Genomic DNA, 144,179 nt, shown 5'->3' on the forward strand with positions numbered 1-144,179 from the left:
TTTGCTATGTCTCTAAAGATGCCTTTTATTGATTTACCTTATCCTATCCCTGTAGTAGGTATCGACTCCACTCCCCTTGCTAATGGTTATTTTACTCAGCATACTCCTGTTTTTGAACTCCGTGTTGGCTCCATGCATTTGGAGCAGTGCTCTGTACTGGTGATGCAGGGATTATCGTCTGATCTGGTATTAGGTCTTCCCTGGTTGCAGTTGCATAATCCCACGTTTGATTGGAATACTGGGGATCTCACCAAATGGGGTAGTGAATGTCTTATGTCATGTCTTTCTGTTAACTCTATTTCTCCCCGGGAGGAGGTAAACACGCTTCCTGAGTTTGTTCAGGACTTCGCCGATGTGTTTTCTAAGGAGGCCTCCGAGGTGTTGCCCCCCCATAGAGATTACGATTGCGCCATCGATTTGGTGCCTGGTGCCAAGCTTCCTAAGGGTAGGATATTTAATCTTTCATGTCCTGAACGTGAAGCTATGAGGGTGTATATCCAAGAATGCCTGGCCAAGGGTTTCATTCGCCCCTCGACTTCTCCTGTAGGTGCTGGCTTCTTCTTTGTGGGGAAGAAGGATGGTGGTCTTAGGCCGTGCATTGATTATCGTAACCTGAATAAGGTCACCGTAAGGAACCAGTACCCACTTCCTTTAATTCCGGATCTTTTTAATCAGGTTCAGGGAGCCCAATGGTTTTCTAAGTTCGATCTACGGGGGGCATATAACCTTATCCGCATCAAAGAGGGGGATGAGTGGAAAACTGCGTTCAACACACCCGAGGGTCATTTCGAATACCTGGTCATGCCCTTTGGGTTGTGTAATGCCCCTGCTGTCTTCCAGAATTTTATTAATGAAATCCTGAGAGATTACCTGGGTAATTTTCTTGTTGTGTACCTTGATGACATACTGGTGTTTTCCAAGGACTGGTCCTCCCACGTGGAGCATGTCAGGAAGGTGCTCCAGGTCCTTCGGGAGAATAATCTGTTTGCTAAGACTGAAAAATGTGTCTTTGGGGTACAGGAGATACCATTTTTAGGGCAAATCCTCACTCCTCATGAATTCCGCATGGACCCTGCCAAGGTTCAGGCTGTGGCGGAATGGGTCCAACCTGCCTCCCTTAAGGCGTTACAGTGTTTTTTAGGGTTCGCCAACTATTACAGGAGATTTATTGCCAACTTCTCGGTCGTCGCTAAGCCTCTTACGGACCTTACTCGCAAGGGTGCTGATGTCCTCCATTGGCCCCCTGAGGCCGTCCAGGCCTTTGAGACCCTCAAGAAGTGCTTTATCTCGGCCCCCGTGCTGATTCAGCCCAACCAAGAGGAGCCATTTATTGTGGAGGTTGACGCATCCGAGGTGGGAGTGGGGGCCGTCTTGTCCCAGGGTACCAGCTCCCTCACCCATCTCCGCCCCTGTGCTTACTTCTCTAGGAAGTTTTCGCCCACGGAGAGTAACTATGATATTGGCAACCGCGAACTTCTAGCCATTAAATGGGCTTTTGAAGAGTGGCGGCACTTCCTGGAGGGGGCCAGACACCAGGTAACGGTCCTTACGGATCACAAGAATCTGGTTTTCCTAGAATCGGCCCTGAGGCTTAATCCTAGACAAGCTCGGTGGGCACTATTCTTTACCAGATTAAATTTCTTGGTTACCTAGAGGGCTGGGTCCAAGAATATTAAGGCTGATGCCCTGTCACGTAGTTTCATGGCCAATCCTCCTTCCGAGAAGGATCCTGCTTGTATTTTACCCCCTGGTATAATCGTTTCTGCCACGGATTCTGATTTAGCTTCTGATATCGCGGCTGATCAGGGTGCAGCTCCCGGGAACGTCCCTGGGGACAAACTGTTTGTTCCCCTGCAATACCGGCTAAGGGTACTCAGGGAAAACCATGACTCCGCTCTATCTGGTCATCCTGGCATCTTGGGCACCAAACACCTCATTACCAGAAACTATTGGTTGCCTGGGTTGCCTGAAGACGTTAGGGCTTTTTAATTCGCCGCTTGTGAGGTTTGCGCTAGGTCCAAAACCCCTAGGTCCCGACCTGCGGGCCTACTACGTTCCTTGCCCATTCCCCAGAGACCTTGGACCCATATCTCCATGGATTTTATCACCGATTTGCCTCCATATCAGGGAAAGTCGGTGGTGTGGGTGGTAGTAGACCGCTTCAGCAAGATGTGCCACTTTGTGCCCCTTAAGAAGCTACCTAACGCCAAGACGTTAGCTTCTTTGTTTGTGAAACACATCCTGCGTCTCCATGGGGCCCCAGTCAATATCGTTTCTGACAGAGGGGTACAATTTGTTTCCTTATTTTGGAGAGCCTTTTGTAAAAAGTTGGAGATTGATCTGTCCTTCTCCTCCGCCTTCCATCCCGAAACTAATGGCCAAACGGAGAGGACTAACCAGTCCCTGGAACAATATTTAAGGTGTTTCATCTCTGACTGTCAATTCGATTGGGTCTCATTCCTTCCCCTTGCTGAATTTTCCCTGAATAACCGGGTCAGTAACTCGTCAGGGGTCTCCCCGTTTTTCTGTAATTTCGGGTTTAACCCAAGGTTCTCCTCCGTTTCCCCTGGTTGTTCCAATAATCCTGAGGTAGAGGATGTTCATCGGGAACTGTGCACTGTCTGGGCCCAGGTGCAGAAGAACCTAGAGGCGTCCCAGAGCGCACAAAAGATTCAGGCGGATAGTAGACGTTCTGCTAACCCCCGGTTTGTCGTCGGGGATTTGGTCTGGTTGTCGTCCAGGAACTTGCGCCTTAAGGTCCCGTCCAGGAAGTTTGCTCCCCGATTTATTGGGCCTTATAAGATCATTGAAGTCCTCAACCCTGTATCCTTCCGTCTGGAGCTGCCCCCATCCTTTCGCATACATGACGTCTTCCATGCCTCCCTCCTTAAACGCTGCTCCCCGTCCTGGTCCCCGTCGAGGAAACCTCCTGTTCCCGTTCTCACCCCTGAGGGGGTGGAATTCGAGGTGGCCAAGATTATGGACAGTAGGATGGTCCAGGGCTCCCTCCAGTACCTGGTCCATTGGAGAGGGTACGGGCCGGAGGAGGGGACTTGGGTACCTGCCCGTGATGTGCACGCTGGGGTATTGATCAGGAGGTTCCACCTTCTCTTCCCTACTAAACCGGGTCCTCTTAGTAAGGGTCCGGTGGCCCCTCATAAAAGGGGGAGTACTATTAGGGATCTGCCAGGTACTATGTCTAGGTATACTCCTGGGATTAATCAATCCACACCTGAGGCCAGACCTGTTCGACTGACACCATCTCCCACCAACAAGGGTGGCTGTTACGATACTGGCGAACACTGCTGGAATCCTATGGTCAGAAGTAGCGAGCGGAGCACAGTGCAGAACCCGGTGAGACGTCCCCAGGAACAGTGCTTGGAGGGTGAACACGAGTAGTAGTCAATAGCAAGGAAGTAGGAACAGTCTGGCAAAGACAGTTCATAGGAGCAGGAGACTGGAACAAGTCACAATACTCAAGCACTGTTTGGTATTCCATGTGGTCTGAAGTAGGCCCAAACAGGAAACAAGGTGGTTCCACACGATGCAACATTTGCCATCTTGGTTAAGGGCAGGTTTAAGGGCAAAACAGCAGCCTCCAGTGGTAAGGAGTAAAAGTGCAGCACAATTCTTCAAAGTGTAAAACAGCGGCCACTAGTGGTAATTTTGCAGTACAACAACAGAATCCTGACATTACTCCCTCCTTTCGACAGCGGCCTCAGGACGATGTTTGACTTGGTTTATCTGGATATCTTTGGTGAAATTCCCTAACCAGTCGAGGAGAATTGAGATTGCCTACGGGTTCCCACGAATTATCCTCAGGGCCATATCCTTGCCATTTTATTAGATATTGCAACCGATTTCTGAATATCCTGGAGTCTAGGATGTTTTCAACAGTATAATGTTCTTGTCCATCAACTTCGATAGGATCAGGGGGAGGCAGGTGGCGTCCTGGAAATGGATTTGGAACAACAGGTTTCAGTAGGGATACATGGAACACTGGATGTATTCTCATTGGTCTGGGAAGTTTGAGACGAAAAGCCACTGAGTTTACTTGTCCAATAATCTTGAAAGGACCAATAAATTTTTGGCCCAATTTTGCTGAAGGTAAGTGAAGTTTCAGATTCTTGGTGGAAAGCCATACTTCATCTCCCACTTTGAAGGTTGGAGAAGGTCTACGAGATTTATCTGCTGTTTCCTTATATTTCTCCTGGGCAATTGATAATGTAACTTTTAGCATTTCCAGATTCTGTTGAAGTGATTGTATTCTGTCAGTCACTGCAGGAATAAAAGTTTCTCTGGGAAGATTAGGAAGAATACTGGGATGGTAACCCAAATTTGCAAAAAAACGGTGTTTGTTTAGTGGAGGCATTCTGAGAATTATTGTAGGAGAACTCCGCCATTGGAAGCAAATCGACCCAGTCATCCTGTAAATGGCAGATGTAGCATCGGAGATACTGTTCTAACGTTTGATTTGTGCGCTCAGTCTGACCATTAGACTGGGGATGAAAAGCAGAAGACAAACTGACATTTATGTCGAGTGCTGTGCAAAAACTCCGCCAGAATCTTGATGTGAATTGTACTCCGCGATCCGAAACCACTTCATCTGGTATTCCATGAAGACGAAACACATTCTGAATTATAAGATCAGCTGTCTCTTTAGCAGAAGGTAGTCCAGGGCAAGGAATAAAATGGGCTGCTTTAGTGAGCCGATCAACCACTACTAAGATGGAATTCTTCCCTTTGGAGACTGGTAAGTCGACAATAAAGTCCATAGAGATAGATCCCCAAGGACGAGATGGAATTGACAGAGGCTGCAATAATCCCATGGGTGAGGTACGAGGAGTTTTGTACATGGCACAGGTGTTGCAAGAAGAAACATATTTCTTCACATCTTTTTGATAATTGGGCCACCAAAAGAAGCGGGAAAGAAATTCTTGTGTTTTCTGAATCCCCTTGTGACCTGCTAGTTTAGAGTCATGCATTAAAGAGGCTCTGTCACCAGATTTTGCAACCCCTATCTGCTATTGCAGCAGATAGGCGCTGCAATGTAGATTACAGTAACGTTTTTATTTTTAAAAAACGAGCATTTTTGGCCAAGTTATGACCATTTTTGTAGTTATGCAAATGAGGCTTGCAAAAGTCCAAGTGGGTGTGTTTAAAAGTAAAAGTCCAAGTGGGCGTGTATTATGTGCGTACATCGGGGCGTTTTTAATACTTTTACTAGCTGGGCGCTCTGAAGAGAAGTAACATCCTCTTCTCTTCAGAACGCCCAGCTTCTGACAGTGCAGACCTGTGACGTCACTCACAGGTCCTGCATCGTGACGGCCACATCGGCACCAGAGGCTACAGTTGATTCTGCAGCAGCATCAGCGTTTGCAGGTAAGATCGACTTACCTGCAAACGCTGATGCTGCTGCAGAATCAACTGTAGCCTCTGGTGCCGATGTGGCCGTCACGATGCAGGACCTGTGAGTGACGTCACAGGTCTGCACTGTCAGAAGCTGGGCGTTCTGAAGAGAAGAGGATGTTACTTCTATTCAGAGCGCCCAGCTAGTAAAAGTATTAAAAACGCCCCGATGTACGCACATAATACACGCCCACTTGGACTTTTACTTTTAAACACACCCACTTGGACTTTTGCAAGCCTCATTTGCATAACTACAAAAATGGTCATAACTTGGCCAAAAATGCTCGTTTTTTAAAAATAAAAACGTTACTGTAATCTACATTGCAGCGCCTATCTGCTGCAATAGCAGATAGGGGTTGCAAAATCTGGTGACAGATCCTCTTTAATTTTAGCACGTTTAATCTTACAGTTTCTGGAACGTAAATGCAGTGCTTGTTAGTCCATACTTGATTTTTGAAAGTTAGGGACACTTCATCTGGTGGGTGCAAAAGAATTGGGTCGGTCTCATAGGCTTCCTTTATCTCATCAAGCAAGTCCTTGCTATGGATCACCCCCAGGAAATTGGACTCGGAAAGAATAGTTGTTGGTGGTACTGTCGAGGAGGAGTCATTGGAGAACAACCTAGATAAGGCATCGGCCTTACCATTTCGGGAACCAGGCCTGTAAGAGATCACAAAGTTGAAACGATTTAGAAACAGACTCCACCGGGCTTGGCGGGGAGACAAACATTTGGCAGATCTAACAAATTCAAGGTTACGATGATCAGTTAGAACCACTATTTGTTGAGCTGTGCCTTCTAAATGATGTCTCCATTCTTTGAAAGCAGCAATGATGGCTAGGAGCTCCTTGTTCCCCACGTCATAATTATTTTCAGCAGAAGTCAAACTTCGAGAAAAGTAAGCACAAGGGTGCAGCAAATCTTTCTCTCCAGTTCTCTGTGATAGAATAGCCCCTATTGCACCGTCTGAAGCATCCACTTCAACAATAAACGCTTTTTCAGGGTTAGGATGAACCAGTATAGGGGCTGTTGTGAATTTTGTTTTCAGATTTAAAAAAGCATCTTGTGTCTGAGGAGACCACACAAAAGGTATCCCTTTCTTTGTTAATTGGGTAATTGGTGTAATAATGCCCGAAAAATTCTTGATAAAACGTCTGTAGAAATTAGCAAATCCTACAAATCGTTGGACCTCTTTCACATTTTTTGGAGTTGGCCAGTCTCTAATTGCTTGAATCTTGCTAGAATCCATGTGTAACCCTAGGGGAGAAATGATATAACCCAAGAACTGTATTTCCGTTTGATGGAATTCACATTTCTCCAACTTGATATAGAGTTGATATGCTTTCAGACGCTCCAACACCATTCTCACATGATTCTGATGTTCTTCTGCAGAATTAGAAAAGATTAATATGTCATCCAGATAGATGACTACGAACTGATCTAACAAGTCCTTGAAGATATCGTTAATAAAATGCTGAAAGGTTGCAGGAGCATTGCAAAGTCCAAAAGACATGACTAGATATTAGAGAAAAGGTGGTTTGGATCCAGCGTAGCTGCAACTAAAAAGGAACTTGTTCCAAGTTTAATGAAAATTGTATTGAATTAAAAGAGGTCGATCGGAATGATGTCCTCAAGTGCTGGGAGAGAAGTGAGAGGATGGAGGAAGCCTACGCGTTTCAAACGCTAGCTGCGTTCTTAGCCATGACTAAGAACGCAGCTAGCGTTTGAAACGCGTAGGCTTCCTCCATCCGCTCACTTCTCTCCCAGCACTTGAGGACATCATTCCGATCGACCTCTTTTAATTCAATACAATTTTCATTAAACTTGGAACAAGTTCCTTTTTAGTTGCAGCTACGCTGGATCCAAACCACCTTTTCTCTTGTATCTCACACAACGCGTGCCGACGCGAGGATCCGTGCGATGACTACAGTACACCAACTTGTACTTACAAGGTGAGCTGGAGGTTCCCCTCCTCTTCTCTTTTTTCTACATGACTAGATATTCATAATGTCCATAACGTGATCTAAACGCTGTTTTCCATTCATCACCTGGTCTAATGCGAACCAAATTATATGCACCTCGAATTTGGTGAATATTTTAGCTTGACGAACTCTATCCAGCAACTCCGGAATCAATGGCAGAGGGTAACGGTTTTTAATTGTGACTTTGTTTAATTCTCTATAGTCAACGCAAGGTCTCAAAGAGCCGTCTTTCTTTTTAACAAAAAATATAGGTGCACCTGCTGGTGATGAAGATGGACGAATAAAACCTTTAGCTAAATTTTCATCTATGTATTCTTTAAGAGCCTTCAGTTCCGGCTCTGCTAATGGGTAGATGCATCCAAAAGGTATAGCTGCTCCAGGCAACAGTTCAATCGTAAGGTCGATGTGGAGGAAGTTTATTAGCATTCTCTTTGTCACATATATCAGTAAATTCATCATATAGAGGAGGTAATTTAGAAGATACTTCAAGCTCCCCTTCAATCTTTTCGTGAGATTGTTCTGGTAAAGACTCTGAGGAGGGGACCTCCGATGGAAAATACACTTCTTTGGTTTCCCAGTCAATTGTAGGGTTCTGAGCCTGCAGCCATGGTAGTCCAAAAATAATTGGAAAATGTGGGGATGAAATTAATAGGAAAGATAGAACCTCATGGTGATTAGGTCTCATAATTATCTCCAATGGTTCTGTCTCTTGATCAACTGGACCTGAGTTCAGAGGAGATCCGTCTACAGTTTCCATAAGAATGGGTGACAGTCTCTCTTGAAATTTTACACCATGTTTATTAGCAAAATAAATGTCCATAAAGTTCCCATTTGCTCCAGAGTCCACCATGGCAGAGGCGGATATCCATTGAGAATCAATTCTAAACTTGATGGGAATAAAGCAATGAGTGTCTTTGTGTTCTTTTTTAATATTGGGTGCTGTGCAGGAGACTGAATGAATAAGTGCATGCACTGGTGGCACTTGTTCAGAAGAAACAGATTCTACATCAGAGAAGTCATGATCTGCTACTACCGCCACCATCTTGCGTTGACGACATGGACAATTGATAAGGAAGTGATCAGTCTTACCACAATAGAAGCGTTGATTTTCTCGAAACCTTCGTTCTCTTCTGTCGGCACTTTCACGCTTTTGTATACTGTCAATTTGCATAGGTTCAGCTTGGTGTTCTTGGTAATTCTTTGTTTCAGAGTCTCTAGGAGTGGGAGCTGGAGCAGAAGAGTAATAGTTATTATTACGGGACCAGGTAGAACCCCATTTTTCTTGTCGACGCTCTGACAGCCGAGTGTCTATTTGAATACAATGGTGTACAAAATCATCAAACTCTGTGGGAGCTACAGCCCGTGCTAACTCGTCCTTAAGTGCACTAGATAGTCCTTTTTTAAAGAATGTTAATTTTGCAGCATTATTCCACTCAGTATCCATCACCCACTGTCTGAAATCTGTGGCATATTCGGCAACAGAGCGTCTGCCCTGACGTAGAGCCATCAACGCTGCTTCTGCTGTAGTACACCGGTTAGGATCATCAAATACTTGGCTCATGGCTGCTAGGAAGGCGTCCAAGTCATCAAGCCGAGCATCGTTGGTTTCAATAAGAGGGCTTGCCCAGGCTACAGCCTTATGTGTCAGAAGCATAATAATACACAGCACCTTTGAATTATCAGTAGGGAAGTGAGCAGGATGTGCACCAAAATATAACTTGCATTGGTTTATAAATCCACGGTATTTGTCACGATCCCCACCAAACCTGAATGGTGGAAGCGGCAGGGTAGATGAAGAGGCTGGGGTCACAACTCGATTCTGAAGTTCCCGGATCAGCTCTGCTTGCTGAGCCACCATGCCTTGTAAATCCTGTGTAGCTTGTCCATAAATTTGAACATCATGGGTTGTTTGATTTTCAAACGCCAAATATTTAGTCTTTAAAGTTTGCATGTCAGCAAAGATGTTAGTAAGCAAACAGTTCATATTGTTCACACGAACCTCCAAACTTGCTTCTCTGGCGGATTCCATGGAAATGGCTTGAGTATCCTGTTACGATACTGGCGAACACTGCTGGAATCCTATGGTCAGAAGTAGCGAGCGGAGCACAGTGCAGAACCCGGTGAGACGTCCCCAGGAACAGTGCTTGGAGGGTGGAACACGAGTAGTAGTCAATAGCAAGGAAGTAGGAACAGTCTGGCAAAGACAGTTCATAGGAGCAGGAGACTGGAACAAGTCACAATACTCAAGCACTGTTTGGTATTCCATGTGGTCTGAAGTAGGCCCAAACAGGAAACAAGGTGGTTCCACACGATGCAACATTTGCCATCTTGGTTAAGGGCAGGTTTAAGGGCAAAACAGCAGCCTCCAGTGGTAAGGAGTAAAAGTGCAGCACAATTCTTCAAAGTGTAAAACAGCGGCCACTAGTGGTAATTTTGCAGTACAACAACAGAATCCTGACAGTGGCAGGCTCAGGAGTGGGAGAGCCTATCGCGGCCTGGTCAGTCTGAGTTAGCTCCGCCCCCTGTCCTTTATTACCTGCTGTGTTCTCCTCCTCAGTGCTTGTAATTCTTTTGGATTCCTGGCCCCACTGCTGCTTGCTCCAGCCTGCTCCTGCCGTGCTTCTGCCTTGCTGCTGTTCTGCTTAACCCGCTTTGCTTTGCCTCCGGCTTGCTTCCTCCTCCGTGCTCACTTGGGTATACTCCACTTCATCCTGGTCCTGACAACTCATTCACCGCTCCGTTTCCTCGGCGTTCCGTGGCTACTGCCCCTTCCCTTGCGTGTTCCCTGTTTGTTCTCCCGTGCACTTAGACAGCGTAGGGACCGCCGCCCAGTTGTACCCCGTCGCCTAGGGCGGGTCGTTGCAAGTAGGCAGGGACAGGGCGGTGGGTAGATTAGGGCTCACTTTCCCTTCACCTCCTTCCTGCCATTACAGCCGAACGCAGATTGCGTAACGAAAATTGGACCTCGTAAGATGGGGGGGATACGAAGACCAAAACAAAAACCCTCTAACAACAATACCGCCCTCATTCTATCAGGGAATCTATTCAAGTAAGGTTCCATTACTAACCATTTCACCGGGGTCAGGCCCCTGGTTAGCTCCAACAGATCCCCAGCCTTTCCCCTTTTTGAAACACTTTGCGGACCCGCAGGAGGAGCAACTATGCTTGAACTTACAGGCTGGCCCAAACTTGCATTGGCCCTTGTTAAATTGCTAGCAAAACTCAGATTTTCCTCCAGGCCCTGCCGCCCCTGGAACCGGCCCCGCCAGGAAAGGACTGGCCATAACTAACAGGGGCCATGACATGCAACCACAACCCTATATCTTTATTGTCCCACCTGATGTCGGGACGAACCGCCTACCGCTGGCGGGACTGCCCCCCATAAACCCAGTGCACTTCGCCGATAGCATCCATGTAGCAGGAGAGCGTGGAGCAATGCTCCAGCTCCTGCTCCCCTATCACGCTAGCCAGAATGGCAAATGCTTGAAGCCAATTCACAAAAGTTTGGGGGATCAATCGATAACGACGCTTCTCCTCTTTCTCCTTTTTGCTCTCCAATCACTTTCCCTTATCCAGGTAAAATTTTTCCAAGGGCAAAAGAGAGAATATTTCAACATATTCGTCCCTCCATAACTTTTCCCTGACCTCCTGTTTCAAATGTGCACCTAATGGGCCCCCAAAACCAACATACACTTCCCCTTTCGCCTTATCATCCAACCGCACCCTATCCACTTCTCTATCTTTCTCCATCTGTACCGAAGTGAGCCAAGAGTTCCCGAACGCAACAAAGCAACACACGACCGCACCCCCCACCACAGGAGGAGCACCACTACCCCCAGACTCCCCCACTGACTTACCCTGTGAGCCACACCCGGGGACCGAAATATAGCAGGTAAAGAAAATGTAGGTGATATAGACTCACCGGCTGCGTAGCTGCTGTGTCCCCACCAGCTGGTGCGAAGGAGTCCTCCTGTCGTTCAGCCACTTGAATGATCTCCCAGTTGTCAGCTTCATCCGGACCAGCTGGACCCGGACAGGCGCCACAGGAATGACAGCCACGACCTTCCCCCGGAACTCCACGGGCCACAACAGTCGAAGTAGGCCTCTCCGCCCGATGATTGGGGGCCTCATCCACCATTCGGCCTGCAGGCAGCCACCCACCATCACTCCACCGTGTCACTGCCGACCGCGGCACATGCCTCCGACCGGGCACATCATCAGGTTGGCTGGCGGGCCGCCCGACTGGATCATTGCCAGCACGGCCTGCCATAGATCCTCATCCCAGATAACAGGAAACAGGGGCGGTCCCATATGCAGGGGAGCCTGCCCCCCCACCTCCGCAAAGTCCTGCCGGCTTGTTGAATTCCTCACAGACCAGGCCGTCCAGCCACTGGCAATGGAGCGGGGGGCCCGGCCTGGAGGATCCCTAGAGGGGCACCGTACCCGGCACCTGACTCACGGCAGCGCCACAGGGCTCAGGCGTTCAGGAGGCCACGTCCGACGGACACGCTGCCAAGTGCTGCTGGAGCTGAGGGCCCTGGCAACTCACCACTTCCGACGGTCCCCGCTGCACCAGGGTCCAACTCCAGACGGCTGGATAGCCCCAGCCCGTCAGCCAGCCACGTCATCCCCCTTTTAGCCACCGCTGCACGGAGCTGCAACAACAAGGCCTCCATGGGTGAGTGACAAAACAGACAGCGTAAGACAAGTAAAAATGCTGCATGCTCCTGTAATGGCGCCAACTGCCATTAACCACCCCTTATATAACCTATAATCCCCCACCCCCAGCTCCTATCCCACTCCTTAGGATTCTTTAACCCCTTCCCTACCTACACCCCTGGTCACTCTGGCCTACCCCTATGGCCTTTGCCTGTGTCCGGCCTGTACTTAACAAATACAGGGGTGTATTCACCATGACCATGAGGTAATACCCACCTAGACCAGATTTCTAATGTTAACATTTTATGTTGAAGTTGTCACCACTGAATTTCTTTCACTTACTAACAAGTCTCTAAAGGACTTGCTGTTATTGCGTCAGTCAGATAAAGACATTTACAGACTCCCTCCATATAAGTTCTGCAAGCACAAAGACAGTTTATAGAGAACCTGTTTCCTCTCCTGACATGTCTACTTTAGTAAATAGTTGTATTCTCCATGAAATAACAATTCTGGAACATTTTTTCTTAGAACTCTGTATTGTGCTGTTCCTTTGTTATTCCTTCTGGAAATATAAGAAATTCCGCTGCGGAAGAAAGGCGTTCATACGTACCCCCTCCCACCTCTGACGTCCGCACCAGCCTCCCTGCATGACGTTGCAGGCCATGTGACGCTTCAGCCCGTGATTGGCTGCAGTGGTCACATGGGATGAAACGTCATGCCAGGAGGCCGGACTACAGCAAAAAGGAGAGCGTTCTGGGTAAGTAGGAATTTTTTTTCTTCCGGCGTTGAGATTTTTGCGGCGTAAATGCTGCGAATACGCCGCAAATGTCGCAATGTTTGGCTTTCTGTTGCGGGTTTTTCATCCTCATTGAATTCAATGGGGAAAACCTCCAATGGAAAATCAACAAAAACGCAGCATAAATTGACATGCTGCGGAATTAAATTTCAAACCGCAGGTCAAGTTATTAACGTTTACGCTGCGTTTTTTTGTGTGCAGTGTGGGCATAAGACTTACTAAATCTCACCCACTTTGCTGCTACTGTAAATGCTGTGGAATTTGCGCACACAATTCCTTAGGCGAAATTCACACGAACATGTGTGTTTTGCGCGTGCAAAAAACGCAGCGTTTTTTGCGCGTTGCAGTTCCGTGTGTCATAAGTGTTTGGTGTGTGGCTGCGTGATTTTCACGCATATGCCATCCTTATGACACTCGGTTTTGATGTTTAGAAAAAGAAATGAAGGAGGAGGTTTTATTTTTCCCTTCATTTCTTGTTCTACTGTTGCGCGAATCACGCGCACCACACGGAAGTGCGTCCGTGTGCTGCATGTGATTTTTCACGCACCCATTGACTTCAATGGGTGCGTGATGCGCAAAACACGCTCAAGTATAGGACATGTTGTAAGTTTTACACAGTTACACAGCGGACAGACGCTGCGTGAAAATCACGGACTGTCTGAACGGCCCCATTGAGTTACTGCGAACGGGGCCCGTTAAATCCACTATCGTGTACGCCGCTGTGTGGGAACGGCGCATGCGCCGCTCCCACACAGTTCAATTTGAAATGCGCGCCGTCCGGCGCCATTTTCCTGTGGACCGGAAGTCACGGCCGGACAGTAAGATTACTACTTCCGGTCGCGGCTTCCGGACTTGTGCACATGGAGCAGCGGCAGCAGACGGAGCGGATGGACCGGAGGGAGCGGCGGCGACTGGAGCAGGTAAGTTATTTCTATGTATGTTCGTGTTTCAGTGTGTGTTTACTACTGTATGTAAACCTACTACACTGTGTGTTAGCTCAAAAAATGGCGACACACAGTGTAGGAGGTTAGACCGTTCAAACCCCTCGTTTCTCCCGGCACTAGCCAGGATAAAGGAGGGGGGGATTCTGAGAGCTCACTAGAGCGAGGGATTTTTACCCAATTTTGCAGCATAAAGCAATGTGGTTGCTTTACCACATGCAATGCTGCAATTTTGGGAATGGCTCAATCTAGTGACCAGTGCTGGGAAATATTATAAATTGAATCCAATTTATAATATTTCCTGACTCGTGAAAAAAAAAAAAATTTAGAACAATGTTTAATCACCTACACACTAATTGTTTAACTAAAAAAAAAAAAACATGTTTTGCTGGCAACACATTCCCTTTAAGGTAAATAGTGGTGGCCGGATCCCTAGACAACGAGCTACAAACAAAGAGGGACTGACAGCGACAAGTAGAAAGAATATCAAGAAAATGACATCACTGGGATAAAGGAAGGTAATTCCAAAAATTTATATCTTTGGAAGGGTGAGCTTAATAGCTAGATTTATGTATATGGGAATAACCCTTTAAAAAATGCATGCAATTCGACCTTTTTAGAGATCAAAGTATTAAATCCTTCTTGGAATTAAGGTCGGAATTTGCCATTTCCCACTCTGATTTTTTCAAGTACTTGCAGGTTCGACATCTCCTCCCTTCAAGATCTCCCGCACAGGTCCACATTCCCTCCAGGCTATATAACCTGATCTTTGATTCCTCCACGGAATACTCCAAATTAACGAGGTCTCTCTATGATGTGATCTTGGGGGATGTGGTGACTGTTAAGAGTCCACAAATGTTACAGTGGGAGGGGGATTTGGGATCTACTTACCTCATCGATGAATGGTCCAAAGCCATTAAATGGACGCTTAGGTCTACCATGAACTCAAATCTTCTGGAAGTTTATCACAAGCTCCTTTTAAGATGGTATTATACTCCCGATAAACTATCCAGGATATTTACGGCCTCTAGTCCTTTATGCTGGAGGGGGTGTGGGGAGGTGGGGTCCTGACACCACATTTTCTGGGGTTGCCCTGTCATTGCTCCATTATGGGTTTCAGTCTTCAATCTCTGTTCTAGATTATTGGGTGTTCTGTTGGTTCCAAACGCAGCTCTGGCCCTTGTGTCCTTACATATGGGAACAGTTTTGCCGGTGCATAGAGCCCTGGTCTGCCATATTTGTCTCTCAGTTAAACTATTGGTGGCTAAAAATTGGAAGTCTGCCACGGTCCCTTCCTTGCGGGAGGTTATTGAGGGTGTGTCGTCCCATTGTGTATATGAGAGATTATTTGCACTCAGACAGAACAGATTGGGCAGGTTTAGTACCCAGTGGCAAAGGTGGACTGATATGTTCCCATGTTGAGTCACACGCCTGGAATTACGATCTTCACCATTAATACTATGGTTAATGCTACTGTCATTTTCTTTGTACCATGCTATTGGAGATACAGATGTTTCATTGAAGTTTATCCTTGTTTCCCCATCCCTTCCCTTCCTTTCTCTCCTTCCCCCTTCCAATGATTGTATTTACATTCTGACTACCTCTGATGTCCTTGATTGTGATATCTTGTATTTATGTGAAGGTACATTTTCTGTGCTTTTGTACATTGTTGGATTTATTTGTTTAAAAACAAAAATAAAAACGAATGTTCAAAAAAAAAATAAAAAATGCATGCAATTCTGCATAACATCTGCAACATTTCTCCTGTTTCACGCAATGGATACTTCTATTTCCTAAGCTTACTTTATACCTGCATTAACATTGCCATAACCACAGTTCTCTGAAATAAACATTGTGAATGTCATAATAACGTGACGAGTCTTTCTGACTGGTCTTTTGTATGCTGTTGACCACATCCCGACCTGTTTATTCCAGTTTCCAGATTATGTTACAGGAAAAGCAAGGTTATCTATTACACTAGGTGTTATAACTAGCTAATAATAGGGAACTCTTGCAGTTAGTGTTGACAGCTATATATCCTTCTGTCCATTTCTAATGTTTTTTTTTTAGATATTAACATGTTAGTAATATTATAGTTGTGCCCTTAACGTATTACAATTCAAGATTTATATAAAGGAATAACAAAGCTTGTTATAAGAGACATAATGCTTTTTGCAACAAGTTTTCTTTTTCTTAAAAGTTTATGTGATCATAAAGAAAATTTCATCCTTCAATGTTAATCTTCGGGTATTTGTACAGGGGGCGTATTTCAGTGTGGAAAATCCGCAGCGTATTACAGCAGCAACAAAGTGGATGAGATTTCAACACATCTCCTCCACACGCTGCGGGAAAAACACGCAGAAAAGAAGTGCAGAAATTGACTAGCGGTACAGATTCTCAATTTACAGCATGCCAATTTCTCTTGTGGAAACGCTGCGGACAGCTAATTTTTGTTACAATAGCCCCCAATGATAAACTGATGGCAGAGGTTCTACCCCTATGATTAGCTATTGTCTTCGGGGCAAGTGAATTAAGAATTACACAATGCGCATTATTGTTTATATGCTATTAACCCATTCCCGACATTTGTCGTAAGTATACATCATGGAAAGCCAGTGCTTCCCACAAAATGTCATATACTTACGACAAATGCATGGCACCGGCTCAGAAGCTGAGTCGGAGCCATCTTCCCCGGATGTTAGCTGACATCCTGCTGTAATGACGGGGACCGAAGTTAGCTTCGATCCCTGCCATTAACCCCTTAAATAGAGCCGTCGAAAGCGATCGCTGCATTTAAGGAGTTTGCAGCTCATCGACAGCCCAGCAATGAAAACGCCGGGGTGTTGGTGGCTGGAATGGGAACTGGAGGCCTAATACTGGCTCCCGGTGTGCCTAGCACGGAGGCGGGGCCTGAAAGGCTTCTGTAGCCGCTGGCAAGATGGCGCCAGCTCAGGAGATGAGCCGGCGTCATCAGCGGTGGATGTCAGCTGTATGTTACAGCTGACATCCACCTGTAACGGCAGGAACCGGTACTAGCTCCGATCACTGCCATTAACCCCTTAGATGCAGCGATTGGATGCAATTGCTGAATCTTTGTGGTTGTTAGCAGATCGGCAGCTGTGCCCTGCAATCGCACGTCTGCCGACTGCTATTATGGTTACATAGAAAAAACCTAAACCACTCTAGGAATTGATTTTCAAAATTATTTTATTTTATTCCAAACAGTATTTTTTGGAAAAGCGATGACGTTTTTCACAATCGCTGTGTGTAATTTTAAAGTAGAGCTATGTAAAGACGTCTACCAAACGCTCCAAGCGGATCAGTTGGCTATTATAGTAACAGGAGACCTAACAATGGCCTCCTGTCTGCCATTATGGCAGCCGATTAGGCCCCGCCCAGAGGCGGAACCTAATCGGCTTGCTGTCAGTGAAGGTACCTAGGTAGTGCAATGTATTAGAAAAAAAATCTGACAGCTGGACCTTCAAGTCCCCTAGTGGGACTAAAGAAAAGTGTAAAAAAAAGTTACAAAAATGTGAAAAAAAGTTGTAAAAAATATAATAAATGTTTCAAGTAATAAAATAAAATACAATCGTCCTTTTTCCCTTATCAAGTCCTTTATTATTAAAAAAATAAAATAAACTATACATATTTGGTATCGCCGTGACCGTAACGGCCTAAACGATAAAAATATTATGTTATTTATTCCACGCGGTGAACGGTGTAAAAAAACAAAACTTAAAAAACAATGCCAGAATTTCTGTTTTTTGGTCACTTTGCCCTAAAAAATGTAAGTAAAAAGTGATCAAAAAGTCGCATTTATCCAAAAATGGTACCTATAAAAACTATAGCTCATCTTGCAATAAACAAGCCCTCATACAGCTCAGTCGACGAAAAAATTAAAAACTTACGGTTCTCACAACATGGCGACAGAAAAAATATATTCTTTTTATAAATCTAATTTTATTGTGCAAAAAGTTGTAAAACATAAAAAAGTCCTGTAAATTAGGTATCGCCGGACTAGTACTGACCCGCAGAATAATGTTAACATGTAGTTTATAACGCATGGTGAACGCTGTATAAAAAAACCTAAAAGAAACTATGCCAGAATTGCTGTTTTTTGGTCACGTTGCCTCTAAAAAAATAGGATAAAAAGGGATCAAAAAGTCGCATGTACCCCAAAATGGTACCAATAATAACTACAGCTCGTCCTGCAAAAAAACTGCCCTCATACCACTATGTCTATGAGAAAATAAAATTAGTTAAGGCTCCAATAAATCAGGAAATAAATATATGCGGTTGTGCAGATCACAGGGGAACATTTCATCTGTTTCAAGAGGCGATTTATCGGGGCCCTAAAATTAGGGAACCAGGAAGGGGAGGGCCCAAACATCTGCTGGAAGCGAGGGTGCCCGTATTATATCAGGACAACACTTCCCAGCAAAAATTCCCCAAACTGCAAAGGTGCGGAGTGTGGACCAAAAGGGAGATAAGGAAGGACATTTATCAGTGTGACACCGGCCTGTGCAGAAAGGATTCTTCAGAGCGTAACACACATCTATTATTTTATTGTTTACCCCATTATTATACCACCTGACTATGCCCCTGATGTACTCAGCCCAGCTTACATATGCCCCCACATTATAAACTTAAATACCAGTAAAACTCCAAACAAAACTACTACCAAGCAAAATCTACGCTTCAAAAGCCAAATGGCGCTCCCTCCCTTCTGATCTCTACAGCGCGCCAAACAGCAGTTTACTTCCACATATATGGCATCGCCATACCCGGGAAAATGCTTTTAACAATTTTTGGGGAGTGTGTCTCCAGTGGCACAAGCTGGGCATGATATATTTGCCACTAAATTGGCATATCTGGGGAAAAATTTAAATGTTTACTTTGCACCATCCGCAGCGCATTCATTTATGGAAAAGGCCTGTGGGTGAAAATGCTCACTACACCCTTTAATAAATGGCTTGAGGGTTGTAGTTTCAAAAATGGGGTCACTTCTCATAGGTCTCATTTATTATTTCACATCAGAGCCTCAGCAGTTGTGAACCAATACTTTATATGTTGCCAAATTAGGCCTCAATTACGCATGGTACTCTTTCACTCCTGAGCCCTGGCCAGGCAAAAGATTAGTGCCCCATACAGGGTGATTCTATAACCGGGAAACACAGCATAATAATTAGAGAGCTGTCTTGTTATGGTGGCACTAGCTGGGCCCCACAAATTGGCATATCTGTGGAAAAATCCCATTTTCACTCTGTAATATTGGCGTACTTTTTTTTTGAAAAAATGAAAAATTTTGCGCTAAAGCTACGTCTTATTGGAAAAAAATTACATTTTTTATTTTCACTGCCCTATTCAAAGAAAATCTGTGAAAGACCTGTGGGGTCAAAATGCTGACTACACCCCTAGATTAATTCCTCAAGGCAAGGGGTGTAGTATCCGAAACAGAGTACCTCAATTTCGCATGATAATCTTTCACTCCTGAGCCCTGTCCATTGGCCAGGCAAAAGAGTAGTGGACCATACAGGGTGATTCTAAAACCAGGAAACACAGCATAATAATTAGAGAGCTGTCTTGTTATGGTGGCACAAGCTGGGCCCCACATATTGGCATATCTATGGAAAAAAAATCCCATTTTCACTCTGCAATATCGAGTGCACACTCATTTCTGCAAAACACCTGCAGGGTTAACATTATTTATTTTAGTTACTTATATAGCGCCAACATATTACGCAGCGCTGTACAGAGGTCCTCTTTTACTGTCCCCATTGGGGCTCACAATCTAAATTCCCTATTGGTATGTTTTCGCGGTGTGGGAGGAAACCGGAGTACCCGGAGGAAACCCACGCAAACACAGGGAGAACATACAAACTCCATGCGCACTACACCCCCTAGGTGAATACCTTGAGGGGTGTAGTTTCCAAAATGGGGTCACTTTTGAGTAGTTTCCACAGTACTGGTACCTTAGAAGCTTTACAAAAGCGACGTGGTATCAAGAAACCAATCCAGCAAAATCTGTGATCCAAAAGCCAAATGGCGCTCCTTCTCTTCTGATCCTTGCCGTGTGCCCAAACAGCAGTTTATGACCACATATGGGGTATTTCCGTACTACAGAGAAGTTGCTTTACAAATGTTGGGGTTCTTTTTTTTCCTTTATTTGTTGAGAAAATAAAAAATTTTGAGCTAAAGCTACGTCTTATTGAAGAAGAAGGATTGTTTTTATTTTCACTGCCCAATTCTAATAAATTCTATGAAACCCCTGTGGGGTCAAAATGCTCACTACACCCCTAGTTGAATTCCTCAAGGGGTGTAGTTTCCTAAATGGAGTCTGTAATGGCAGGAAGGAGGTGAAGGGAAAGTGAGCCCTAATCTACCCACCGCCCTGTCCCTGCCTACTTGCAACGACCCGCCCTAGGCGACGGGGTACAACTGGGCGGCGGTCCCTACGCTGTCTAAGTGCACGGGAGAACAAACAGGGAACACGCAAGGGAAGGGGCAGTAGCCACGGAACGCCGCGAGGAAACGGAGCGGTGAATGAGTAGTCAGGACCAGGAAGAAGTGGAGTATACCAAAGTGAGCAGGAGAAGGAAGCAAGCCAGGGGCAAAGCAAAGCAGGTTAAGCGGAACTGCAGCAAGGCAGAAGCACGGCAGAAGCAGGCTGGAGCAAGTAGCAGTGAGGCCAGGAATCCAGAAGAATTACAAGCACTGAGGAAGAGAACACGGCAGGTAATAAAGGACAGGGGGCGGAGCTAACTCCGACTGACCAGGCCGCGATAGGCTCTCCCACTCCTGAGCCTGCCACCCTGGTTGGTGGGAGATGGTGTCAGTCGAACAGGTCTGGCCTCAGGTGTGGATTGATTAATCCCAGGAGTATACCTAGACGTAGTACCTGGCAGATCCCTAACAGAGTCACATTTTGGGCGTTTTCACTGTTTTAGTCCCTCAGGGACTTTGAAAATGCGACATGGCCTCTGCAAACCATTCCTGATGAATTTGAGCTCCAAAAGCCAAATGGCGCTCTTTCCCTTCTGAGCCCTGCCGTGTGTCCAAACAGCCGTTTATTACCACATATGGGGTATTGTTTTACTCGGGAGATATTACTTTACAAATGTTGGGGTGCTATTTCTCCTTTAGTCCTTGTGGAAATTAGAAAAATTAGCTAAACCTACATTTTCTTTGAAAGAATGTAGATTTCCATTTTCACGGCCTACTTCCAATAATTTTTGCAATAAACCTGTAGAATCAAAATGCTCACTATACCCCTAGATAACTTCCCTAAGGGGTGAAATTTCCCAAATGGGGTCAGTTTTGGGGGATTTCCACTGTTTGGCACCGCAAGACCTCTTCAAACCCGACATGGTGCCTAAAATATATTCTAATAAAAAGGAGGCCCAAAATCCACTAGGTGCTCCTTTGCTTCTGAGGCCTCTGTTTCAGTCCATTAGCACACTAGAGCCACATGTGGGATATTTCCTAAAACTGCAGAACCTGGGCAATAAATATTGAGTTGTGTTTCTCTGGTAAATCATTGTGTTACAAGAAAAATGGATTAAAAATGAATTTCTGCAAAAAAAAAATTACATTTGTAAATTTCACCTCTACTTTGCTTTAATTCCTGTGAAACGTCTAATGGGTTAAGAAACGTTCTAAATGCTGTTTTGAATACTTTGAGGGGTGAAGTTTTTAAAATGGGTGACTTTTTGGGGGTTTATAATGTATTCGGCCCTAAAAGCCACTTGACAAGTGAACTGGCCCTTGCAAAAATAGCCTTTTGAAATTTTCTTGAAAATGTGAAAAATTGCTGCTAAAGTTCTAAGCCTTGTAACGTCCTAGAAAAATAAAAGGATGTTCAAAAAACTATGCCAACCTAAAGTAGACATATGGGGGATGTTAATTAGCGACTATTCTGTGTGGTATAACTGCAGATACATTAAAATTTTGAAAAATGCAAATGTTTGCCATTTTTTGCTAAATTTTGGTGTTTTTCACAATCAAATACTGAATGTATCGAGCAAATTTTGCCAGTAACATAAAGTCCAATGTGTCATGAGAAAACATTCTCAGAATTGCTTGGATAGGTTAAAGCATTCCGAATTTATTACCACATAAATGGAAGCATGTCAGATTTGAAAAATGAGGCTCTATCAGGAAGGTGAAAAGTGGCCAAAGAGGGAAGGGGTTAAATGGCAATAATAAAATATTTAAAATAAAATAAAAAGCCAGTGGGCAGTTCTTGTAATGTGCAGTCACTCTAAATCAGAGTGAATGACCCTTTTTGTAACTCTAAATGCCTTGAAAAGTTTTTTTCTAACTCAGCCCTTTCAAGTCATAGCTGAATAGTGTAGTAGGATACAGTAAAAGGTACAGTAGGTTATTTTTTTTTTCTTAGTTTAATCCTCTTTGGTTCCTATTCAATTCATTTGTGCTAGAATGGCAAGAATGAAAAGAATGACATTCAGACTGAACACCATAATTATCAAGCCTCCCTTCCCACAACTCTTTCTGGCGCATTGCTTGTAAGTTGCATGCTGTGAGACTTATTTACAAAAGAAAGCCACCACTTTTCTGCATGGCAAAATTGCAATTAGCTACAGCAGATACAACTTTGTACAGCATGCACTCTCTACACTAAAACTGGGGTAATCACCTTATGCCTTTTTATTTTCAAGCTATAGTACCCATTTAAGGGTATGTTCACATGCAAAATCAAAAACGGCTGAAAATTACGGAGCTGTTTTCAAGGGAAAACAGCCTCTGATTTTCAGCTGCTTTTGTAGCCGAAAAAGTTTTTGGAGCTGATTTTCTATTGATACAATGAAAAATGGCTCAAGAAGTGACATGCTCCTTCTTTTTACGGGGCGTTTTTTGGCACCGTTTCTTAAAACAGCGGCATAAAAAAACGCCCCGTCTGAACTAAATGCTGTTTTTCTTATTCATTTCAATGGGCAGATGTTTGTAGGCGTCTAGCTAGCGCTTTTCAAGGCGTATTTCGAGGTGTTTACGTCCCGACATATGCCTGAAAACGCTGCGTGTGAACATACACTTAGGCTTTGCCATTTAGACAAAAAGTGTCTCCAGAGCTTAAAGAGGCACTGTCACCACATTATAAGTGCCCTATCTCTTACATAATGAGATAGGCACTGTAATGTAGGCGACAGCAGTGTTTTTTATTTAGAAAAACTATCTATTTTCACCAAGTTATGAGCAATTTTAGCTTTATGCTAATTAATTTCTTAATGGACAACTGGGCGTGTTTTTATTTTTGACCAAGTGGGCCTTGTGGAGAGAAGTGTATGACGCCGACCAATCAGCGTCATACACTTCTCTCTATTCATGTAATGAGTAATGAGCGTAAGATTGATCCTGCATTGTTCACTATGTGCTGTCACATACTCACACATTAACGTTACTGAAGTGTCTTGACAGTGAATAGACATCACCTCCAGCCAGGACGGGATGTCTATTCACAATCCCGACACTTCTGTGACGTTTGTGTGGTACTTACAGCACAGCAAGCGTAATCTCGCCGTAAACAGTGATTTACAGCGTGATCTCGCGAGATTACGCTTGCTGTGCTTTAGTGTCGGGATTGTGAATAGACATCCCGTCCTGGCTGGAAGGAATGTCTATTCACTGTCAAGACACTTCAGTAACGTTAATGAGTGAGTATGTGACAGCACATAGTGAACAACGCAGGATCACGAAATGAATGGAGTGAAGTGTATGACGCTGATTGGTCAGCGTCATACACTTCTCTCCACAACGCCCACTTTGTCAAAAGTAAAAACACGCCTAGTTGTCCATTAAGAAAGTAATTATCATAAAGCTAAAATCGCTCCTAATGTGGTAAAAATAGATCGTTTTTCTAAGTAAAAAACACTGCTGTCACCTACATTACAGCGCCGATCTCATTATGTAGGAGATAGGGCACTTATAATGTGGTGACAGAGCCCCTTTAACCACTTTGCGCACCTGCATGTCCAGGTGAGCAGTATCTTCGCGCAGCGGCGGTTAATTGTGCAGGGTGTCTGCCCTGCTCTCTCCGTGGCCAATCAGCAGCCTGTCGCCGCAGAATTCGGCAATTAACCCCTTAATGCAATTTGGGTAATAATGGGTTTAGAGCAGATCGGCAGCCCCCACATGCAATTTTTTTGGGGGGGGGGGGGGGTGTGTCGATGGTTGTCATGGCAAACGGAGGCCAGACTATGACCTCCGGGCTGCCATGTACTGAAGCCTATGAGGACCAGCCGGAGGCTGGTCCTCATAAGCTTCCTGTCAGAGTGACTGTCACGTCACAACGATAGTTAGAATACATTTCACTACATAGGAAGTGTAATGTATTCCAGCAGAGATCAGAGCTGCAAGTCTTCAAGTCCCCTAGTGGGACAAAAAAAAAGTAAAAAGAAAGAGAATAAAAATGTTTTACAAAAGTGTAAAAATAAAAGTTATAAGTTACATAAAAAGAACTGCTTCTTTTCGAATAATAAGTCCTTTATTATAGGAAAAAAGTGAAAACGTTAAAAAAAAGTACACATATTTGGTATCACGGCGTTCAGAACGACCCAAACTATAAAACTATAATATTAATTTTCCCGCAAGTTGAACACCACAAAAAAAAACAAAGTAAAAAACAATGTTAGAATCACAATTTTTTTGGTCACCACCCCTCGAAAAATATAGAGTAAAAAGTGATCAAAAAGTCACATGTACCCCAAAATAGTACCAATAAAAACGACAACCCGTCCCGCAATAAACAAGCCCTTACACAACTGTTTTGACTAAAAAATAAAAAAGTTATGGCTCTCAGAATATGGTGAAACAAAAAATGTATTATTTTTATAAAAAAGTGTTTTTTGTTTTTTTTTGTGCAAACGCTGCAAAACATAAAAAAAACTATATACATATGGTATCGTCGTAACCATATCGACCCGCAGAATAAAGTAAAATTTAAATTTATAGCCCAGGGTGAACTCCGTAACAAAAAAAAGAATAAGAAGCATTGTCAGAATTTATGGTTTTTGGTCACCTTGCTTGACAAAAAATGTAATAAAAAGTGATCAAAAAATCGCATGTACACTAAAATGGTTTCAATGAAAACTACAGCTTGTCCCGCAACAAATACGCCCTCACACAGATCCGTTGGAGAAAAAAATAGAAAAGTTCTGGCTCTCAGAATATGGCGATGCAAAATGTGCAGAGTGTTGCAAAAGCGGATAAGATCGGGCACCATTTATTAGTGCGACATCGGCCACATATCTATGAATTATTATTTATTTACCCCACTGTTATACCCTCTTATTGTACTCTGATGTACTCCGCACAGCTTACATATACCCCCACATTATAAACTTAAATGCCAGCAAAACCCCAAACAGAACTACTACCAAGCAAAATCTGCACTCCAAAAGCCAAACGACACTCCCTCTCTTCTGAGCCCTACAGCATGCCCAAACAGCAGTTTACGTCCACAGACATGGCATCACCGTACCTAGGAGACCCCGGTTAATATTTTATGAAGTATTTGTCTTCAGTGGCAGAAACTGGGAACAACATATTGTGCACTAAAATGGCATATCAGTGAAAAGTTTAATTTTCACTCTGCATCATCCGTTGCGCTTTAACCCCTTCGCGCACCACGACTTTGTAGCATGTCGTGGTGTGGGGGGTAATGTATGGCGCGGGCTCACGCGCTTAGCCTGCGCCATACGCTGCGGCTGTCAACTCTGTATTACAGCTGACACGGACAGGAACAGCGATCGCACTGTTACAGGAGCCTATAAAAATGACAATATACTGCAACACATTAGTATTGCAGTGTATTGTACCAGCGATCTAATGATCGCTAGTTCAAGTCCCCTAGTAGGACTAATAAAATGTGTAAAAAAAAAAGAAGTAAATAAAGCTATTTGTAAAGGAACTGCCAGGCACAACTTCTGTGTATACGCCCATAGGTAATCAGTCTGCACCTGAGTCTATGTCTCTGAGACTGACTCCAGCTTCCACCACTCAGGATGGCAGGCTTAGGAGTGGGAGAGCCTATCGCAGCCTGGCCAGACGGAGCTAGCTCCCGCCCTCTGTCTATTTATACCTGCCTTTCCTGTTCCTCCTTTGCTTGTGATTCTTCTCGTGTGGTTTCCTGGCCCAGCTACAGCTTCTGACTATTTGCTCCTGCTCCATACTGACCCTGGCTTTCTGACTACTCTCCTGCTCTGCGTTTGGTACCTCGTGCACTCCTGGTTTGACTCGGCTCGTTCACCACTCTTGTTGCTCATGGTGTTGCCGTGGGCAACTGCCCCATTTCCCTTTGCTTTGTGTTCCCTTGTCTGTTTGTCTCTTGCACTTACTGAGCGTAGGGACCGCTGCCCAGTTGTACCCCGTCGCCTAGGGCGGGTCGTTGCAAGTAGGCAGGGACAGTGTGGCGGGTAGATTAGGGCTCACTTGTCCGTTTCCCTACCCCCGTCATTACATAATCACAAGCCCATATACCTAGTCTACCCTGGTCCCTGACACTACTATGGACCCCCTTGAGACCCTGGCCCAGCAAATGCAGGGTCTCTCCCTACAGGTCCAGGCCCTGGCTCAGAGGGTCAACCAGCCTGACGCTACCATGGTAGTGCCCCTCACCTCACCTCTTGAACCCCACCTCAAGTTGCCTGACCGGTTCTCAGGGGACCGGAGGACTTTTCTCTCCTTTCGAGAGAGTTGTAGGCTCTACTTTCGTTTAAAGCCTCACTCCTCAGGTTCTGAGAGCCAGCGGGTGGGTATTATTATGTCCCCGGCTCCAGGAAGGGCCCCAAGAGTGGGCCTTCTCCTTGGCTCCTGACGCCCCTAAACTTTCCTCCGTTGATCGTTTCTTTTCTGCTCTCGGACTCATTTATGACGAGACTGACAGGACTGCCTTTGCTGAGAGTCAGATGGTGACCTTACGTCAGGGTAAGAGACCTGTTGAGGAGTATTGTTCTGACTTTAGGAAGTGGTGCGTAGCTTCTCGGTGGAATGACCCTGCCTTAAGGTGCCAGTTTAGGTTGGATCTGTCGAACGCCCTGAAAGACCTGCTAGTTAGCTATCCCTCTTCTGACTCCCTTGACCAGGTTATGGCTTTAGCGATACGACTTGACCGACGTCTCAGGGAACGACAACTTGAACGTTTTTGTGTTTTCCCCTCTGACTCCCCCATGATGCCTCCCGAGGTCCCGTTGCTTCGCTCTCCCACAGAAGACTCGGAGGTACCTATGCAACTCGGGGCCTCCGTGTCCCCCCGACAACGTAGAGAGTTCCACAGGAAGAATGGTCTCTGCTTCTATTGTGGGGATGACAAGCATCAAGCGAACACCTGCCCTAGGCGTAAGAATAAGCAGCCGGAAAACTTCCGTGCCTAAGTGATCATCGGGGAGGTCACTTGGGCGCACAGGTATTTCCCATAAATATGAAACGTAATAAAATCTTGCTTCCCTTTCAGGTCTCTTTTGGGGGTAGGTCTGCTACCGGCAGTGCCTTCGTGGATTCAGGGTCTTCTACTAATATCATGTCTGTGGAATTTGCCATGTCTCTAGCTATGCCTTTAATTGATTTGCCTAAACCTGTCCCGGTAGTGGGTATCAACTCCACTCCTCTTGCTAATGGTTATTTTACACAGCATACACCTGTTTTTGAACTCCTTGTTGGCTCCATGCATTTGGAGCAGTGCTCTGTACTGTTGATGCAGGGATTATCGTCCGATTTGGTTTTAGGCCTTGCCTGGTTGCAGTTGCATAATCCCACGTTTGACTGGAATACTGGGGAGCTTACCAAATGGGGTAATCAATGCTTGACGTCATGTTTTTCTGTTAATTCTATTTCTCCCCCTGAGGAGGTGAACACGCTACCTGAGTTTGTTCAGGACTTCGCTGATGTTTTCTCTAAGGAGGCCTCCGAAGTGTTACCTCCTCATAGAGAATACGATTGCGCTATCAAATTGGTACCAGGAGCTAAGCTCCCTAAGGGTAGGATATTTAATCTTTCTTGTCCCGAACGTGAAGCCATGAGAGAGTATATCCAGGGATGCCTGGCCAAGGGTTACATTCGCCCCTCTACTTCTCCGGTAGGTGCTGGCTTCTTCTTCGTAGGGAAGAAGGATGGTGGTCTTAGGCCATGCATTGACTACCGTAACTTGAATAAGGTCACTGTAAGGAACCAGTATCCCCTTCCTTTGATTCCTGATCTCTTTAATCAGGTTCAGGGGGCCCAATGGTTCTCTAAGTTTGATCTACGGGGGGCGTATAACCTTATCCGCATCAAAGAGGGGGATGAGTGGAAGACTGCGTTTAACACGCCCGAAGGTCATTTCGAATACCTCGTCATGCCCTTTGGGTTGTGTAATGCTCCTGCGGTCTTCCAGAATTTCATAAATGAGATTTTAAGAGATTACCTGGGGGTATTTCTTGTAGTTTACCTTGATGACGCGTACAAAAAACTCAGGCTGATAGAAGACGTTCTGCTAACCCCTTGTTTATGGTCGGGGATCTGGTGTGGTTATCGTCTAGGAACTTGCGCCTTAAGGTCCCGTCCAAGAAGATTGCTCCCCGGTTTATTGGGCCGTATAAGGTAATTGAAGTCCTCAATCCTGTCTCCTTGCGACTGGAGTTGCCCCCATCTTTTCGAATACACGACGTGTTTCATGCCTCCCTCCTTAAACGCTGCTCCCCGTCCTTGGCTCCCTCGAGGAAACCTCCTGTTCCCATTCTCACCCCTGAGGGGGTGGAATTCGAGGTGGCCAAGATTGTGGACAGCAAGATGGTCCAAGGCTCCCTCCAGTACCTGGTCCATTGTAGAGGATACGGGCCTGAGGAGAGGACTTGGGTACCCGCCTGGGATGTTCACGCTGGGGTATTGGTCAGGAGGTTCCACCTTCGTTTCCCCAATAAACCAGGTCCACTTAGAAAGGGTCCGGTGGCCCCTCATAAAAGAGGGGGGTACTGTAAAGGATCTGCCAGGCACAACTTCGGTGTATACGCCCATAGGTAATCAGTCTGCACCTGAGTCTATGTCTCTGAGACTGACTCCAGCTTCCACCACTCAGGATGGCAGGCTTAGGAGTGGGAGAGCCTATCGCAGCCTGGCCAGATGGAGCTAGCTCCCGCCCTCTGTCTATTTATACCTGCCTTTCCTGTTCCTCCTTTGCTTGTGATTCTTCTCTTGTGGTTTCCTGGCCCAGCTACAGCTTCCTACTATTTGATCCTGCTCCATACTGACCCTGGCTTTCTGACTACTCTGCTGCTCTGCGTTTGGTACCTCGTGCACTCCTGGTTTGACTCGGCTCGTTCACGACTCTTGTTGCTCACGGTGTTGCCGTGGGCAACTTCCCCATTTCCCTTTGCTTTGTGTTCCCTTGTCTGTTTGTCTCTTGCACTTATTGAGCGTAGGGACCGCCGCCCAGTTGTACCCCGTCACCTAGGGCAGGTCGTTGCAAGTAGGCAGGGACAGTGTGGCGGGTAGATTAGGGCTCACTTGTCCGTTTCCCTACCCCCGTCATTACACTATTATTAGTGAAAAAAATTAAATAAATATTTTAAAAAATTCAAAAAAAATTACATTTGTAAATTTCACGTCCACATTGTTTTAATTCCTGTGAAACACCTAAAAGATTAAAACAGTTTCTGAATGCTATTTCAAATACTTTGAGGGGTGCAGTTTTCAAAATGGGGTGATTTATGGGGACTTTCTAATATATAAGGCCATCAAAGCCACTTCAGAAATGAACTGGTCCCTGAAGAAATTGCCTTTTGAAAATTTCTTAGAAAAATAAAAGGACACTCAAAAAAAGATGCAAACATAAAGTAGACATATGGGATATGTGAAATAGTGACTATTTTGTGTGGTATTGCTATCTGTTTTACAAGCAGATACATTTAAATTTAGAAAAATTCTAATATTTGCAAATTTTCTCCAAAGTTTTGTGTTTTTTTTTTACAAATAAATATTGAATTTATCGACAAAATTTTTTACCTAATATAAAGTACAAATTGTCACGAGAAAACACTCAGAATCACTTGGATAGGTAAAAGCATTCCAAAATTATTACCACATAAATTGACATGTTAGATTTGAAAAAAACGGCTTCATCCTCAAGGCCAAAACAGGCTCAGTCCTGAAGGGGTTAAAAGGCGAAACAAGTCAGGCAGACATATATTCCTGTGAGTGCCCTATGTAAAATATTTTTTGGGGTATTGAAAATATATGAAACAAGACGTGCAGAGTTTATCTCAATCTCTCCTTGTCCAGAGCAGGTGCTTTGTGCTGGGACATGCTATTGACAGTGGCAGGTTTTAAAGAGGCTCTATCACGACATTATAAGTGGCTTATATTGTACATGATGTGATCGGCGCTGTAATGTAGATTACAGCAGTGTTTTTTTTTTAGAAAAACAATCATTTTTGACGGAGTTATGACCTATATTAGCTTTATGCTAATGAGTTTTTTAATGAACAACTGGGCGAGTTTTACTTTTGGCCAAGTGGGCATTGTGGAAAGAAGTGTATGACGCTGACCAATCAGTGACCAATCAGCATCATACACTTCTCTCCACAACGCTTCTCTCCATTTATACAGCACATAGCGATATAGCTATATTGTTATGTGCAGCCACATAAACAAACTATAACGTTACTGCAGTGTCCTGACAATGAATATACATTACCTCCAGCCAGGACGTGATGTGTGTTCAGAATCCTGTCACTTCTGTAGCGTCTCTGTGATATTTACAGCAAGGCAAGCGTAATCTAATGAGATTACGATGTAACCTGTCATTTCAAACGAGATTACGTTTGCCTTGCTGTAAATATCACAGAGACGCTACAGAAGTGACATGATTCTTAATACACATCACGTCCTGGCTGGAGGTAATGTATATTCATTGTCAGAACACTGCAGTAACGTTATAGTGTGTTTATGTGGCTGCACATAGCGATATAGCTATATCGCTATGTGCAGTGTAAATGAATGGAGAGAAGTGTATGACGCTGATTGGTCACTGATTGGTCAGCGTCATACACTCCTCTGTACAACGCCCACTTGGCCAAAAAGTAAAACACGCCCAGTTGTTCATTCAGAAACTCATTATCATAAAGCTAATTTAGGTCATAACTCCGTCAAAAATGATCGTTTTTCTAAATAAAAAACACTGCTGTAATCTACATTACAGCACCGATCACATCATGTACAATATAGGCCACTTATAATGTGGTGACAGAGCCTCTTTAATAGGTGCCTGTCAAAATCACAATATACTGCAATGCATTAGTATTGCAGTATATAGTGCGAGCGATCCAACGATTGCTGGTTCATGTCCCTCAAGTGGAGTAATAAAAAAACTAAAATACAGTTAAATACATTTTTAGTGTAGAAAAAAAGAATTAAAATTAACATAACTGGTATTGCTGCGTCTGTCAAAGTGTGAACTATTACAATATAACGTTATTTAACTTGCATGCTGAACGCTGTAACAAAGAATTAAAAAAAAAATCCAGAATTGCTATTTTTTAGTCACCTTAGCTCCCAAAAAAATGGAATAAAAAGTGATCAAAAAGTCACATGTACCCCAAAATGATACCAATAAAAATTGCAGCTTGCTCCGCAAAAAGTTGGCCCTCATACCGCTCAAATATTAAAAAGTTATTGCTCTGAGAAAGTGGTGACTTTTTTTAACAAATAGTTTTTCCTTGTAACAGTGGTAAAACATATAAAAATATATAAATTTGGAGTCGCTGTAATGGTATCAACCTGTAGAATAAATTTTACATGTCATTTTTACCAGACGGTGAACGCCGTAAAAACAAAACCCAAAAAACGATGCCGGAATCGCTGTTTTTTTTGTCCATTTCACCCCACAAAGATTTTATTTTAGTTTCCCAGTACGTTATATAGGACATTAAATGGTGCCATAAAAAACTACAACTCGTCCTGCAAAAACAAGCCCTAATACGGCTATGTCAACAGAAATATAAAAAAGTTTGGCTTTTGGAAGGCGGGGAGGAAAAAACAAAAATGAAAAAACAAAAATTGGCTGCTGAGGTAAAGGGTTCATGGCCAATGAAAAAACTGTTTTATTTAATTATTTGGGGGTACTTTTTAATTTTTATTAAACTTAATTTTACTTTTTTTTTAATCTTACTAGGGGACTTGAAGCAGTGGAGTAGTGAGGTTGCATGACAGGACAGGAAGGTAGTGTGAGAGACGGGGGCATGGAGAGCAGTCTGTTAATAGAGGGGGCAGTGGGTAGCAGTCTGTGTGAAAAGGGCGTATGGGGAGAAGTCTGTGTGAGAAGGGTTGCCGTCTGTTCATTCTAGTCCCCACCTTTCTGCTATAGGGACAACGCTCGAGCCTGGAGGGGTGAATAACCTACTGGACACCAAGCATGTAACATCAACCCTTTTTCTACCCTAGACCATCAGGGATACTGACATTAACCCCTTCTCTGTCCTAGAGCCAGGGGCGGATTAAAATGAGGGCAATCTGGGCACGTTCCCAGGGCCCGTGGATGAAAGGGGGCCCAGTTCACCCCGGTTCTCCAGAGTGGTTGTTAAAATTACAGCCGGTTTAGAGAACCAGGGTGAAGCGAGACCTCTCACCCAATTTTATCCGCGTCCTTAGGGCATGGATACAATTGATTACTATTGTGCTGGCGAGACGGGAACTATCAGGGTTCGCTGTCATCGTCTCTCTCCTAACTGGCAGGGCCCTAGCATGGGCGAACCCCATATGGGAACGACAAGGACCAGAGACCCGCGATTTCCAGGGGTTCCTACGGACCTTTTGTATGGTATTTGAGGAACCTGGACGAGTCTCGTCGGCTGCCGCCTCCTTGCTGAACTTTCTACAGGTAGACACTTCCATGAGCGAGTACACCATTCACTTCCTCACCCTAGTGGGAGAGTTGTTATGGAACAACGAGGCCTTGGTGGCAACATTTTGGCATGGACTGTCCCCTGTAATTAAGGACGAGCTTGCCGCCCGAGATCTGCCATCTACCCTGGACGATCTCATTCTTCTGGCCGCCCAGATTGACATAAGGCTCCGAAAACGGTTCCGAGAGGCTCGTCGGGAGAGAGGACTCCCTAGTCCGGCTCTCACATTTCAGCAACCCCTGCTGTCCTCATCTGCTGTTCCACCTAAGGAGTCTTTGAAGACCGACCATCTTAAACTCTCTATCCAGGAGAGACAACGCAGACGCACCTCGGGACTCTGTCTGTATTGTGGCCTCGGAGGCCATCTTGTGCGTCTGTGCCCCCAAAAGCCCCAGAACTTAGGGTTGGTTGGAGAAATAACTCTGGGTGAGGAGGGATTTTCTTCCAAGTTATCCATCCCCGTGACCATAGTGTCCGGCGAGAGAACGCACTGGGTCTCTGCCTATCTGGATTCTGGATCCGCAGCTGACTTCATTCGGAGAGACCTGATGGATCTTCTCCAGTTGCCCACAACCCCTCTAGAGAGGCCTTTGATTGTTGCATCAGTGAATGGATTGCCTCTGCCAGACCTGATTGTAGCTGTGACCAAACCACTGAAGCTCCAAGTGGGAGCCCTTTATTCCGAGCTCGACACATTTTTTGTCCTGTCAACACGGTGCTGTTGAGTCTGCACTGGCTCCAACTACATGCCCCAGTTCTGGACTGGAATTCTGGAGAGGTTCTCCAGTCGGGTTCCGAGTGCCTCAACTGTTGACCGGGTCAGATCCATTCGGCCCAGTCTGTCCAGTCTCGGTCATTGGCAGGATTGCCTTCTCACTACTCTCAGTTTGCGGATGTCTTTAGCAAGAGTGAGGCAGAGACACTGCCTCCACACTGGGCGTATGACTGCCCTATTGAACTGGTTCCTGACGCCTCCCTTCCCCGTGGAAGGGTGTACCCTCACTCCTTGCTAGAGACTCAGTCTATGTCCGCCTATATTAAGGAGAATTTGAAGAGGGGATTCATATGGAAATCCTCCTCCCCGGGGCCGGGTTCTTCTTCATCAAGAAGAAGGATGGATCTCTTCGACCTTAATTGACTATCAGGGTCTCAGCCAGATCATTGCCATTAATTTCAGAACTGTTTGATCGGATGCGAGGGGCCAACATTTTCTCTAAACTAGACCTGTGTGGGGCTTACAACCTAACCCGAATTCGACGGGATGACGAATGGAAGACAGCATTTAACACTTGAGACGGGCACAATGAATACCTGGTAATGCCCTTCGCTCTGTGTAACGCTCCTGCGGTCTTCCAAGAGTTCGTCAATGATGTCTTCCGAGATCTCCTCTATGTCTTTCTTGTGGTCTATCTCGATGACATTTTGATTTTTTCCCCAGATCCAGTGACTCATCAGAGACATATCCGTCAAAATTTGCTGCGATTAAGGGAGAATTGTCTGTATGCCAAGCTGGAGAATTGCGTGCTCAAGAGAAAGTCTCTACCCTTCCTGGGCTACATTATCTCAGATCAGGGTCTCAAGATGGATCCTGAGAAGGTAAAGGCTGTCCTGGTATGGCCACGCCCGTAAGGCTTAAGGGCCATACAGCGTTTCTTGGCATTCGCCAAATTTTATCGACAGTTCATCCCAAACTTCTCACTGACCACTCCCATCTCCACCGTCACCAAGAAAGGCATGAACGCGAAGGAGTGGACTCCAGAAGCAGGGGCCAAATTAAATAGCTTGAAGAGCGCCTTAACGTCAGCCTCAAACCTCCATCATCCTGATGTGTCTCTGCAGTTTTCGTTGGGGGTGGACGCCTCCTCTGTTGGTGCTGGCGCACTTCTGCTTCATAGAGGTCCCAAAGGCAAGACAATGGTATGTGGCTATTACTCCAAGCTTTTCTCTTCTGCAGAGCGCAATTACTCGATTGGAGATCGGGAGTTGCTGGCCATTAAACTGGCTCTGGAGGGGTGGAAACGCCTACTAGAGGGCGCAGTTCATCCCATCCTGATTTTCACTGACCACAAGAACATCACGTATATCTCCAGACGACCCAACGGCTGAGCCGCCGTCAAGCCAGTTGGTCACTGTTCTTTGCCGGTTCCAGTTTGAGCCCCACTATCGCCCTGCCGACAAGAATGTGAGGGCCGATGCCTTGTTCAGGTCGTTCGAGACAGAGGACACCATGGAGCCTCCAAAATATCATTGACCCATCCTGCATCATCTCTGACAACCCTCTGCAAGTTAGAGACATCCCTCTGGGGAGGGCTTTTGTGCGTCTGGCAGACAGGAGAAGAATTTTCTGCTGAAGACATATCTCTAAACTGGCAGGTCATGCGGGTGTCTGTAAAACCCGAGACCTGATTGCCCGTCAGTTCTGGTGGCCCACGCTGCCCAAAGACATTATGGACTTCGTCTCTTCCTGCACGGTGTGCACAGCAAACAAAGTTGCCCACTCCAAACCGGCTGGCCTGCTCCAGCCGCTGCCTGTGCCCAATGCTCCCTGGCAGCATATTGCAATGGACTTCGTTACGGATCTGCCCCCCCCCTTTGCTGGATGCATTACGGTCTGGGTGGTGGTGGACCGATTCTCAAAGATGGCTCATTTTGTTCCGCTGACCGGCCTACCTTTTGCTTCTCGACTGGCCAACCTCTGCATCCAACACATCTTTTGCCTGCACGGCCTACCTCTGCATATCGTGTCTGATCGGGGGGTTCAGTTCACCTCAAAGTTCTGGAGGGCCCTCTGTAAACTCGTCGATATAAAGTTGGACTTTTCCTCAGCCTACCACCCCCAGTCCAATGGCCAAGTTGAGAGGATAAATCAGATCATGGAGAACTACTTATGACACTTCATCTCCAGGCAGCATGATGACTGGGTGCAGCTCTTCCTTGGGCCGAGTTCTCCTATAACAACCACACAAGTGAGTCCACGGTCTCAACACAGTTCTTCATAGTTTACGGCCAACATCCACGTATTCTTGTCCCTGTGTCTGCTGCATCCCAGGTGCCTGCAGCTGACTCTGCATTCCAGAACTTTTTACAGATCTGGCAGCAAAGCCGGTCCTCTATTCTGCAAGCAGTCGACTGCATGAAGAGAAAGGCAGATATGAGGAGAAGTGAGCCGCCTCTGTTTCTTCCAGGTACCAAAGGTCTGGCTGTCCTCAAGAAATATCTGACTGAGGGTGCCGTCATGCAAATTCGCTCAGAGGTTCCTTGGACCCTTTGAGATCCTGCAGCGGATCAACCCGGTCTCATAAGCTTTGGTTGTCCGCGACCCTCTATATCCCCAACTCCTTTCAGGTTTCTCTCCTGAAACCTCTGGCCATGAACCGCTACTCTAAGACTCTTAGCCCTGCAGTTCCCCCAGCGGTTTGGCAGAGATATTTGAGGTTAAGGAGATCCTGGACCCCAAAAAAGTAAAAGGAAGAACCTTTTATTTAGTAGATTGGGGGGAGTTTGGTCCAGAGAGGTCCTGGGAGCCACAAGAGAATCTCAATGCTCCTACCCTCATTAAGAAGTTTCTCTCTCGTTCTGGTCCCAAGAGGAGGGCACGTAAGAGGGGGGATACTGTAACGTCCGTGGTCGCTGACCACGAACTCCTCCCATCCTGTTGTTGCCCTTCTCTCCAGAGATGTCTGCACATGTGGCTGTCCTGTTCCACAGGAACACTAGGGTGCGCTTGCGCGTTCAGTCCAGCCTTAAGGATCAAGAACGCACACATGTATGGGATTGAGCTGATTGCTCCCAGATCAACCTGGACTATAAGAAGGGCTCTGTCCCTCCCTGCATTGCCTGAGCGTGTTTGTATCTTCCCGTGTCTGTCTTGCAAATGGTTCCGTGTTTTCCTGTTCCAGTGTTCCCGTTCCTGCTACCTGTATCCTGTTTCCCATGCTACCGCGTTCCTGTGCTATACTGAGTTGGAGTCGTGTTGTGTCGCCTTCTACACCCGCTGTGTTTCTCCGCACCTGTTGTCTGCCTGCTGCCAGAGTTCAATCCGAGCCTAAACCATCGCTACTGTCTGAATTGCCACGGGTACCTTTATCCGAACAATAGACATTAACTTTGTACCCTGTTTGGCCAGCTGCTATACCGCTACAGCGGTACGACCCAGTGGGTACACATACCCACAGATCGTGACAGTGTGTATCGTTCTTTTTTGTGAAACAACTCCCAGCATATCCTAACCATTGTTCTGGCTATACTGGGAGCTATCGTTTTATGTTGTACAAACTTAAATGGCAGAGGTTAAACTGAATTTGCAAATGATCTCTGTACGGAGCTGTATTTGTTCTGGTGCTATATATACACTGTGTTCCAAATTATTATGCAAATTGGATTTAAGTGTCATAAACATTTAATTATTAGTTTTTCAATTAAACTCATGGATGGTATTGTGTCTTAGGGCTCTTTGGATCATTGTAATCAATCTCAGACACCTGTGATAATTAGTTTTCCAGGTGTGCCCAATCAAAGTAAAACTACTTAAGAAGGACGTTCCACATTATTAAGCAGGCCACAGGTTTCAAGCAATATGGGAACGAAAAAGGATCTCTCTGCTGCCGAAAAGCATGAAATAGTGCAATAACTTGGACAAGGTATGAAAACATTGGATATTTCAAGAAAACTTAAGCGTGATCATCGTACTGTGAAAAGATTTGTGGCTGATTCAGAGCACAGACGGGTTCGTTCAAATAAAGGCATAATGATGAAGGTTTCTGCCAGACAAATTAATAGGATTAGGAGAACAGCTGCTAAAATGCCATTGCAAAGCAGCAAACAGGTATTTGAAGCCGCTGGTGCCTCTGAAGTCCCGCGAACCTCAAGGTGTAGGATCCTCCAGGGGTTTGCAAGTGTGCATAAAGCTATTATTCGGCCATCCCTAAACAATGCTCACAAGCAGAAACGGTTGCAGTGGGCTCAGAAATACATGAAGACTAATTTTCAAACTGTGTTGTTTACTGATGAGTGCCGTGCAACCCTGGATGGTCCAGATGGATGGAGTAGTGGATGGTTGGTGAATTACCACCATGTCCCAACAAGGCTGCGACGTCAGCAAGGAGGTGGCGGAGTCATGTTTTGGGCTGGAATCATGGGGAGAGAGCTGGTAGGCCCCTTTAGGGTCCCTGACGGTGTGAAAATGACCTCTGCAAAGTACGTAGAGTTTATGACTGACCACTTTCTTCCGTGGTACAAAAAGAAGAACCGTACCTTCCGTAGCAAAATTATCTTCATGCATGACAATGCACCATCTCATGCGGCAAAGAATACCTCTGTGTAATTGGCTGTTATGGGCATAAAAGGAGAGAAACTCATGGTGTGGCCCCCATGTTCCCCTGACCTCAACCCTATTGAGAACCTTTGGAGCATCCTCAAGCAAAATATCTATGAGGGTGGGAGGCAGTTCACATCAAAACAGAAGCTCTGGGAGGCTGTTCTGACATCCTGCAAAGATATTCAAGCAGAAACTGTCCAAATACTCACAAATTCAATGGATGCAAGAATTGTGAAGGTGATATCAGAGAAGGGGTCCTATGTTACCATGTAACTTGGCCTGCTAAGTTTTTTTTTGATTGAAAGAGCTTTTGATTTCTGTAAATATGACCTCCTGATGCTGCAAATTCAACAAATTACCACTTTAGTTCTCTTTACAACCTTTAAAATGTTTTGATCTCTGTTGTGCATAATAATTTGAAACAGTGCATTTTGAGTTTTTTACTTCTAAAAAAAATCTGTTATCATTAGGAGATTTGTTCAATAAAATTTGCATTGTATATATGTACTGAGCTTGGTTTTAATGCTGTATATATGTACTGAGCTTAGTTCTGATGCTGTATATATGTACTAAGTTTTATTCTGGTGCTGTTTATATGTACTGAGCTTTGTTCTGGTGCTGTACATATGCACTGAGCTTGGTTCTGGAGCTGTATTTATGTACTGAGCTATGTTCTTTTGTTGTATTTATATACTGAGCTTGGTTCTGTGTCTGTATATATGTACTGAGCTTTTTTCTGCAAACCTATGCTGATATGAAGTTATACATTTATTTTCATTGATATACTCTAGGTTAGCTTCTACTTCAGATATCTTAAAACACAATAGAGGTTAAACATACAGGCCTATATTTTGTCAGGCTTACTATTTGATCCCTTTGAATATTGGCACAACATTTGCTGTGCGCCAGTCCTGTGGAATAGACCCTGTCACTATAGAATCCTTAAAAATTATAAATAATGGTCCATCACTGTACTTAAAAGGTCACTGAAACAACTTTTTTTTCTTTTCATAGCCAATGAGTTTCATAACATATTTGTAAATCACATTAGTTAAAAAAAAGTACCTGCATACTCCAGTAAAAAGGCCTATAAAACGTGGACACTAGGTCTCTCACTTTCTTCTAAATTGTCCTCCACTGCCTGTTGCTATGTGTCTACCATCTCTAGTAGCAGCTATGACAAAACAGAACACAGTGGTGGGCGGGTCTTTGTTTCTTCAAGGTAAACTTCCGTGAATAAAATTGCCAGCATAGAGGTCCCGTCTGTCCTATAATGCAGCGTAACAGGAATGATAGAGTGGAGGAGGAGGGATTTGGGGCTAGCACGTCATTGGCCAGAGCTTGTGCATGCTCTCAAGATATCACTGTGGGTAGGTGGAGCACGCACCCTGCAATGAAGTGAAAAGCAGCCAGCGGTCCAGTAAAAACGGGTCTCTCAGGGGCTAGATAAAAATGGTAAGAGACTTTTAACACATTGGATACTCCTCTAAAACTTGTACATTTTATATTGCGCTTTATTGTGAGCTTTATTTCCTTTAGAACACGGGGGTGTATGCCGTCTGGACCCAGTAATTTGTCTGTTTTAATCTTTTTTAGGCAGCTCTGCACTTCCTTCTGGGTCGGACAGGTAACATTTAATGGAGAGTTTACTTTATTCCTCTGCATTTCACCTGACATTTCATTTTCCTTTGTTAACACAGCGGAGAAAAAAAAAGTTTGATGAGTTTGCTTTCTCTTCATCACCCTCCACAATTTCTACCGCACTACTTTTTAAAGGACCAACACTTTTAGTTTTAACCTTTTTATAAATGAAGAAAATAAAAAATAGTTTTACTGTCTTTGGCAAAGAGTCTCTCTGTTTTCAGCTTTGCTGCCCTTATAGCTGAATAGGCGCTTCTTCAGTGCTTCTTCATTGTCAAAGGCCACCAAGAGGGCTGTACTGCTGGCACTCCCGTCAGGGGCTCGACCACAAAAATAAAAAAGGGACCCACCCATCAAAGTAATCCCTATCAGTAATTAGTTTGAAGAAAGGAATGGGCCCCATTTTATTGTGGGGGGCTATTACCTTCTCCAAACTATTACTGGGGCTCTGCCTTCCAAACCTGATGCTGGCCAGTAACAGGACGTTGTGTTTGGCAGCACATACAACGTCCTATACATTGTATGTGCCGCCAAACAGATTCCTAACGTCAGGCTTTATGAAGCAGGTCCCCAGCTTTGGGATCGTTAGGTGTCAGAAGTGAAGAGGCGCTCGGACAAAAATGGAGGCGACAGGACCTGGGAGCGGTAAGTACATACGGGTCAGGGGCCTTAATTTATTTTTTTAGGGGTCTGCAGTGTAAATTAATCTAGATGTCTGATCTGGGGTGTAAATTATTTTAGGGGTCTGGTTGAAGGTCTGAGTTAATTTTGGGGGGGAAAATTTATTTAAAGGTCTGATTGGGGGTTAAAATTAATTTAGGAGTCTGGTCTAGGGTTTGAATTAATTTAGGGGACTGGATGGAGGTCTGAATATTTATAGTTGTCTGGTGTATAAATTATTTAGGGGTCTAATCTGGGATCTTTATTAATTTTGGGGTCGGAATTTATTTGGGGTGTATTTATTCATTTAGGAGTCTGAATTTTGGGGAGTGGTCAGGGATCTGAATTAATTTTGTCATCTGGTCTGTTGCCTATGCAGGTGACCAGTTCAATTATTTTTTTTTATGTTGCCCCCCTGCACACCATACTATCTCCCCTTGGCCTTCGACAGAGCCCCTGCCCACTTTTCTCTCCCTATGCCCCTTTTTAGAGCCCCTGTCAGGGTGCGTATCCCCCCTGGCCCGACTTCTGCTCCTGCCTCTTTCCACTCTCTTAGCCTTCCTTCCCCCACAGAGCCCCTTACCCCCTATTCCATCCCCATTGTACCCTGACAGAGCCCCTGCCCTGTCTTCGCCCCATCCCTCCACTGAGCCACTGCCAGTTTGCGTCTCATCCCTACACCCCTACCACCACTTTCCGTTGCCATTCCCATCCCCCAGTAAAGGGGGGGCCCAGACGCCTTGACTGTACGGTGCCTCAGAAATTCCTGATGGCGGCGCTGACTCTATCTGCAAGCCTTTTAGCTAGTATTACACTTTTCCCATCTCCTCCCTCCCCTCTCATATTGAACTGAGAGCGATAGCCTGCCTGTTTGAATCAGGGCCGATGATGCTGCAGTAATAAAAGGACGTTGTTAGCAAACAAGTTCTCATTGTCATGATCTGTGGACCCACTAGGCCGTACCGCCGTAGCGGGATAGCAGTGGCCAACAGAGTACCAAGTCAATATATAAATAGTCCAAGCACAAGGGTAACTGTAGTGGTTCAGACAGTAGCAACGGCTTGGCACAGATGGGACCTTGACAGCGGACAGCAGACGTGGTGTAACACAGCAGGCGGAAACCGGTGGCACAACATGACTCCAACGGGTTTAAGGCACAGGAACAAATATCATGGGATACAGGGTACAAGTAGCAGGGCACAGGAACAACTGAAACAGAATAACACTAAGGGACCATTTGCAAGACTAACATAGGAAAACACAACAACGCTCAGGCAGTAAGCAAAGGGGCAGGGCCCTTCTTATAGTCCAGGGTGATCATGGGCTAATTAATGATTCCCATGTGTGCATGCTGGCCCTTTAAGGGACACAGCGGACTGGAGCGGAAATGAGCGCTGGCGTCTCCTGGGGAGGAGATAAGGGCCAGCACTCACAGATCCATGGCTGCGGCCGTCGGGGGGGGGGGGGGCAGAATAATCCCAAAGGTCCGCGGCCATGGACGCTACACTCCTACAGTCACGCAGAAAGCTTGTAATTCTGTGTTTAGTTTAGTATTCATTTCAGTGTTAAATTGTTTATACTGTCAGGGCAACACGTTTTGATATGCCGTGTTAGATCAAGGAACTTGCTCTTGAGGACTCATTGCAACCATTATATAGAGTTATAAGTGGTAGTGAGGATCATGCATGGCATTGGAGATTTTGCATCTACCCAAAAAGGTTTTTTTCAGCCAACATGTTCACTAGAGATGAGCGAACCGGGACAACCGAACCCGGTTTCGGTCCGAACTTCCGGAAAAGTTCGGTTCGCAGCGAATCCGAACTTCACCGGGTTCGGCCGAACCCGTTTTGACCGAACCCGGTCAAAAATATTATACAAATCGGCAGCCACTTGTCTCTATCAATCACTGATAGAGAAAAGAGGCTGCTGATTAAAAATAAAATAAAAAGCATTTCATACGTACCTGGTCGTTGTCTTGCGGACGAGTCTCTCTTCTTCCTCCAGTCCGACCTTCTTTTCTGACGCGGCAGCCTGTGATTAGCTGCAAAGGCCTCTGCAGCCTGTGATTGGCTGCAGAGGTGTCTGCAGCCCGTGATTGGCTGCAGAGGCCTCTGCAGCCCGTGATTGGCTGCAGCGCTCACATGGGCTGCATCGTCATCAAGGAATGTCGGGCCGGATGTCGCGAGGGACGCGTCACCAAGGCAACGGCCAGGAGACCGGACTGGAGGAAGCAGGGAGTTCCCGGTAAGTGTGAACGTCTTTTTTTTTTTACAGGTACTCTATATTGTGATCGGTAGTCACTGTCCAGGGTGCTGAAACAGTTACTGCCGATCAGTTAACTCTTTCAGCACCCTGAAGAGTGACTATTTACTGACGTCGCCTAGCAACGCTGCCGTAATGACGGGTGCACACATGTAGCCACCCGTCATTACGGGGCCTCATGCACACGACCGTAAAAACACCCGTTATTAAGGGTCGTAATTACGACCCGAAATAGCGGGCCCATAGACTTCTGTTAGCCACGGGTACCTTCCCGTTTTCTCACGGGAAGGTGCCCGTGCCGTTAAAAAGATAGAACATGTTCTATTTTTTTATTTTACGGGTCGTGCTCGTAATTACGACTCGTAATTACGAGCACGGCCGGCCGCTTTTACGAGCCGTGCTGTCATTATAAGGGTATGTTCACACGACAGCGTCCGTTACGGCTGAAATTACGGGGATGTTTCCGCCTGAAAACATCCCCGTAATTTCAGCCGTTATGGCATATGCAGGCGCTTGAACGCCGCGTCCATTACGGACGTAATTGGCGCTGCTATTCATTGGAGTCAATGAATAACGGCTCCAATTACGGCCAAAGAAGTGACAGGTCATTGCTTTCAATGGGCAGATGTTTGTCAGCGCTATCGAGGCGCTATTTTTGGACGTAATTCGGGGCAAAAACGCCCGAATTACGTCCGTAATTAGTGAGTGTGAACATACCCTGTGTTCACACGCACTAATTACGGATGTAATTCGGGATTTTTTGCCCCGAATTACGCCCGAAAATAGCGCCTCGATAGCGCTGACAAACATCTGCCCATTGAAAGCAATGGGCAGACGTTTGTCTGTTCACACGAGGCGTATATTTACGCGCCGCTGTCAAATGACGGCGCGTTCAAGCGCCTGCAGATGCCGTTACGGCTGAAATTACGGGGATGTTTTCAGACGGAAACATCCCCGTAATTTCAGCCGTTACGGACGCTGTCGTGTGAACATACCCTAAATTTTATAGCAGCACGGCCCGTAAAATAGAAAAATAGAACATGTTCTATTTTTTTAACGGCACGGGCACCTTCCCGTGAGAAAACGGGAAGGTACCCATGGGTAACAGAAGTCTATGAGCCCGTTATTGCGGGTCGTAATTACGACCCACAATAACGGGTGTTTTTACGGTCGTGTGCATAATGGGAGCACGTCTTGGAAAAACGACCGGCTGCCTGTGGCCGGCCGTGCTCCTCTCCTGAAATACTCTGTGCTGCCTTAAACTCTGTGGACAGGTCAGGATCCTGTTTCTTTTAAATGCTGCTAGGGAACCCGCTCGATCCACTATATAAGGCTGCGCTACAGTGCAGCATTTAAAAGAAACAGGATCCTGACCTGTCCACAGAGTTTAAGGCAGCACAGAGTATTTCAGGAGATGAGCGTGCAGATTCAGTGCTGCTGTGAACTCTGCTCTTACCATTACGTAGCTCTCAGTCTGTTACCTCTCCTCCACTCCTGTCCTCAATAACACCTTCACATGATTGGCAAGTCACCACCCCGCACAAGATCCGCACGCTCATCTCCTGAAATACTCTGTGCTGCTGTGAACTCTACTCTTACCATTACGTGGTGACTTGCCAATCATGTGAAGGTGTTCTTGAGGACAGGAGTGGAGGAGAGGTAACAGACTGAGAGCTACGTAATGGTTAGAGCAGAGTTCACAGCAGCACTGAATCTGCACGCTCATCTCCTGAAATACTCTGTGCTGCCTTAAACTCTATGGACAGGTCAGGATCCTGTTTCTTTTAAATGCTGCACTATAGCGCAGCCTTATATAGTGGATAGAGCGGGTTCCCAAGCAGCATTTAAAAGAAACAGTGTGTGTGTTTGGGTATGTGTCTTTGTCTGTTTTTATATGTGTGTTTGTGTTTATGTGTGTTTGTGTATATATGGGTGTGTTTGTGTATATGTGTTTGTGTATATATATGGGTGTATGTGTATATGTTTGTGTGTAGATGTTTGTGTGTGTGTGTTTTTGTATATGTGTGTGTTTGTGTATATGTGTGTATATGGGTGTGTTTATGTGTGTGTTTGTGTATATATGGGTGTGTTTGTGTATATATATGGGTGTATTTGTATATATGTTTGTGTGTAGATGTTTGTGTGTGTGTTTATATATGTGTGTGTTTGTGTATATGGGTGTGTGTATATGTGTGTGTTTATGTATATGTGTGTGTGTTTGTCTGTTTATGTGTGTATGTGTGTGTATATCTTGTTGTGTTTGTGTATATATGTGTGTTTGTGTATATGTTTGTGTGTGCGTGTATATATGTGTGTAGGTGAGTAGAAGTATTGGTATTGTTCACATTGATAACTGTTTTTTTATTTTGTTGCAGATTTTGATGTACCGATTGGACTACGTCTTCGATTCGTTGGACTACTGCGTAGATCTACGTTTTTTAAAAATTTTAATAAAATGGTTAACGAGGGTTTTGTTGGGGATTTCTTATTTCAATAAAAAAGAATTGTCTTTGTGTTTTTTTTAAAACTTTATTAGTGCCTAGATAATGGCAGTTGGCTGATTGACAGCGTCCATTATTAAGGCGGGGCTTAGTGTTAGCCGGTGCAGAGGCTGGCACTAACCACCCATTATTACCCCGGTACCCACCACCACCAGGGGTGCCGGGAAGAGCTTGGTACGATCCAGTACCCGACCATCTGTTGTGATGGTCGGGTACTGGGGCGGCCGTAGGCTGGTATTATGAGGCTGGGAAGGGCCAAAAACAGTGGACCTTCCCACCCTTGTAATGCTAGGCTGCTGCTGCTGTGTTGTATCGGGCTGGTTATAAAAATGGGGGGGACCCCACGTCGTTTTTTTTTTGGAATTTAACAAATTTAACAATAGACGTTGGGTCCCCCACATTTTTAATAACCAGCCATATACAAGGCCGCAGCAGTCTGGCATTACATGGGTGGGAAGGGCCACTGGTTTTGTCCATTCCCAGGCTAATAACACTGTGTTGTATGTGGCTGGTTATGATAAATTGGGTGGAACCCCATGTCTTTTTAAAAAAAAAATTAAAAATAAATAAATAATAAAAAAAAAATGACGTGGGGTCCCCCCCACTTTTATAACCAGCCAGATACAACGCAGCAGCAGCAGCCTAGCATTACAAGGGTGGGAAGGTCCACTGTTTTTGGCCCTTCCCAGCCTCATAATACCAGCCTGCGGCCGCCCCAGAACCCGACCATCACAACAGATGGTCGGGTACTGGATCGTACCTGGCTCTTCCCGGCACCCCTGGTGGTGGTGGGTGCCGGGGTAATAATGGTGGTTAGTGTTAGCCTCTGTACCGGCTAACACTAAGCCTCGCCTTAGTAATGGATGTTGTCACTCAGACAGCGGCCATTACTAAAGTGGTAGTAATAAAATTTGAAAAAAAAAAGACAAAGATATAGATAAAATATTTTATTGAAATAAAGCACCCCCAACACAACCCTCATTAACCATTTTATTGTAGAAAAAAAAAACGTCATCGAAGTAGTCCTCGAAACCGACGTAGTCCAAACACCAAACCTGTAAAAAAAATAAAAAATGAAATAAAACATGTTGTAAGCTTAGATTCAGTTTAATGTGTGATACTGACTGTTATACCATGTATAGAAGCCTGCCGTGAAGTTGACTTTGATACAGGGCGCCAGCAGACAGTATCATACATGGCCATACAGACATGTATACAAACAAACATACATACATGCAAACTATCATACATACATGCATACACACACACACACATGAAACCATACATACAAACATGCAAAGATACATACATATATACAAGCATGCACAAATATACATGCAAACATAAATACATGCAAACATAATTACATACATGCACATATATATAAACATACATGCAAAAATAAAAACATGCAAACATACATGACAACATACATACATACATGACAACATACATACATGACAACATACATACATGCAAATATACAGTCATGCAAACATACATAAATGCAAACATACATACATGCAAATATATACATGCAAATATACATACAAACATGCACATATATACATACATGACGACATACATACATACATACATAAAATGCAAACATACATACATACATTCATGCAAACATACATGCAAATATACACATACATGCCAACATACATACATGCCATGTATGTACATACATACATGCAAACATACACACATGCAAACATACATACATGCAAATATACATACAAACATACATGCACATATATACATACATACATGACAACATACATGCATACATACATGACAACATACATACATACATGCAAACATACATTCATGCAAACATACATTCATGCAAACATACATTCATGCAAACATACATACATACATGCAAACATACATTCATGCAAACATACATACATGCAAACATACATGCAAATATATACATGCAAATATACATACACACATGCACATATATACATACATGCCAACATACATGCAAACATACATGCACATATATACATACATACATGACAACATACATACATACATACATACATGCCAACATACATACATGCCAAAAAAAAATAATAATACGTTCATACTTACTTTCCTCCTGTCCGGGCTCCAGCGATGACGTTTCATCCATGTCGCCGCTGCAGCCTGTGATTGGCTGCAGAGGCGGTCACGTGGGATGAAGCGTCATCCTGACGTGCGTGACCGCCACTACAGCCTGTGATTGGCTGCAGCGGCGAAAGGGATGAAACGTCATCGCTGGAGGCCGGACAGGAGGAAAGTAAGTACGAACGTATAATTTTTATTTTTTTATTACATTTAAATTGTATTTTCCGCGCGCCGAGCATGTACTGTCAAGGTTGCTGAAAGAGTTAGTGCAGCCCATTAACTCTATCAGCACCCGAGACAGTAGCATGCTCGGCGCACGTAAGTGACAGGTTCGGTCCGAACTAGTTCGGTCCGAATCGAACTTTTTTGTGAAATTCGGCGAACTAGCCGAACCGAACTTTTGAAAAGTTCGCTCATCTCTAATGTTCACAATTGCAGCAGATGCTGTTGACACTAGACGTTCAAGTGACTGTTCCAGGTGGTTTCAGACAGCTCTGAAGCAGCAGAGTCCCATGTGGGATTCAGGGCAATGTTCTCAACCTCCCACTGTGCAGTTTCACTTGTTTTGACTGCAATTGCCACTTAACTTATAGCCAGAATTCCACTGGCAGAAGGTGTAAATAAAGGAACAGCTATTTTTTGTTAAATTTTATTTTAGGTTTTAATGGCTTCACTTACTGTACTTCATCTGGGTATCATCTGTGTATCATTTTCAGAGTATAGACTGCTGTAAACATGACTTCGGTATTGTAGTGGTCATTCCGTAGCTCGAATCCTGTAATAGCCATCATTACCAGGGGTGGATTATAATGAGCGTAATCTGGGCATGTGCCCAGGGCCCAAAGCTGAAAGGGGGCCCAGTTCAGAGAACCGCAGTGAAGCGGGACCTCTCACCCAATTGTATCCGCGTCCTTAGTACGCGGATACAATTGATTACTATAGCGCTGGCGAGACGGGAACTATTAGTTGGTGCCCCAACATTCAGTGCTTTAACAATAATGCAGTCGGTGTTATGACTGCACCATTACGCAGGATGACACTGCCTGGTGTCTGACCTGTACTGTGTCACTGAGGGACGGCGCGGGAACGGGGACAGGTGAGAATGTTTTTTGTTTTTCTGTGGGCAGAGTTGGAGGCAATATCTACAGGGGCGTTATCTACACCGGGCAATATCTACACTGGGCAATATCTACAGGGGAGATTGTGACTGGCATTATCTACAGGGGACAATGTGACTGGTGCTATCTACAGAGGGCATTGTGACTGGCTCTATCTACAGGGGGCATTGTGACTGGCACTATCTACAGGGGGCATTGTGACTGGCTTTATCTACAGGGGGCATTGTGACTGGCGGTATCTACAGGTCTCATTGTGACTGGTGCTATCTACAAAGGACATTGTGACTGGCACTATCTACAAGGGGCATTGTGACTGGCGCTATCTACAGGGGGCATTGTTAATGTGAGTGGTATTTTACCTTTCAGCATTTGACAATTTACTTCATGGGGACACTGTATGGTGCTATTCTATTCAGGGGCTCAGTGTGTGATACTATTATATTCAGGGGCATAGAGTGTGGCACCATAAGAATTTTATCTTCGTTTATAGGTGCAGAAATGTTGGAAAAGTGAGGAGCCGATGACTTTTGAGCGGCAAACTGCAGAAATCGGTCGTGGACGGGAGAAGTCATCATAGAGGTTTGGACCGGATGGAGAAGAAAAGAGAAAAGGAATGAAAAAGAATCTGAGGCGTCACCTCTGAGTCACTCAATGTAAATGTTTATTCTCCCTGTGACTGATCAGTACTGTAGTAACTGTAGGATTTGCAGCGAGATGATGAATGGTAGCATTCTTTTTTGGAAACAACCCCCAGCATATCCTAACCATTGTTCAGGCTATACTGGGAGCTGTAGTTTTATGTCGTACAAACTTTTATGGCAGGGGTTAAACTGAATTTGCAAATGATCTCCATACTGAGCTTGGTTCTGGTGCTGTATATATGTACTGAGCTTGGTTCAGTGCTGTATATTTATGTACTGAGCTTGGTTCTGGGGCTGTATATTTATGTACTAAGCTTTGTTCTGGTGCTGTATATATGTAGTGAGCGTTGTTCTGGTGCTGTATATATGTAGTAAGCTTGGTCCTTTGCATTGTATATATATATATATACACACACACTACCGATAAAAAGTTTGGGGTCACCCAGACAATTTTGTGTTTTCCATGAAAACTCACACTTATATTTATCAAATGAGTTGCAAAATGACTAGAAAATATAGTCAAGACATTGACAAGGTTAGAAATAATGATTTTTATTTGAAATAATCATTTTCTCCTTCAAACTTTGCTTTCGTCAAAGAATGCTCCATTTGCAGCAATTACAGCATTGCAGACCTTTGGCATTCTAGCTGTTAATTTGCTGAGGTAATCGGGAGAAATTTCACCCCATGCTTCAAGAAGGCCCTCCCACAGTTTGGATTGGCTTGATGGGCACTTCTTGCATACCATACGGTCAAGCTGCTCCCACAACAGCTCCATGGGGTTGAGATCTGGTGACTGCGCTGGCCGCTCCATTACAGATAGAATATCAGCTGCCTGCTTCTTCCCTAAATAGTGCTTGCATAATTTGGAGGTGTGCTTTGGGTCATTGTCCTGTTGTAGGATGAAATTGGCTCCAATCAAGCGCTGTCCAGAGGGTATGGCATGGCGTTGCTTGTGCTGGCTTAATAAACCAGCATTTTTTTCACTAACACAGAGTGCTGTGGGATTTTCTTCAATATTGATCTATATCCCCTGGATCGGGATTACCTGCTTGCACCTGAGACCATCTTGGAATTGCATTGTGAGTGCTGCTGCTTTTCCATTGTATATATATACACACTGAGCTTTGTTCTGTTGCTGTTGTGACATCTTGGGGACCACTTAGCTCACAGGATCGCCATCTCCAGGGTGAGATGGTTGGCACACTTATAAAGTTCACTCCAACTCATTGAATAAAAGTTTAAACCAGCCGCAGCTAGCTTTATTGTCTTCACCACAGCAAGCAGTGTTACAACAAAAAAACATACAAAATAAACCCTAGGCCGTCCAGCCTCTAACTAAACATTTGTTGTCCCTCACTAAGAGACCCTGAGCCTTGTGCCCAGTACCTCAAAACATAGGCATTTTTACCTTACACGTTAATGACTCTCACAGGCTAGCATGCCTGTCTTCCCCAGACTGAGAGCTCTGTGTGAACAGCACACACCTCAATTAAAGAGCCGCCTCAGGTGAAGCCTACCTAGGCTCATCAGACAGCCCAAGACGGACTGCCTGTATGGAGTGGAAGCCGCCCTTCTCCTTCACACTCCAGCAAACCAGGCCCTATTCTGGGTTTTACACCCAAGCAACAGCAGATAAAAACCCTCTCTGCTGTACATGTTCCCTGGTTGCTTAAAACCTGACAGTTTCTGCACTGTCCAGTAGCTACACTGTTACATATCCCCTCCCCTTTGATAAAGGCGGTAGGACTGATCACATTTCAACCTCCCTCCAGGGTCAAAGCTCCTATGTTGGGACATAATTACACTTAGGGTCACTTCAACAGTAACAGACATTTGATAATCACCCGTGGGTGTATTATACGGGTGCTCCCGCAACTCTTCTATGTTGGCAAGCATGGCATCCTCATCCCTTGTAGGCACTACTAGCTTTTGCTGATCACAGCCATATTTACATGTGTTGTGCCCTACATTCAGGGACCTTTCCGCATCCATGAAGTGGTTTTGTGTGTCACCCCTTGGTTTAGACACTGGCTCATTGTGTTCCGTAACACCGTACCATCTACCAAACCACTTTCAGATACTATACTCCCCTCCATCTTGGAGTTTTTCGTCTCAGCATTTAAACGCTCAGACTGTCCGTCCAGAGACAATTTTTCACCGCACTGACCAGACCTCTCTGGGTTACTTCTATCAGACCCGGTAGTGGTCATCTCTTCAGCAGTGTTAGGGCCCTCATCCTGCTTAGTGGTATAGCACCGCTTGTTGCCCTTAGCAACCTGTCTTGTGTTACATGCCGTTTCCATGGCTAAAGCACACTCTGCATAAGTATCCATTGAACAAGCCTGGAAGACCACCTCTATGGCTCCCCTCACCTCCTGGGAAAGTGTGGGCGCTACATGGGTCTCAACGTCTACATCTGAAAGACCAGCAGGGGGCAGAACTTCTAAGGGTGAAGCAGTAACCCTTCTCACACTATACTTGGCACTAGTGTCCTCGTTGGTACCATTGACAGCCCCAACCTCTAGGGAAATGTTTTCATGTACATCTGGTTTGCTACCGGGCAGTTCATTAGTGACAGAGGCCACAGCAACCAGTACACACACCTCACTGACTCCACTGTCCAGGAACTCATATGCGTCACTTAGGGCTACATTCACACTGGTGTGGTCGCTCAAATAAAAGGTGGATCACTGCTGCTGGATTTAGCTGACTCTGATTTGACTCCAACCACATTCTCAAACCCGTAGATTTTATCACCACTCCACTCACACATAGCAGCAGTAAGCCCATTGTAATCCATCGCAGTAGCATACAGCTGGTTGCCATTAGGAACAATGCACACATCACATGCAACAGTCTTGTTATTGTGAACCATGACCGCTAGGGGCACACTTGAGCCATTAGTAACCTGATTTACATCACATGTAATATCAGTGACAGAAGCATACACTATAGTGGCATCCACTGAACATGGTTTGAAGTCTAACTCCTGTGCTTCCCCCATCCCCATGGAATGAGTAAGCGTTACATCAATCTCAGTTTCTACAGCATAGGAATGACCTGTAGGGGGCAACATTTCTAAAGGTGCTGCAATCAAATCTATTGTATGGTATGGCAGGGCTGTACTGCAGATAACCACCATCAACAATCCCAACCTCTAGGGAAATCTCATATACACCTGGCACATCTGTTTCCAAGGACACATCCTCTGGATTACCATCAGTAACAGTACGCATATCACATGTGACACTCTCGACTTTCTCAACTACAGCCTCAAGGGGCACACTTGAACTAATCCCCTCTTCTGTCTCGGCTGCTGTTTCTTTAACAGCCTGTTCACACAATGCATTAACCTGCTCAGGCTGTGTGACAAACTCAAGGGTTAAAGACACGTTAGGCACAATTTTTGACATTTCACTAGTGTCATCACATAAACGCTGTGCATCAAATACATGTGCGTCATTTTTAGCAGGCATTTCCTGAATCACATTATCACTTGACATCATTAAAATTGGTGCATTTTCCCTGTAATAGCTACAATGCTTATCGGAGATATTGCCTTTCTCCCACAACTGACAAAAATTAGGGAAGTCCCTTCCCAGCACAAACTCCTCATCAAGTCTCTGATATTTTATAAGTCTGTGCTGCACAGTCCCAAAATCAGTTTCAAAGTCAATCAGAACGGTCTCACGCAACTTGGGATCCTTCTTCACGAACAGCAAAATGTCCGGATGCACCCTCGAGAACTCTTGGCGAAGATCCAGACTGACCAGTAGTGGAATCCCACCAACCAACATTTCACGTGTTTTCTCTTGCGCTCTCTCTGGCCTCCTGACCAGAGAACAATAAGGTGCACATTCATCTGCTTGATGGCATCTCCAACAGCACTCCTTCTGCTGAACAGCCGCCACATGCTGTCGGGGTTGGTTGCTCCTAGCAACCACATCTGGGCGATTCAGCACACTTGGCTTTTTAACAGCTGCCCAACATTGCTTGGGAACACCTTTTCCATCCACACAATAGTCTGCTTGCAAACATTCCCACCATGAGTCCGGGTGGTTGCCCTTAGCAACAATCCTCACAGCTTGTATCACAGGTACGCACGCTCCGTGCTCTTCTCTGCGAACTATCTGTAACACCTCCGGAGTACCCGGCATCAATCCAGCTGGCATTGAAAAGCATCCACTTGGCTTGGAAGGCTGCGTATCCATGGACAGCACTTGTGCCCTTAAAGCCACTTGATTTGCTTCCAACTGTGCCAGGAACCTTTGGTTATCCTCCCTCTACTTGGCATTTGCTTCCTGCAGCTCCGTATTCGTTTGCACTATCTTTTTGAGGAGTTCCTCCATAAGACACATTGCAACAGAAAAACAGACTCTTTAAATGGGCTTCTGGCCCTTTAAATTTCACTGCACACTTCTTGTGCCATTTTATTGCCCGCATTCTCCACCATATGTGACATCTTGGGGACCACTTAGCTCACAGGATCGCCATCTCCAGGGTGAGATGGTTGGCACACTTATAAAGTTCACTCCAGCTCATTGAATAAAAGTTTAAACCAGTCGCAGCTAGCTTTATTGTCTTCACCACAGCAAGCAGTATTACAACAAAAAAACATACAAAATAAACCCTAGGCCGTCCAGCCTCTAACTAAACATTAATTGTCCCTCACTAGGAGACCCTGAGCCTTGTGCCCAGTACCTCAAAACATAGACAGTTTTACCTTACACGTTGGTGACTCTCACAGGCTAGCATACCTGTTTTCCCCAGACTGAGAGCCCCTTACTCGTTGGTGACTCTCACAGGCTAGCATGCCTGTCTTCCCCAGACTGAGAGCTCTGTGTGAACAGCACACACCTCAATTAAAGAACCGCCTCAGGTGAAGCCTACCTAGGTTCATCAGACAGCCCAAGACATGGACTGTCTGTATGGAGTGGAAGCCGCCCTTCTTCTTCACACTCCAGCAAACCAGGCCCTATTCCGGGTTTTACACCCAAGCAACAGCAGAGAAAACCCTCTCTGCTGTACATGTTCCCTGGTTGCTTAAAACCTGACAGTTTCTGCACTGTCCAGTAGCTGCACTGCTGCACTGTATATATGTACTGGGCTTTGTTCTTGGGCTGTATATATGTACTGTGTTTTGTTCTGGTGCTGTATATATGTACTGAGCTTTGTTCTGGTGCTGTATACATGTACTGAGCCTTGTTCTGGTGCTGTATACATATACTGAGTCTTGTTCTGGTGCTGTATATATGTACTGAGCTTTGTTCTGGTGCTGTATATCTGTACTGAGCTTTGTTCTTGTGCTGTATATATGTACTGAGCTTGGTTCTGGTGCGGTATATATGTACTGAGCTTTGTTCTGGTGCTGTATACATGTACTGAGCCTGGTTCTTGTGCTGTATACATATACTGAGTCTGGTTCTGGTGCTGTATATAAGTACTGAGCTTTGTTCTAGTGCTGTATATATGTACTGAGCTTTGTTCTGGTGCTGTATTTATGTACTGAGCTTTGTTCTGGTACTGTTTATATGTACTGAGCTTGGTTTTGCTATATATGTATATATGGTGCTGTATATATGTACTGAGACTTGTTCTGGTGCTGTATATATGTACTGAGCTTGGTTCTGTTGCTGTATATATGTACTGAGCTTGGTTCGGTGCTGTATATTTATGTACTGAGCTTGGTTCTGGGACTGTATATTTATGTACTGAGCTTTGTTCTGGTGCTGTATATATGTAGTGAGCTTTGTTCAGGCATTGTATATATGTACTGAGCTTGGTTTTACTGCTGTATATATGTACTGATCTTTGTTCTGATCCTGTATATATGTACTGATCTTGTTCTGGTGCTGTATATATGTATTGAGCTTTGTTCTGGTGCTGTATATATGCACTGAGCTTGGTACTGGTGCTGTATATATATGTACTGAGCTTTGTTCTGGTGCTGTATATATGTACTGTCTTGCTCTGGTACTGTATATATGTACTGAGCTTTGTTCTGGTGCTGTATATATGTAGTGAGCTTTGTTCAGGCATTGTATATATGTACTGAGCTTGGTTTTACTGCTGTATATATGTACTGATCTTTGTTCTGATCCTGTATATATGTACTGAGCTTTGTTCTGGTGCTGTATATATGTATTGAGCTTGGTTCTGGTGCTGTATATATGCACTGAGCTTGGTACTGGTGCTGTATATATATGTACTGAGCTTTGTTCTGGTGCTGTATATATGTACTGAGTTTTGTTCTGGTACTGTATATATGTACTGAGCTTTGTTCTGGTGCTGTATGCATGTACTGAGCTTTGTTCAGGCATTGTATATATGTACTGAGCTTGGTTTTACTGCTGTATATATGTACTGATCTTTGTTCTGATCCTGTATATATGTACTGAGCTTTGTTCTGGTGCTGTATATATGTACTGAGCCTTGTTCTGGTGATGTATATATGTACTGAGCTTTGTTCTGGTGCTGTATATGTGTACTAAGCTTTGTTCTGGTCTTCTATATGTACTGAGCTTTTTTCTGGTCTTGTATATATGTACTGAGCTTGGTTCTAGTTCTTTATGTATGTACTGAGCTTTGATCTGGTACTGTATATATGTACTGAGCTTGGTTCTGCTATATATATGTATATATGGTGCTGTATATATGTATTGAGATTGTGCTGGTGCTGTATATATGTACTGAGCTTGGTTCTGTTGCGGTATATATGTACTGAGCTTGGTTCTGTTGCGGTATATATGTACTGAGCTCGGTTCTGGTGCTGTATATGTACTGAGCTCGGTACTGGAGCTGTATATTTATGTACTGAGCTTGGTTCTGGGTCTATATATATTTACCTTATCTTAAGGTAAAATTAGATGTTAAATCTACTTTTACCATAAGATAAGGTAAATATGTGCAGTAAAAACTAAACCCAAATAACCATGGAGGAACCACAGTTTTTTCCAGTTTACCCATTATTTGGTACTTTAAATGGTGCCAATAAATACTACAACTCCTCTCGCAAAAAATAATCCTTCACATACCACTCCATTGATATAAAAATAAAAAAGGTATGGTTCTAGGAAGGCGGCGAGTGAAAATGAAAAAAAATAAAAAATGGCTTGGACTTTAAGGGGTTAAACAACATAGACTGGTTCTTTATATTTACGCACAGCAGATATTTTTTTCCCGGAAACCACTAACAATTTAAAGCTCCTGACTCTTTAGGGTCTCAAAGTATTCTGCTTTTTCTCTTCTTTATGATTCATTCTGCTTTTACAGCGAATTCAAAACTGTGCCTGATCTGTGGCCGCCTAAACTGAAATCTGCAAATATACAGTACAGCGTCTTCAGAGTTGGGGGGGGGGTACACTTTGTAAACTGCCCGGGGCCCATGGTTCCCTTAAAGGGAATGTGTTGCCAGCAAAACATGTTTTTTTTTTTTTTAGTTAAACAATTAGTGTATAGGTGATTAAACATTGTTCTAATTTATTAATTTTTTTCACGAGTCAGGAAATATTATAAATTGGATTCAATTGGATTCTAATTTATAATATTTCACATTGCTGGTCACTAGATGGAGCCATTCCCAAAATTGCAGCATTGCATGTGGTAAAGCAACCACATTGCTTTATGCTGCAAAATTGGGTAAAAAGCCCTCGCTCTAGTGAGCTCTCAGCATCCCCCCCTCCTTTATCCTGGCTAGTGCCGGGAGAAACGAGGGGTTTGAATGGTCTAACCTCCTACACTGTGTGTCGCCATTTTTTGAGCTAACACACAGTGTAGAAGGTTTACATACAGTAGTAAACACACACTGAAACACAAACATACATAGAAATCCCTTACCTGCTCCAGTCGCCGCCGCTCCCTCCGGTCCATCCGCTCCGTCTGCTGCCGCTGCTCCATGTGCACAAGTCCGGAAGCCGCGACCGGAAGTAGTAATCTCACTGTCCGGCCGCGACTTCCGGTCCACAGGAAAATGGCGCCGGACGGCGCGCATTTCAAATTGAACTGTGTGGGTGCGGCGTTCCCACACAGCGGCGTACATGTTAGTGGATGGAACGGGCCCCGTTCGCAGTCCCTATGGGACTTGAGCTGCCGTATTCCATGTCTGTATGTGTCGTTAATCGACACATACAGAAATGGAAAAAAAATATGGCAGCCCCCATAGGGAATAAAAAGTGTAAAAATAAGAAAAAGTAACACACAAACACACAAATTAATCCAAACGTTTTTAATAAAGCACTAACATCTTTAACATATTAAAAAAAAAATTGTGGTGACACTGTTCCTTTAATCCGCCCCTGATCATTACTAACAACTTTTACTCTTGTACTACTAGACCACCCTCCCAATAACTCCTCTGAAATAAGACAAAGACACCACAACAGGATTTACAAACAGTAAATAATTAGAACTGGACCCCAACACCTTATACATTCAGTTAAATAATTTAAAGAAAACGTTACTCTAGGTCATATAAGTTGAAATGGTTAGCTGACCTAATTAGCACTGTCTCCCTGATTCAAAAGACGTATTTTTCCTGGACCCCCTTCTAGAGATATTGCCCCCATTATTTTGGCACACTATTCTCAAATTTGCTGTGGTTAGCCAGCGGGGCATGAACTACCCTTAATCTGCCGAGATGTAGCGAGCTTTCTTGTCTCTAAGGGCTTATTCACGTGACCAAGTGCAAACTCAGACGTGAAAACAGACATTTTTCACGTCCGAGTTTCCCCCGTGTGTGACCCGTTTTCACTGATCCAACATAGACTTGAGTCTATCGAGGGATCCGTGAAAAAGGAAGAAAATAGGACATGTTCAATTTTTCAACGGACCCTTCACACGGTCCATTAAAACAACGGCCCCATTGAAATACATGCGTCCGTGTGAAGGCCGTTGTTTTAACAGCCGTCACAATGAATAAACCCTAATGCTGAGCAAAGCAAATGAGGCAGCTTCAGAGTGGCAAGGCACAGCATGATCACGCAAGGTAAGGGTGTTCTGGCGAGATCATGCTGTGCCTGTCCCGACTAAGCTGCCCTGCGCAGATTGCTCAGTGTCAGAGGCAGGTAAAATAGCTCCACCTTGGGAGAATGAGGGTACTTCACGCCCAGTAGACTAACTACAGCAAATTAGCATATAAGGTGCCAACACAATGGGTTGCCATATCTCCAGGGAAAAAAAAACACTAAAATCAGGAAGACAGGGCTATTCAGGTCAGATAACCAGTTTAACTTATATGATCTAGTGACAGGTCCCCATTCACAACAAAGATTGCATGGGAGGAGTCCTTGGAGCTACAAAATCTGGCATCTATCTGCTTAGGCCTCATGTGCACGACCGTAAGGGTATTTACTGTCCGCAAATATGGATGCGCTACAGTAGCCGTCCACAATTGTGGATGCGCTGCTAGACTTTTATGGGTCCGTGCCACAATTGCGGACAAGAATAGGACATGTTCTACATTCTGCGAATCATTTCTCTGGCCCGGACACATATCCGTAAATATACGGAAAGATGTCCGTGGCCTATAGAAATGAATGGGTCCGCAATTTCATACGTAATTACCTGATCCGTAATTATGTATGAAAACTACGGCATTGTGCATGGGGCCTTACATAAGAATTTACCCCCCAGTTGTTGCCCAGCCAGTTCAGGGGCACTAGAACAACATGCAGCCTGTTCCCTTTCCTGTGGGCTACTTACACATTCTGTTATGGACCTCACATTTTACATTGTAGGTGGGAAATCTGCAGCAAACTCAACATATAGGGCATGCTGTGCATTAAAAAAATCTGCAGCATGCCCTAATATACATATAGATATTTTTTTTCTGCCATATGTCAATAGAGTTTTTTAACCCCTTCCCCCGCTTGTATTCTGGGCCCTAATGACCAAGCCATTTTTTAAGTTTTTCCATCGTCACATTCAAAGAGCTATAACTTTTTTATTTTTGCGTCGACATAGCTGTATAAAGTCTTGTTTTTTGCGAGACAAGTTGTACTTTTTAATAGCACCATTTTGGGGTACACATAATTTATTCATTAACCTTTATTAACTTTTTTTTGGGGGGGATAGAAGAAAACCTGAAATTTTGCCACTCTTTTTTTGCGTCCTAAATATACGTAGTTTACCGTGTGGTATAAATAACACAATAACTTTATTCAACGGGTTGTTACGATTGCAAAGATACCAAATTTGTATAGATTTTGTATGTTTTAATGCTTACACAGTAAAAACACTTTTTTTTCAAAATTATTTGTTTTTGTGTCTCCATATTTGAGGAGCCATAACTTTTTTATTGTTCCACCGATGCAGTTGTATTAGGGGTTTTTTTTTGCGGGACGACTTGTAGTTTTTATTGGTACCATTTTGGATTAGATGCGACTTTTTGATCACTTTTTATCACATTCAGGATTAACAGAAAACAGAAAACATTGTTTTTTATTTTATTTTTTACGGCGTTCACCGTGCGGGTTAAATAATGTAACGGCTTTATAGGCGGGGTCGTTATGGTCGCGGTGATATCAAATATGTGTGACTTTTTTGCTTTATTGTTTTTTTTTAATTGTAAAGCATTTTGTAATGGAAAAAAGTGGGTTTTTCTTTTTTCCACTTTTTTTTAAATTAACTTTATTCAACTTTTTTAAACTTTTTTACTAGTCCCACTAGGGGACTTTAATATGCGATCATCCGATCGCTTTTATAATAAACTTCAATACTTTTGTATTGCAGTGTATTACTGCCTGTCCGTTTAAAACAGACATGCATCTGCTAGGCCATGCCTCTGGCATTCACTACAGGCAGACATGGGGGCCTTTATTAGGCCCCCGGCTGCCATCGGAGACACAGACACTCGGCGATCTTATCGCCGGGTGCCGGTTGGATGAGAGGGAGCTCCGTCCCTCTCTCCAAAACCACTCAGATGCGGTGCACGCTATTGAGCACCGCATCTGAGGGGTTAAACAGGTGAGATCGATACTAATATCGATCTCACACGTTCGACTAGGGATGTCCCCAACCCTTAGCTACCTCTGGTAGTGGAGAGCAGGGACATTTATCGGCTCCCTGCTCTGTTTACTTTATTCTGATGCAGCGCCGTGAAAAGGCTTATCGGCGGTCATTAAGGGTAAAAATATGCCTATAAGATAACGCCTCAATCCATAGAAAATGCACATTCCTGAAAGAAATTGTGCCTAGAAATTTAATTCTAATATTGCCAATAATAAGCAAAAAGTTAAGTAAATCATCTCTTTTATGCCCTAGACTTTAGGAATACAATGTGTCTAAAGCCATTCATTGAAGATAATGCATATACAGTTTTCCCCTCTGCTACACAAAGCATCCTGTCAGAGTCACACCCTGGCATGAAATCAGGAAGTGACAGCGACACAATATAGCTTGAAATAAATACTTTCCCATATCTATAAAGGGTTATATGAATTGCCCTTATCATGGCACATTTAGCTCCGAGCAAACACACGCAATTAAAGAAACAATCCTTTCGATCCAGTCTTAGGATGAAGGAGATAATGTTTTTGAGGTGATGGCTTCATGAAGCATTTCACATAGGATTTAGCAATGGGAAATAGCTATCATAGAAGAGTGAGAGCATAAATGTAATGGTAAATAAAAGAGAGTGGATATAAATAGACAGGGAGTGTTCGGCTTTCTTTTTACATAAAAGGTCATCTGTAAACAGATACATGAGCTGCGACTACAGAATTTTCTTAAAGCTGCAGTACATTTACATGTATTGGTTGTGCTGGAAATTATTTCTAAAATCCTGAAAGCTATGTATGCATTAATGTAGTGTCTTAGAAAAGTGTTTGGGAGATTTTATTTTTGAAGATTTTATAAAGTGTTTGGGACTGCATCTCGAACTGTTTGTTTAAAGAGGCTCTGTCACCACATTATACATGCCCTATCTCCTACATAAGGAGATGGGCACTATAATGTAGGTGACAGCAGTGCTTTTTATTTAAATAAACGATCTACTTTTACCACTTTATTAGCGTTTTTAGATTTATGCTAATGAGTTGCTTAACCAGCATCATGCACTCCTCTCCATTCATTTACACAGCGCATAGGGATCCTGTTAGATCCTTATGTGCTGTCTTATACTAACACATTAACAATACTGAAGTGTTTAGACAGTAAATAGACATTCCACAGGATGTCTATTCACAATCTTTGCACTTCGTTACGATTTCTATGGTAATTACAGCCGAGGAAGCGTGATCTCGTTGTAACCTGTCATTTACCGCGTAATCTCGCGAGATTACGAGTCCTCTGCTGTAACTACCACAGACAAAGTAACGAAGTGCAGAGATTGTGAATAGACATTCCGTGGAATGTCTATTCACTGTCTAAACACTTCAGTATTGTTAATGTGTTAGTATAAGACAGCACATAAGGATCTAACAGGATCCCTATGCGCTGTGCAAATGAATGGAGAGGAGTGCATGATGCTGATTGGTCAGCGTCATACACTCCCTTGTACAACGCACACTTGGTCTAAAGTAAAAATACGCCCACTTGGGCATTAAGCAACTCATTAGCATAAATCTAAAACCGCTAATAAAGTGGAAAAAATGGATCGTTATTTTAAATAAAAAGCATTACTGTCACCTACATTATAGCGCCGATCTCCTTATCTAGGAGATAGGGCACTTATAATGTGGTGACAGAGCCTCTTTAATGGCAATTGGTAACTTTGCAGAATAGATCAAATGATAATCGGATAACTGTATTGTCAGGCATTCATTAGGTGTGTTAGTGCTGTTACCATCTATCTAATGAAAGAGATATGTACAGGAAGATTAGGGCCGGTTCAAACAAAGTGTGGCCCTGGGCAAAGTTAAAAGTGGGGCCCAAAATACAGAATTATTGTATCAATAATACAGTAAATTCAGAACATGATTCACTATTATAAGACCAATAATAACACAATATAAGGTCCAAATAATACTGCCACACCATAACCACATAGTGACTTAATAATACCCCAATACTGTTACTAAATGAAAACCACTATACAAAGAACAATATTACCACCATGTAGTGACCATAAAGTGGTAGATGCCGGTTATACACAGGAGCTCTGCAGACAATATAAGTGGTTACAGAACATTTATATCTAGTGACTCACAGGTAATGTTTTCTCCGATTAGAGTCGTCTCTGCAAAATTTGACACACAGACATGTTGGTTTCTCGCTTTTCCAGCACCCTCCCCACCTATAACCCATATAAATTCCTAATCCACAGTGTCCCAGACGGTAATAATGATCCCTTAGTACTTGACACAATAAAAATGCCCCATCAGTAACCTTTTGTACCGCCACACAGTAATAATACCCCCTGTGTGCCGCCTGTAGATAGTGCCAATGTAGATAGGGCCACAGCCTTCCCTGTAGATATCGCTAGTGGCATAGCTATAGGGGTCGCAGCGGTCGCTATTGCGACTTGGCCCCCACCCCCGGGGGGGCCCGCTACCCCCCCCCCCCGCACCACATCAATAAAAACTTACTATAGTAACTGGGACCGCGGGCCCCTGTTACTATAGTAACTGACAACACTTACCCGCCTGGTTCCGGAGCGCAGCAGGGGTTCTGACGTCACAGCACTGTGCGCAGCGCATGATGTCACAACCTTATGCGCCGCGCACAACATCCAGACCCTGGACAGAGTCAGGATAGGACCTCCGATGCACCTGAAGAGGAGGATAAGATTAATATCCCTGTCTGCTTCCCGGGACCCAGCCAATCAGCTGTTTTGAAGGGGCCGCAGCGCTCGTACGAGAGCTGCTTCCCCTTCATTCCAGTCACTTGCCCACACTGTGAAACCGTATCGGCGATTCACAGTGTGAGCAAATAAGGGAAATGAAGGGGAAGCAGCTCTCGTACAAGCGCTGTGGCCCTTCAAAACAGCTGATTAGCGGGGGTGCCAGGATTCAGACCCCGACCCATCAGCTATTGATGGCCTATCCTGAGGATAGGCCATCAATGTTTAGGGACTGGACAACCCCTTTAAGCCTATGATGTAGCAGGCTTAGAGGGGCCCATGAGACAGGATCACAGATTGTGTGATGCTGTCTGCTGGGCCCTGTATCTAAGCCAATCACATGGTAGGCTTAGATACAGGTCCCATGTGTGAGCCTGTCTGATGGGCCCTGTATATAAGCCTACCACACGGTAGCTGATAGGTTGGGGTCCGACTCCCGAGACCCAGCCAATCAGCTGTTTTGAAGGGGCCACAGCGCTCATATAAGAGCTGCTTCCCCTTCATTCCGGTCACTTGCTCATGCTGTGAATCCGTGTCGGCAACTCAGCAAGTAAGGGAAATGAAGTGGAAGCAGCTCTCGTACAGCTGCGGGCTGGTATTATCAGGCCGGGTAAAGGCCCGAAACAGCCTCCCCCCCTCCCCGGTAATGCTATCCTGCTGCTGCTTTATTGTATGTGGCTGGTTCTGAAAAACCCACATCATTTTAAAAAATTGGAAAGAACGATGTGGGGTTCCCCCCCAATTTTCATAACCAGCCAGATACAACACAGCAGCAGCAGGCTAGCATTACCAGGGTGGGAAGGGCCACTGTTTTTGGCCTTCTCCAGCCTAATACTACCAGCTTGTGGCCACCCCAGTGCCCTACCATCACTACAGATGGTCGTGTACTGGTTCGTACCCAGGCCTTCCCAGTACCCCTGGTTGCGGTGGGTACTGGGTTAATAATGGGGGTTAGTGTTAGCCTCTGCATTGGCATAACATTAAGCCCCGCCTTAGTAATGGACGTTGATAATCAGCCTGCAGCTATTACTAAGGTGGTAATAATAAATTTTTTAAAAAATACAAGGACATAGAAAAAATATTTTATTGAAATAAAACACACAACCCTCATTAACCATTTTATTGAGAATAAAAAAAAGCTGTCATTGAAGTAGTCCTCGAATCCGACATAGTCCAACGACCGAACCTGTATAATAACACAAACACACAAAAATAATTAGTAACACATAAAGAAACAAAACAATTATTATTCTTACCTTTCTTGGGTCCAGCAATGGAGCCGCAATGTCAGCGAGCTGGGCCCTATATCTAATCCAATCATGTGTGATACTATCTGCTGAACCACTGTTTCTAATCCTATCCGTAGTTTATAGGGTCGTAGTGCTATAGATATGCTGTCTCCTATACACACATATACACACACACACACACACACACACACACACACACACACACACACACACATTTTCTTGGAGGGGACATATGTATTGGGGCTATTTCCCCTGACATTTTTAGACCTTAGTGACGCCCCTGGCTGCTAGTGCTGCATTGTTGGGTCACTTAGGAGGCCCAGCGATTCAACTGAAAGCTGCGGGCTGTCGGCCATGAGAAGTTTGCGGAGGGGGGCCCAATAAGAACTTTTGCATCGGGGCCCATGAGCCTTTAGCTACGCCCCTGGATAGCGCCACAGCATCCCCTGTAGATAATGCCACACACAGCCCAGTGTAGATAGTGCCACACAAAGCCACCCTTGTAGATAGCGCCACACAGAGCCCCCCTTGTAGATAGTGCCACACAGCCCCTCTTGTAGACAGTGCCACACAGCTTCCCCTTGTAGATACGTCACACAACCACACTTGTAGATAGTGCCACACAGGCACGCTTGTGGATAATGCCACACAGCCCCCTTGTAGAAAATGCCACACAGCTCCCCCTTGTATATAGTGCCACACAGTACTATCTTGTAGATAGTGCCACACAGCCCCCTCTTGTAGATAGTGCCACACAGATTCCACCTTAACTCATCTTTGAATGGTACTGTTAAGGATCTGCCAGGCACAGCTTCTGTATCCCATAAGTAATCAGTCTGCGCCTGCTTCTATGTCTGTGAGACTGACTCCATCTTCCACCACTCAGGATGGCAGGCTTAGGAGTGGGAGAGCCTATCACAGCCTGGCCAGACGGAGCTAGCTCCCGCCCTCTGTCTATTTATACCTGCCTTTCCTGTTCCTCCTTTGCTTGTGATTCTTCTCTGTTGGTTTCCTGGCCCTGCTGCAGCTTCTGTACTATTTGACCCTGCTTCATATGACCCTGGCTTACTGACTACTCTTCTGCTCTGCGTTTTGCACCTCGTACTCTCCTGGTTTGACTCGGCTCGTTTACTTCTCTTGTTGCTCACGGTGTTGCTGTGGGCAACTGCCCCGTTTCCCTTTGATCTGTGTTTCCTTGTCTGGTTGTCTGTCGTGCACTTACTGAGTGTAGGGAGTGTAGGGACCGTCGCCCAGTTGTACCCCGTCGCCTAGGGCGGGTCGTTGCAAGTAGGCAGGGACTGAGTGGCGGGTAGATTAGGGCTCACTTGTCTGTTTCCCTATCCCTGTCATTACATAATCACAAGCCCATATACCTACTCTACCCTGGTCCCTCGCACCACTATGGACCCCCTTGAGACCCTGGTTCAGCAAATGCAGGGTCTCTCCCTACAGGTCCAGGCCCTGGCTCAGAGGGTAAACCAGCCTGATGCTACCATGGTAGTGCCCCTCACCTCACCTCTTGAACCCCACCTCAAGTTGCCTGACCGGTTCTCAGGGGACCGGAAGACTTTTCTCTCCTTTCGGGAGAGTTGTAGGCTCTATTTTAGTTTAAAGCCCCACTCCTCCAGGGGGTGGGTATAATTATGTCCCGGCTCCAGGAAGGGCCCCAAGAATGGGCCTTCTCCTTGGCTCCTGACGCCCCTGAAGTTTCCTCCGTTGATCTTTTCTTTTCTGCTCCCAGACTCATTTATGACGAGACTGACAGGACTGCCTTTGCCGAGAGTCAGCTGGTGACCTTACGTCAGGGTAAGAGACCTGTTGAGGAGTATTGCTCTGACTTTAGGAAGTGGTGCGTAGCTTCTCGGTGGAATGACCCTGCCTTAAGATGCCAGTTTAGGTTGGGTCTGTCAAACGCCCTGAAAGACCTGCTAGTTAGCTATCCCTCTTCTGACTCCCTAGACCAGGTTATGGCTTTAGCGGTACGACTTGACCGACGTCTCAGGGAACGACAACGTGAACGTTTATGTGTTTTCTCCTCTGACTCCCCCATGATGCCTCCCGAGGTTCCGTTGCTTCGTTCTTCCACGGAAGACTCGGAGGTACCCATGCAACTCGGGGCCTCCGTGTCCCCCCAACAACGTAGAGAGTTCCGCAGGAAGAATGGTCTCTGCTTCTATTGTGAGGATGGCAAGCATCAAGTGAACACCTGTCCTAGGCGTAAGAATAAGCAGCCGGAAAACTTCCGCGCCTAAGTGATCATCGGGGAGGTCACTTGGGCGCACAGGTATTTCCCGTAAATATGAAACGTAATAAAATCTTGCTTCCCTTTCAGGTCTCTTTTGGTGGTAGGTCTGCTACCGGCAGTGCCTTCGTGGATTCAGGGTCGTCTGCTAATATCATGTCTGTGGAATTTGATATGTCTCTAGCTATGCCTTTGATTGATTTGCCTAAACCTGTCCCGGTAGTGGGTATCGACTCCACTCCTCTTGCTAATGGTTATTTTACACAGCATACCCCTGTTTTTGAACTCCTTGTTGGCTCCATGCATTTGGAGCAGTGCTCTGTACTGTTGATGCAGGGATTATCGTCGGATTTGGTTTTAGGCCTTCCCTGGTTGCAGTTGCATAATCCCACGTTTGACTGGAATACTGGGGATCTTACCAAATGGGTTAATTAATGCTTGACGTCATGTTTTTCTGTTAATTCTATTTCTCCCCCTGAGGAGGTGAACACACTACCTGAGTTTGTTCAGGACTTCGCTGATGTTTTCTCTAAGGAGGCCTCCGAAGTGTTACCTCCTCATAGAGAATACGATTGCGCTATCGATTTGGTACCAGGAGCTAAGCTCCCTAAGGGTAGGATATTTAATCTCTCTTGTCCCGAACGTGAAGCCATGAGAGAGTATATCCAGGAATGCCTGGCCAAGGGTTACATTCACCCCTCTACTTCTCCGGTAGGTGCTGGCTTCTTCTTCGTAGGGAAGAAGGATGGTGGTCTTAGGCCATGCATTGACTACCGTAACTTGAATAAGGTCACTGTAAGGAACCAGTATCCCCTTCCTTTGATTCCTGATCTCTTTAATCAGGTTCAGGGGGCCCAATGGTTCTCTCAGTTTGATCTACGGGGGGCGTATAACCTTATCCGCATCAAAGAGGGGGATGAGTGGAAGTCTGCGTTTAACACGCCCGAAGGTCATTTCAAATACCTCGTCATGCCCTTTGGGTTGTGTAATGCTCCCGCGGTCTTCCAGAATTTCATAAATGTGATTTTAAGAGATTACCTGGGGGTATTTCTTGTAGTGTACCTTGATGACATACTTGTGTTTTCCAAGGACTGGTCCTCCCACATTGAGCATGTCAGGAAGGTGTTCCAGGTCCTTCGGGAAAACAAACTGTTTTATATATATATATATATATATATATATATATATATATATATATATATATATATATATATATATATATATCGATAGAAAGCTGCAGCACTCTATAGCAAATCCCACTATAGTGATGGGTGTACAGCAGGTAATCCTGATCCAAGAACCATGTAGTATTCTGCAGCACTCCAATATAAGCAAAAATAAAGTGATTTATAGTGAAGGAAATAAGTATCTGATCCCTTGCTGATTTTGTAAGTTTGCCCACTGTCAAAGACATGAACAGTCTAGAATTTTTAGGCTAGGTTAATTTTACCAGTGAGAGATAGATTATATTTAAAAAAAAACTGAAAATCACATAGTCAAAATTATATCTATTTATTTGCATTGTGCACAGAGAAATAAGTATTTGATCCCTTTGCCATACAAGACTTAATACTTGGTGGGAAAACCCTTGTTGGCAAGCACAGCAGTCAGACGTTTTTTTGTAGTTGATGATGAGGTTTGTACACATGTTAGATGGAATTTTGGCCCACTCCTCTTTGCAGATCATCTGTAAATCATTAAGATTTTGAGGCAGTTGCTTGGCAACTCGGATCTTCAGCTCCCTCCATAAGTTTTCGATGGGATTAAGGTCTGGAGACTGGCTAGGCCACTCCATGACCTTAATGTGCTTCTTTTTGAGCCACTCCCTTGTTGCCTTGGCTGTATGTTTCGGGTCATTGTTGTGCTGGAAGACCCAGGAACGAGCCATTTTTAATGTCCTGGTGGAGGGAAGGAGGTTGTCACACAGGATTTGATGGTACATGGCTCCATCCATTCTCCCATTGATGCGGTGAAGTAGTCCTGTGCCCTTAGCAGAGAAACACCCCCAAAACATAATGTTTCCACCTCTATGCTTGACAGAGTGTTCTTTGGGTCATAGGCAGCATTTCTCTTCCTCCAAACACGGCAAGTTGAGTTAATGCCAAAGAGCTCAATTTTAGTCTCATCTGACCACAGTACCTTCTCCCAATCACTCTCAGAATCATCCAGATGTTCATTTACAAACTTCAGACGGGCCTGTACATGTGCCTTCTTGAGCAGGGGGACCTTGCGGGCACTGCAGGATTTTAATCCATTACGGTGTAGTGTGTTACTAATGGTTTTCTTGGTGACTGTGGTCCCAGCTACCTTGAGATCATTAACAAGTTCCCCCCATGTAGTTTTCGGCTGAGCTCTCACCTTCCTCAGGATCAAGGATACCCCACGAGGTCAGATTTTGCATGGAGCCCCAGATCGATGTCGATTGACAGTCATTTTGTATGTCTTCCATTTTCTTACTATTGCACCAACAGTTGTCTCCTTCTCACCCAGCGTCTTACTTATGGTTTTGTAGCCCATTCCAGCCTTGTGCAGGTCTATGATCCTGTCCCTGACATCCTTAGAAAGCTCTTTGGTCTTGCCCATGTTGTAGAGGTTAGAGTCAGACTGATTAATTGAGTCTGTGGACAGGAGTCTTTTATACAGGTGACCATTTAAGACAGCTGTCTTTAATGCAGGCACCAAGTTGATTTGGAGCGTGTAACTGGTCTGGAGGAGGCTGAACTCTTAATGGTTGGTAGGGGATCAAATACTTATTTCTCTGTGCACAATGCAAATAAATATATATAATTTTGCCTATGTGATTTTCTTCTTTTTTTTTTAAATATAATCTATCTCTCACTGGTAAAATTAACCTAGCCTAAATATTCTAGACTGTTCATGACTTTGAAAGTGGGCAAACTTACAAAATCTGCAAGGGATCAAATACTGATTTCCTTCACTGTATTCAATCAATGCAGAGATGCGACATTTCTATCCAGCCTTAGGGCTTTTCTCAAGCATAGTAATACCATTAACATACGTGATTTTTAAGGCATGTGTCTCAATAGCATAATGAGTCATCGTTAAAACATTGTGCATGTATAATATATCCAGAAATATACATTGTAAAAAGTCATCCAGTGTAACAAATAAAAACGTGTTAGTGACATTAACCCCTTGTGTGCAGTAAGTTTGCGCACCTAGACGTGCAGTTACGTCTGTGCTTTGACAGTTAACCGCCGCGTGGCGCTTCACCGCAGCAGCGGTTAACTGTGCAGGGTGTCTGCCCTGCATTCCCCATTGCCGATCAGCGGCCCATCGCCGCTGATTTCGGCAGTTAACCCCTTCGATGCGGCGGTCGATTCCGATCGCCACATCGAAGGATTTTAGCGCCGATCGGCAGCCCCCATGTGAAATCACGGGGACTGGCGATGGTACCCTTGGCCACCGGACGCCAGAAAATGGCTTCTAGGCTGCCATGTACAGAAGCCTATGAGGACCAGCGGGAGGCTGGTCGTCGTAGGCTTCCTGTCAGTGTGACTGTTACGTCACAATGACAGTTAGAATACATTACACTACGTGTGTAGTGTAATGTACTCTAGCAGCGATCAAAGCTGCAAGTCTAAGTGTCCCCTAGTGGGACAAGTGAAAAAAGTAAAAAAAAGAATAAAAATGTTTTAAAAAAAGTGTAAAAATAAAAGTTATAAGTGACATAAACAAGAACTGCTTTTTTTCCTATAATAAGTCCTTTATTATAGGAAAAAAATCAACACGTTAAAAAAAAGTACACATATTGGGTATCACCGCGTTCGTAACGACCCCAACTATAAAACTATAATATTATTTTTCCCGCACGGTGAACACTGCAAAAAAAATAAATGAAAAATTATGCGAGAATCACAATTTTTTGGTCACCACCCCTCCCAAAATATACAATAAAAAGTGATCAAAAAGTCGCATGTACGCCAAAATAGTACCAATACAAACTACAACCCGTCCCGCAAAAAACAAGCCCTTACACAGCTTTTTTGACTGAAAAATAAAAAAGTTATGGCTCTCAGAATACGGTGACACAAAAAAAAATGTATTTTCTAAATAAGTGATTTTATTGCGCAAACGCTGCAAAACATAAAAAAAACGATATACATATGGTATCGCCGTAATCGTACCGACCCGCAGAATAAAATATAATGGTCATTTATAGCCCAGGGTAAACGCCGTAAAAAATAAATAAAAATCATTGTCAGAATTGATGGTTTTTGGTCACCTGGCTTGCCGAAAAATGGAATAAAAAGTGATCAACAAAACCGCATGTACCCTAAAATGGTACCAATTAAAATTACAGATTGTCCCGCAACAAATAAGCCCTCACGCAGCTCCGGTGGTGAAAAAATAAAAAAAAGTTCCGCCTAACAGATTATGGCGATGCAAAATGTGCAGAGCATTCCAAAAGCGGATAAGATTGGGCACCATTTATCAGTGCGACACTGGCCACATATCTGCGGATTATTATTTATTTACCCCATTATTATACCCTCTTATTATGCCCTAATGTACTCTGCCCAGCTTACATATGCCCCCACATTCTAAACTAAAATACCAGCAAAACACCAAACAGAACAACTGCCAAGCTAAATCTGTGCTCAAAAAGCCAAATGGTGCTCCCTCCCTTCTGAGCCCTACACCGTGCCCAAACAGCCGTTTACGTCCACCGATATGGCATCGCCATACCCGGGAGAACCCAGTTAATATTTTATGTGGTGTTTGTGGCACAAACTGGGCATAACATATAGTGCACTAAAATGGCACATCAGTGGTAAATTTTAATTTTCACTCTGCACCATTCGCTGCGCATTAAACCATTCGTGCACCATGACTTAATAGCACATCGTGGTGTGTGGGGGCTGATGTATGGAGCGACTCACGTGCTGAGCCCACTCCATACACTGAGGGTGTAAGCTGTGTATTACAGCTGATACCCGGGACTAACGGACAGAAACAGCGATCACGCTGTTACAGGAGCCTGTAAAAATGACAATATACTGCAATACATTAGTATTGCAGCGTAGTCTACCAGTAATCTAACGATTGCTGGTTCAAGTCTCCTAGGGGGACTAATAAAATATGTAAAAAAAAAAAGTAAATAGTTATTATTAGTGGAAAAAATTAAATAAATATTTAAAGTCCAAAAAGAAACCCTTTTCACATTTTTTCTCTAAAGTAATGTAAAAAAATAAAAAAAGTACACAAACTTGGTATCGCTGCATCCGTAAAAGTCCAAGCTATTACAATATACCACTATTGAACTCGCACGGTGAACGCCGTGAAAAATAAAGAATTTTAAACTGCAAAATCGCAGTTTTTTGGTCACCTTGGCTCTATCAAAAAATGTAATAAAAAGTGCTGAAAAAGTCTTATGTACCAAAAAATGATACCAATAAAAACTACAGCTCGTCCCGCAAAAAATAAGCCCTCACACCACTCTATTGACAGAAAAATAAAAAAGTTGTGGCTCTCGGAAAGCGGGGAGGAAAAACGAAAAAGAAAATGCAAAACATGGATCAGTTCGGAAAGGGTTAATTACTTTCTAATGAAAAAACATTTATGACCACATGTGGGGTATAGCCGTACTCGGGAGAAATTGCTTTACAAATGTTGGGGTGCATATTCTCCCTTATCCTTTGTGATATTGAAAAAATGCAAAATTTTAGTGGAAATATTGTTGATATTAATTTTCACGGCCTAATTCTAATAAATTCTGCAAAAGACGTGTGGGGCCTAAATGCTCACTATACCCCTAGATAGATTCCTTAAGTGGTGTAGTTTCCCAATTGGGGTTACTTTTGGGAGACTTCCACTGTTTCGCTCTCTCAGTGGCTTTGCAAATTCGACATGACACCCAAAAACTATTCCAGCTAAATTTGAGCTCCAAAAGCCAAATAGCGCTCCTTCCCTTCTAAGCCCCGGTGTGGGTCCAAACAGCAGTTTATTACCACATATGGGATATTTACGTAATCAGGAGAAATTGTTTTACAAATGTTGGGGTGCTTTTTCTCCTTTATTCCTTGTAAAAATTAAAAATGTCTAAGTTCTTACAGAAAAAAAGATTTTTACCTTTACAGACTAAGTCCAATGAATTCAGCAAAACAACTGTGGGGTCAAAATGCTAACATTACCCCTAGAAAAATTCCTTGAGGGGTGCAGTTTCCAAAATGGGGTCACTTTTGGGGGGTTTACGCTGTTTTCATCCCTCCAGTGCATTGCAAACGTGACACGGCACTGAAAACTATTCCAGCAAAATCAGAAATCCAAAATCCAAATGGTGCTCCTTCTCTTCTGAGGCCTGCTGTGGGTCCAAACAGCAGTTTATTGCCACATATGGGGTATTACTATAATCGGAAGAAATTGCTTTACATATGTTGGGGTGTTTTTATACTTTTATTCCTTGTAAAAATTTAAAATTTATACGTTTTTTCACAAAAAAAAGTAGATTTTCATCTTCACATACTAATTCAAATAAATTTAGCAAAAAAACTGTGGGTTCAAAATGCTAACTATGCCCATAGATAAATTCCTTGAGGGGTATAGTTTCCAAAATGGGGTCACTTTTGGGGGGTCTTTACTGTTTTGGTACCACAATACCTATTCAAACCTGACATGGTGCCTAAAATATATTCTAGAAAAAGGAGGCCCCAAAATCCACTAGGTGGTCCTTTGCTTCTGAGGCCGGTGTTTCAGTCCATTACCGCACCCGGACCACATGTGGGATATTTATAAAAACTGCAGAATCTGGGCAATAAATGTTGAGTTGCATTTCTTGGGTAAAACCTTCTGTGGTACAGAAAAAATTAATTACAAATGAATTTTCGAAAAAAAAAATGAAATTTGTAAATTTCACATCTACGTTGCTTTAATTCCTGTGAAACGCCTAAAGGGTTAAAACACTTTCTGAATGCTGTTTTGAATACGTTGAGGGGTACCGTTTTCAAAATGGGGTGATTTATGGGGACTTTCTAATATATAAGGCCTTCAAAGCCACTTCAGAGCTTAAAGGGAATGTGTTGCCAGAAAAACATGTTTTTTTAAAAAAAATTAAACATTTAGTGTGTGGGTGATTAAACATTGTTCAAATTTTTTTTATTTTTTTCACGAGTCAGGAAATATTATAAATTAATTCTAATTTATAATACTACCCATTTTTGGTCACTAGATGGAGCTGTCCCCAAAATTGCAGCTTTGCAAAATTGGGTAAAAAGCCCTCGCTCTAGTGAGCTCTCAGCATCCCCCCCTCCTTTATCCTGGCTAGTGCCGGGATAAACGAGGGGTTTGAACGGTGTAACCTCCTACACTGTGTGTCGCCATTTTTTGAGCTAACACACAGTGTAGTAGGTTTACATACAGTAGTAAACACACACAAACACGAACATACATTGAAATCTCTTACCTGCTCCTGCCGCCGCGGCTCCCTCCGGCCCGTCCGCTCCATTTGCTGCCGCTGGTCCAAGTGCACAAATCCGGAAGCCGCGACCGGAAGTAGTAATATTACTGTCCGGCCGCGAATTCCGGTCCACAGGAAAATTGCGCCGGACGGCGCCAATTTCGAATTGGACTGTGTGGGAGCGGCGCATGCGCAGTTCCCACACAGACGCCGTACACTGAAGTCAATGGGACGGGAGCCGTTCGCAGTCCCTATGGGACTGTGGCTGCCGTATTCCATGTCTGTATGTGTCGTTAATCGACACACAGAAATGGAACAAAAAATGGCAGCCCCCATAGGGAAGAAAAAGTGTAAAAATAAGAAAAAGTAAAACACAAACACACAAATGAATATAAACGTTTTTAATAAAGCACTAACATCTTTGACATATAAAAAAATAATTTGTGATGACACTGTTCCTTTAACTGGTACCTGAAAAAATAGGCTTTTGAAATTTTCTTGAAAATGTGAGAAATTGCTGCTAAAGTTCTAAGCCTTGTAACGTCATAGAACAATAAAATAATATTCAAAAAACGATGCAAACATAAAGTAGACATATGGGAAATATAAACTAGTAAGTATTTTGTGCGGTATTACTATCTGTCTTACAAGCAAATACATTTAAATTTAGAAAAATGCACATTTTTGCTCATTTTCTCTAAATCTTGGTGTTTTTCACAAATAAATATTGAATTTATCGACCAAATTTTTTCCTTAACATAAAGTACAATATGTCACGAGAAAACAATCTCAGAATCACTTGGATAGGCAAAAGCATTCCGGAGTTATTACCACATAAAGTGACACATGTCAGATTTGAAAAATCGGCTTCGTCCTGAAGGCCAAAACAGGCTCAGTCCTGAAGGGGTTAATAAAGTAATAAAACATAAATAAACAATACAGTAAACGTATAATCGTTTGATTTATACATAATCAGAAATGCAGCAATCTGTGTTGGGGATGGGACTTCAGAGCCACTCAACAATCGAAAACGAGCCGTAAAGTTTCTTGGTAATGAGCCCGCTCCGTCAAACCATGTGTTTGCTGACAGCTCGGCGTCCACAAAGACCTACTGCGCATGTACGGAACTTTAACCGGAAGTTTATCATTGCTACGCAACGAAACACTAGTCGCAGCGCATGCGCCAAGACGTCAGTAACATCGCTGGAATTAAGAATGTTTCTGTACCGATATGAAGAATTGCAGGTAAGAAACACTAGCTGTATTTGTAAGAGTTAGACTATATTGAAAAAACAGATATTAAAAACAAAACAAAAGGAACAAGAGTCCTATTATGATTAGTGTATCAAAAATTGTCCATGGAACCAGAGGACATGTATAAGACAAGCGCTTAAATCCCCAATATCTTATTGATATACAATGTGTCTTTTTTTTATTAAATTTGAGTCCCACAGGTAGACTCTGGGTTCCTGACTCACTTTTACGTGAATCATAGTGCCCTGGATCAGGGTCTGGGTGTTGACTTGTTACATGCCTCACACCACAGAAAACCTTGATGTCGGAACTTTTAGAGCCAGGAGCCAGCCTATCAAGCAGCTCAATTTAGGAATATAAAAAAGGGGTAGATAGTAATCTGGTCTACTGATGTCCTCCGTTGTCCACAACATGTACAGAATAAAAAACATATATTTATTATATTTAATACATTTTCAACTTGTCAAGCTCTAAACAGCTTCAATACATCTGGAGTTCAATAAGTACAGTTTGTAAGAATGCGTCGATGGGTGGTAAGTGGTCCCTACGTCCCGTTGTAATCTACAACAAGAAAAACAGACAAATTTTAAAATCTCATTAATATGAAAAATGTATCACGATATATATCAAGTATCACAACTGTATTACTTATACGGAGGAGCACAACAAAAAGTCAGAAATGACACTCTATAGACTATTTATTTGAAAGTCTAACTACATTGAACTCAAAATTTAATCCCTTTGGTTTTAGGGAATCTAGTAAAAAGATCCACTTGAGTTCGCATTTGTGTAGAGACATGTGTCTATCCCCGCCTCTCCTAGTTGAAGGGATGTGGTCTAACAGCATAAATCTAAGATCTCTTTCAGTGTGTCCCAATTCAGGTGTGGCCACAGGTTGGTCACATTTTTTCTTTTGAATAGCATATCTGTGGTTATTTAAACGTGTTTTAAAGTCACAGGTCGTTTCACCCACATATAAAAGTGAGCAAGGACACCACAACACATAGATGACCCAATCTGAGTCGCATATGAAATAGTGCTTCATTTTATATTCCTTAAGTGTAAGGGGATGTAGAAAAACATTTCCCTTACACAGGCGACAATTGACACAGTGAAGGCAAGGGAAATTACCTACTTTTCTTGGTTTGAATATGGTCTGCTGACCTACTCTACTTGCTTCCTTTACCTGAGTTTTAACTAGTCCATCACGCAAGTTTTGTGGCCGTCTATAAAACATGAGGGGTGTGTTTTTCAGTTCTTCTATATGTTTATAACTATTCCTTATGATGTTCTAGTGTCTGCTAATAATCCTAGACACATCTCCGCTCAAGTCATTATAGGTTGAGATAAACGGAATACGTTTTGATGATCTAGATGTTTGCGTGGGATTAGGATAGCCTCTTTTTTAATGTTCTTGTCAATAACACCATTGTCACAAGCCTGATTCAATAATATAAGGATTCTCTTCTCAATGTCTAATCTTGGATCGCCAGTCAATAGTCCATAGACGTTAGGATCCTGTAACTGTCCTTTAACCTCACTGATGTATGAGCTTGTATCCATAACCACAACCGCACCACCCTTGTCCGCAGGCTTGATGGTGAGGTCGTGGTTATGGACCAGCTCCTCAACAGCCAACATTTCAGCAGTAGTCAGGTTAGGGTGTATCAAACCCTCATCCTGATGTTTGATACGTAATTGTTTAACATATTTTTTAACTAATTCTAGAAATGCCTCAACTGAATGTTCCACTATTGGTGGTAAAAAAAAAAACACTTATTATTAAACAATCCAAATTTACGTAAGCTTAACCCCTTCCCGCACCTTGCCGTTAATGCACGCCGAGGTGTGCAGTAACTTCGCGCACCTCGATGTGCAGTTACGTCAGTGCTTTGACAGTTAACCTCCGCGCGGCGCAACACCGCAGCGACGGTTAACTGTGCAGGGTGTCTGCCCTGCATTCCCTGTTGCCGATCAGCAGCCCATCGCCGCTGATTTCGACAGTTAACCCATTAAATGCGGCGTACGATTGCGATCGCTATTTTTAAGGTGTTTAGCACAGATCAGCAGTGAAATCTCGGGGGCCGGCGATGGTACCCATGGCAACCAGACGCCAGACAATGGCTTCCGGGCTGCCATGTACAGAAACCTATGAGGACCAGCCGGAGGGTAGTCCTCATAGGCTTCCAGTCACAGTGACTGTAATGTCACAATGACAGTTGGAATGCATTACACTACGTAGGTAGTGTAATGTATTCTAGCAGCGATCAGAGCTGCAAGTCTAAGTGTCCCCTAGTGGGACAAGTAAAAAAACAGATAAAAATATTTTAAAAAAAGTGTAAAAATAAAAGTTAGAAGTTACATAAACAAAAACTGCTTTTTTCCCCATAATAAGTCTTTTATTATAGGAAAAAAATGAACACATAAAAAAAAAGTACACATATTTGGTATCACCGCGTTTGTAACGACCCCAACTATAAAACTATAATATTATTTTCCCGCACAGTGAACACCGCAAATAAAATAAACGAAAAACAATGCCAGAATCACTATTTTTTGGTCACCTCCCAAAATATACAATATAAAGTGTTAAAAAAGTTGCATGTATACCAAAATGGTACCAATACAAACTACAAACCGTCACGCAAAAAACAAGCCCTTACACAGCTTTTTAAATAAAAAAGTCATGGCTCTTAGAATATGGTGACACAAAAAATAGTTTATTTTATAAATAAGATATTTTATTGCGCAAACGCTGTAAAATGTAAAAAAAGCGATATACATATGGTATTGCCGTAATAATATCGACCCGCAGAATAAAGTATAATGGTCATTTATAGCCCAGGGTGACGCCGTAAAAAAGAAATAGAAAACATTGTCAGAATTGATGGCTTTTGGTCACCTTGCGTGCCGAAAAATTGAATAAAATGTGATCAAAAAAATCGCAATTACCCCAAAATGGTACCAATGAAAACTACAGATTGTCCCGCAAAGAATAAGCCCTCACACAGCTCCAGTGGTGAAAAAAATAAAAAAGTTCTGGCTCCCAGAATATAGCGATGCAAAATGTGCAGTGTTCCAAAAGCGGATAAGATCAGGCGCCATTTATAAGTGCGACACTGGCCGCATATCTACGTGTTATTATTTATTTACCCCATTATTATACCCACTTATTATGCCCTGATGTACTCTGCCCAGCCTACATATGTCCCCACATGATAAACTGAAATACCAGAAAAACGCCTGAGATACTACCAAGCAAAATCTGCGCGCCCTTAAAGCCAAATGCCACTCCCTCCCTTATGAGCTCTACAGCGTGCCCAAACAGCCGTTTACGTCCACTGATATGGTATCGCCATACCCGGGAGAGCCCGGTTAATATTTTATGAGGTATTTGTGGCACAACATATAGTGCACTAAAATGGCACATCAGTGGAAAATTTTAATTTTCACTTTGCACCATCCGCTGCGCATTAAACCCTTCCGCACACCATGACTTAATAGCCATACGCTGCGGGCGGGTGTCCGCTGTGTATGACAGCTGACACCTGGGACTAACAGACAGAAACAGCGATCGCGCTGTTACAGGAGCCTGTAAAAATGACAATAAACTGAAATACATTAATATTGCAGTGTATTCTACCAGTGATCTAATGATTGCTGGTTCAAGTCTCCTATGGGGACTAATAAAATGTGTAAAAACAAAAGTAAATAGTTATTATTAGTGGAAAAAATTAAATAAATATTTAAAGTCCCAAAAAAAAAACTTTTCACATTTTTTCTCTAAAGTAATGTAAAAAAATACACAAAATTGGTATCGCTGCGTCCGTAAAAGTCCAAACTATTACAATATACCATTATTTAACTCGCACGGTGAACACCGTGAAAAATTAAGAATTTAAAATGGCAAAATCGCTGTTCTTTGGCCACTTTGGCTCTACCAAAAAATAGACAGGAATACAAGGAGAAAGATCCAGCGCCGGAATCTATAAGAAGTATTTAAAAAGGAAACTGGGTTCCAATTTTATTCAAAAAATATTTAAAAGTAAGAACAAATTTCGGAGTGTAAGGATGGATTGAGGATATGCACGCTGCCTATGCGTTTCAGACGACCACAGCGTCCTTAATCATCGCTTGTTTAAGGACGATGTGCTCGTCTGAAATGCGTTGGCAGCGTGCATATCCTCAAACCACCCTTGCACTCGGAAATTTGTTCTTACTTTTAAATATTTTTTGAATAAAATTGGAACCCAGTTTCCTTTTTAAATACTTCTTATCGATTCTGGCGCTGGATCTTTTTCCTTGTATTCCTGTCTGTTCTCTGCACCATGTGCCGACACGGAGATCCGGGCGCGGCTAGCAGCACGATTCTGCTAAAGGTGAGCTGGAGGATTCCTCCCACAAGTATTTCTTCTACCAAAAAATGTAATAAAAAGTGCTCAAAAAGTTGTATGTACCAAAAAATGGTACCAATAAAAACTACAGCTTGTCCTGCAAATAATAAGCCCTCACACCACTCAATCCACGGGAAAATGAAAAAGTTATTGCTCTCGGAATGCGGGGAGAAAAAAATGAAAAAGAAAAAGTAAAACATGGATCGGTCCGGAAAGGGTTAATTACTTTCTAATGAAAAAACATTTATGACCACATGTGGGGTATAGCCGTACTCGAGAGAAATTGCTTTACAAATGTTGGGGTGCTTTTTCTCCTTTATCTTTTGTGAAATTGAAAAAATTCAACATTTATGACCTAATTCTAATAAATTCTGCAAAAGACCTGTGGGGTCTAAATGCTCACTACACCCCTAGATAGATTCCTTAGTGGTGTAGTTTACCAAATGGGGTCACTTTTGGGGGGTTTCCACTGTTTTCATCCCTCCAGTGCATTGCAAGCGCGACACGGCACTGAAGACTATTCCAGCAAAATCCAAATGGTGCTCCTTCTCTTCTGAGCCTTGCTGTGGGTCCAAACAGCGGTTTATTACCACATATGGGGTATTGCTATAATCAGAAGAAATTGCTTTACATATGTTGGGGTGTTTTTTCTACTTTATTCCTTGTAAAAATTAAAAATGTCTGTTTTTTTTAGAAAAAAAGTAGATTTTTATCTTCACATACTAATTAAAATAAATTTAGCAAAAAAAACTGTGGGTTCAAAATGCTAACTATTATCCGTAGATAAATTCCTTGAGGGGTGTAGTTTCCAAAATGGGGTCACTTTTGGGGGTCTTTTTACTGTTTTGGCACCACAAGACCTATTCAAACCTGACATGGTGCCTAAAATATATTCTAAAAAAAGGAGGCCCCAAAATCAACTAGCTGCTCCTTTGCTTCTGAGGCCTGTGTTTCAGTCCATTAGCGCACTAGGGCCACATGTGGGATATTTCTGAAAACTGCAGAATCTGGGAAATAAGTATTGAGTTGCGTTTCTTGGGTAAAACCTTCTGTGGTACAGAAAAAAATTTATTAGAAATGAATTTTGGCAAAAAAAAAATTTATTTTTACATTTCACCTCTACTTTGCTTTAATTCCTGTGAAATGCCTAAAGGGTTCAAACACTTTCTGAATGCTGTTTTGAATGCTTTGAGGGGTGCAGTTTTCAAAATGGGGTGATTTATAGAGACTTTCTAATATATAAGTCCCCCAAAGCCACTTCAGAACTGAACTGGTACCTGAGAAAATAGGCTTTTGAAATTGCTGCTAAAGTTCTAAGCCTTGTAACGTCCTAGAAAAAGAAGAGAATGTTCAAAAAACTATGCAAACATAAAGTAGACATATGTGAAATATAAACTGGTAAGTATTTTGTGTGGTATTACTATCTGTTTTACAAGTACATTTAAATTTAGAAAAATGCAAATTTGTGAAAATTTTCTCTAAATCTTGGTGTTTTTTACAAATAAATATTGAATTTATCGACCAAATATTTTCTCTAACATAAAGTACAATATTTCACGAGAAAACAATCTCAGAATCACTTGGATAGGTAAAAGCATTCCAGAGTTATTACTAAATAAAGTGACACGTCAGATTTGAAAAATCGGCTACGTCCTGAAGGCCAAAACATGCTCAGTCCTGAAGGGGTTAATTCATTATCAGTAGTTCTGGAGACAACATTAGCATCATATTTATCAAACCAAATTTTAAGTTTAATATTTCTGATAGAATTATATAGATCAAGCTCTAGACCAAACCAGTCCATTTTTTGACTAGAACAGAATGATAGTCCTTTGGAGAGAACCTGTAAGGGTATGTTTACACGGCATATTTACAGGCATAATTCGGACATTTTTACGCCTGGAATTACGTCCGAAAATACGGCTTGAAAGCGCTGACAAACATCTGCCCATTGAAAGCCATGGGCTGACGTTTGTCTGTTCACACGAGGCGTATATTTACGCGTCGCTGTCAAAAGACGGCGCGTAAATAGACGCCCGCGCCAAAGAAGTGTCCTGTCACCTCTTCAGACGTAAATGGAGCCGTTTTCCATGGACTCCATGGAAAACCAGCTCCAGTTACGTCCGTAATGGACGCAGCGTTCAAGCGCCTGCACATGCCGTTACGGCTGAAATGACGGGGCTGTTTTCTCCTGAAAACAGCCCCGTAATTTCGGCCGTTACGGACGCTGCCGTGTGAACATACCCTAATTGTGAAGATGTTAAAACAATGGAAGAGATATTTACCACAGTCTCTGTGTGTTCTTCCCTTTGTTGTAAGTAGCCTTCATTCCCTGTTGTCGTGAGTTCTTCTGGTAACGGGTTCTTCCTTGCTCTGTGTCATTTTTAAAACTTAAAACTAAAATACTCATTCATCGGCTGATTGTATTGTTTTAAGTGCCGAAGATATTATCGTTGTCGGCAGCACATCTCCCTGTTTAAACAGGGAGACATGCTGCCGACATGATAGAAATGTATGGGGACGAGCGATCAGAGTTACAAGCGCTCGTTACCAGACTGACTTGGGTAGATAAAGAAAAGCACCTGGAATAATATACGGCCTTTAACCAAAACCATCCTACCCGTGTCATCAGTGCAAGACTCCTTAAACTCCCAAGGGAGAGATCGAGAGATCAATATACTGGTACCTTTAGAATGTGGATTAGGAGTGAAACTATGGTACACTGTAGGGAACCACAAGCTAGCTAATCTGAATGGCTTTTGAGCACAAAGATGGGTCTCCTGTAGGAACGCTACCTGCAAATGGTGACGCATTGGGAAGTAGTAGGCATCTTGTCTGGTGTGTGGCCGGGTTTATCAGACAGAGGAGGGAAAAAAGTGAAAAAAAAAAAAAAAGGAGCACACGGGCTAAATTCTCTGGTATCCTTCCAGAGAAATACAAATACCTAGAAAAGAAAAGAAAGGGGTCGTGTAGGGATATAGACAAGGTAGAGAGCTTGGTAGGGCCCCAGGTGCTAAAAGACAAAAAATCTCAACTTTAACTCCGGGAGGTACCAGAAGAAGGAGTGAGTAAATACACTTGAGACCGCTTAAGGCAGGGGTCTCAAGCACGCGGCCCGCGGTCCACATGCTCCCCCGGAGGCTGTCACCTGCGGCCCGCGGGACACAGAGCCGCTAGTATAGGCTCTGCTCCGGGACTCTGTGGAATTCCCTGACATCGCTGTCCAACATATGGACAGTGTTGTCAGGGTCTTCCCGAGAGCCGGAGTCCCAGGCAGAGCGCTAATATAGGCACTGCTCCGGGACTCTGTGGAATCCCCTGACATCGCTGTCCATGTATGGACACGCGATGTCTGGGACTTCCTGAGAGGCAGAGTCCTGGACAGAGCGCTAGTATAGGCTCTGCTCCGGGACTCTGTGGAATCCCCTGACATCGCTGTCCTCTTATGGACATCGATGTCTAGGGCTTCCCCAGAGCTGGACATTGATGTCAGGAGCTGGAGTCCCAGTAGGAGCACTACTAGTGATGTCAGGAGCAGAGCTGGAATCCCAGGCAGAGTTCTGCTCTGGGACTCCAGCTCTGGGCAAGCCCCTGACATCACTGTGCATATATGGATACTGATGTTAGTCGCTTCCCCGGAGTTCCAGAGCAAAGCCTATACTAATGTTCCGACCTAGGACACTGGCTCTGGGGTTGCCCCTGACATCACATTCCGGTCCAGGAGGATCCCCTGACGTCCCTGTGTACGGACAGTGACTTGAGGGCTCCTCCAGCAGAGGAAACCCTGGCAAAAGCGTCGGCAACGCTCTGGCTGGGGATTCCACTCCTTGAAGGAGCCCCAATGGAGCTATCTACTGGGGGTGTGTGTGGCACTATCTACAAGGAGTGTTTGTGGCAGCTTCATGTGAGAATTCACTTACTAAGAGCCATTCGGAAAAAAAAACAGAATCTCATTAACCCTTTCACGACCAAGGACGAAAATGAACGTCATGGTCGGCTGCTAGTTCCCGCACCAGGACGTGCATTTTCGTCCGCATTTCAAACTGTCACTCTGTGTAAACACAGAGTAACAGAGCCGCGCTGACAGCTGTCCTAGACAGCTGAGACATCAGTCTCGCCGGACAGCGGACCATCGCCGCTGCTTTCGGCAGTTAACCCCTTAAGTGCGGCGACGGATTGCCGTCGCCGCATTTAAGTGGTTTGAAGCACATCGGCAGCCCCCACAAAGTGATCGTGGGGGCTACCGATGCTTGTCACGGCAATCGGAGGTCAGATAATGACCTCCGGGTTGCCATGTACGGAAGCCTCGGAGGAACAGCCTCCGGCCGTTCCTCCTCTGCTTCCTGTCAGTGTGACAGTCACGTCACAATGACAGTTAGAGTACATTACACTACGTGTGTAGTGTAATGTACTCTAGCAGCGATCAAAGCTGCAAGTCTAAGTGTCCCCTAGTGGGACAAGTAAAAAAAGTAAAAAAAAGTAATAAAAATGTTTTAAAAAAAGTGTAAAAATAAAAGTTATAAGTTCTATAAACACAAAATGCTTTTTTTCCTATAATAAGACTTTTATTATAGAAAAAAAATGAACACGTTAAAAAAATACACATATTTTGTATCACCGCGTTCGTAACGACCCCAACTATAAAACTGTAATGTTATTTTCCCCGCACGATGAACACCCCAAAAAAATCAATAAAAAACGACGACAGAATCACAATTTTTTTGGTCACCACCGCTCCCTAAATAAAGAATAAAAAGTGATCAAAAAGTCGCATGTACCCGAAAATAATACCGATAAAAACTTCTATCCGTCCCGCAAAAAACAAGCCCTTACACAGCTTTTTTGACAAAAAAATAAAAAAATTCTGTCTCTCAGAATATGGTGACACAGAAATTTTTTTTGTTTATAAATAAGTCATTTTATTGTGCAAACGCTAAAAAAAAGGAACAAACCTATATACATATGGTATCGCCGTAATCGTACCGACCCGCAGAATAAAGTAAACGGTGAGCGCCGCAAAAAGAACGCTAAAACGCTAAAAAAAAGGACCAAACCTATATACATATGGTATCGCCGTAATCGTACCGACCCGCAGAATAAAGTATACGGTGAGCGCCGCAAAAAGAAAACCTAAAAAACTGTGTCAGAATTCCTGTTTTTTGCTCAGGATTGCAAAAAAATTGAACAAAAAGTGATAAAAAAAAAAAAATCGCATGTACCCCAAAATGGTACCAATGAAAACTACAGATTGTCCCGCAACAAATAAGCCCTCACACGGCTCCGGTGGTGAAAAAATAAAAAAGTTCTGGCTCTCAGAATATGGCGATGCAAAATGTGCAGAGTGTTCCAAAAGTGGATAAGATCGAGCGCCATTTATCAGTGCGACACCGGCCACATATCTATGAAATATTATTTATTTACCCCATTATTATACCCTCTTATTATGCCCTGATGTACTCCGCACAGATAACATATACCCTGATGTACTCCGCACAGATTACACATACCCCCACATTATAAACTGAAATACCAGCGAAACCCAAAACAGAACAGTTACCAAGCAAAATCTGCGCTCCAAAAGCAAAATGGCGTCCCTCCCTTCTGAGGTCTGCAGCGTGCCCAAACAGCAGTTTGCGCCCACACATATGGCGTCGCCATACCCGAGAGAACCCGCTTAACGTTTTAGGAGGTATTTGTCTTCTGTGGCACACACTGGGCACAACATATTATGCACTAAAATGGCATATCAGTGGAAAATTGCAATTTTCACTTTGAACCATCCGCTGTGCATTAACCCCTTTGCACACTATGACTTAATTGCCCGTCATGGTGCGGCGGTTGATGTATGGAGCCGGCTCACGTGCTGAGCCCGCTCCATACGCTGCAGGTGTCAGCTGTGTATTACAGCTGACACCCGGGACTAACGGACAGGTACAAGGATCGCTCTGTTACAGAAGCCTGTAAGAATAACAATATACTGCAATACATTAGTATTGCAGTGTATTGTACCAGCGATCCAATGATCGCTGGATCAGGTCCCCTAAGGGGATTGATTAATAAAATGTGTAGAAGAATTATAGTTATTAGTAGTGAGAATTTTTTTTTTTAAAGTTAAAAAAACAAAACACCTTTTCGCATTTTTCTTCTAAAGTAATCTAAAAAAATGAACAAAATTGGTATCGCTACGTCCGTAAAAGTCCGAACTATTACAATATACCATTATTTAATTTGCACAGTGCACACCTTAAAAAAATGTAATAATTGAAACCACCAAAATCGCAGTTTGTTTTTTTTTGGCACCTACATTTTAATTTTTACAGACTAATTCCAATATATTTAGCGAAAAACCTGTGTGGTCAAAATGCTAACTATACCCCTAGATAAATACCTTAAGGGGTCTAGTTTTCTAAATGGGGTCGTTTATGGGCAGTTTCTATCGTTCTGGCAGCTCAAAGCTTCTCCAAATGTACAGTGGGGCCTAAAACATTTTCAAGCAAAATATGAGTCCTGAAAGCCTCCGGGTGCTCCCTTCCTTTGGGGCCCTGCCGTGTGTCCAAACAACGCATTAGGGCCACAATGTGGGTATTTTTGAAAACAGGAGAAACAGGGTGATAGATTTTGGGGTGTGTTTCTTCATTCTCATGGTCGCTTTACAAAGAAATCGGTCTTCAAAGTGATACTTTTATGAAAAAAGTGAAATTATATTTTTTTACGCCTGCTTTGCATGAATTCTTACAAAAAAACTGTGGGGTCAAAAAACTTACAATACCCCTTAATAAATATCTTAAGGGGTGTAGTTTTCAAAATGGTGTCACTTGTGGGGGTTTCCACCATTCTGACACCTATGAGCCTCTGAAAACCTGGCTTGGTGCAGGAAAACAAAATGTACTTCAAAATGTATAAAATGATTACAAAATGTGTAAGTCTTCCAAATTGCTCAAAAAAAAAATTTTTTTTTCAAAAGTGCTGCCAAAATAGAGTAAAGAGATGGAAATATATATTTAATTAAAAAAATTGTGCAGTATGTATGTACATATGTCACATATTGCAGTTAAAAATAGGGAAAAATGATAATTTTTACAAAATTTCTTCAATTTCTCTATTTTTTAATTAATTTCCGCAAATGGTATCAGTCTACTTTTACCACTAAAATAAAGTACAACATGTGACGAAAAAACAATGTCAGAATTACTTGGATATTCAAAACTTTCACAGAGTTATTCTCTGATAAAGTCACACATACCAGATTTGACAAATCTGGCTTGGTCATTAAGGTACAAACATGCCCGGTCATTAAGGGGTTAAGGGCTAGAAAAATATGGATGTTTGTAGACGTGCTTTGAATAGGTGCCAGACTGCCCATATCCAAGATACACTCCAAGCTCTTCCACAAAATGTTTCCACCCCAAGAGTTGGAAAAAAAAACAAAAAACAAAAACAAAAAAAACCAACAAACCCCCCCCAGCATGTATAAGAACTGAAAACAATCTGGACACATAAAGGAGAACATCTTAATAGAGGGTAAGAATCCCCTTAATAAGCCATTACATTATAGAAAAAAAAAAATCTGAATCTCATTAAGAGATGGCAAAATATGGATGTTAATAGACGTGCTCTGAATGGGTACCAGATTGCCCACGTCCAAGATACTCTTCAAGCTGTTCAAAATGTACCACCCTGACAGGGGGGGGGGGCACCACGGTATATTGAAAATGAAGGGCAAACTGGACCCATAGGGGATGATGTCTTTATAAGGCATAACAACCCTATTACTAAGATCCGTTATATTTAACCACTTAACGAATTCTGACGTACTAATGCATCGCTTTCATTAAGGACTTAACGCAACCCAATGTAGAGGTAGATTGTGTTGCTGGTGTGGGCTCAGAAGCTGAGCCCGCACCATCGCTAGCTAGTGCTGATCCGTGCCATTAACCCCTTAGATGCCACCATCAAACGTGATAGCGGCATATTAGTGGTTTGAAGCCGATCGGCATCGCCACGATGTGATCCCGGGGGTGCCAATCCTTGCTATTGCAACCGGAGGCCTAACAATGGCCTCCTGAACTGCCATGTACAGAAGTACCATAGGCCCTGCCCGGAGGCTTGCTGTCAGTGAATAACTGACAGCTCTAATACATTGCACTACGTGGGTAGTGCAATGTATTAAAAAAAGTGAAAACTGTTGATAAAAATGTTGAATAAAAGTGTAAACATAAAAGTTTCAAGTTAACCCCTTAATGACCGGGCAATTTTGAACGTTAATGACCAAGGATTATTTTTTGTTTTCTCACGGTCGCATTCCAAGAGTCGTAACTTTTTTTTTATTCCGTCGACATAGCCGTATAAGGGCTTGATTTTTGCGGGACGAGTTGTATTTTGTAATTGTACCATTTTAGATTTGGTATCACTGTGTCTGTAACGACTCAAACTATAAAACTATGATGTTATTTTCCCACACGGTGAACGCCGCAAAAAAAACCAAGAATGCCAGAATAGCTATTTTTTGGTCACCATCCCACTCAAAACATAAAATAAAACGTGATCAAAAAGTTGCATGTACTCCAAAATAGTACAATTAAAAACTACAACCATCTTGGAAAAAACAAGCCCTTACACTGCTTTTTTTATATGGTGACACACAAAAAGAAATAAATTAAAAAAAAAATTATTGTACAAACGCTGCAAAACATTAAAAAAATAGATACATATGGTATCGCCGTAATCGTATTGACCCGCAGAATAAAGAAAAATTGTCCTTTATAGCCCACAGTGAACACTGTAAAAAAAAAAAAACAATAAAAAACATTAACGGGTTTTGGTCACCTTGCTTGCCAAAAAATGGAATAAAAAGGGATAAAAAAATTGCATGTACCAAAAAATTAAACCAATGAAAACTACATATTGTCCCACAACAAATAAGCCCTAACACAACTCAGTTGAAGAAAAAAATAAAAAAGTCAAGGCTCTCAGAATATTGCGACACAAAAGGTGCAGTGTTTCAAAAGCGGCTAAGATTGGGCACCATTTATCAGTGCGACACTGGCCACAAATCCATGGATAATTATTTATTTACCGCATTATTATACCCCTTTATTATGCCCTGATATACTCCGCACAAATTACATATGCCCCCACATTATAATCTTAAATACCAGCAAAACCCCAAACAGAACTCCTACCAAGCAAAATCTGCACTCCAAAAGCCAAATGGCACTCCCTTCCTTCTGAAAGCTACAGCGTACCCAAACAGCAGCTTATGTCCACCAGCAGTTTATCACCATACCTGGGAGAACCCGCTTAACAGTATGAGGTGTTTGTCTTCAGTGGCACAAGCTGGTCACAACATATTGGGCACTAACATTGCAATTTTTACTTTGCACCATCTGCTGCGCATTAATTTCTAATGAAAAAACACCTGTGGGTTCAAAATGCTCACTACACCCCTTAAAATGCCATAAAGGGTGTAGTTTCCAAAATAGGGGTCACTTCTTGGGGGTTTATTTTACTATTTGACCTCAGAGCCTTGCAATTGTGGGTCAATACCCTAAAAATCACCAAAATAGGCTTCAAATGCGCATGTTGCTCTACACTTTTGAGCTCTGTCATATGTCCAGGTAAATAATAAATGCCTTGAGGAGTGAAGTTTCTAAAATGGGGGTCACTTCTTGGGGGTTTCTACTGTACTCTGGTACATCATAGTTTTGCAAATGCGACATGACACACAAAAACCAAATCAGCAAAATCTGCATGCCAAATAGCGCTCCTGCCTTCTGAGCCCTGCCGTGTGTTCAAACAGCAGTTTATGACCACATGTGGTGGATTGCCGTAATTGGGAGAATATGCGCTTCAAATGTTAGGGTGCTTTTTCTCCTGTATGCCTTGTAAAATTTCAGCAATGAAACCTGTGGAGTTAAAATGCCCACTATACCCCTTGATAAATTCCTTGAGAGGTGTAGTTTGCCAAAGGGTGCCTTTTTGGGGGTGTTTGCACTGTTTTAGCACCACAAGACATCTTCAAACCAGACATGGTTCCTAAAATATATTCTAATAAAAAGAAGGCCCCAAAATCCACTACGTACTCCTTTGCTTCTGAGGCCGGTGCTTCAGTCCATTAGCACACTAGGGCCACATGTGGGATATTTCTAAAAATGGCAGAATCTGGGCAATATTGAGTTGCGTTTCTCTGGTAAAACCTTCTGTGTTCCAGGAAATAATGGATTAAAACTTTTTCTGCAAATTTTTTTTAAATTTGTCAATTTCATCTCCACTTGCTTTAATTCCTGTGAAACGCCTAAAGAGTTAAGAAAGTTTCTAAATGCTGTTTTGAATCCTTTGAGGGATGCAGTTTTTAAAATGGGGTGATTTATATGGGGTTTCTAATATATAGGGCCCTCAAAGCCAGGGGCGTAACTATGAAACACTGGACCCCATAGCAAACTTTTGACTGGGCCCCCTCCTCTGGGTGCCACACACAGCCCGCCCTTATAGATAGTGCCCCCCTGTAAATAGTGCCATACAGCCCCCTCCCATGGACAGTGCTATACAGTCCCCCCCGTAGACAGTACTATACAGCCCTCCCTGTAGACCGTGCTATACAGCCCCCCCTGTAGACAGTGCTATACTTTCAAGTATCACAAGGAGGGACAATCGATGTGGCGCGCAGCGTCAATTTTTTTCTTTTAAGCCACGACTCTAATCACACCTAATCCCTGCCCATACACACCCGGTTCAGCCCACACAGTATCATGCTCCCATAGTACCCCCAACAGAGTATAATGCCCCCATAACTGCCACCATACAGTATAATGTCCACACAGATGCCTCATACAGTATAATGCCCACAAGATGCCTCATACAGTATAATGCCCACACAGATGCCCCCATGTAGTACAATGAACAAATTCCCCTATACAGCATAATGCCCCATAGCTGCCCAATGCAGCATAATACCCCCATAGCTGCCCCCACAGTATAATGCTCCCATAGCTGCCCCACACAGTATAATGCCCCCCATAGCTGCCCCCACATGGTATAATGCCTCCCATAACAGCCCTCTCTGTATAATGCACCACGCAGTATAATGCCCCCCATAGCTGCCCCCACAATATAATGCCCCCACAGCTGTCCCCACAGTATAATGCCCCCCATAGCTGCATCCACAGTATAATGCCCCCCATAGCTGCCCCCACGGTATAATGCCCGCCATAGCTGCCTCCACAGTATAATGCCCCTCACAGTATAATGCCCCCCATAGCTGCATCCACAGTATAATGCCCCCATAGCTGCCCCACAGTATAATGTCCCCATAGCTGCCTCCATAGTATAATGCCGCCACAGTAAAATGCCCCCCATACAGTATAATGCCGCCATAGCTGCCCCCACAGTATAATGCCCCACACAGTATAATGACATCCATAGCAGTCTCCACTGTATAATGCCCCCATACAATAAAATACCCCCCATAGCTGTCCCCACAGTATAATGCCCCGAACAGTATAATGCCCCCATACAGTATAATGCCTCCATAGCTGCCCCCACAATATAATGCCGCCAATACAGTATAATGCCACTCTTTTAGTTAAATGCTTCTATAGCAGCCACCATATCAGCCCACCTCTCATACCCAGTATAATGCCTCATAGTGCCTAATAGGAAAATAATAACATAATTACTTACCTATCCCCTTCCCCTCGATGGGTGGCGGATCCTTCTCCTCCGGTCTGTGCTGTGAATGACTCGGTGCAGACAGACGTGATGACGTCACTACATCAGGCATAGGGGCCCGGTCGCAATTGCGACCGTTGCGACCCCTAGAGCTACGCCACTGTGTACAGTAGGCTATGGCAGAGCAGGCAGATACCTCCCTTATCTGCCATAGTGTTCAATAGCATCTGCGTCCAAAGGACACAGACACTGTTGAATGTGGCGTCGCTACCGCTACTAGCATCCGGGTATAGAGGGGCCATGCCGGCTGGTGGGACGGGCCCCCTCATGCCGCGGGACCCATAGCAGCCGCTACTCAAAGCCACTTTAGAACTGGACTGGTCCATAAAAAAAAGGCTTTTTAAATTTTCTTCAAAATGGGAGAAATTGCTGATAAAGTTCTAAGCCTTGTAACGTACTAGAAAAATAAAACAAATGTTCAAAAAATGATGCCAACATATAGTAGACATATGGGATATGTGAACTAGTAATTATTTTGTATGGTATTACTATCTGTCTTACAATCAGATACAATTAAATATATAAAAATGCAAATTCTTTTGCAAATTTTCTCTAAATCTTGGTGTTTTGTTTTTTTACAAATAAACACAGAATGTATCGACCAAATTTTACCACTAACTTAAAGTACAATGTGTCACGAGAAAACATTCTCAGAATCGCTTATAAAAATAAAAGCATTCCACATAGTTATTACCACATAAATTGACACATCAAAAATGGCCTGGTCCATTAGGTGTCCTTAAAGGGTTAAAAAAAAAATTTAAAAAAAATCAGACGTTCTCATTAAAAGGGTATTGAAATATAGGTATTAATAAACATGCTCCCAGAGGGTACCACCGCCCGCCTCAGGTTACGCTAATAGTAACTTCCCTCCACCTCTCGAACAATTGTAGATGGAAAAGAAGAGAAAAAGCAGTTCAGCCAGTTCGGGACATACACCGGGGTTGCAGTTAGAAATTTAAGCAGACCCGCTAGGTATTCATATCGTCCGAGAAATAATGTTAATGCATTCATCTTAACTATTAAGTAAAAAGGATGACCCTAGCGGTAGGTGCCCCCGGAGTCATGTATTTTAGCCAGTACTGGTTGGAGAATGCGTCTCATATGAAGATTCCGAGTCGAGACATCTGGGAAAAGTTTGACTGCAGACCCCCCCATTTGAACTGGACCATAGGTCCAGGCCCCTCTAAGGATCAGTTCCCTATCTGAAAAATAATGCAGATCGCAAAGCATGTCTCAAGGGTTGGCCTGCTCAGGAGGCACGATGAAGTAGATCAACAATAAAGGTAGCATCTACGGTCTTTGAGTCACTGTGTTAAAAATGACAGTTAGGCGGGATTCACACGACCGGGTCGTTCCCGAGCCCGAGTGTCGGCCGGTAAAATCGGCCATTTTGCCCGGCCGGTTTGCATAAAGTTATGCATCCGTGCCGGGCCGGGCAGATCCGGACAGTGACATCAGCGGCAGCTCCTGAAGGGGAATCCCCATGTGTTCGGGGATTCCGCTTCAGGAGTTTCCCCTGATGTCACTGCCCAGATATGGACAGAGACATCAAGCGCTCTGTCCAGGAGCGGAATCCCCGAAAACACGGGGATTCCGCTCCTTCAAGGAGCTAAAGTGCGGCTAGCACATAGCAGAGCGGGGAGATACCTCCCCGCTCTGCTATAGTGGCGTCGCTACAGTAGTAGCAGCCGCAGCAGCAGCAGCTGCTGCTACTACTACTAGCGGCGCCATCGAAGGTGTCGCCGAGCCAGGGTGCTTTTAACAAGCAGGGGAAGGGAGCCAGCGCAGCGCTCCCTCCACCTGCTGTACACCCCGGCCCTGCAACACAGTGTACAGCGATGCCATTCGTCAGAATGGCATCAACTCCTCCTCCTCACATGCACTCTGCGCTGTGAGGAGGAGGAGATAGAGCGCAAGCGACGGGAAACCCGGCCATCACTCGGAACACATTCCGGTGATGGCCGTGTAATACCCGGCCCCATAGACTTCTATGGGAGCCGGGCGGCCGGGTGCCCGGGCAAAGATAGAGCATGTCCTATTTTTTGACGGCCGGATTTTCCGGCCGTCAAAAAATCGGTCGTGTGAATAGCCCCATTAGGGGTCTATCATTCCTAATGCAGCCGGGTGCCGGCCGATTTATGAACGGCCGGCACCCGGCAGGGAAACCCTGCCGTGTGAATGAGGCCTTACCCAGCGCAGTAAATCTTCTCACGGGCCCTGTTCTAACAGATCTTTTAGCCGTACATTGTTACTGTGACCCCAATTCTCCTGGTCATCCACTTGGAACTGGAAGCTATAACCAGCATATTCAACATAGTAGGGGGATTTTCAGTGGTAAGAGTTCTATTGGCTAGTTGTTCCACTTCACCTCTAAACATACGTTATTGCCTCCCGCTGAGATTGTTCGAGTTGTGTAACCACCGACACTAAGTCATTCTTGGATGGCACAGCCTGTATGAGCTCCCTAAACGATTGCAGCTACATATAAAGAACATCTGGTTTGGTGTTGTCCGGAAGATAGAGGGTACCTGAGAGCATGCAGGTATCTGAGAATTTGTCAGGGGTGGACCCCATTGGGCCTGCTGTACAGGGACCAGGCCACCTGGAAATAGGGGGTCTGCTTCTGAGTCCGCGGTGGTAGAATGGACGCTGCCTATCTTTGAATGGCCCATAGCTCTGGCCTGTTTGCGACTGCTGCAGAGCCTGCAGCAAGGGCACAGTAGAGAGCCAAAGACAGGGAAAGCCCTAAAGTGCCTGTGAACCCCTGTAGATGAGTCACTAGTACAGCGTTTCAGAGTCGCTGCAAAATCCAGCGTCAACATCTCAGAAGGGATTCAGCAGGGACTCAAAGTTTCAGATTCTCAGCGGGAGCTCAATTGCACGGCTTGGCGGCTCAGTGGCGGATTTCAAACTGATTAGCGCCTGTAGTTTGGAATCCTGAATAATGGAGTAGTTGTTGGCCAGACGGGTAAAGTACAGTCACTGGCAGATAGTACCTTGATGGCAGGCTGGTGCCAGATTACTGGAGGTAGGCTTGTGCTGGATAGCTCGGAGCAGGCTTGTGCTGCATTATCGGAAGATGGCTTGTGCTGGGATATAGGAAGCTGGCTTGTGTTTGATTATCGGAAGCTGGTTTGTGCTGGATTAAAGGAAGCTGGCTTGTGCTGGGATACTGGAACCAGGACTGGTCACAGACACTGGACACAGGACTGGACACCGGTACAGGACTCGTCACGGACACTTGACACGTCACGGACACTGGAAACAGGATACTGGACTGGACACAGATACAGGACTCGTCACGGACACAGGATACAGGACTGGACACGGATAAAGGATTGGTCATGGACACTGGACTCGTCACAGACACTGGACTCAGGATACAGGAGTAGACACGGATACAGGATAGCCATAGACATGGGTTACAGGGAAAGGCTACGGAACCTTCGCAGACTAACTCTGGGTTAGACATAACTTTGCTCAGGCACTGAGGAAGTGGGCAAAGTTCCTTAAATAATCCAGGGTGGGCTGGGACAGGTTGGGGGTAATATTCCTGGTGCTCGCTGACTCTTTAAGAACTTGGATGAGTGCGGGGGGGGGGGCAGAGCGCACCAGCCTCCCAGGTCAGGAAGACGCCGGTGAAGAGGACAAGCTAGGTGCCGGCGATACAAGGAGACTCCCCATTAATATATATTTAATGAACAATGTGTTTGAGTATAGAAAACCACCAAACTCAAATGAATGGTTAGAATTCCTTGAAGAAACAATTATTGTTTCCAGGACAATGTACTTCTAATTCATTCCCCTACTGTTAGAGTTCATGAGCGGACTCAAGAATACAAGTTTAAAGGCTATGAACAACATTTCAATTGATTTTAATATTTTATTTTTTACTTTTTAAGATACAGCTTCTATATTTCCTGTATACATAGAAGTTGTATCTTGCCGTCAAAGCCCATTCCATCAGGTTAGCTGAACTGACGGCTCAGTTGAAAGCTGGTGCTACGTGTTGAGTGCCGGCGGCAGAGGACGCCGCACACTGCATATCTGCTGTGCTGCAGAGCTGCAGTACAAATGCTTCTATTGTTAGATTTATTTTGCCTTAAGTCACATTAGTTCTTATAGGGCCACTTTTATTTTATCCAGTGACCCACAGGGTTCTCCAACATTCCTCTCTTAGGTCTTCCTGGCAGTCAATTATGGTGAGAGGGCTCTCTACCTTCCACCCATCTTAATGTGTAGAGATAGGCTTTGTTAATTGTTTATGCGTGTAGAATTGTAGAGTGTAAAACATTATATGGTATCAGAGACAAATGTTTATTTGTAAACCGGAGACTTCAACCTTATTTAAAGGCTAAACTAAAAAATGAGAGTCCTCGCTCGGTAGTTGATACCTTTTAATGGCTAACTGAAAATATGATGACAAATATCAAGCTTTCAAGAGTACTTAGGTCTTCTCGACAGACAGGGTTTAACACCTTAATTACTGCCCATGGGCCTTTTCACAGCGGTCATAAATGTTACTTATGCCACAGCGCCGCCTTTTCACGGCGCTGTGTCATAAGTCCAGGACTGGTGTCCTTTGCCGGGTAGAGCGAGTCTCGGGCTGTCTAAAGACAGCCGGGCTCCTGTTCTATTGGCCGGGATCGAAGTTACCTTCGATACCGGATGTTTAACCCCTTAGATACCACAATCAATAGGGACAGCATCATCAAAGTGGTTTCAGAGGAAGAGGGCTTCCTCTATCTCTCTGGCATAAGTATATAATGCTGTCTTGTTTTCGAATTGATGACTCATCATACAAGAGGGGTTGTGGTATCAAGTTCCTCAGAATTTCATTTTTTTAACAAGACAGCCTAGGTTGTTTCCACTTGAGGGTCCTTAGTAGAGATGAGCAATACTTTGAAAATTCCTTTCACCAGAGTTTTGACAAATCCGAGCACCCATTTCTATTTGCGGCAAATTTCGAAAAAGGGGAAACACAAGTTAATTTTATTATTTTTTGGCGTATTCATTTTTTTCCTTGTGATTTTAGTACGAGAAGGATGTTAAGAGGATTTTCTGCCTGAACTGTTATGGTATGTTAATTTTTTTTGCATCTCTAGAGTAAGAAAAACGTCTGCGATTGTGATTTTGTGATCTGCGATTGTGCAGGGAGGGACGTAAATTTTGGAATCCTTCTAATTCTTGTCTTGTTGTTTAATATGTTTCTTTTTCCCACACAGAAATGAACACATTTTTGTTGCAGTTTTCGGCTCAGTTTATTTGAAGAAAAACACAAGAGTGGACACAAAAGAAAGGAGTTGCATCAGTCTTTTGTTTATACTTTTTTCCTCTCTTTGGACCCACTTCTGTCTATGGCTCAAAAAACTGAGACAAAAACTGCATCGAAACTGTGTGTGTGATTCTGGCCTAAAGACTAAACTAAGGCTTTGTTCACATCTGTTCTGACGTTCCGTCGGAGTTTCCCGTCAGAACGGAACCCTGACTGAAACAAACGGAAACCATAGGTTTCCGTTTGCATCACCATTGATGTCAATGGTGACGGATCCGGTGCAAATGGTTTCCGTTTGTCTCAGTTGTGCAAGGGTTCCATAGTTTTGACGGAATGAATACCAACGGAACCCTTGCACAACTGAGACAAATGGAAACCATTTGCATCGGATCCGTCACCATTGAAATCAATGGTGATGCAAACGGAGACCTATGGTTACCGTTTGTTTCAGTCAGGGTTCCGTTCTGACAGGAAGCTCCAACAGAATGCCAGAATGGAACCCTGACAAAGATGTGAACGAAGCCTAAGACCAGGGGCGTAACTAGGAAAGACTGGGCCCCATAGCAAACTTTTGACTGGGGCCCCCCTCCCCTGGGTGTCACACAACCCCCCCTTGTAGATAGTGCCTTTTTTACAGCCCCCTGTAGATAACGCCATACAGCCCCCTCTGTAGAGAACGCCATACAGCCCTCCTGTAGATAACGCCATACAGCCCCCTGTAGAGAATGCCATACAGCCCCCCCTGTAGAGAATGCAATACAGCCCTCCTGTAGATAACGCCATACAGCCCCCTCTGTAGATAACGCCATACAGCCCCCCTGTAGAGAACGCCATACAGCCCCCCCTGTAGGGAACGCCATACAGCGCTCCATTCATTTCTACTGAGCTGCCGGTATAGACCCCAGAAGTTTGAGGTTTGTGATGGAGAACTTCAGGGGACTGTTCTCCTTATCGCTGCCAGCGATCACACATGTATCCCCTATCCTGTGGATAGGGGATACATGTCTTATGTAGGAACAACCCGTTTAATGGCAGAGCGGGGAGATACCTCCCTGCTCTACCGTAGTGTTCAGTGGCGTCGCGCTGTAGCAGCCGTAGCAGCCGTAGCGGCAGCTAGCGGAGCCTCCGGCCATGGTGGGGGCCCGTGCCGGCAGGCGACACGGGCCCCCTCATGCCGTGGGCCCCGTAGCAGCCGCTACGGCTGCCACGGTGGTAGTTACGCCACTGCCTAAGACTGATTTTAAGTAAAAATTGCTAGAACTGGCACTGCAAATCTTGAAAGTGTCTAAAATTTCACCCATTTCTAGTCTTAAACAGCATTTTTCAACTTGGTACTTCTTGTTCTTTTCAGTCGTATTGTTAAGGTTTCATGAATGGACACCGTGTCAGTTCACATGTTGTGTAAATACTGTGGATTTTCCGCAATGGAATTTGTTGCAGAAAATCCACAGCAAATACAGTAGCAGCAAAGTGGATGACATAGAACAAATCTCATCCACACACTGCGTAAATACTGAGCGGAAAAAACGCTCAGAAATTAACAAGCGGTGCAGAATTTTATTCCGCAGCATGTCAATTGTATTTGCGTAAATGCTGCTTATTTGTTGCGGGTTTTCCCCATTGAATTCAATGGTGAGGTAAATCCCGCAACAAATAGCAGTTGACGCGTTTTTTTTGCGGCGGAGTCGCAGCTATTCCGCCGACAAAATGCAACTCAGAAAAACAAAAATTCTCACACTTACAGAGAAGTCTGTGTTTCTTCCTCCAGGCCGGCCACCTGGATGATGTTTCATCCCAGCTTTCATCCGCCCTGTGTGAACCAAAACAGAAAGAATGTATGTATGTATTCAGATGAATGATTACTACCAGGGTACAGGCCTTCAAAGGGGTTGTCCCATCAGGGCATCCTCTCCTCACGATCGCTGTTTCAAGTCCCCTAGGGGGACTAATAAAAAAGTTAAAATACAGTTAAATAAAGTTTTTTGTTTTTTTAATGTACAAATAAAAAAATATATCTTAAAATTTTTTTAAAAAAAACCTTTTCACATATTTTCCCTAAAGTAATGTTTACATAGCTGGTATGGCTGTGTCCATAAAAGTCCAAACTATTACAATATAATGTTTAAACCGCAGGGTGAACGCCGTAAAAAAAATAAACCAAAAAAAAAACCACCCAAATTGCAGTTTTTTGGGTCACCTTAACACCCTAAAAAAATTTCGTAAAAAGTGGTCAAAAAGGGGTCAGGGTATAGCCACTGGAGAAAATGGCTGCTTAACTTCCCAGCTCCTCTCAGTCCTGTACTCTAAAAGCGGCTTACAGCAAGACTAACCTGCAAAATCTGCTCAAACTCTCTACCCTGCTCTTGTAGCAACGCCTGCAACCGACTATCTCATCAAAATCCGGTATCTTAGCCTCCCAAAGTTAGGTCCGGAGACACCCCTGCAGGCCGCATTGCAGCATCAGCGGCATTCGCGCCCTTCCCCGATAAGCACAGGGCAGACTAGTACCAGTGCCGGACTGCTCATCTGGCATTCAGGCGCCTACACTCTGGCAGCAGAAGTATCCGGTGCTCTTGGTCCTGCTCCTTTGACACCGCCTGTAACCGGCGTTCTCATTGGAGTCTGGTGTCTTGACCTCCCGATGAGAAGTTCGGAGGTGTCCTGCCAGGCCACATGGCAGAACCAGCGGCGTTCACGCTATTGCCTGGCAAACAAACAAGAGACTACTCGTCCTACACATCCAGCTTTCCACTGTCTATACTTCGGCAGCGGACATACTCGATACTGCTGAAAACCAGTAGCTACTCCACCCTGAGGTATCTATTGTTCCTTCCTCGTGTGCACGGCGATCATACTGTCCGCAGATTTTTTTGCATATGGTCAACAGTTATCTATGCCTCACTGCTCCTGGATTTCTAAACTTTGTATTGATATATGTAAGTGGAAGATGTATATTAAAGGGGTTGTCCAGGAAAAAATTTTTTCTAAAAACTGTCCGCCAGCCTTGGTTTGCCTTCCCTAATACCCCTTATTAACCTTCTAACCAGTTTCAGTTCGATCTAAATCGTCTCTGCTGCTGTTTCTGTTTGTTTATATCCCTTGCTTCTGGTCCTGGCTGTTTCCTTTCTTGAAACCTACCATACCTATTCTGTCCTCATACACGTTAGCACGGTGTGTAATCTGACATGTAGCTAAACCCCCTGTCTTCTTAAGAAAAAGGCTGTGAAACTGTAATCTTTCTCTTTATTGCTGGTAGACAGGAAAGGTTGAAACTATAGGATGAAATAACAGTAGTATTCAGAATATATCAACTGTACAGTGCATAGGATACAGATAATCTGCTATACATACACAATATAACATGAGGTAATACTGCAAGCTGACAATGTGATATCTGATACAGCAAAACATACAGTGAACCACAGGATATAACATATAGATATTGATCTTACCGACTATGCTTAGAACAGGCTGTTGGCACTGAACTTGAGGTAGAACTGGCATGATGAGGAAAATGGCTGCTACTCATACACAAACAGGAACAGGAAATAACCCACAATGCCTCAGGAGCTTTCCCATAATACATAGAGAACTACAATCTAGGAATACACAAAACCACCAGTAGATGGTGCTATAACCATACAATACAATATAGATGGGGTACAAGAATAAGCAATTGCAATATCTGTACTGGTAATCATACACAAAAAAGAGGTATTATTACGTAAATAACTGGACTAGCTGGCGAGGACAGAACATTCCCCGCTTGACGTCAGCCGACGTCACTATTGGGTTCGTTGGATGAAAACATTTTTTGCCTGTTCCAGATCGAGAGCCGTGTAGACATGTTTACACGATGCCAGCCTTTACAGTACCTTTTATCTGCTGATGAGGTTATCTTGTGCGACCGAGCCATGTGAGTCAAGCAGGTGATTGCACGGACAAGTGATCTCCAAGTAGAGAATCTACTGAATCGATGAGATTTCAGGTGGCTGTCCACAGTCTCCGTATGCAACGCAGATACCAGAGGGTGTATCTCAACATCTGCATGTGGGTCCACTAGTTCAAACATGGCGGTTTCTACTGTGCTGGGCATCGGTCTATACAAGAACGTAGGGCCTGTAAACCAGATTGTGTCTTTGAGACGGTTAGCTGCAACGGATCTGGTTGCTTGGTCTGCAGGATTGAGATGCGTAGGTACGTAATGCCATTGTTCGGGAGAGGTAGATCTTCTAATCCTTATCACTCTGTTGCTTACGTAGACATAGAAGCGTCTTGTTAAGTTACAGATGTATCCTAGTACTATCTTGCTGTCAGTGTAAAACTTAGCGTCTTTAATCTCCATGTTCAATTCCGTAGTGATGAGTTCGGCTAACTCCACTGCTAACACCGCGGCGCAAAGTTCCAGGCGTAGTATTGTGTGTTCAAGGAGGGGCGCTAGTATTGCTCTGCTCATGACGAACCCTACGTGGCATTGTCCGCTGGTATCTACCGTCTTTAAGTAAGCTACAGCAGCAATCGCTTTGACTGAAGCGTCGCAGAAAACACAAAGTCTTTGTGTCTCAACCTTGGTAGTTGGTACAGAAGCATACGGGCGTGGTATGTGAAGACCAGATAAGGCTGTGAGGGAATTTCTCCAAGCCGTCCACGTGGCTCTTTCCTTCATGGGAAGAGGAGCGTCCCAGTCCGACACTTCCCTGGTGAAGCTGCAAATCCCAGTGGGTCGTATAAACTGCTTATGGCCGACAGTACTCCTCTGCGAGTGAAGGGTTTTTCTTCTCTGCTGGCCTGGAAGGTGAAGGTATCAGCTTTTAGGTCCCAGAGTAGGCCAAGGCTCCGATGCATGGGAGGGGAGTCGATGCCTAGATCTAAATCCTTAAAGTCACTTGAGTGGTCATGAGTAGGAAAGGCTTCCATCACTTTCTGGCTGTTAGAAGCGATCTTGTGTAACCTCAGGTTAGATAGAGCGAGCATCTCCTGGGCTCTCTTCAGAAGACAAATTGCGGTTTCATTTGTGGGCATTGATTTCAGACAGTCGTCCACATAGAAATCCTTTTCTACGAAGCGTCTGACATCCGTTCCGTACTTAGTTTCGACTTCTTGAGCCGCACGCCTCAGCCCATAGAGGGCGACTGCAGGGGAAGGACTATTATCGAAGATGTGTACCTTAATTCGATACTCTGTAACATCTTTAGAGGGATCGTTATCCTTGTACCAAAGGAATCTCAAGAAATTTCTGTGTTCTTTTTTGACGAGGAAGCAATGGAACATCTGTTGGATATCAGCTGTGAATGCAACAGACTCTTTGCGAAAGCGTAGAAGTACTCCCAAGAGCTTATTGTTTAGATCCGGGCCTGACATCAGGACGTCATTCAACGAGACACCTTCATACTTGGCACTTGAGTCAAATACTACTCTGATCTGACCTGGTTTCTTCGGGTGATACACTCCAAACAGGGGCAGGTACCAGCGCTCTTCAGAGTCTGGAAGTATAGGTGCTAACTCCGCATGGCCGTTCTGGAATATCTTTTCCATGAAGGTAAAGAAGTGGTCTCTCATCTCTGGTTTTCTTTGCAGGCTGTGTCTGAGGGAGACGAAACATTTGTAAACCTGTTCTCTGTTGTTAGGTAAGCGTTGTCTTTGAGGCATAAATGGTAGAGGTGCAACCCAGCTCTTCATTTCGTTCTGCACCATTCCCTGCTCCATTATGTCTAGGAACAGTCTATCTTCGAATGACATTGCCATACGATTGTCCTCCTTTGTCTGGCGGAAGACTGTGCACCCTAGGTGATCTTGGTTGCCATCCCAGATGTAGTCATCATAGGCAGAGCCTACAAGGGTACTTGATGATGAAGTGCTGTGTGGCAGTTCCTTTATGAAGAAGTGATTTTCACATGGTCGGAGGAGAGATGGACGTCCATTCTCCAGTGTACTGGTAAGCATGCTGTTGACAGTTGTCGGTTTGTGTACACCTCCCAAACAGACCTCTCCTACGACGACCCATCCTAGGTCGAGTCTCTGTGCATATGGAGCGTTGTGAGGGCCATTGATCTGTTGCCTAACCTTGTGGACTCGAAGAATATCTCTCCCGAGGAGCAAGACTATCTGAGCCTCTGGATCAAGTTTCGGGGTCAAGCGTTCTATACGCTTCAGATGAGGTTGGTGCGCTGCTACTTCCGGCGTAGGTATCTCAGACCTATTATCAGGAATTTGGTTACACTCCAGTATGGTTGGTAAGGGCAGACACACTTGGCCATTTATAGACTCGACTACATAGCCGCTTGCCCTCCTTCCAGCTGTCTCTACAGTACCGGCACAAGTTTTTAGAGAGTAGGGGGCGCCAGGGCCTCTGACATTAAAACTATCAAAGAAGGCAGACTTGGCTAACGACTTGTTGCTTTGATCGTCTAGAATAGCATATACTTTGATGGCTTTGTCCCGGTTGTCTGCTGGGTAAATTCTCACTAGGGAGATTTTTGAGCAGGACTTTCCTCCTATGAGGCCTCTACAAACCTCTGTGCATTTAGAAGTAACCGCTGGAGTGTCAGTACTTGTGTCCTTCAGCTCCCCGCTATGCTCTTGGTCTTGGGGCGAAGTCCACAATGGTGCTCCAGGGTGTAGAGCTGTGTTATGTTCTGTACTGCCACATTCGATACACTTTGCATGAACCTCACAATCTCTGGCGAAGTGTGATGTTGAAGAACAGCATTTGAAGCAAATGTTGTTTTCCTTAAGGAAGGCCTTGCGGTCCTCTAATGACTTTTCCCTGAAGGCTCTGCACCTAAGTAGGGAATGTGGCTTCCTGTGTAAGGGACACTGTCTGCTCGGGTCTTTGGGTTTGTCTCCTTGACGGGAGCTGAACTCCTTATGGACTGAACCTGTGGAGGAAACGTTAATTTTGTGGACCTCCACCATTGCTCTACAAGGTTTACTAACAGGGGTGGCGGCACATGACAGCGTGAAATCAAAGCTAGGATCATTTCTAATTTTAGCTTGTTCAGAGACAAAATCTACAAACACATTAAATGGAGGAAATAGTACATTGTAAGTCTGTTTATATCTAGAACCATGCATAACCCATTTCTCTTGCAGGTTGTATGGGAGCTTCTGAACTATGGGGTTCACACCTCTTGCAGTGTCAAGAAATGTCAATCCTACCAGATCCCCTTCTGCCTTTGCGACACACAACTCCATTAACAGATCACTTAACTCCCTAAGCTTTGTATAGCCTTTGTTCGCTATTTTAGGAAAGTCCTCAATTCTCTTGAATAAGGCACTTTCTATGACTTCGGCCGAGACATAGCACTCTTCAAGTCTGTCCCAGACCCTTTTAAGACCAACATCTGGATAATTTACATTGATATCTCTGATTCTTTTAGCGTGTTCGGCGGACTCACTTCCTAGCCACTTTACCAGGAGATCCAGTTCCTCACTACATGATAGATCTAAGTCTCTGGTGGCATTTTGGAATGAAGCTCGCCAAGCTCTGTAGTTTTCAGCGCGATCGCTGAACTTTACAAGTCCCTTGGTGACCAGCTCACGTCGAACAAGGAATCTGGCAAAGTCCATTGTGGCTTGATTAACGTTAGATCCGACTACTGGTGTTTTGTCAGAGTGCATGTGTGGTGTGTGACCATACCTGTTGGGAGTCTCTGATTTATTACAACCTGCGTAGTACCGTTCTGAAGCGAAGGGCGTCTCTCTTAGCTGGAGCGGGTTTTTGATCTTCTGTTCTGAAGAGAAGTTGTTGTAGCCGCTTTCCCTTTGATGTGTCTTGTCTTGTTTGCAGTAAGGAGACTGATAGTCAACTTTCTGGTGGTCTGAATAATCAGGGTGGCTTGGCTTGTTAATAAAACCCTTTGTGTTGAGTTGGAAGTCGGTATCGTATTCTGACTTGGAATGTTGATAGACGTATTGTAAGGTACGCTGTTCTGGATCTTGGTGTTCAAGTTCCGGCTGGAGAACGCCGCGACGATTCTCGATTTCTGGAAGTTCTACCGCTTCTAGAAATTCTGCTTCTGCTATGGCAGCCGCTGTCTCTTTCTCAACAGTGAGTTTCTCTAGAGTTGCTTCAAGGCGCGCTTTCTCTAGCTTTATCTGTATTTCCTGTTCTGCGAAGCTGGCTTTCGCTTTTGCCGCTTAAGCTTTTGCGCGGGCAATGGCGGCAGCTTCTCTGATCGATGTCCTGTTAGAGCCACTTGTCAGGGACCTTGTCTTGACCGAAGATGCTCGACTTTGAGACATGATGCGACCGTTAGGAGGTTGCTGCGATATCCGTATGCAGGCTCTGCGTGGATAATGGCGGGCACCCTATGGTTTGATCTTCTGAGCTTGTTCTCAGCAGTCGTTTCACTATTCTGTCCTCATACACGTTAGCACGGTGTGTAATCTGACATGTAGCTAAACCCCCTGTCTTCTTAAGAAAAAGGCTGTGAAACTGTAATCTTTCTCTTTATTGCTGGTAGACAGGAAAGGTTGAAACTATAGGATGAAATAACAGTAGTATTCAGAATATATCAACTGTACAGTGCATAGGATACAGATAATCTGCTATACATACACAATATAACATGAGGTAATACTGCAAGCTGACAATGTGATATCTGATACAGCAAAACATACAGTGAACCACAGGATATAACATATAGATATTGATCTTACCGACTATGCTTAGAACAGGCTGTTGGCACTGAACTTGAGGTAGAACTGGCATGATGAGGAAAATGGCTGCTACTCATACACAAACAGGAACAGGAAATAACCCACAATGCCTCAGGAGCTTTCCCATAATACATAGAGAACTACAATCTAGGAATACACAAACACACCAGTAGATGGTGCTATAGTATTATTACGTAAATAACTGGACTAGCTGGCGAGGACAGAACAATACCCATGATCCCCTGCTGCATCTGAGGAGACAGCTTACATCCCCCCTTCCTCCAAAGCATCTCAGTTATTGCATACTGCCATGCCCCTCTATGTTCACCGTGTGATTCCCTGCTCTAATTACAGGCACCCAGCTCCCTGCACACTGTCTTACACACTAATAATCATCATTATCCTTTGTGCCTCCATCTATCCCCGAACTAATTACAAGCCCCCATCTACCTCACCCTCTACTTTCACCAACTGATAAATGTAATTCTGCCCAGTCCACCTATTTCAGACATCTTGTTACACACAATCTAGTATAAAGAGAGATAGGGCACATCCCTTTTATACTTACATGAATGGTTTGTGTTGAGCAAAGTATAATGTAGTGCTGTGGTTTGTAGATAAATAAACCAGTCCAACAGATAGATGAAAACAGTTTGAACACTTTATTCAATTAACAAATGTTGTTGCAGACAGTAATTAGGCTAATAGATAAAAAAAAAAAGGGCCAATAGCGATATGAGGACAATAGAGGAGGAGGAGGGAGAGAGGAGGACAAGATAAAAGGAGGGGGGCGTGTTAGAGAAGAGACAAGACGGCCAGGCAGTGCGGGAACTACGAGTGTGAAGAGGGCTGAGGAGTGGACAACGAGATAGACGGAGTGGGTGTGTACTAAGACTGATGATGCTCCGTGTCTTTGCTCAGCCATCACTTCCTGCAGTGTAAAGACACGGCGCGTCATCAACTACATCTACAGGCGGCGGGACCAGAGGAGGCGGAGCTCTGAAGAGCTCATGAAACATCAGCCCTGCCCACTGCCTGTAAATGTAGTTGTTGACGCCCCGTGCCTTTCTCAGCCGGAAGTGCTGGCTGAGCAAAGACACACAGGAAATAAAATATTTACCCTGGGTGCGGTCACGTGACGGCAGATCGGAACACGGTAACGTTGGCACAGGTAAGCAGACACTATATTAGAAATGTTATTAAATATTACTAATTAAGTTAAAATTGAAATAACATTTATTCCCGGACAACCCCTTTAAGGCGAAAACTTCAAGTTGTGATTGCTGGACCTGGGATCCTTGTCATTTAACTAGCAGACTATTGTTCTTATAATTAACTATACATATTGTATCATTGCCAGATATATCCGTTGTGCAAAGTATTGTACCCATCATGACCAGGTGACGCGTCAAAACGGCTTCTAGGAAGCTAACTGAATTTTTCAGCACAACTGGAACTTCTCCACATACGACTGGTTCTGTCTCAAATAGTCCACTGCCGAACTCACCACCAGCCTCTCCTTCACATTTTTCTCCGCACGACTCTGCGATACCTTCTCAGATTCAGCTCGACAGACCTCACACTGATAATTCTAAGGGTATGTTCACACGTAGTCAAAAATCCAGAAACGTCTGAAAATCCAGAGCTGTTTTCAAGGGAAAACAGACCCTGCTTTTCAGACGTTTTTTTACCAACTCGCATTTTTCGCGGCGTTTTCACGCCGTTTTCGCGGCGTTTTTTACGTCCGTTTTTGGAGCTGTTTTCATTGGAGTCTATGAGAAAACAGCTCCAAAAACGTCCAAAGAAGTGTCCTGCACTTCTTTTGACGAGGCTGTATTTTTACGCGTCGTCGTTTGACAGCTGTCAAACGACGACGCGTAAATAACAGGTCGTCTGCACAGTACGTCGGCAAACCCATTCAAATGAATGGGCAGATGTTTGCCGACGTATTGTAGCCCTATTTTCAGACGTAAAACGAGGCAAAATACGCCTCGTATACGTCTGAAATTTGGCCGTGTGAACATACCCTTATGCGGAGTCTCCTAAACGGCATCCAGAGTTGACCCATTCAGCCTCTCCAGCCAGTAAAGGCCCCACACACAAAAGGTGCTCGATCAAAGGAGAGGAATTATTTTTTAAACTCATTTTATTGAACAATATACAAACCATGCACATTTCAAATACATATGAATAAGAGAATACATATCATACTGCTTGGGTTACAAATCGCAGTAAAGCCTACAATGACTGTAATACATACATTCAATGAAATCTAATACAAGTTAAACAGTATCATGCGTCAACATTATGTTTCTGATAGGAGAGGAATTATTACCTCAATCCATGGACAATCAATGTGACACATCTCAATTTCCCTCCTCGGATGCACCTATTATGGTGGACACCTTAAAGGGGATATTGGTCCTACTTCAGAATGGAATAAACAACAGCATATCTTCCCTAGTGCGTAAGCTCCAGTCTAACATCAATTGGTAAACACACTATTTATCTAGAGTGTAAAATGGAAGAGTTCTCTGCGGCACATATTGAGCTGGTGGATGCGCATAATGCTCTTGACGAATAGGTAAAATGGCTGAAAAATAAAGCAGTTGACTCTGAGGACAGATCAAGGCACAACAACATCAAAGTAAGGGGAATCCCTGAAGATGTGTCACCATCAGATCTATCTACCTTTCTGAAGCGCCTGTTCCTAGCTATAGTGCCATCCCCCTTGGAGTTTGATTTAACCATTGGGCCCACAGACTTCCAAAACCTAGATCAGCTCTGGAAAAGGCTCCAAGGGATACTCTAACTAGAGTTTGTTTTTACCACGTGTAGGATCTCATGTTTGAAGTTTGTAAAAAGGGAACTCTTCCATCCCCATTCGACTTAATTTCCTTGTTTCCGGAATTATCAGCGGCAACTCTGCAGGCACGCAGACACTTCCTTCCATGACAAGATCATTATGTGTCACGAAGGGTCTGTGGACCCACTGGGCCATACCGCTAGCCAACAGGGAGCAGGTGACTGTCTATAGTTCTATAGGTACCTGTGGCCGCTCAGACAGCAGCGGGGCAGGCTCGGCTGGGACTAGGTAACAGGCGCACGTGAGGCGAGGTGAAACAGGTCAGACGTGGATGCAGCACGGCACGACTTTGGCACAGCTCAGTGCTAGACAGGAATGTATGGATTGCTAGGAACAGGAAATGGAAACAGGTATAGGTACACGGACAGGGACTGGAACAGGGATTGGAACAGGAAACTCACTAGGAGACCACCACAAAGACAAACTATAGGGAACACAACAACGCTCAGGCCTAGAACTAGGAGGCTGGACCCCTCTTATAGTCCAGGGTACTCACGGGTCAAAGTTTATCCACGAGGTTCGGTGCACGCGCTGCCCCTTTAAGAGCAGGCACGAGCGTGCGCACGCATTCTACAGGATCCGCTGAGGTGAGTGGATGCAACCGCTGGCGTCTCCTGAGGAGGAGGCTGGGGCCAGCGCTTGCCAACTTGTGGCTGCGGCTGTCGGGGAGGTTGGAGCTGACAGCCCGCTGCCACGGACATTACAGTATCCCCCCTCTTACGCCCCCTCTTCTTGGGACCAGAGCGAGAGAGAAACTTCTTCAGAAAAGTAGGGGCATTGAGGTTCTCCTCTGGCTCCCAAGACCTCTCTTCTGGGCCAAATCCCCTCCAATCCACCAAATAAAAAGTCTTTCCTCTCACTCTCTTGGTGTCCAAGATCTCCTTGACCTCAAAGATGTCTGAAGGGCCGCTGGAGGCAACCGCAAGGCTAGGGGTCTTGGAATAGCGGTTCAGAATCACTGGTTTCAGGAGGGAGACATGGAAGGGGTTGGAAATCCTGAGGGTAGGAGGCAGACGAAGTTTGTAGGCGACAGGGTTGATCTGCTGCAGGACCTCGAATGGTCCGAGGAATCTGGGGGCAAATTTACATGACAGCACCCTCAGTCGGATATTCCTGGATGACAGCCAGACCTTGTGGGTGCTGGCCGTAAACAATGCAGAACGGTGTATTCCTAGTAGGCTTGCTGATGTGATTATTGTATTATTGGGATTATTGCATTATTGATTATTGTAGGAGAACTCCGCCCATGGGAACAGCTGCACCCAGTCATCATGCTGCTTGGAGATGAAGTGGCGTAGGTAGTTCTCCAAAATCTGGTTGATCCTCTCAACCTGACCATTAGACTGAGGATGGTAGGCAGAGGAAAAGTCCAACTTCACGGCAAGAAGTCCGCAGAGGGCTCTCCAGGTAAACTGATCAGACACAATATGCTGCGGCAAGCCATGCAGGCGGAAGATGTGTTGGATAAATAACTTGGCCAACTGAGGAGCAGTAGGAAGACCGGTCAGAGGAACGAAGTGGGCCATCTTCGAAAATTGGTCCACCACCACCCAGACAGCACTGCAACCAGCAGAGAGAGGCAGGTCCATGATAAAGTCCATCGCTATATGCTGCCAGGGAGCATTGGGCACAGGCAATGGCTGGAGCAGACCAGCAGGTCTGGAGTGGGTGGCCTTGTTGGCTGCACATACAGCACAGGAAGAAACGATGTCCACAATATCCATGGGCAGTGTGGGCCACCAGAAATGACGAACAATCAAATCCCGGGTCTTATGTAACCCCGCGTGACCTCCTAGTCTAGAAGAGTGTCCTCAGCGGAGGATTCTTCCACGATCAGCAAGGCGCGCAAAAATCCTCCCTGGAGGAATGTCCCCAATTTGCAGGGGATTGACCGAGACAATGCAAGATGGATCGATAATGTTCTGTGGACTCTATATGGTTTCTTCTGTCTCGAAAGACATGGACAAGGCATCGGCCCTCACATTCTTGTCGATAATGAAGCTCAAACTGAAACCTTGCAAAGAACAGTGACCACCTGACCTGACGAGGGTTCAGCTGTTGAGCCGTCTGGAGGTAGGTCAGGTTCTTGTGGTCCGTAAAAATCAAGATCGGATGAGCTGCGCCCTCTAGTAGATGTCTCCACTCCTCCATAGCCAATTTGATGGCCAGTAACTCCCGATCCCCAATCGAGTAGTTACGTTCTGCGGAAGAGAAGAGCTTAGAGAAATATCCACATACCCTTGACTTGCCCTTGAGACCTCTCTAGAACAGGAGTGCACCAGCACCGACAGAGGATGCGTCCATCTCCAATGAGAACTGCAGAGAGCCATCGGATGATGGAGGATAGAGGCTGACGGGAAGGAACTCTTCAGGCTATTGAATGCGGACTCTGCCTCAGGAGTCCACACCTTGGCATTCATACTCTTCTTAGTAAGGTTAGAGATGGGAGAAGTCAGTGAGGAGAAGTTCGGAATAAAACTGCCTGTAAAAATGAGCAAATCCCAAAAAGCGCTATATGGCCCTCAAGCCTTGAGGGTGTGTCCACTCCAGGACAGACTTTACCTTTTCAGGATCCATCGCAAGACCACGATTCGAGACGATGTAGCCCACGAAGGGTAGAGCATCCTTGTCAAATACACACTTCTCCAACTTGGCGTACAGACGATTCTCCCTTAACCGTAGCAGAACCTGGCGGACATGTCTCTGGTGCATAATAGGATCTGGAGAGAAAATCAAGATGTCATCAAGGTAGACTACAACACAAACATAGAGGAGGCCACGGAAAATGTCAATTACAAACTCCTGGAAGACCACGGGAGCATTACACAGGCCGAAGGGCATTACTAGATGCTCATAGTGTCCATCACGGGTGTTAAATGCAGTCCTCCATTCATCACCCTTGCGAATCCGGACTAGGTTGTAAGCCCCACGCAGGTCTAGTTCAGAAAAAAAAAATTCACCACGTATACGATAAAACAGTTCAGAGATCAGTGGCAACGGATATTTATTCTTCACCGTGATCTGTTTGAGACCACGGTAGTCGAGGCAAGGACGAATAGTGCCATCTTTCTTTTTGACGAAGAAGAACATCCGTATGAAGCCCCTTTCTAAGTTCTCTTTCACATAGGAGGACAAAGACAGAGTCTCTGGCAAGGAGAGAGCATATACCCTACCACGGGGAAGGGATGCACCAGGAATCAGTTCAACTCCAACGGTTGATGGCTTGAAGATTATACCGACTGTCATTTGCATTGACTATTTAGGAAAATCAGCGAAAAATAACATTTGCATAATAATTTGTAATACGGTGTATGTACTGAGCTTGGTTCTGGGGCTGTATAGATGTACTAAGCTTATGTATGGTGCTGTATTTATGTACTGAGCTTGGTTCTGGAACTGTAAATATGTACTGAGCTTGAGACTGGTGCTGTAGTTATGTCCTAGCTTGATTCTGGTGCTGTATTTATTTACTGAGGTTGGTTCTGGTGCTGTATTTATGTACTGAGCTTGGTTCTGGAGCTGTATATATGTATTGAGCTTGGTTCTGGTACTGTATATATGTCAGAGCTTGGTTCTAGGGCTGTATTTATGTACTGAGGTTCGTTCTGGTGCGGTATTCAGGGGGGAGCAGGGTGGCACTATGTGCAAGTGGGAGCAGGGTGGCACTATATACAAGGGGGAGCAGGGTGGCACTATATACAAGGGGGAGCAGGGTGGCACTATATACAAGGGGGGAGCTGGGTGGCACCATATACAAGGGTGGAGCAGGGTGGCACTATATACAAGGAGTGAGCTGGGTGGCACCATATACATGGGGGGAGCAGGGTGGCACTATATATAAGGGGTGGAGCAGGGTGGCACTATATACAAGGGGAGAGCAAGGTGGCACTATATACTAGGGGACTTGTGGCACTACTAAGGGGGGTTGTAGGGCACTACTAAGGGGGGCTGTGTGGCACTATCTACTAGGGGATCTGTATGGCACTATTTAAAAGGGGTAGGGCTCTGGCGCTATCTACAGGAGGCTGTGTGTGGCGCAATCTACAGGGGTCTGTGTGTGGCACTGTTTACTAAGGGGGGCACTTAACTATATACAAGGGAGGGGAGCTGTGTGGCACTATATACATGGGGAGCTGTATGGTAATATATGCAGGGGGGCTTTATGTCGATATTTACAGGGGGGGGCTGTATGGCACTATCTACAAGTGGGAGGTGGGGGTGCTATCTACAAGTGGGGTGTGACTGTCTACAGGGGGGCTGTATAGCACTGTCAACAGGAGGGCTGTATTGCACAATCTACAGAGGGCACTATCTATAAGGGGGCTGTGTGTGGCACCTGGGGGGGCCCAGTCAAACGTTTGCTATGGGACCCAGTCTTTCCTAGTTACGCCCCTGGCGGCATACGGAAGCTGAGCAGAGTACATCAGGGCATTTTAAGGTGGTATAATAAAGCTGTAAATAATAAAATAGAATATACGCTTTAAATAAATCTTTTTTGCATAGGCCAGTGTAGCACTGATAAATGGTGTCCATTCTTATCCCCCTTTTGGAACCCACTTTTGCAGCTTTTTAGGGTTATTTTCTCTGTACTTTGGGAAACTTCGCTGAGAAAGTGTTGCCCTGGTATATTCCGGGCACCCTCGCTTCCAGCAGATGTGCTTAGGCCCTCTCCCTCTTGGTTCCCAAATATTAGGACTTTAATAACCACTTCTTGAAACTGAAGCAATGTTCACCTCTCACCTGCACATCAAGGTTTTTTTTCCTCCTCGTCTTACTAGAACCATAACTTTTTTATTTTTCCATCGACTGAGCTGTATGAGGGCTATTTTTTTTTCCGACGAGATTTAATTTTTATTGGTAGCATTTTGGGGGGCATACGACTTTTTGATCACTTTTTTTATATGCAACAGCCAGGGGCGTAACTGGGAAAGACTGCGCCCCATAGCAAACGCTTGACCGCCCCCCCGGGTGCAACAAGCAGCCCCTCTTATAGATAGTGCCCCCTCTAGAATGTGCCATACAGCCCCCCTGTAGACAGTACATATAGACAATGTGACACCCCATTTGTAGATAGCGCCCCCACCTCCCCCTTGTAGATAGTGCCATAAAGCCCCCCTGTAGAAATCACCATAAAACCCCCACTGTATATAGCACTCTTCAGGATAGCAGCACCGCCCCATGACCCTTTAATGAGTAATTAGCATATAGTATCGCCGTTTTAAAAGTGGATTTTAAAGATTTTGCTGCATCTGAAAAAAACATACAAGGGAATGTTTGGAAATATTGTCAGGTCATGTATTACCGCATGGTGGCGGTTCAAGGGGTTAAAACTACCAGACAGGATCCCATGAAATATACAATGAATTGAGAACAATTCCATCTGCCCTGCAATTTTGTTGTTATAAATATATCCTATATAATTACAGATCCGGAACCAAGCTCTGACATATACACAGTACCATAACCAAGCTCAGTACATAAATACAGCACTAGAACCCAGCTCTAACATATATACAGCACCAGAACCAAGCTCAGTGTCACGTTGGGTACGTGGACCCACTGGGCCATACCACCTTGACGGTATGGCAGCTGGCCAACAGGACACAGGTTACAGTCTATAGTTCGTATAGTGTACCTGTGGTAGCTCAGACAGTAGTAAGACAGGCTCAGATGGGACTAGGCAGCAGGCAGGCGCCAGGCGTGGTATACAGCACGACTTCAGCTCAACACGGCACTTAACCAGGATAGCACAGGACACAGGTTACAGGTAGCAGGAATGGGAAACACTGGGAACTGGGAAAAACTAGGAGACCATTTGCTTAGACAAACTTAAGGTAAGACAACAAGGAGAAGTAAACAGGTTGGATCCAGCGTTGCTGTGAATTAAAAAGAACTTGTTCCAAGTTTAATGAGGATATTTAAAATTAGGATCGATCTGGATGATGTCCTCAAGTGCTAGGAGAGATATAGGAAGATTGGAGAGGCCTACGCGTTTCAATAGCCATGATTAAGAACGCAGCTAGCGTTTGAAACGCATAGGCCTCTCCAATCTTCCTATATCTCTCCTAGCACTTGAGGACATCATCCAGATCGATCCTAATTTTAAATATCCTCATTATACTTGGAACAAGTTCTTTTTAATTCACAGCAAAGCTGGATCCAACCTGTTTACTTCTCTACTGTCTATGCATCGCGTGCCGACGCGAGGATCCGTGCGGTGATCAACGTACAAAATCCACGTACAAAAGGTGAGCTGGAGGTTTCGTCTCCCCCTCTTTTTTTCATAAGACAACAAGGCTCAGGCAAGGCAGGAAGGGGCTGAGTCCCTCTTATAGTCCAGGGTGCTCATGGGCTAATTTTGACTTTAACTCAGGTGCACGCGCTGGCCCTTTAAGAGCGGGCACGAGTGTGCGCGTCCACCCTATGGGACCCGGCCGAGGTAAGCGGAACTGAGGAGGAGGCTGGGGCCAGCTCTCGCAGATCCATGGTTGCGGCCTTCAGGAGGTGAGTGAGCCTGACGGCCCGCGGCCATGAGCATGACACTCAGTACATATATACAGCACTAGAACCAAGCTCAGTACATAAATACAGCACTAGAACCAAGCCCATACATATATACAGTACCAGAACCAACCTCAGTACATAAATACAGAACCAACCTCAGTACAAAAATACAGCACTAGAACCAACCTCAGTACATATATACAATACCAGAACCAAGCTCAGTACATATATACTTCCCCAGAACAAAGTTCAGTACATATATATAGCACCACAACCAACTCAGTACATAAATACATCCCAAGAACCAAGCTCATTACATATATACAGCACCAAAACCAATCTCATACGTATATACAGCACCAGAACAAAGATCAGTACTTAAATACAGCAACAGAACCAAGATCAGTACATACATACAACACCAGAACAAATACAGCTCAATTTAGTGCAACCCCTGTTGCATAGGTTTGTATGGCGTAAAACGACAGCTCCCAGCATGACCCGAACAATAGTAAGGATATTCTGGGAGATGTTGTTTCCCCAAAAAAATCATACCACCCTCATCTTGCTGCAGATCATATAGTGACTACATTACTGATTAGAGGCAGAATAAACATTTACATTAAGTGACTCACCGGTGACGTCTCAGATTCTATTTTTTTCTTCTCCCTCTGGTCCAGACATCTATGATGGATTTCTCCCGGCCATGATGCGTTTCTGCAGTTTTCCGCTCAGAGTCTTCAGCTTCTCACTTTTAAAACATTTCTGCACCTATAAACGAAGTTAAAATTCTCAACACCTCTAAATATAATAAAGCGCCATACACTGCACATCTAACTATAATAGTGCCTTACACTGTGTCCCTGATTATAATAGTACCATACACTGTGTCCCACACACACCGTGCCCCCTGTAGATAGTGACCCTCATAGCCCCCTGTAGATAGTGACCCCCATAGAGCCTCTGTAGATAGTGTCCCACATACAGCCCTCTGTAGATAGTGCCCACATATGGACTCCAGAGCTGCAAGGCAATAGTGCTAACCACTAAGCCACCGTGCTGCCTTACATATAGCTCCCCCTATAGATAGTGCTCCACGTATAGCCCACCTCTGTAGACAGTGCCCTACATATAGCCCCCCTGTAGCTAGATCCCCACAGGTAACCCTTCCCTATAGATAGTGCTTTACATATAGCCCACCCCTGTATATAGTGTCTCACATATAGCTCCCCCTGTATATAGTGCCCCACATATAGACCCCCCTGTAGATAGTGCCCCACATCCCCACATATAGACTCCCCCTGTATATTGTGTCCCATATCCCCACATATAGACCCCCCTGTATATAGTGGCCCACATCCCCACATATAGACCCCCCTGTAGATAGTGCCCCACATCCCCACATATAGACCCCCCTGTATGTAGTGGCCCACATCCCCACATATAGACCCCCCTGTAAATAGTGCCCCACATCCCCACATATAGACCGCCCTGTATACAGTGGCCCACATCCCCACATACAGTGAAGGAAATAAGTATTTCATCCCTTGCTGATTTGGTAAGTTTGCCCACTGTCAAAGACATGAACAGTCTAGAATTTTTAGTCTAGGTTAATTTTAATTTCACTGTCTAGTTTGATAGAAATCTAATTGTGCTCCCACAATATAAGTAAATTATATAGTTCACTGAAGTAACAATAAAGTAAAAAATACCTTTTAATTAGTAACTAGTTAAAAACAGGGGTAACACACCACTGTGACATAAGCCCCACCGTGATTGTTAAAAAACGTATTAAACAAAAAACACTGAGTCATTGTGATACATCTAACTCGGTGTTTATAACAATATTATGTCTGGAAACAGCATATATCCAGGGCACATCAGTAGTACAATCCCAAAATAAAGCACAGGCGTCCGAATAAATCGGGTCTCCTAGTGCTGGGTGTAACCCGATATGACTATCCCCAATGCAAACATTCCATAAACAGTACAACGACCCTACGCGTTTCAGGTACTCATCCTCAGGGGTCCGTATAATGGTAACTCTGGCCTTCACACCAGCGATAGAATCCTTTAACAGCAGATATTCTGCTGTGCGTCACGGCAAAGATGCACGTATTGATGTCAACGGCATACTTCATTGCAGGCGCTACGTTACTATAAACGCTAAACTCCACCCCTCGTATTCTAGCGGCAAACATGAACTGACCAATCCCCACACCCTCACGATTAGTGACACCTGCCCATGTGACCCCCCGCCGTCAGCTGACAACCAGGGGTCATCATCGGCCGCATCAAACCGCACGCGCAGGCGCAGTAGAAGTCAGGGACAATTCGCCCAGACTGCCAAAATAGGAGAAGGTAAGCGCTACACGATAATAGATTGTAAGTAAATCTCGCGGGACAGTTAAACACCGCAAGTAGGCTACCTCACAAAGCAACTAAAAATGTAATTAATCACATGTAGGGTGGAAGGAAATACGATCCCTCATGACATGGGGGACCGAAAGACGATCGCCGTTAAAAAACGGCAGACCAATAGGGCCATCTCAAACCTACATGTGTTAGGCAAAAATGAACTCACCCACCCCCTGGGCAACCCAAGGGAGATAGGTCGTCCATACGGAGTGTTAAATAAAACATGTATAATTAGTCTGCTCATTTAAACCTGCTGGATGTATGCATTCCAGTCTGTGGATCCATTGTGCTTCTTTGCGTAAAATCAGGTTATCCCAATCACCTCCTCTTTTGGGGGGTCTAACAAGTTCAATAGCTTGAAACTTTAAACATGCTGCCTGGCCTTGGTGTTTGGCATGCACATGCTTAGATATTGGGGTGTCCCTATCATGGACAATATCTCCAACATGCTCCCTAATACGGCGACGAAATTGTCGTGCTGTTTTTCCCACATAGTTAAGGGGGCATGGACATGTGATTAGGTAGACCACTCCCGCAGTCTTGCAATTGACATAATCCCGAATAGTGTATTGTTTCTGTGTGGTGACGCTAGTGAAGCTATTACCTTTAAAAATGAAATCACAGGCTTTACAACTACCACACCTAAAGGTGCCTGGTATTTGTCTGTCCAGCCACGTGCCCCTAGGTGAAATGGGGTCAAAACAGCTGTGCATGACTCTGTCCCTTATATTTTTCCCTCTCCGATAGGTGACAGACGGCCTCTGTGTGATTTGATCTGCCAGATCTATATCAGAACTGAGAATACGCCAATACCTATTCAGTATCTGCATAATATCATTTTGTTTGGAATCATAGGTACCTATGAGTCTTGTGACCTGTTCTTCTTTCCGTTTTTTAGGGACCAGAAGACATTGCCTATCAGCATCCCTTGCTCCCTCATAGGCCTTCCTGATAACCCTCTCGGGGAAACCTCTGTCCTTCAATCTTGTTTTGAGCTCCTTGGCCTGGAACTCAAAATCACCCATAGAACTACAATTCCTACGTACTCTCATAAATTGGCCTTTTGGTATGCCACTTTTGAGGGAATGGGGATGACAGCTATTCCATTGCAGGAAACTATTTGTTGCTGTTTCTTTCCTATGTACCTTAGTGTGGATTGTGCCATCTGATGTTTTTGTGATTTTCAAATCTAAAAAAGACAATTCTTTCTCACTGATCTCACATGTGAATTTAAGTCCTACATCATTCTTGTTGAGGGCTGCTACAAAATTATGGAACTCATCCGCTGTAGAGTTCCAGAGGATCAACACGTCATCAATATATCTAATCCATAATCCAACAGATGAAGTCCAATTAACAAATTTGTCCCCAAAGACAATTGTCTCCTCCCACCAGCCAAGAAATAAATTTGCATAGGTGGGAGCAGCAGGACTCCCCATTGCAGTACCACATTTCTGATGGAAAATTTTGTCTTCAAAAATAAATATATTTCTTTCAAGAACAAACTGTAATAACTGCATGACAAACTGGTTATGAGCTACAAACTGGGTACCTCTAGATCCCAAATAGTACTCGACCGCTTTATAGCCACATTTGTGCGGTATGGATGAATACAACGCCTCGACATCCAGACTCGCCAAAATTGTATCTTTCTCCAGGGAAATGCCATCAATCTGTTTCAGGACATCCATTGTGTCACGCACATATGATGTGAGACTCAAAACAAAGGGACGCAACACTTGGTCAACATACGTGCTCACATTTTGAGTTAAATTATTTATGCCTGAAACAATAGGTCTGCCACGTAAAGGAGGATAACCTTTGTGGATTTTGGGCAGGCTATAGAAACACGCCATAACAGGAAATTGTGGGTATAAAAACCCAAATTCCCCTGCACTAATCAAAGATCTGCTCTTTGCATCACTCAAAATGCTCAGCAACTCTTTCTTGAATAATGCCGTGGGGTTATCCTTTAAAATGGTATAGCAGTCATGGTTAAATAAAATGTCCTCACACATCTTCTTATAGCCATCCCTGCTCATGACCACAATGTTCCCACCTTTATCGGATGATTTGAGAACAATATTCTCTTTTTTCTCTAAAGTGGTCAGAGCTAATCGTTCAGACCAAGACAAATTATTATCCATTCCCCTGCTATCCTGACTGAGACTTTTGATCTCATCTCCCACCATATCCACAAATAAATCCACATTGGTAAAGTCTCCTATAGGTGGCAATTTCCTACTCTTCATTTTAAGGTTGGTGAAGGGACCTATACCTGGAGTACGTCCAGATTCCTCTAATAGCCCCTCAAGGGCCGAAAGACCTTCCATATCAGACTCCTCTAGGCCTAATTCCATGCATTTTTTTCTATTATGGTGTTTAAAAATTTTTATCCATTTAAGTTTGCGAGCAAATAAATTGAGATCTTTTATCCACGAAAATGAGTCAAATTTAACTGTAGGGACAAAGGAAAGTCCCTTTTCTAATAGTGTAATCTCTGATGCACTCAAATTATATTCAGAAAGGTTGATGATTTGAAGCCTATCCATGTTATTCCCCTTCACTAATCCTTTTGACCCCTCAGCATATAGCGGGAAATGGGAGGATTGTTGGCTAAAAAATTATTGCCACTATTAGAAGAGGCTCTCCCACGGCCTCTATTTCTACTTCTTGCTCCTCCCCTAAATTTGTGTTTCCCACCACTACCGCCAAAGAATGGGCCCACTCTTTCAGAGTCCGTAGTTTCACTCTCTGATGTGGAAGGGTCAGATTCCCTCGGCCCCCTATTGGTCTGTTGATATTGCTGTTGTTGTGTAGTGACAAAATCATACGCTTTTTTCTCCCTAAATTCCTGTAGGTCTCTCTGGAATTGGAAGTGTTTTCGTTCCTTAAGATGATTAGTAAACCTTTCCAAAGTTTGTTGGAGGATTTTGTCCCTTTTTTCAAAACCTGGGGTATCTACCAAGGACTTGGCTGCCTCAATCTCTTTTTTAAGCTCAACACTAATAAAGTCAAACTGGACTTTTTCTTCCTCTACCAAGATCTGCATCAGCCTAAGTGAGCTCCCTGTAATCTCCTGTTCCCACCTTTCTTTAATATTAGCGGTTTTTAATCTTAATGCTGGGACAATGGGGACCCTGAGACCTCTGGGAACTATCTTATTCTTTAAATAGTTTTCCAGACTCTGGATCTCCCACCAACTTCTAGTATAATCTTTGTGCAGTCTATTAAGATTTTTAAAGGTGGATTTGAGAGATGCACCCTGAACTGTATACGTCAGTTCACACTCTGAAAAGACGCTTTTGGCCTCACTCATCCACCCATCTGTGTTTAATTCAGAAAGTGCAAAGGCTGCCATACCTAGATAAACTGAAATTATTAACTGTATGGATTAAATGTAATTTCACTGTCTAGTTTGATAGAAATCTAATTGTGCTCCCACAATATAAGTAAATTATATAGTTCACTGAAGTAACAATAAAGTAAAAAATACCTTTTAATTAGTAACTAGTTAAAAACAGGGGTAACACACCACTGTGACATAAGCCCCACCGTGATTGTTAAAAAACGTATTAAACAAAAAACACTGAGTCATTGTGATACATCTAACTCGGTGTTTATAACAATATTATGTCTGGAAACAGCATATATCCAGGGCACATCAGTAGTACAATCCCAAAATAAAGCACAGGCGTCCGAATAAATCGGGTCTCCTAGTGCTGGGTGTAACCCGATATGACTATCCCCAATGCAAACATTCCATAAACAGTACAACGACCCTACGCGTTTCAGGTACTCATCCTCAGGGGTCCGTATAATGGTAACTCTGGCCTTCACACCAGCGATAGAATCCTTTAACAGCAGATATTCTGCTGTGCGTCACGGCAAAGATGCACGTATTGATGTCAACGGCATACTTCATTGCAGGCGCTACGTTACTATAAACGCTAAACTCCACCCCTCGTATTCTAGCGGCAAACATGAACTGACCAATCCCCACACCCTCACGATCAGTGACACCTGCCCATGTGACCCCCCGCCGTCAGCTGACAACCAGGGGTCATCATCGGCCGCATCAAACCGCACGCGCAGGCGCAGTAGAAGTCAGGGACAATTCGCCCAGACTGCCAAAATAGGAGAAGGTAAGCGCTACACGATAATAGATTGTAAGTAAATCTCGCGGGACAGTTAAACACCGCAAGTAGGCTACCTCACAAAGCAACTAAAAATGTAATTAATCACATGTAGGGTGGAAGGAAATACGATCCCTCATGACATGGGGGACCGAAAGACGATCGCCGTTAAAAAACGGCAGACCAATAGGGCCATCTCAAACCTACATGTGTTAGGCAAAAATGAACTCACCCACCCCCTGGGCAACCCAAGGGAGATAGGTCGTCCATACGGAGTGTTAAATAAAACATGTATAATTAGTCTGCTCATTTAAACCTGCTGGATGTATGCATTCCAGTCTGTGGATCCATTGTGCTTCTTTGCGTAAAATCAGGTTATCCCAATCACCTCCTCTTTTGGGGGGTCTAACAAGTTCAATAGCTTGAAACTTTAAACATGCTGCCTGGCCTTGGTGTTTGGCATGCACATGCTTAGATATTGGGGTGTCCCTATCATGGACAATATCTCCAACATGCTCCCTAATACGGCGACGAAATTGTCGTGCTGTTTTTCCCACATAGTTAAGGGGGCATGGACATGTGATTAGGTAGACCACTCCCGCAGTCTTGCAATTGACATAATCCCGAATAGTGTATTGTTTCTGTGTGGTGACGCTAGTGAAGCTATTACCTTTAAAAATGAAATCACAGGCTTTACAACTACCACACCTAAAGGTGCCTGGTATTTGTCTGTCCAGCCACGTGCCCCTAGGTGAAATGGGGTCAAAACAGCTGTGCATGACTCTGTCCCTTATATTTTTCCCTCTCCGATAGGTGACAGACGGCCTCTGTGTGATTTGATCTGCCAGATCTATATCAGAACTGAGAATACGCCAATACCTATTCAGTATCTGCATAATATCATTTTGTTTGGAATCATAGGTACCTATGAGTCTTGTGACCTGTTCTTCTTTCCGTTTTTTAGGGACCAGAAGACATTGCCTATCAGCATCCCTTGCTCCCTCATAGGCCTTCCTGATAACCCTCTCGGGGAAACCTCTGTCCTTCAATCTTGTTTTGAGCTCCTTGGCCTGGAACTCAAAATCACCCATAGAACTACAATTCCTACGTACTCTCATAAATTGGCCTTTTGGTATGCCACTTTTGAGGGAATGGGGATGACAGCTATTCCATTGCAGGAAACTATTTGTTGCTGTTTCTTTCCTATGTACCTTAGTGTGGATTGTGCCATCTGATGTTTTTGTGATTTTCAAATCTAAAAAAGACAATTCTTTCTCACTGATCTCACATGTGAATTTAAGTCCTACATCATTCTTGTTGAGGGCTGCTACAAAATTATGGAACTCATCCGCTGTAGAGTTCCAGAGGATCAACACGTCATCAATATATCTAATCCATAATCCAACAGATGAAGTCCAATTAACAAATTTGTCCCCAAAGACAATTGTCTCCTCCCACCAGCCAAGAAATAAATTTGCATAGGTGGGAGCAGCAGGACTCCCCATTGCAGTACCACATTTCTGATGGAAAATTTTGTCTTCAAAAATAAATATATTTCTTTCAAGAACAAACTGTAATAACTGCATGACAAACTGGTTATGAGCTACAAACTGGGTACCTCTAGATCCCAAATAGTACTCGACCGCTTTATAGCCACATTTGTGCGGTATGGATGAATACAACGCCTCGACATCCAGACTCGCCAAAATTGTATCTTTCTCCAGGGAAATGCCATCAATCTGTTTCAGGACATCCATTGTGTCACGCACATATGATGTGAGACTCAAAACAAAGGGACGCAACACTTGGTCAACATACGTGCTCACATTTTGAGTTAAATTATTTATGCCTGAAACAATAGGTCTGCCACGTAAAGGAGGATAACCTTTGTGGATTTTGGGCAGGCTATAGAAACACGCCATAACAGGAAATTGTGGGTATAAAAACCCAAATTCCCCTGCACTAATCAAAGATCTGCTCTTTGCATCACTCAAAATGCTCAGCAACTCTTTCTTGAATAATGCCGTGGGGTTATCCTTTAAAATGGTATAGCAGTCATGGTTAAATAAAATGTCCTCACACATCTTCTTATAGCCATCCCTGCTCATGACCACAATGTTCCCACCTTTATCGGATGATTTGAGAACAATATTCTCTTTTTTCTCTAAAGTGGTCAGAGCTAATCGTTCAGACCAAGACAAATTATTATCCATTCTCCTCCAATCCCATCCCAATATCCCTATCTCCTAATGAGTCCATTTTATCCTCTGACCATGATATATCCCCCTCCCTCTTACAATTGTCCATTCATAATACCTCTGCTAGTCTTTTTGAAATGTCTCTACCCACCTGTACAGAGAATGTCGCCTTTGCATCATTGCCCAATGATGCAATTTTTGTTGCATCTGAAGCTGCAGCTTCAGCGCCTGTATCTTTTTTAGACACTACTACTTCTTTTTTAGGACTTCCCTCCCAACTCACAATGCCACCTGTCACGCCGACCATCAACAGCAACGACCAACTCATCACTTACCTCATAAGTCCAAAAATCCAAACAATTACACATTTTTTTCCCTTAGTTCAAAAAATATCGACAAAAAGAAAATTAGATATAGAGGAAGAAGAGGAGGCCTTAAACGAAATGCAAACAAAGAGACCCTCACCAACCAATCTGAAGAAACATCGAACCATCTATTAATAATCAAACTTTTCAACTTATCCTCTTATGAATTTAATTCACATGAGATTAGTCTCCTTAGCAAAGGTCTCTCTTTTTGCCCTGTCTCCCCACCTAATACTTTTGATCTCTTTATGGACCTCAATCGTTTTATCCGTAAACTTACCCTTACTAGGCATTTCTCTATGTCCAAAATGGCCCCTACCGTTCCATTACCGACTGCGATTTCTGAACCATCCACTTCAGTTAGTCCCCAAGTAATTATTGCCACTAATTTGAAGCCTAAATCAAACTTTTACCCTTTGCACCACCAAGGTGCTTTTATAGAAACCTTTTCTGCTTTAGTAGGTAATGAACTCAGATCCCTCGATAAACCCATTAATACTCCTCATAATCTCACTTACCAGGAGAGAATTGCATTGAAATCATTGGCCAAAAATAATAAAATTGTGATCCGTTCTGCTGACAAGGGCGGTGGGATTGTTATCATGGACAAGGACAAATATTTGGATGAATCCTATAGAATTTTGGACGACAGCAGTTTTTACGTTAAACTAGCTATAAACCCGTTACCCATTCATATACCTAAATACACCCTTCTTATAGATACAGCTTTTCATGAAGGGATCATTACCAAAAAAGAAAGAGGCTTTCTTAATATGCCCTTCCCAAGCATACCCTTTTTATACCATCTCCCAAAGGTGCACAAATCCATAACCAACCCCCCTGGTCGTCCGATCATATCGGGGATCGGGTCCCTTACTAGCAACCTCTCTCATTTCATTGATACTCACCTTCAACCTTTAGTAGTCAGTCTTCCATCATACCTTAGGGACTCGACCCAAGTAATCAGAGAACTTCATTCACTTAACATCACCAATTCTATGTACCCCATCAATTTCCTCACAGCTGATGTAACTGCCCTCTATAGCAATATTCCCCACTCCAAAGGTCTAAAGGTCATTAATTCTGCATTATCTACTAAAACCTGTATGCCAGAGAATCAAATTGCATTTTTAAACAAATGTGTTGACTTTATTTTAAATCATAATTCTTTTACTTTTGATAATAAATTCTACAACCAAATCAAAGGATGCGCCATGGGCTCAAAGTTCGCACCGTCTTATGCTAATCTATACATGGGACATTTTGAAGATCACTATATATACCATGATCACCCCTTTAAAAGCAAAATTCTATTTTATAAACGTTATATCGACGACCTTCTCTTCATTTGGTTGGGCAATGAGACCGAAGCTTCATCTTTCATTGATCATCTTAATTTAAATAACTTAGGACTTTCTTTTACATACACTTTTTCCACTCTGTCTATTAACTTTTTAGACCTGACCATTTCATTTGACACTAGAATTAACAAATTTATAACAAAGACCCATTTCAAAACTGTTGATGTAAATAGCTACTTAAATTTCAACAGTGCCCACTACCCCCCTTGGATTAAAAATGTTCCCTTTGGACAGTTTAGAAGAGTGAGAAAAAATTGTACAACTGACTCCGATTTTACAGAGGAATGTAACCTATTGGAAAAAAGGTTTAGGGAAAAACATTTTCCTTTAAGTTTAATCAAAGGGGCACGTCAGAAAGCTTCTTTGTTGTCACAATCTTCGTGCATTAAGCAAGATAGAGCAATCAAAAATAAACAGAAATTCAGTAATAATTTTATTACAACTTTTAATAGTGGAAACAAAAAAATCCGAGAGGTCCTCGATAAACATTGGCACATTTTGAGAAATGATCCTTTTTTAAAAACTGAATTACCGGATAGACCCACCATCACCTATCGACGATCAAAATCTCTTAAAAATATTTTAGCACCTAGTAAACTAAAAAATCCCATGATACCTGTTTCCAGTTTGCTTCCTAGAATTTTGGGCTCTTTTAAATGTGGCCGACAGAGATGTATGTGTTGCACTAATATCACTCACAAGACCTCCATTTACACGTCCACAATGACTAAAGAATCTTTTAAGATCAATAGTTTTCTGAACTGTGGAAGCTCGTTCGTCATTTATTTGTTGGAATGTCCGTGTCATCTCCAATACATTGGCCGTACTACGCAATGTTTACGGACCAGAATCAATAACCACAGATTCAACATAAATACTGGTTTTTTAAAACATAGTGTCTCTCGACATTTCTCCACTATACATAATAGACAGTTTAGCAGTTTGCTCATTACACCTATAGAGCAAATTCCGCAAAATATCACTGATCGATTCAGCAAACTTAAGCAACGCGAAAACTACTGGATTTTTAAAATGAAAACCCTTCAACCTGATGGCCTTAATGATGTCTCTGAGTCCACTTTGGATTAATAATTGGCTTAATTACTATTACGTTTTAATATATTTGTGTATTTTATGTTTTGTACCATTGATGTTTTGTTCTATCTTCATCGTTACATTCCGTTACAGATTTATTCTGTATTTCTTTGTTATATCTTCAGGTCATATGCCCTTTGCCATCATCAGTATTAATAGTACACACTGTTAATTTTCAGTTACTGTCCTTTACATTTGTACGTTGCATTATTTAGCCTCTTGTCCCCATATCATTCTTCATTTTTATTATTTCGTTCTTTACCTATTATCATTTACCGGTTGTCGGCTCTAATATCGGCTTTATAGCGCATCATTATACCATACCAGATTCATTTGTTCACTAATTTCTTATTAACTATTCATATCCAGTATTGGTACCCTCATTCTCTTAGTAATGCTCATATTTATGTTTTTGCATTCCAAATTTACACATATGACATCCCTTTTTTCTACATTCGTTGAGCTGTTATTTATTTATGTTTTACCGGCATTTGCCGACTGCATTCTTTTGTGTGTATTAGGATTATGTTTCAATTGTCTTTTTTACTCTCCTGATTATCGTGCCATTATACGGCCCATTTATACATTTTACATACTTTTTATTCTTATATTGTTTATAATTGTTGTATTGACACCAGCACCTATTTATCCGTTTATTTCACGGATAACCCCTCATCCTGTTCTGCATCCCCTGATTCGGTACTACCTGTTTCATTGTTCCTACATTGTTCCCTAGCATATTGACTTGATCTTTCCTTTTTTATCATTTTTATTATTTTGATTACGTTTATTATTTTTTGGTCATTGTTATCTGTCATTTTTTGACCTTTGAACTCTGACGTCACTTGAACGCCCTGCCCCTGTTCACATTGGCGGGTTTTTTTGAACTTTATGACTGTATTTAAACTGTGATGTCTGTTCTATGTTTCACGACCTGATGAAGATGCCGGTTCGGCATTGAAACGCGTAGTCGTATTACCATTAAAATTTTATTTAATCATCATCATTTCATCATTGGATTATCATCAACATTCCGTTGTTTTCACTTCGGTCTTATCCGTGTGCAGCAGCGCCCTTGCAGACTCTTTTTTTCAGCCTACCAAGCATAGTATCTGCGGTCGTTCTTCTGGAATCACCGGCCTCGAGTCCCGGCAGCAGCAGCACTTTTCTCTCCAACGCTCAAATTTCATTGCTTCGAGGTAAGCATCACTCTTCTCAAATTATCCATTCCCACTTGGGTAACCTGCACTATGTGGCGCCGTGTTTCGTTTTCTCTCACCTGCTATCCTGACTGAGACTTTTGATCTCATCTCCCACCATATCCACAAATAAATCCACATTGGTAAAGTCTCCTATAGGTGGCAATTTCCTACTCTTCATTTTAAGGTTGGTGAAGGGACCTATACCTGGAGTACGTCCAGATTCCTCTAATAGCCCCTCAAGGGCCGAAAGACCTTCCATATCAGACTCCTCTAGGCCTAATTCCATGCATTTTTTTCTATTATGGTGTTTAAAAAATTTTATCCATTTAAGTTTGCGAGCAAATAAATTGAGATCTTTTATCCACGAAAATGAGTCAAATTTAACTGTAGGGACAAAGGAAAGTCCCTTTTCTAATAGTGTAATCTCTGATGCACTCAAATTATATTCAGAAAGGTTGATGATTTGAAGCCTATCCATGTTATTCCCCTTCACTAATCCTTTTGACCCCTCAGCATATAGCGGGAAATGGGAGGATTGTTGGCTAAAAAATTATTGCCACTATTAGAAGAGGCTCTCCCACGGCCTCTATTTCTACTTCTTGCTCCTCCCCTAAATTTGTGTTTCCCACCACTACCGCCAAAGAATGGGCCCACTCTTTCAGAGTCCGTAGTTTCACTCTCTGATGTGGAAGGGTCAGATTCCCTCGGCCCCCTATTGGTCTGTTGATATTGCTGTTGTTGTGTAGTGACAAAATCATACGCTTTTTTCTCCCTAAATTCCTGTAGGTCTCTCTGGAATTGGAAGTGTTTTCGTTCCTTAAGATGATTAGTAAACCTTTCCAAAGTTTGTTGGAGGATTTTGTCCCTTTTTTCAAAACCTGGGGTATCTACCAAGGACTTGGCTGCCTCAATCTCTTTTTTAAGCTCAACACTAATAAAGTCAAACTGGACTTTTTCTTCCTCTACCAAGATCTGCATCAGCCTAAGTGAGCTCCCTGTAATCTCCTGTTCCCACCTTTCTTTAATATTAGCGGTTTTTAATCTTAATGCTGGGACAATGGGGACCCTGAGACCTCTGGGAACTATCTTATTCTTTAAATAGTTTTCCAGACTCTGGATCTCCCACCAACTTCTAGTATAATCTTTGTGCAGTCTATTAAGATTTTTAAAGGTGGATTTGAGAGATGCACCCTGAACTGTATACGTCAGTTCACACTCTGAAAAGACGCTTTTGGCCTCACTCATCCACCCATCTGTGTTTAATTCAGAAAGTGCAAAGGCTGCCATACCTAGATAAACTGAAATTATTAACTGTATGGATTAAATGTAATTTCACTGTCTAGTTTGATAGAAATCTAATTGTGCTCCCACAATATAAGTAAATTATATAGTTCACTGAAGTAACAATAAAGTAAAAAATACCTTTTAATTAGTAACTAGTTAAAAACAGGGGTAACACACCACTGTGACATAAGCCCCACCGTGATTGTTAAAAAACGTATTAAACAAAAAACACTGAGTCATTGTGATACATCTAACTCGGTGTTTATAACAATATTATGTCTGGAAACAGCATATATCCAGGGCACATCAGTAGTACAATCCCAAAATAAAGCACAGGCGTCCGAATAAATCGGGTCTCCTAGTGCTGGGTGTAACCCGATATGACTATCCCCAATGCAAACATTCCATAAACAGTACAACGACCCTACGCGTTTCAGGTACTCATCCTCAGGGGTCCGTATAATGGTAACTCTGGCCTTCACACCAGCGATAGAATCCTTTAACAGCAGATATTCTGCTGTGCGTCACGGCAAAGATGCACGTATTGATGTCAACGGCATACTTCATTGCAGGCGCTACGTTACTATAAACGCTAAACTCCACCCCTCGTATTCTAGCGGCAAACATGAACTGACCAATCCCCACACCCTCACGATTAGTGACACCTGCCCATGTGACCCCCCGCCGTCAGCTGACAACCAGGGGTCATCATCGGCCGCATCAAACCGCACGCGCAGGCGCAGTAGAAGTCAGGGACAATTCGCCCAGACTGCCAAAATAGGAGAAGGTAAGCGCTACACGATAATAGATTGTAAGTAAATCTCGCGGGACAGTTAAACACCGCAAGTAGGCTACCTCACAAAGCAACTAAAAATGTAATTAATCACATGTAGGGTGGAAGGAAATACGATCCCTCATGACATGGGGGACCGAAAGACGATCGCCGTTAAAAAACGGCAGACCAATAGGGCCATCTCAAACCTACATGTGTTAGGCAAAAATGAACTCACCCACCCCCTGGGCAACCCAAGGGAGATAGGTCGTCCATACGGAGTGTTAAATAAAACATGTATAATTAGTCTGCTCATTTAAACCTGCTGGATGTATGCATTCCAGTCTGTGGATCCATTGTGCTTCTTTGCGTAAAATCAGGTTATCCCAATCACCTCCTCTTTTGGGGGGTCTAACAAGTTCAATAGCTTGAAACTTTAAACATGCTGCCTGGCCTTGGTGTTTGGCATGCACATGCTTAGATATTGGGGTGTCCCTATCATGGACAATATCTCCAACATGCTCCCTAATACGGCGACGAAATTGTCGTGCTGTTTTTCCCACATAGATAAGGGGGCATGGACATGTGATTAGGTAGACCACTCCCGCAGTCTTGCAATTGACATAATCCCGAATAGTGTATTGTTTCTGTGTGGTGACGCTAGTGAAGCTATTACCTTTAAAAATGAAATCACAGGCTTTACAACTACCACACCTAAAGGTGCCTGGTATTTGTCTGTCCAGCCACGTGCCCCTAGGTGAAATGGGGTCAAAACAGCTGTGCATGACTCTGTCCCTTATATTTTTCCCTCTCCGATAGGTGACAGACGGCCTCTGTGTGATTTGATCTGCCAGATCTATATCAGAACTGAGAATACGCCAATACCTATTCAGTATCTGCATAATATCATTTTGTTTGGAATCATAGGTACCTATGAGTCTTGTGACCTGTTCTTCTTTCCGTTTTTTAGGGACCAGAAGACATTGCCTATCAGCATCCCTTGCTCCCTCATAGGCCTTCCTGATAACCCTCTCGGGGAAACCTCTGTCCTTCAATCTTGTTTTGAGCTCCTTGGCCTGGAACTCAAAATCACCCATAGAACTACAATTCCTACGTACTCTCATAAATTGGCCTTTTGGTATGCCACTTTTGAGGGAATGGGGATGACAGCTATTCCATTGCAGGAAACTATTTGTTGCTGTTTCTTTCCTATGTACCTTAGTGTGGATTGTGCCATCTGATGTTTTTGTGATTTTCAAATCTAAAAAAGACAATTCTTTCTCACTGATCTCACATGTGAATTTAAGTCCTACATCATTCTTGTTGAGGGCTGCTACAAAATTATGGAACTCATCCGCTGTAGAGTTCCAGAGGATCAACACGTCATCAATATATCTAATCCATAATCCAACAGATGAAGTCCAATTAACAAATTTGTCCCCAAAGACAATTGTCTCCTCCCACCAGCCAAGAAATAAATTTGCATAGGTGGGAGCAGCAGGACTCCCCATTGCAGTACCACATTTCTGATGGAAAATTTTGTCTTCAAAAATAAATATATTTCTTTCAAGAACAAACTGTAATAACTGCATGACAAACTGGTTATGAGCTACAAACTGGGTACCTCTAGATCCCAAATAGTACTCGACCGCTTTATAGCCACATTTGTGCGGTATGGATGAATACAACGCCTCGACATCCAGACTCGCCAAAATTGTATCTTTCTCCAGGGAAATGCCATCAATCTGTTTCAGGACATCCATTGTGTCACGCACATATGATGTGAGACTCAAAACAAAGGGACGCAACACTTGGTCAACATACGTGCTCACATTTTGAGTTAAATTATTTATGCCTGAAACAATAGGTCTGCCACGTAAAGGAGGATAACCTTTGTGGATTTTGGGCAGGCTATAGAAACACGCCATAACAGGAAATTGTGGGTATAAAAACCCAAATTCCCCTGCACTAATCAAAGATCTGCTCTTTGCATCACTCAAAATGCTCAGCAACTCTTTCTTGAATAATGCCGTGGGGTTATCCTTTAAAATGGTATAGCAGTCATGGTTAAATAAAATGTCCTCACACATCTTCTTATAGCCATCCCTGCTCATGACCACAATGTTCCCACCTTTATCGGATGATTTGAGAACAATATTCTCTTTTTTCTCTAAAGTGGTCAGAGCTAATCGTTCAGACCAAGACAAATTATTATCCATTCCCCTGCTATCCTGACTGAGACTTTTGATCTCATCTCCCACCATATCCACAAATAAATCCACATTGGTAAAGTCTCCTATAGGTGGCAATTTCCTACTCTTCATTTTAAGGTTGGTGAAGGGACCTATACCTGGAGTACGTCCAGATTCCTCTAATAGCCCCTCAAGGGCCGAAAGACCTTCCATATCAGACTCCTCTAGGCCTAATTCCATGCATTTTTTTCTATTATGGTGTTTAAAAAATTTTATCCATTTAAGTTTGCGAGCAAATAAATTGAGATCTTTTATCCACGAAAATGAGTCAAATTTAACTGTAGGGACAAAGGAAAGTCCCTTTTCTAATAGTGTAATCTCTGATGCACTCAAATTATATTCAGAAAGGTTGATGATTTGAAGCCTATCCATGTTATTCCCCTTCACTAATCCTTTTGACCCCTCAGCATATAGCGGGAAATGGGAGGATTGTTGGCTAAAAAATTATTGCCACTATTAGAAGAGGCTCTCCCACGGCCTCTATTTCTACTTCTTGCTCCTCCCCTAAATTTGTGTTTCCCACCACTACCGCCAAAGAATGGGCCCACTCTTTCAGAGTCCGTAGTTTCACTCTCTGATGTGGAAGGGTCAGATTCCCTCGGCCCCCTATTGGTCTGTTGATATTGCTGTTGTTGTGTAGTGACAAAATCATACGCTTTTTTCTCCCTAAATTCCTGTAGGTCTCTCTGGAATTGGAAGTGTTTTCGTTCCTTAAGATGATTAGTAAACCTTTCCAAAGTTTGTTGGAGGATTTTGTCCCTTTTTTCAAAACCTGGGGTATCTACCAAGGACTTGGCTGCCTCAATCTCTTTTTTAAGCTCAACACTAATAAAGTCAAACTGGACTTTTTCTTCCTCTACCAAGATCTGCATCAGCCTAAGTGAGCTCCCTGTAATCTCCTGTTCCCACCTTTCTTTAATATTAGCGGTTTTTAATCTTAATGCTGGGACAATGGGGACCCTGAGACCTCTGGGAACTATCTTATTCTTTAAATAGTTTTCCAGACTCTGGATCTCCCACCAACTTCTAGTATAATCTTTGTGCAGTCTATTAAGATTTTTAAAGGTGGATTTGAGAGATGCACCCTGAACTGTATACGTCAGTTCACACTCTGAAAAGACGCTTTTGGCCTCACTCATCCACCCATCTGTGTTTAATTCAGAAAGTGCAAAGGCTGCCATACCTAGATAAACTGAAATTATTAACTGTATGGATTAAATGTAATTTCACTGTCTAGTTTGATAGAAATCTAATTGTGCTCCCACAATATAAGTAAATTATATAGTTCACTGAAGTAACAATAAAGTAAAAAATACCTTTTAATTAGTAACTAGTTAAAAACAGGGGTAACACACCACTGTGACATAAGCCCCACCGTGATTGTTAAAAAACGTATTAAACAAAAAACACTGAGTCATTGTGATACATCTAACTCGGTGTTTATAACAATATTATGTCTGGAAACAGCATATATCCAGGGCACATCAGTAGTACAATCCCAAAATAAAGCACAGGCGTCCGAATAAATCGGGTCTCCTAGTGCTGGGTGTAACCCGATATGACTATCCCCAATGCAAACATTCCATAAACAGTACAACGACCCTACGCGTTTCAGGTACTCATCCTCAGGGGTCCGTATAATGGTAACTCTGGCCTTCACACCAGCGATAGAATCCTTTAACAGCAGATATTCTGCTGTGCGTCACGGCAAAGATGCACGTATTGATGTCAACGGCATACTTCATTGCAGGCGCTACGTTACTATAAACGCTAAACTCCACCCCTCGTATTCTAGCGGCAAACATGAACTGACCAATCCCCACACCCTCACGATTAGTGACACCTGCCCATGTGACCCCCCGCCGTCAGCTGACAACCAGGGGTCATCATCGGCCGCATCAAACCGCACGCGCAGGCGCAGTAGAAGTCAGGGACAATTCGCCCAGACTGCCAAAATAGGAGAAGGTAAGCGCTACACGATAATAGATTGTAAGTAAATCTCGCGGGACAGTTAAACACCGCAAGTAGGCTACCTCACAAAGCAACTAAAAATGTAATTAATCACATGTAGGGTGGAAGGAAATACGATCCCTCATGACATGGGGGACCGAAAGACGATCGCCGTTAAAAAACGGCAGACCAATAGGGCCATCTCAAACCTACATGTGTTAGGCAAAAATGAACTCACCCACCCCCTGGGCAACCCAAGGGAGATAGGTCGTCCATACGGAGTGTTAAATAAAACATGTATAATTAGTCTGCTCATTTAAACCTGCTGGATGTATGCATTCCAGTCTGTGGATCCATTGTGCTTCTTTGCGTAAAATCAGGTTATCCCAATCACCTCCTCTTTTGGGGGGTCTAACAAGTTCAATAGCTTGAAACTTTAAACATGCTGCCTGGCCTTGGTGTTTGGCATGCACATGCTTAGATATTGGGGTGTCCCTATCATGGACAATATCTCCAACATGCTCCCTAATACGGCGACGAAATTGTCGTGCTGTTTTTCCCACATAGTTAAGGGGGCATGGACATGTGATTAGGTAGACCACTCCCGCAGTCTTGCAATTGACATAATCCCGAATAGTGTATGGTTTCTGTGTGGTGACGCTAGTGAAGCTATTACCTTTAAAAATGAAATCACAGGCTTTACAACTACCACACCTAAAGGTGCCTGGTATTTGTCTGTCCAGCCACGTGCCCCTAGGTGAAATGGGGTCAAAACAGCTGTGCATGACTCTGTCCCTTATATTTTTCCCTCTCCGATAGGTGACAGACGGCCTCTGTGTGATTTGATCTGCCAGATCTATATCAGAACTGAGAATACGCCAATACCTATTCAGTATCTGCATAATATCATTTTGTTTGGAATCATAGGTACCTATGAGTCTTGTGACCTGTTCTTCTTTCCGTTTTTTAGGGACCAGAAGACATTGCCTATCAGCATCCCTTGCTCCCTCATAGGCCTTCCTGATAACCCTCTCGGGGAAACCTCTGTCCTTCAATCTTGTTTTGAGCTCCTTGGCCTGGAACTCAAAATCACCCATAGAACTACAATTCCTACGTACTCTCATAAATTGGCCTTTTGGTATGCCACTTTTGAGGGAATGGGGATGACAGCTATTCCATTGCAGGAAACTATTTGTTGCTGTTTCTTTCCTATGTACCTTAGTGTGGATTGTGCCATCTGATGTTTTTGTGATTTTCAAATCTAAAAAAGACAATTCTTTCTCACTGATCTCACATGTGAATTTAAGTCCTACATCATTCTTGTTGAGGGCTGCTACAAAATTATGGAACTCATCCGCTGTAGAGTTCCAGAGGATCAACACGTCATCAATATATCTAATCCATAATCCAACAGATGAAGTCCAATTAACAAATTTGTCCCCAAAGACAATTGTCTCCTCCCACCAGCCAAGAAATAAATTTGCATAGGTGGGAGCAGCAGGACTCCCCATTGCAGTACCACATTTCTGATGGAAAATTTTGTCCCGCGAGATTTACTTACAATCTATTATCGTGTAGCGCTTACCTTCTCCTATTTTGGCAGTCTGGGCGAATTGTCCCTGACTTCTACTGCGCCTGCGCGTGCGGTTTGATGCGGCCGATGATGACCCCTGGTTGTCAGCTGACGGCGGGGGGTCACATGGGCAGGTGTCACTAATCGTGAGGGTGTGGGGATTGGTCAGTTCATGTTTGCCGCTAGAATACGAGGGGTGGAGTTTAGCGTTTATAGTAACGTAGCGCCTGCAATGAAGTATGCCGTTGACATCAATACGTGCATCTTTGCCGTGACGCACAGCAGAATATCTGCTGTTAAAGGATTCTATCGCTGGTGTGAAGGCCAGAGTTACCATTATACGGACCCCTGAGGATGAGTACCTGAAACGCGTAGGGTCGTTGTACTGTTTATGGAATGTTTGCATTGGGGATAGTCATATCGGGTTACACCCAGCACTAGGAGACCCGATTTATTCGGACGCCTGTGCTTTATTTTGGGATTGTACTACTGATGTGCCCTGGATATATGCTGTTTCCAGACATAATATTGTTATAAACACCGAGTTAGATGTATCACAATGACTCAGTGTTTTTTGTTTAATACGTTTTTTAACAATCACGGTGGGGCTTATGTCACAGTGGTGTGTTACCCCTGTTTTTAACTAGTTACTAATTAAAAGGTATTTTTTACTTTATTGTTACTTCAGTGAACTATATAATTTACTTATATTGTGGGAGCACAATTAGATTTCTATCAAACTAGACAGTGAAATTACATTTAATCCATACAGTTAATAATTTCAGTTTATCTAGGTATGGCAGCCTTTGCACTTTCTGAATTAAACACAGATGGGTGGATGAGTGAGGCCAAAAGCGTCTTTTCAGAGTGTGAACTGACGTATACAGTTCAGGGTGCATCTCTCAAATCCACCTTTAAAAATCTTAATAGACTGCACAAAGATTATACTAGAAGTTGGTGGGAGATCCAGAGTCTGGAAAACTATTTAAAGAATAAGATAGTTCCCAGAGGTCTCAGGGTCCCCATTGTCCCAGCATTAAGATTAAAAACCGCTAATATTAAAGAAAGGTGGGAACAGGAGATTACAGGGAGCTCACTTAGGCTGATGCAGATCTTGGTAGAGGAAGAAAAAGTCCAGTTTGACTTTATTAGTGTTGAGCTTAAAAAAGAGATTGAGGCAGCCAAGTCCTTGGTAGATACCCCAGGTTTTGAAAAAAGGGACAAAATCCTCCAACAAACTTTGGAAAGGTTTACTAATCATCTTAAGGAACGAAAACACTTCCAATTCCAGAGAGACCTACAGGAATTTAGGGAGAAAAAAGCGTATGATTTTGTCACTACACAACAACAGCAATATCAACAGACCAATAGGGGGCCGAGGGAATCTGACCCTTCCACATCAGAGAGTGAAACTACGGACTCTGAAAGAGTGGGCCCATTCTTTGGCGGTAGTGGTGGGAAACACAAATTTAGGGGAGGAGCAAGAAGTAGAAATAGAGGCCGTGGGAGAGCCTCTTCTAATAGTGGCAATAATTTTTTAGCCAACAATCCTCCCATTTCCCGCTATATGCTGAGGGGTCAAAAGGATTAGTGAAGGGGAATAACATGGATAGGCTTCAAATCATCAACCTTTCTGAATATAATTTGAGTGCATCAGAGATTACACTATTAGAAAAGGGACTTTCCTTTGTCCCTACAGTTAAATTTGACTCATTTTCGTGGATAAAAGATCTCAATTTATTTGCTCGCAAACTTAAATGGATAACATTTTTTAAACACCATAATAGAAAAAAATGCATGGAATTAGGCCTAGAGGAGTCTGATATGGAAGGTCTTTCGGCCCTTGAGGGGCTATTAGAGGAATCTGGACGTACTCCAGGTATAGGTCCCTTCACCAACCTTAAAATGAAGAGTAGGAAATTGCCACCTATAGGAGACTTTACCAATGTGGATTTATTTGTGGATATGGTGGGAGATGAGATCAAAAGTCTCAGTCAGGATAGCAGGGGAATGGATAATAATTTGTCTTGGTCTGAACGATTAGCTCTGACCACTTTAGAGAAAAAAGAGAATATTGTTCTCAAATCATCCGATAAAGGTGGGAACATTGTGGTCATGAGCAGGGATGGCTATAAGAAGATGTGTGAGGACATTTTATTTAACCATGACTGCTATACCATTTTAAAGGATAACCCCACGGCATTATTCAAGAAAGAGTTGCTGAGCATTTTGAGTGATGCAAAGAGCAGATCTTTGATTAGTGCAGGGGAATTTGGGTTTTTATACCCACAATTTCCTGTTATGGCGTGTTTCTATAGCCTGCCCAAAATCCACAAAGGTTATCCTCCTTTACGTGGCAGACCTATTGTTTCAGGCATAAATAATTTAACTCAAAATGTGAGCACGTATGTTGACCAAGTGTTGCGTCCCTTTGTTTTGAGTCTCACATCATATGTGCGTGACACAATGGATGTCCTGAAACAGATTGATGGCATTTCCCTGGAGAAAGATACAATTTTGGCGAGTCTGGATGTCGAGGCGTTGTATTCATCCATACCGCACAAATGTGGCTATAAAGCGGTCGAGTACTATTTGGGATCTAGAGGTACCCAGTTTGTAGCTCATAACCAGTTTGTCATGCAGTTATTACAGTTTGTTCTTGAAAGAAATATATTTATTTTTGAAGACAAAATTTTCCATCAGAAATGTGGTACTGCAATGGGGAGTCCTGCTGCTCCCACCTATGCAAATTTATTTCTTGGCTGGTGGGAGGAGACAATTGTCTTTGGGGACAAATTTGTTAATTGGACTTCATCTGTTGGATTATGGATTAGATATATTGATGACGTGTTGATCCTCTGGAACTCTACAGCGGATGAGTTCCATAATTTTGTAGCAGCCCTCAACAAGAATGATGTAGGACTTAAATTCACATGTGAGATCAGTGAGAAAGAATTGTCTTTTTTAGATTTGAAAATCACAAAAACATCAGATGGCACAATCCACACTAAGGTACATAGGAAAGAAACAGCAACAAATAGTTTCCTGCAATGGAATAGCTGTCATCCCCATTCCCTCAAAAGTGGCATACCAAAAGGCCAATTTATGAGAGTACGTAGGAATTGTAGTTCTATGGGTGATTTTGAGTTCCAGGCCAAGGAGCTCAAAACAAGATTGAAGGACAGAGGTTTCCCCGAGAGGGTTATCAGGAAGGCCTATGAGGGAGCAAGGGATGCTGATAGGCAATGTCTTCTGGTCCCTAAAAAACGGAAAGAAGAACAGGTCACAAGACTCATAGGTACCTATGATTCCAAACAAAATGATATTATGCAGATACTGAATAGGTATTGGCGTATTCTCAGTTCTGATATAGATCTGGCAGATCAAATCACACAGAGGCCGTCTGTCACCTATCGGAGAGGGAAAAATATAAGGGACAGAGTCATGCACAGCTGTTTTGACCCCATTTCACCTAGGGGCACGTGGCTGGACAGACAAATACCAGGCACCTTTAGGTGTGGTAGTTGTAAAGCCTGTGATTTCATTTTTAAAGGTAATAGCTTCACTAGCGTCACCACACAGAAACAATACACTATTCGGGATTATGTCAATTGCAAGACTGCGGGAGTGGTCTACCTAATCACATGTCCATGCCCCCTTAACTATGTGGGAAAAACAGCACGACAATTTCGTCGCCGTATTAGGGAGCATGTTGGAGATATTGTCCATGATAGGGACACCCCAATATCTAAGCATGTGCATGCCAAACACCAAGGCCAGGCAGCATGTTTAAAGTTTCAAGCTATTGAACTTGTTAGACCCCCCAAAAGAGGAGGTGATTGGGATAACCTGATTTTACGCAAAGAAGCACAATGGATCCACAGACTGGAATGCATACATCCAGCAGGTTTAAATGAGCAGACTAATTATACATGTTTTATTTAACACTCCGTATGGACGACCTATCTCCCTTGGGTTGCCCAGGGGGTGGGTGAGTTCATTTTTGCCTAACACATGTAGGTTTGAGATGGCCCTATTGGTCTGCCGTTTTTTAACGGCGATCGTCTTTCGGTCCCCCATGTCATGAGGGATCGTATTTCCTTCCACCCTACATGTGATTAATTACATTTTTAGTTGCTTTGTGAGGTAGCCTACTTGCGGTGTTTAACTGTCCCGCGAGATTTACTTACAATCTATTATCGTGTAGCGCTTACCTTCTCCTATTTTGGCAGTCTGGGCGAATTGTCCCTGACTTCTACTGCGCCTGCGCGTGCGGTTTGATGCGGCCGATGATGACCCCTGGTTGTCAGCTGACGGCGGGGGGTCACATGGGCAGGTGTCACTAATCGTGAGGGTGTGGGGATTGGTCAGTTCATGTTTGCCGCTAGAATACGAGGGGTGGAGTTTAGCGTTTATAGTAACGTAGCGCCTGCAATGAAGTATGCCGTTGACATCAATACGTGCATCTTTGCCGTGACGCACAGCAGAATATCTGCTGTTAAAGGATTCTATCGCTGGTGTGAAGGCCAGAGTTACCATTATACGGACCCCTGAGGATGAGTACCTGAAACGCGTAGGGTCGTTGTACTGTTTATGGAATGTTTGCATTGGGGATAGTCATATCGGGTTACACCCAGCACTAGGAGACCCGATTTATTCGGACGCCTGTGCTTTATTTTGGGATTGTACTACTGATGTGCCCTGGATATATGCTGTTTCCAGACATAATATTGTTATAAACACCGAGTTAGATGTATCACAATGACTCAGTGTTTTTTGTTTAATACGTTTTTTAACAATCACGGTGGGGCTTATGTCACAGTGGTGTGTTACCCCTGTTTTTAACTAGTTACTAATTAAAAGGTATTTTTTACTTTATTGTTACTTCAGTGAACTATATAATTTACTTATATTGTGGGAGCACAATTAGATTTCTATCAAACTAGACAGTGAAATTACATTTAATCCATACAGTTAATAATTTCAGTTTATCTAGGTATGGCAGCCTTTGCACTTTCTGAATTAAACACAGATGGGTGGATGAGTGAGGCCAAAAGCGTCTTTTCAGAGTGTGAACTGACGTATACAGTTCAGGGTGCATCTCTCAAATCCACCTTTAAAAATCTTAATAGACTGCACAAAGATTATACTAGAAGTTGGTGGGAGATCCAGAGTCTGGAAAACTATTTAAAGAATAAGATAGTTCCCAGAGGTCTCAGGGTCCCCATTGTCCCAGCATTAAGATTAAAAACCGCTAATATTAAAGAAAGGTGGGAACAGGAGATTACAGGGAGCTCACTTAGGCTGATGCAGATCTTGGTAGAGGAAGAAAAAGTCCAGTTTGACTTTATTAGTGTTGAGCTTAAAAAAGAGATTGAGGCAGCCAAGTCCTTGGTAGATACCCCAGGTTTTGAAAAAAGGGACAAAATCCTCCAACAAACTTTGGAAAGGTTTACTAATCATCTTAAGGAACGAAAACACTTCCAATTCCAGAGAGACCTACAGGAATTTAGGGAGAAAAAAGCGTATGATTTTGTCACTACACAACAACAGCAATATCAACAGACCAATAGGGGGCCGAGGGAATCTGACCCTTCCACATCAGAGAGTGAAACTACGGACTCTGAAAGAGTGGGCCCATTCTTTGGCGGTAGTGGTGGGAAACACAAATTTAGGGGAGGAGCAAGAAGTAGAAATAGAGGCCGTGGGAGAGCCTCTTCTAATAGTGGCAATAATTTTTTAGCCAACAATCCTCCCATTTCCCGCTATATGCTGAGGGGTCAAAAGGATTAGTGAAGGGGAATAACATGGATAGGCTTCAAATCATCAACCTTTCTGAATATAATTTGAGTGCATCAGAGATTACACTATTAGAAAAGGGACTTTCCTTTGTCCCTACAGTTAAATTTGACTCATTTTCGTGGATAAAAGATCTCAATTTATTTGCTCGCAAACTTAAATGGATAAAATTTTTTAAACACCATAATAGAAAAAAATGCATGGAATTAGGCCTAGAGGAGTCTGATATGGAAGGTCTTTCGGCCCTTGAGGGGCTATTAGAGGAATCTGGACGTACTCCAGGTATAGGTCCCTTCACCAACCTTAAAATGAAGAGTAGGAAATTGCCACCTATAGGAGACTTTACCAATGTGGATTTATTTGTGGATATGGTGGGAGATGAGATCAAAAGTCTCAGTCAGGATAGCAGGGGAATGGATAATAATTTGTCTTGGTCTGAACGATTAGCTCTGACCACTTTAGAGAAAAAAGAGAATATTGTTCTCAAATCATCCGATAAAGGTGGGAACATTGTGGTCATGAGCAGGGATGGCTATAAGAAGATGTGTGAGGACATTTTATTTAACCATGACTGCTATACCATTTTAAAGGATAACCCCACGGCATTATTCAAGAAAGAGTTGCTGAGCATTTTGAGTGATGCAAAGAGCAGATCTTTGATTAGTGCAGGGGAATTTGGGTTTTTATACCCACAATTTCCTGTTATGGCGTGTTTCTATAGCCTGCCCAAAATCCACAAAGGTTATCCTCCTTTACGTGGCAGACCTATTGTTTCAGGCATAAATAATTTAACTCAAAATGTGAGCACGTATGTTGACCAAGTGTTGCGTCCCTTTGTTTTGAGTCTCACATCATATGTGCGTGACACAATGGATGTCCTGAAACAGATTGATGGCATTTCCCTGGAGAAAGATACAATTTTGGCGAGTCTGGATGTCGAGGCGTTGTATTCATCCATACCGCACAAATGTGGCTATAAAGCGGTCGAGTACTATTTGGGATCTAGAGGTACCCAGTTTGTAGCTCATAACCAGTTTGTCATGCAGTTATTACAGTTTGTTCTTGAAAGAAATATATTTATTTTTGAAGACAAAATTTTCCATCAGAAATGTGGTACTGCAATGGGGAGTCCTGCTGCTCCCACCTATGCAAATTTATTTCTTGGCTGGTGGGAGGAGACAATTGTCTTTGGGGACAAATTTGTTAATTGGACTTCATCTGTTGGATTATGGATTAGATATATTGATGACGTGTTGATCCTCTGGAACTCTACAGCGGATGAGTTCCATAATTTTGTAGCAGCCCTCAACAAGAATGATGTAGGACTTAAATTCACATGTGAGATCAGTGAGAAAGAATTGTCTTTTTTAGATTTGAAAATCACAAAAACATCAGATGGCACAATCCACACTAAGGTACATAGGAAAGAAACAGCAACAAATAGTTTCCTGCAATGGAATAGCTGTCATCCCCATTCCCTCAAAAGTGGCATACCAAAAGGCCAATTTATGAGAGTACGTAGGAATTGTAGTTCTATGGGTGATTTTGAGTTCCAGGCCAAGGAGCTCAAAACAAGATTGAAGGACAGAGGTTTCCCCGAGAGGGTTATCAGGAAGGCCTATGAGGGAGCAAGGGATGCTGATAGGCAATGTCTTCTGGTCCCTAAAAAACGGAAAGAAGAACAGGTCACAAGACTCATAGGTACCTATGATTCCAAACAAAATGATATTATGCAGATACTGAATAGGTATTGGCGTATTCTCAGTTCTGATATAGATCTGGCAGATCAAATCACACAGAGGCCGTCTGTCACCTATCGGAGAGGGAAAAATATAAGGGACAGAGTCATGCACAGCTGTTTTGACCCCATTTCACCTAGGGGCACGTGGCTGGACAGACAAATACCAGGCACCTTTAGGTGTGGTAGTTGTAAAGCCTGTGATTTCATTTTTAAAGGTAATAGCTTCACTAGCGTCACCACACAGAAACAATACACTATTCGGGATTATGTCAATTGCAAGACTGCGGGAGTGGTCTACCTAATCACATGTCCATGCCCCCTTAACTATGTGGGAAAAACAGCACGACAATTTCGTCGCCGTATTAGGGAGCATGTTGGAGATATTGTCCATGATAGGGACACCCCAATATCTAAGCATGTGCATGCCAAACACCAAGGCCAGGCAGCATGTTTAAAGTTTCAAGCTATTGAACTTGTTAGACCCCCCAAAAGAGGAGGTGATTGGGATAACCTGATTTTACGCAAAGAAGCACAATGGATCCACAGACTGGAATGCATACATCCAGCAGGTTTAAATGAGCAGACTAATTATACATGTTTTATTTAACACTCCGTATGGACGACCTATCTCCCTTGGGTTGCCCAGGGGGTGGGTGAGTTCATTTTTGCCTAACACATGTAGGTTTGAGATGGCCCTATTGGTCTGCCGTTTTTTAACGGCGATCGTCTTTCGGTCCCCCATGTCATGAGGGATCGTATTTCCTTCCACCCTACATGTGATTAATTACATTTTTAGTTGCTTTGTGAGGTAGCCTACTTGCGGTGTTTAACTGTCCCGCGAGATTTACTTACAATCTATTATCGTGTAGCGCTTACCTTCTCCTATTTTGGCAGTCTGGGCGAATTGTCCCTGACTTCTACTGCGCCTGCGCGTGCGGTTTGATGCGGCCGATGATGACCCCTGGTTGTCAGCTGACGGCGGGGGGTCACATGGGCAGGTGTCACTAATCGTGAGGGTGTGGGGATTGGTCAGTTCATGTTTGCCGCTAGAATACGAGGGGTGGAGTTTAGCGTTTATAGTAACGTAGCGCCTGCAATGAAGTATGCCGTTGACATCAATACGTGCATCTTTGCCGTGACGCACAGCAGAATATCTGCTGTTAAAGGATTCTATCGCTGGTGTGAAGGCCAGAGTTACCATTATACGGACCCCTGAGGATGAGTACCTGAAACGCGTAGGGTCGTTGTACTGTTTATGGAATGTTTGCATTGGGGATAGTCATATCGGGTTACACCCAGCACTAGGAGACCCGATTTATTCGGACGCCTGTGCTTTATTTTGGGATTGTACTACTGATGTGCCCTGGATATATGCTGTTTCCAGACATAATATTGTTATAAACACCGAGTTAGATGTATCACAATGACTCAGTGTTTTTTGTTTAATACGTTTTTTAACAATCACGGTGGGGCTTATGTCACAGTGGTGTGTTACCCCTGTTTTTAACTAGTTACTAATTAAAAGGTATTTTTTACTTTATTGTTACTTCAGTGAACTATATAATTTACTTATATTGTGGGAGCACAATTAGATTTCTATCAAACTAGACAGTGAAATTACATTTAATCCATACAGTTAATAATTTCAGTTTATCTAGGTATGGCAGCCTTTGCACTTTCTGAATTAAACACAGATGGGTGGATGAGTGAGGCCAAAAGCGTCT

Source organism: Rhinoderma darwinii, chromosome 3 (assembly GCF_050947455.1).
Source record: "Rhinoderma darwinii isolate aRhiDar2 chromosome 3, aRhiDar2.hap1, whole genome shotgun sequence".
In the NCBI taxonomy this organism is placed as follows: Eukaryota; Metazoa; Chordata; class Amphibia; order Anura; family Rhinodermatidae; genus Rhinoderma; species Rhinoderma darwinii.